The sequence below is a fragment of the Antechinus flavipes genome, chromosome 3 (genome assembly GCF_016432865.1).
Source record: "Antechinus flavipes isolate AdamAnt ecotype Samford, QLD, Australia chromosome 3, AdamAnt_v2, whole genome shotgun sequence".
NCBI lineage: Eukaryota > Metazoa > Chordata > Mammalia > Dasyuromorphia > Dasyuridae > Antechinus > Antechinus flavipes.
Genome location: NC_067400.1, coordinates 375,378,196 through 375,522,374, shown reverse-complemented (window position 1 = coordinate 375,522,374; position 144,179 = coordinate 375,378,196).

The following is a 144,179-nucleotide window of genomic DNA, read 5'->3' as shown; positions in this document are numbered from 1 at the left end:
ACAAGTAAAACTGATTGACCTTGAAAAAAGGTTACATAGAAACTACTTAAAACTTATAGGTCTCCCTGAAAAAATAACAAGAACAACAAAAAATACCAAATTAAACAAATAAAATGAAAAAAAAAAAACAAAAAACTAAAAGCCTGAATACTATAATACAAGAAATGTACAAGGAAGCTGACAATTCTGGACTTCAGTGAGGCTAGGGTGAGGTGGGTGGTGGGTCAAATGCCAATTGAAAAATCCATAGAATTATTCAGGAAAAAAACAACTAAAAATCATACTTCAGACTCCAAGTGGTTAAATTTGACAAACCCAGCTTACATAGCACAATTGTTCATTTGTTTTCTTAATTTCTACTTATTTGTCATCACAAAAAGCTATTATAAACATATTTGTACTAATAGTTATTTTTTTCTTTTCTTTGACCTCTTTGAAATATAAACCTACTAGTGATATTGTGGGGTAAAAGGATATGGACAGTTTGATAGATCTTTAGGCATAGTTCCAAATTGTTCTCCAGAAGGGTTGGGTCAGTTACAACTCCACCACTGATGCTTTAGTGTAACCTAAATTTTCTCTAAAATCTCTTCTCACATTTATAATTTTGGTTTTCTGACATATCAGTCTGATAAGTGTCAGATGGTACCTCAGAGTTGTTTTAATTTTCATTTCATTTTGTTTTCATTTCATAGTGACTTGGATTATTTTTATATAATATTTGTAGGTTTGATTTTTTGATTTCTTTTTCTAAAATCTGTTCATAATCTTTGGGTAGTGATCAATTGGGGAATGTCTCTTATTTTTGTAAATTTGACTTGATTCCTTATATGTTTTAGAAAGGGGGCTTTATCAAAGAAGATTGTTTAATAACATTTTCCCATTTTCTTGATTTTCTTCTAATTTTGGTTTTATTTATGTATTAGTATTGGTGCAAAACCTTTTAAATCGGATGTATTAAAAATCACCCCTTAATTTTCCAAGATCCTCTTTCTCTTTTATCTTATCTTTGTCTTATTATTCTCTTATCACTAGATCTGATGAACAAATTTTTAATGTTTTTTTTAAATATTCTTTTTCTAGTAATTTTAGTTGCATGCTCAATTTGTTAATTAACTTTTAATCCTCTGATTATAGTATGACCCTGGGTTGAGCTCCTGACAATAGAAAAGGATAGAGTCTATTTTACTTGTGGCCATAGAAAAAGAGAAAGACTTGGGATTCATTCTTCAAAGTAGAAAAATGTATGTCTTTTTTTTTTTTTAGGACAAATCCCCATTTTTTTGGGGGGGTGTATTAAGTATTTTATTTTATTTTATTTTTTAAAATAACTTTTTATCGACAGAACCCATGCCAGGGTAATTTTTTACAACATTATCCCTTGCATTCACTTCTGTTCTGATTTTTCCCCTCCCTCCCTCCATCCCCTCCCCCAGATGGCAAGCAGTCCTTTACATATTAAATAGGTTACAGTATATCCTAGATACAATATATGTGTGCACAGTTCTCTTGTTGCACAGGGAGAATTGGATTCAGAAGGATAAATAACCTGGAAAGAAAAACAAAAATGCAAGCAGTTTATATTCATTTCCCAGTGTTCTTTCTTTGGATGTAGCTGCTTCTGTCCATCCTTGATCAATTGAAACTGAGTTAGATCTTCTCTTTGTTGAAGAGATCCACTTCCATCAGAATACATCCTCAAACAGTATCGTTGTTGAGGTACATAATGATCTCCTGGTTTTGCTCATTTCACTGGAAAATGTATGTCTTTTGCTACTTTACTAGTCTTTTCTATAATTATTGCTCCCCAAAAATTGCCCCTTCTCCTCTTTGGTTCTTTGTCTTATTTTTCTATCGCTGACTTCCCCATATTGGTGCTCCATGATTCTATTATAACTTTTGTTTACCTTTCTTTGATTGACTTCCTACGGTATTGCCCTCTTGCCTTTCATTGTCATTGATCCTCCATCACTCTCCTGACACTATCATCCATTCCCTTCCCATTAAGTATTGTGAGCCCTCTGACCAAAGTCTTTCCTTTGGGATGACATCATGGTCCTTCCCTCTGGTATCACCTTTCTCAGTTCATTTTCAGAGTTCCAGCTCCCTGAGTTGCATTGTTTTTCCTCTCCAGAAGATGGTGCCAATTCTCAAATGATACAGATGTTTCAATTCCCAGGATGAGAATGCCTCCAGACTGTTCAAAAAATTATCCCTTTTAATCCTAAAGTATGCATGGCTCTAAGCTGTCTACATTTTTTTTGAAATTTAGGTTTCATTGCATTTTTCAGGACACAAAGTGTCTTATCAGGCACCTAGGTGGTACCTCCAAGCAACATTATATGATGTTCCACTTTCTATACTTCCTTCTTTTCCCAGCAGTGTGCTTTCTTTTAGCACACATTATTGAATTTCACTCTTCAGAGAAACAGCTTCACTTCTGCTAAACAGTTGCCTTCTCTTTCCCCATCTTCCTCTTTGGCAACTGTACAGTTTATATAAACTAACTTGGGCCATTCTTCAAAGTTTTAGCAGAAATCTCAGAAAGAGGAAGGTCAAGAAGGGATTGAGGCTATGGTTTCAATCAGCTGTTCCCAAAACACATCTTTGAGACAAGGTGGGAGAGGCACAACTTAGTTTTCCTGGCTAGGAGGGAAATTGGTTAAAAAGGGGGAGCATATCCCCAAAACATATCTGTGCAATCTATGTAATAAAAATAGCTGGTGAAAGGATTGTATAAAGGCAGAGTAAATTATAAGATGAATCTTTATGATTAATCTAAATGACTCAAGGAGGACTTGGTCATTAGGCTTTATGTTTTGATTTAGATCTTTTTAGTTTCTTTAAAGGAATACGATGAAAAGAAGGGATGAATATGGGAAGGAACCTAGGAAATTTGACATTTTTATACAATGGTTAATATAGTTGAGAGGGAATTTTAAAATTCAGATCTTATAAATATAGCAAAATCACGTTTCCCATAGTTTATGTGATAAAAATATTACATAGTTTTCTTAAAAACATGTATTTAATTATGTTTATAATAATATTTGTTGTGAAATAAACTTCTTTGGCAGTCTGGTGAAGTCTAAAGAATCTTTCTTAAAATATTTTTAAATGCTTAACATAAAATACATAGCATTACAAAGAAAATCAATTAAATTGAAATAGATATTAAAATATTAAAAATAACAACAAAACATCTCAGACCCAAGGTAAAGAAGCTCTGCTCTATATTTTTATACAAATTTTGAGTCTAATGGATTAGAGCTAGGAAATTAATAAAATTAACTCTCAATATGCATTGAAAAAGAGGTAAAACTATTGTTCTTATTTGTCCAGTTAATACTATTCTAATTGGTTTAAGGCCAAACATAAAAGAAAAAATAAAAACTATATTGATATCTTAAAATGGGAGGGTATCACAGTTTTCTTGGATTATTTTATTTTATTTTTTATTTTATTTTATATTTTTTAAAATTTTATTTTATTTAATAATAACTTTGTATTACAGAATCCATGCCAGGATAATTTTTACACAGCATTATCCCTTGCAATCACTTATGTTTCGTTTTTTTCCCCTCCCTCCCTTCTCCCCCCCCCCAGATGGCAAGCAGTCCTATATATGTTAAATATGTTGCAGTATATCCTAGATACAATACATATTTGCAGAATTCTTGGATTATTTTTAAAGTAACTTTTACCAAGAAACTTAGGACAGAAGTTCTGTCCTCAAACTTGTCTCTCTCAATACCTCTCACTTAGAAAAAATGACCTCATATATCATTTTACTAAAGTTGAAAACACGAAGATCATTCATTCTATCTTCCCCTGTGGTTGAATATTCTTATCATTGCCTCTACAATATCCTTTTTTGTGTTTGTCTTTTCCCTTGTCCCTTCCCCCTTTTCCTTTTTCTCTGTCTCTTAGGCTCTCTTTCTCTCTCTCTCCCTCCCTCCCCTTCTTTTTTCTCCCTGTATTATACACAAATATATGTGCATTTGAAAATGTTTCACAATATGAATCCAAATATTTTCATTTTTAATAGATGTTGTCATTGTTTCAATCTATCCAAGTTTTTTATCCTGTATAACTTCTGTTCATGTCCTCAAAAACTTTATGAGCAAAACTACAAAACAATTTCCACACAAATTAAGTCTGATCTAAACAACTGGAAAAATATTAAATGCTCTTGGATTGGGTGAGCAAATATAATAAAGATGACAATACTACCTAAATTAATCTATTTATTTAGCGCTATACCAATCAGACTCCCAAAAAACTACTTTGATGAACTAGAAAAAATAACAACAAAGTTCATATGGAAAAACAAAAGGTCAAGAATTTCAAGGGAATTAATGAAAAAAAAATCAAATGAAGGTGGCCTAGCTGTACTAGATCTAAAATTATATTATAAAGCAGCAATTACTAAAACCATCTGGTATTGGCTAAGAAATAGACTAATTGATCAATGGAATAGGTTAGGTTCAAAGGACAAAACAGCCAATAACTTTAATAATATAGTGTTTGACAAACCCAAAGACCCCAGTTTCTGGGATAAGAATGCATTATTTGACAAAAATTGCTGGGAAAATTGGAAATTAGTATGGCAGAAACTAGGCATTGACCCACACTTGACTCAGATCTTATAAATATAGCAAGATACACCAAGATAAGGTCAAAATGGGTTCATGACCTAAGCATAAAGAATGAGATTATAAATAAATTGGAAGAGCATAGGATAGTTTACCTCTCAGACCTGTGGAAGAGGGAGGAATTTATGACCAAAGAAGAACTAGAGATCACTACTGACCACAAAATAGAAAATTTTGATATCAAATTGAAAAGTTTTTGTACAAACAAAACAAATGCAGATAAGATTAGAAGGGAAACAATAAACTGGGAAAACATTTTTTACAATCAAAGGTTCTGATAAAGTCCTCATTTCCAAAATATATAGAGAATTGACTCTAATTTATAAGAAATCAAACCATTCTCCAATTGATAACTGGTCAAAGGATATGAACAGACAATTCTCAGACAAAGAAATTGAAACTATTTATAGACATATGAAAATATGCTCCAAACCATTATTAATCAGAGAAATGCAAATTAAGGCAACTCTGAGATACTACTACACACCTGTCAGATTGGCTAGAGTGACAGGGAAAGATAATGGGGAATGTTGGAGGGGATGTGGGAAAACAGGGACACTGATACATTGTTGGTGGAATTGTGAACACATCCAGCCATTCTGGAGAGCAATTTGGAACTATGCTCAAAAAGTTATCAAACTGTGCATACCCTTTGATCCAGAAGTATTTCTACTGGGCTTATACCCCAAAGAGATACTAAAGAAGGGAAAGGGACCTGGATGTGCCAAAATGTTTGTGGCAGCCCTGTTTGTAGGGGCTAGAAGCTGGAAAATGAATGGATGCCCATCAATTGGAGAATGGTTGAGTAAATTGTGGTATATGAACGTTATGGAATATTACTGTTCTGTAAGGAATGACCAGTGGGATGAATACAGAGAGGACTGGCGAGACTTACATGAACTGATGCTAAGTGAAATGAGCAGAACCAGGAGATCATTATATACCTCAACAACGATAATGTTTGAGGATGAATTCTGATGGAAGTGGATCTCTTTGATAAAGAGAGCTAATTCAGTTTCAACTGACCAAAGATGGACAGAAACAGCTACACCCAAAGAAAGAACACTGGGAAATGAATACAAACTGCTTGCCTTTTTGTTTTTCTTCCCGGGTTATTTATACCTTCCAAATTCAATTCTCCTGTGCAACAAGAAAACTTTTCGGTTCTGCACACATATATTGTATCTAGGATATACTGTAACCTATTCAATATGTAAAGGACTGCTTGCCATCTGGGGGAGGGGGTGGAGGGAGGGAGGGGAAAAATCGGAACAGAAGTGAATGCAAGGGATAATGTTGTAAAAAATTACCCCGGCATGGGTTCTATCAATAAAAAGTTATTTTAAAAAAGATAATTATTAAAATGAAATTATTTCTTTCATTTGCTTTTGTTAAAATTTTCTGCCAATATCATTGTCCATTTCCAGTTTCTGCCAAAGATATATTTATGAGAAAATGAACTTTATAGGTTGTATATTCAACTGTATATAATTATCTAGACATTACCCAGATAAAGCATTCTTTATCCACTTTTTAAAAATCACAGGCAGTTTGCTCAAACTTTTTGAGTGATAATCATTGATCTCATTTAGGAAACTTTTTATAATGTTCTGAAGTTTGAAAAAAAACTCCAAGTCAATCTCAATAAGAAAATGCTATCTGCATCCAGTAAAAGAACTATGGAAATTTTTAAAAATAACTTTTTATTGATAGAACGCATGCCAGGGTAATTTTTTACAGCATTATCCCTTGCATTATTCTGTTCCAATTTTTCCCCTCCCTCCCTCCACCCCTTCCCCCAGATGGCAAGCAGTCCTTTACATGTTGAATGGGTTGCAGTATATCCTAGATACAATATATGTGTGCAGAATTGAACAGTTTTCTTGTCGCACAGGGAGAATTGAATTCAGAAGGTATAAATAACCCGGGAAGAAAAACAAAAATGCAAGCAGTTTATATTCATTTCCCAGTGTTCTTTCTCTGGGTGTAGCTGTTTCTGTCCATCTTTGATCAATTAAGGCTCTCTTTATCGAAGAGATCCACTTCCATCAGAATACATCCTCAAACAGTATCATTGTTGAGGTATATAATGATCTCCTGGTTCTGCTCATTTCACTCAGCATCAGTTCATGTAAGTCTCACCAGTCCTCTCTGTATTCATCCTGCTGGTCATTCCTTACAGAACAATAATATTCCATAACATTCATATACCACAATTTACTCAACCATTCTCCAATTGATGGACATCCTTTCATTTTCCAGCTTCTAGACACTACAAACAGGGCTGCCACAAACATTTTGGCACATACAGGTCCCTTTCCTTTCTTTAGTATCTCTTTGGGGTATAAGCCCAGTAGAAATACTGCTGGATCAAAGAGTATGCACAGTTTGATAACTTTTTGAGCATAGTTCCAAATTGCTCTCCAGAATGGCTGGATGTGTTCACAATTCCACCAACAATGTATCAATGTCCCTGTTTTCCCACATCCCCTCCAACATTCCCCATTATCTTTCCTGTCACTCTAGCCAGTCTGACAAGTGTGTAGTGGTATCTCAGAGTTGTCTTAATTTGCATTTCTCTGATTAATAATGATTTGGAGCATATTTTCATATGTCTATAAATAGTTTCAATTTCTTCGTCTGAGAATTGTCTGTTCATATCCTTTGACCATTTATCAATTGGAGAATGGTTTGATTTCTTATAGATTAGAGTCAGTTCTCTATATATTTTGGAAATGAGGCCTTTATCAGAACCTTTGATTGTAAAAATGTTTTCCCAATTTATTGTTTCCCTTCTAATCTTGTTTGCATTTGTTTTGTTTGTACAAAAACTTTTCAATTTGATATAATCAAAATTTTCTATGTTGTGGTCAATAGTGATCTCTAGTTCTTCATTGGTTATAAATTCCTCCCTCTTCCACAGGTCTGAGAGGTAAACTATCCTATGCTCTTCCAATTTATTTATCATCTCATTCTTTATGCCTAGGTCATGAACCCATTTTGACCTTATCTTGGTGTACGGTGTTAAGTGTGGGTCAATGCCTAGTTTCTGCCAGAACTATGGAAATTGAATGTAAATCAATACATTCTATGTTCACTTCTTTTTTTCTGTTTTTTTCCTCTTCAATGGTTTTTCCCTTTTGCTTTGATTTTTCTTTCCCAACATGGTTCATAAAGAATTGTATATTAAAAAGGTAATATGCGCATGTAAACAGAAAAAAAAATTTAAAAAAAGAAAAGAGGAAAGGATCATAAAGTGGTACTGATTAGATCTATTTAAAACTTTATAATATGAAACAGGAAGACAATAAAAGTGAAAGCGAGGTAGATTTGACACCATGCTTCAAAGCCTTCTCAGAGTTTATTCTCAGGAGTATTGTGTCACCCTATATCAATTCCTTCATGATAAATTGTCCAGGGTCACCTTATAAAGAAATAAATTAATTACAAAGTGGGGGATAGTTTTATTATAGGAGCTTATAAGTTTCTCTTCACCCTTTATGGGCTGAGATTTTGCCTAACTTCAGGGGTATGAAAGAATAAAAGATGAACAATAAGGGACTTTGGGAGGACAACACTAGATTTATAGAATGGAAACAATTTATGATAAGTAGTATATTTATAACAAGGACAAAATAGAAAAAGTAGCATAGAGAATAATAATGAAAGATGAAAGCTACCTGAAGAGTATAAATGAGTAAATGTTCAAAGAAAGGAGCAATCTGAAAGTATAAGCATTTCATGATAAAGGCAACTTAGTTGAAATCCTAGAAAAAGGTGAAGGTATGAAAACAATTTCTATAAGCCTCACTAAAATAATAATAAATTAATTCCAAAAATGTTCATAAAATTACAAAAAATAAATGAAAATATCAAATAAATATGGATAAAATTAATGAAAAGTCCATGAGTAACAAAAATATGAAGACTATAAAATAAAAAGAGACATACATTCTTCCCAACAGTATTAAAAGGTGAAGGGAAATAAATTTGTAATGGGCTGAGGCTTGAGTTGATGCACTGAAGTCCCAAGCACATGAGGCTAAAGAGTAATTGGACCATACTCTATTAATACATAAGCTTGGAGAAAGAATGGCCCCCGCCCACTCTTTGTGCAAGTCCTGATGTGTTGTATAGGAAATGACGCTTCTAGTGGGTGGAGGCAGGTGAGTGGAAAAGGAAGGGGAGGAGAGACTGCTTGCTTTTACCATTGTGAGGACCTTTCAGCTCAGATTCCCCCTCTGTTAGCTGGCTTCCTGTCGCAACTGTCCATATTGCTATCGCAATCTTTCTTGCCTATATTTGCTATCGCAATCCTTATTCACCTCTTCACTTCAATAAAGATTGAAGATTTTTCCCTTAACATGAATTCCTGACTCTGGCAGATTTTAAATACACGGTCATTACAATTGGCGCCAACTCCTCAGCAAAAGCAAAAAGAAGAAGAGAAACAGAAAGGTCGTCACAATGGCAAAAGCAAGCAGTCTCTCCTCCCCTTCCTTTTCCACTCCCCTGACTCCACCCACCAGAATCGTCATTTCCTATACAACACATCAGGACTTGCACAAAGAGTGGGCGGGGGCCATTCTTTCTCCAAGCTTATATATTAATAGAGTATGGTCCAATTACTATTTAGCCTCATGTGCTTGGGACCTCAGTGCATCAACTCAAGCCTCAGCCCATTACATAAATTGAATGAAATAAGAAGATAATACTAGAAAAATTACAACACAAAGCTTTACATAGAAATATAGATGTTTAGGAAATATATCAATAAGTGGTAAAAGGATGAGATTACTGCTTAGTTGATGTCATAAAGTATAAACACATGAGATTTTAACATGTTAATTAGGTACAAAAATTACTTTATGGATATGAATACTAATCTGACTAAACAAGGCATTTAAACAGCTTGTACATGGTTAAAAGAGTTGTAGTGATTGCAAGCTGGGATCTACTTAACTGAGCCTCCTATAAGAGAAGGGAGGATTTTTTTTTTTCTTATCCCCTCGCCTATATCAGTTCTTTTAAGTTTAAAGGAGAACTATACCAGTAGGAAGATATATTCACTAGGGAACAGACATACATTAAACAGACACAGGTACAGAGTGATAATCACTGCTTGAAATAAATATCAGAGAAAGATTAATAAATATTTGGGAGAAAAGGAGAGTTGATGAATACAACTGAATCATATACACCTCAGAGATAATGCACCAAAAGGAAATTATATGATGTCTCTATGAAGAGGACTTCCAAAAACTACATTACCAGGAGCTATAAGTTGCTTTGGTATATTGGTTTCAAAAAGTCATCACTACTATTGTATTCTAAGTTTGAACCCATGCTTCTCATAGATACCAGATTTCTGTGAATTTGGGAGAAAATTTATGAGGAAATGTTTATAATTACTGTTCTTTTTTCTTTTTACTGAATTGTTACTAATGGAAACACCACTAGTGGGGATCCATGAGGAATAATGTTAGGAGCATAGCTCTACTGCTTTTGCCCTAGAACTTAAGGTGGCAGGTGTCAACCTCCCTCTGGGTATACAATTTGGAAAAGGATGTGATATAACAATCATAAGAGGGAAGGAAAGAGGTATGAAAGAATCCTCATAAGGATAGCCTTGAAATATTATCATGGCAGAAGCTCTTTGAAAGAGTCATTGAAATTCTATAAAAAGGCATTGGAAGATTTTATCAGCATGTACGGGATATGTAAATTAGATGGGAAAAACTAATTATAAAATTTATTGGCATACAATAAATTTCTGAAAATGTTTAATGCTTAATATATTCTCTTATTGCATTCACTTATTTTATATGTGAAAAGATTCTGACACATTTTCTTTAATTCTACCTCATGAAACTGCACATTTAAAACAATAAGTTTTAAGCATGCTTTTGACAAACAATCTATTCTTTTAAATCTAGCCTTAATTTGAACCTATATAGTTTCTAAAGGGCTAAAATAAGCCATATTCCCAGACTCCTGAGATGTTTGGGAAGATTTCTTCTCTTCTATGACCTTCTCAATGGAAGATCCTTCTGCCCCTGTGGCCCTCTCTTTCCATTTGATAAATTCACTGTAGAATAACTATGCCAGCCACATTCACCATGAATCTGTTTCAGTTCCTGCATCTTCAGGTCACTCTGACACATGAATATTTTCTAACTCTTAATACTTTGTTAACTTGATTTTGTTTTCTTGGATAAATTACTTTATCTTTCATAATGTATGCAATGGTACAGGTATGTTATAGTGTTATATATTCTTGTGATGATTTCTGTAACTTTGAAATAATTTCTTTTCTCAATATATTTAGAAGAGTTGATCAGGTAGGTAAAATTCTCCAAACAAATATTTTAGTTTCTGATTAAGTTTCCTGCATCTTATAGGCTCATCTTGGTAAACTGTGACAGGGATTATAATATAACCTTGAATTTTAAAAGCAATTTTCTTTAAATTTCCTTTTTTTTCCCCTCTAGTTTTTGGTACTCCAACTTTTCGTTCTGCTTTGCCAATGACAAGCACTTTTCCATAATATTTGTTAGGTTTTTTTTTTTATTATTTGTTTATGGTTCTTGCTTTTTCTCTATTTAAAGAAGCTTATACTGCAAGAAAACCCTTCAGATTCCAGCTTCCTCTGAAAGGATTTGTTTAATTTCTAAAAACTAATTAGTTGGTTTTGCATCAATAATTCATCAGTTGGTTTTGTCTATTTTTGACCCCATTTTCCAGTGAGCTTCATTGTGAATGAAGCTGTTTCACTGTGAATTTGAAGAATACTTAACTTGCTTGACTTTTCCACATGAACTACCACTGAAATATTTTTAGCAATTATTGATTTTCAGTTGTACTTCAAAAGCAAAAACTTTTACATATTTCCTTGGAATAATAACCATTCTCAAAACCCACAAAATTCAGAACATAATAAAAGAGAGCAATACAATCTATTTTTATGGAAATAAATTTAGCAATCATTAAAATCTGGAAAAACCAGCACCATTCAGTTTCAGTTGTTCAAGCTGAGACATTGTAAATCGGTCTGGGATCATTAGAACCATAGAAGCATGACAAGTGTTGTCACAAAATTAAACCACATCAAAGTTGTTGATTGTCTAAGTAACGCACACACCACTACAGCTGGTAAACATAACAAAAATCCATATCACTTATAGGCAACAAAGAACAAATAGATTTTAATCCAATCAGGAAACATTATGTTATCAGTCATTCTTGATTGTCTTAATAATTTAAATCAAAACTCAAAATATGTTAAAGTAAAAAAATATATACCAAACAATAAAAAAATGAAACAAATCAAATACCCTTTCCCCAAATTCTAATAGGAGAAAATAACAACCAAAAAAGGGAATTAGAAGGAGGATGCTGGCACATGCCTGGCCACATAATTTAGATATGGTCAGGATGCATTGTAGAGTTCTAGTTCTTGGCATTGACAAGAATAAAACTCATTTGCTACAGCATACAGTGTCAGTGACAGATTCTTAGTTGTGATGAGAAAGGTACAAGGATCATGGCCAGAATGCAGGCAATGTAATTTTTTTTAATTTTTATTTCTAATAATAGTTTTTTATTTTTCAAAATACATGCAAGATAGTTTTCAACATTCACCCTTACATAACCTTTTGTTCCCAAATTTTCTCCCTTACTTTCTCCCTCTCTTCTCCATTAGAGAGCAAGTAATATATTATATTTTAAACATGTAATTCTTTTATACATATTTTATCATTTATCATGCTGCAAAAGAAAAATCAAATAAAAACTAGAAAAATGAGAAAGAAAAAAACAAGCAAGCAAACAACAGCAGCATTAACATATATTAAAATATTATGTTGTGATCTATATATTAATTCCCCATAGTCCTCATTGTTGAAAAAGAGTCAACTCCATCACAGTTGATCACATAATCTTGTTATTGCTATGTATAATGTTTTGTTGGTTCTACTCACTTCACTTAGCATCAGTTTATGTAAGTCTCTCCAGGCCTTTCTGAAATCATTCTGCTAATCATTTCTTACAGAACAATGATATTCCATTACATTCATATATCATAGGTTATTCAGCCATTCCAAACTGATGGGCATTCACTCAGTTTCAAGTAGCTTATTAATACAAAAAACGGCTACAAATATTTTTGCACCTGTCGGTCCTTTTTCCTTTTTTATGATTTCTTTGTGATATAGACCCAGTAGTTATGCTGCTGGATCAAAGGGCATGCATAGTTCTACATCCCTTTGAACATAATTCCAAATTGCTCTCTTGATGCATTGATCAGTTCACAACTCCACCAATAATGTATTGTCGGTCAAGTTTTCCCACAATTTTCTCCAATTCTTCTCATTATCTTTTGTCATTTTAGACAATCTGAGAGTTGTGAAGTGGTACTACAGAGTTGTCTAAGTTTACATTTCTCTAATCAATAGTAATTTAGAGCATCATTTCATATGACCAGAAAGAGCTTTACTTTCTTCCTCTGAAAATTGTCTATTCGTATCCTTTGACTATTTATCAACTGTAGAATATCTTGAATTCTTATAACTTTGAGTCAATTCTCTATTTATTTTAGAAATGAGGCCTGATGCCTTTATCAAATATTTTGGATGTAAATTTTTCACTCAGTTTTCAGTTGCATTGATTTTGTTTGTATAAAAACTTCATAATTTAATATAATCAAAATTATCCATTTTGCATTTCATACTGTTCTTTAATTTTTCTTTGGATTCAAATTCCTTCCTTCTCCACATATCTGAGAGGTATCTTGTTTTCTTAATTTACTTATAGTATAATCCTTTATGTCTAAATTATGAACCTATTTTAGCCTTATCTTGGTATATAGAGTGTTAGGTGCAGTCAAAGCTTTGTTTCTTCCATGCAATTTTCCAATTTTCTCATCAATTTTTGTCAAATAATGAGTTTCTATCTCAGAAGCTGGGATCTTTGGGTTTATCAAATACTAGATTACAATAGTCATTGACTATTGTGTATTGGGAACAACCTAATACAAAGATCTACTACTATAATAGCAATAGCTATAATTAGCAAAAGCCAGCTAGTTTAGATGTTTGCTCTTTTATAATATAGTTTTAGGTCTGGTAAAACTAGGTCCCCTTCATTTGCATTTTTTTCATGAATCCCCTGAAATTCTTGACCTTTTTTTCCAGATGAATTTTGTTATTATTATTTCTAGCTCTATAAAATAATTTTCTGGCAGTTTGACATGGCACTGAATAAGTAAAGTAATTTAGCTAGAACTGTCATATATTATATTAGCTCAGTCTACACAAGAGAACTTGATATTTTTCATTCTACTAACTTTATTTGTATGAAAAGTGATTTTTAATTGTGCTCATATAGTTCCTAGCTGTTTCTTGGTAGATAGACTCCCAAATGTTTTGTATTTTCTACAATTATTTTAAATGGAATATCTCTTTGTATATCTTGCTGCTAGACTTTGTTGGTAACATATAGAAAAGCTGATGATTTATGTGAGTTTATTTTATACACTGACATATTGCTAAAATTAATTGATTCTAGTAGGTTTTAGGTGATTTTCTAGGATTTTCTAAGTATATCATCATATCTTCTGCAAGGAGTGATAATTTTGTTCCTTTCTCTAATTTTCAACTCTAATTCCTTCAATTTCTTTTTCTTTTTTTTTAAAGATAGCATTTACAATACAATATTGAATAGTAATGGTAATAGTAAGCAAGTTTCTTTCACCCCTGATCATATTTGGAATTTCTCTAGTTTTTTCCCATTAGATATAATGCTTGCTGATGACTTTAGATTGATGCTCCTAATCATTTTAAGGAAAACTTTTTATTCCTGTATTCTCCAGTATTTTTAATAGGAATACCTGTTGTATTTTGTCAAATGTTTTTTTCTGCAACATTGTTATAATCATATGATTTCTATTACTTTGGTTATTGACATAGTAAATTATGCTAATAGTTTTCCAGATATTGAACCAGCCCTGCATTTCTGATATCATAGTGCTTTCTCCTGGTGACATGTTCTATAATTTCCTTGCTAATATTTTCTTTAAGATTTTTGCATCCACATTCATTAAGGAAATTAACCTACAATTTTCTTTTTTTATAATGGTTCTTTCTCATTTAGGTTTCAGATTCATATCTGTATTATAAAAGGAATTTGGTAGTAATACAGTTTCCCCTAATTTTCCAAAACATTTATATAGTATTGTATTACTTGCTCCTTAAATGTTTGATAGATTTCACTTGTAAATCCATCTGGCTCTGAAGATTTTTTCTTAGGGAGTTCATTAATAACTGGTAAAATTTATTTTTTATAAAATGGCACTATTTAAGTAATTTATTTCTTCCTTTGTTAATCTGGACAATTTATATTTTTGCAAATATTCATCCATTTTACTTAGAATATCATATTTATTGGAGTACAGTTGGGCAAAATAACTCCTAATTACTACTTTAATTCCATTTTCATTGGTAGTAAGTCCACCCTTTCCTTTTTTGATACTAGTAGTTTGGTTTTCTTCTTTCCTTTTTCTAATTAAGTTAACCAAATGTTTACTTATTTTATTGGTTTTTACTTAAAACCAACTCTTAGTTTTGTTTATTATTTCAATAATTTTCTTACTTTCAATTTTATTAATCTCTCCTGTATTTTCAGAGTTTTAAATCTGGTATTTAATTGGTGTTATTTTGTTCTTTTTCTAGTTTTTTGAACTTTTCTTTCTCTGATTTTATTCAAACAAGGATTTAAATGCATAAAATTTCCCCTAAGAACTGCTTTGGCTGCATCCCATAAATTTTGGTATGTTGTCTTACTGTTGTCATTCTCTTCACCCCCTCATTATTTAAGATTAGCTTATTTAGTTTCCAATTAATTTTTTGGTCTATTTTCCCTGGCCCTTTATTATATGTAATTTTTATTACATCATGATCTGAAAAAGGATGCATTTACTATTTCTACTCTTCTGCACTTATTTGTGAGGATTTTATGCCCTAGTTTTTGTGTAGGTTTTGTATATTGTTCAGAAATATATGTATATATATTATATATATATATATATATATATATATATTCCTTTCAATCCACATTCTCCAAAAATCTATCATACCAACTTTTTAAAAATTCTATTTATTGTCTTTCTTTTTTTTTTTATTTTGTGGTTCAATTTATTTAAATCTGAACAATGTTGACATCCTCCACTAGTATAATGTTGCTGTCTCTTTCTTCTTGCAACTCTCTTAACTTCTCCTTTAGTAATCTGGATGTTATATCACTATTTTACCCTCTGATTCTAGATTATCAGGGAAGTCTTGTAAGATGTTTTCTAAGCTTTTTTTTTTATTGTGGTTTTAAGGTATTCTTTATAATTCTTAAGTTTGTATCTCCTGGATCTATTGGATCTATTTTCCAAATCAGTTGTATTTCTAATGAGGATTTTAAATATTCTTCTATTTTTTACTTTCTTTCTTTTTAGGACTTGACTTTTTATTATTATAGCTTTTTATTGATAGAACATATGCATGGGTAATTTTTCAACATTGTCACTTGAAATTACTTCCATTCCAACTTTTTCCTTCCCTCCCTCCACCCCTCTTCTAGATGGCAGGCAATCTCATACATGTTAAATATAAATATACATATATATATATATGTGTGTGTGTATATATATATATATATATATATATATATATGTATATCTTAAATGCAACATATGTGTGCACATCTGTACAGTTCTTTTGTTGAACACACACACAAAAAATCGGATTCAAAAAGGTAAAAATAACCTGGGAAAAGAAACAAAAATGCAAGTAGTTCATATTCATTTTCCAGTGTTCTTTCTCTGGGTGTAGCTGGTTCTGTACATCATTGATCAATTTGAACTGAATTGGATTTTCTCATTGTCAAAGATATTCACTTCTATCAGAATATATCCTCATATAGTATTGTTGTTGAAGTGTATAATGATCTCCTGGTTATGCTCATTTCATTTAGCATCAATTCATGTAAGTCTCTCCAGGCCTCTCTGTATTCATCCTGCTGGTCATTTCTTACAGAACAACAATATTCCATAACATTCATATACCACAATTTACCCAATCATTCTCCAAATGCATCGATTCAATTTCCACTTTCTAGCCACTACAAAAAGGACTGCCACAAACATTTTGGCACATACAGGTCCCTTTCTCTTCTTTAATATCTGTTTGAGATATAATCCCAGTAGTAACACTGCTGGATCAAGGGATATGCATAGTTTGATAACTTTTGAGGCATAATTCCAGATTGCTCTCCAGAATGGTTGTATTCATTCACAACTCCACCAACAATGCATCAATGTCTCAGGTTTCCTGCATCCCCTCCAACATTTATCATTATTTTTTCCTGTCATCTTAGACAATCTGATAGGTGTGTAGTGGTATCTCAGAGTTGTCTTAATTTGCATTTCTCTGATCAATAGTGATTTGGAACACCCTTTCACATGAGTAGAAATAGTTTCAATTTCCTCATCTGAAAATTGTCTGTTCATATCCTTTGGCCATTAATCAATTGGAGAAATGCTTGAATTCTTATAAATTTGAGTCAATTGTATATTTTGGAAATGAAGCCTTTATCAGAACCATTAACTGTAAAAATGTTTTCCTAGTTTGTTGCTTCCCTTTTAATCTTGTCTGCATTAGGTTTGTTTGTACAAAATGTTTTTAACTTGATATAATCAAAATTGATCAATAATGATGTCTAGTTCTTCTTTGGTCACAAATTCCTTCCTCCTCCACAAGTCTGAGTGGTAAATTATCCTATGTTCTTCTAATTTATTTATAATATCGTTCTTTATGCCTAAATCATGAACCCATTTTGATCTTCTCTTGATGTACAGTATTAAGTGTGGGTCAATGCTTAGTTTCTGCCATACTAATTTCCATTTTTCCCAGCAGTTTTTGTCAAATAATGAATTCTTATCCCAAAAGTTAGGATCTTTGGGTTTGTCAAACACTAGATTGCTATAGTTGAGCATTTTGTCCTGTGAACCTCACCTATTCCATTGATCAACTAGTCTATTACTTAGCCAATACCAAATAGTTTTGGTCACTGCTGCTTTGTAATATAGTTTTAGATCAGGTAAAGCTAGACTGCCTTCATTTGATTTTTTTTTCATTAGCTCCTTTGAAATTCTTGATCTTTTGTTCTTCTGGAAGAATTTTGTTATTTTTTCTAGGTCATTAAAATAGTTTCTTGGGAGTCTGATTAGTATAGCACTAAATAAATAGATTAATTTAGGTAGTATTGTCATCTTTATTATATTTGCTCACCCTATCCAAGAGCACTCAATATTTTTCCAATTTTTAGATCTGACTTTATTTGTGTGAAAAGTGTTTTGTAATTTTGCTCCTTTAGTTCCTGACTTTCCTTTGGCAGATAGATTCCCAAATATTTTATGCTATCGACAGTTATTTTAAATGGAATTTCTCTTTGTATCTCTTGCTGTTGGATTTTGTTAGTGATATATAAAAATGCTGAGGATTTATGTGGATTTATTTTGTGTCTTGCAACTTTGCTAAGGGTGTGGATTATTTCTAATAGCTTTTTAGTAGAATCTCTGGGGTTCTCTAAGTGTACCATTATATCATCTGCAAAGAGTGTTAATATGGTTTCCTTATTACCTACTCTAATTCTTTAATCCCTTTCTCAATTATTATTGCTGAAGCTAGTGTTTCTATTACAATATTGAATAGTAATGGTGATAGTGGGCAATCTTGTTTCACTCTTGATCTTACTGGGAATAGTTCCAGTTTATCCCCATTACATGTGATGCCTACTAGTGATTTTAAATAGATGCTCCTGGCTATTTTACGGAAAAGTCTATTTATTATACTCTCAAGTGTTTTTAATAGGAATGAATGGTGGATTTTATTGAATCCTTTTTCTGCATCTATTAAGATGATCATGTGGTTTTTGTTAATTTGGTTACTGATATGGTCAATTATGTCAATAGTTTTCTTAATATTGAACCAGCCCTGCATTCCTGGTATAAATCCTACTTGGTTATGGTGTATTATCCTGGGGATGATTTTATGTAATCTTTTTGCTAATATTTTGTTTAAGATTTTTGCATTAATATTCATTAGGGAGATTGTTCTATAATTTTCTTTCTCTGTTTTCAATCTACCTGGTTTAGATATCAGTACCATGTCTGTGTCATAAAAGAAATTTGGTAGGACTCCTTCAATCCCTAATTTTTTTTTCAAATAGTTTATATAGCATTAGAGATAATTATTCTTTAAATGTTTGCTAGAATTCACATTTAAATCCATCTGGTTCTAGGGATTTTTTCTTAGGGAATTGATTAGTAGCTTGTTCTATTTCTTTTTCTAAAATGGGACTATTTAACTAATTGACTTTTTCCTCTGTTAATCTGGGCAAGCTATATTTTTTCAAGTACTTATCCATTTCATTTAAGTTATTGAATGTATTGGCACAAAGTTGGGCAAAGTAACTCATAATTATTGCTTTCATTTTTTCTTGATTTGGTGATTTTCCCTTTTTTATTTTTAAGATTAACAATTTGATTTTTCTGTTTCCTTTTTTTAATCAAATTTACCAAAATTTATGTATTTTGTTGGGATTTTTACATAGAACCAACTCTTAGTTTTATTTATTAATTCAATAATTTTTTTTTACTTTCAATTTTGTTAATCTTTTTTTTTTTTTTTTTTTAGAATTTCAAGTTTAATGTTTGACTGGGGTTTTAATTTTGCTCCTTTTCTAGCTTTTTTAGTTGCAACCCCAATTCATTGATCTTTTTTTTTTCTCTATTTGATGCAAGTAGGCCTCTAGAGATATAAAATTTCCTCTTATTATCTCTTTGGTGAATCCCACAAATTTTGGTATGTTGTCTCACTATTGTCATTTTCTTGGGTGAAATTATAATTGTGTCAATGATTTGCTGTTTCACTCAATCATTCTTTAGGATGAGATTATTCAGTTTCCAAGTATTTTTTTTTTTTTGGTCTATTTTCCCCTGATTTTTTATTGAATGTAATTTTTGTTGCATCATGATCTGAAAATGATGCATTTACTATTGCTGCCTTTCTGCATTTGAATTTGAGGTTTTTATCTCCCAATATATGGTCAGTTTTTGTATAGATTCTATGAACTGCTGAGAAGAAAGTGTACTTCTTTCTGTCTCCATTTTGTATTCTCCAAAGCTCTATCATAGCTAACTTTTGTAGTATTCTATTTACCTCTCTGACTTCTTTCTTATTTATTTTGTGATTTGATTTATCTAATTCTGAGAGTGCAAAGTTGAGATCACTCACTATTATAGTTTTGCTATTTATTTCTTCTTAACTTCTCCTTCTTCTTCCTTGGTGCATACATGTGTAATATTGATATTGCTTCATTATCTATGTTACCATTTAGTAAGATATAGTGCCCTTCCTTATCTCTTTTAATTAGATCAATTTTTACTTTTTCTTGATCTGAGATCAGGATGGCCACCCCTACTTTTTTTTACTTTATTTGAAGTCATCTGAAGCATAGTAGATTCTGCTCCAGGCTTTTACCTTTACTCTGTATGCATCATTCTATTTCAATTGTGCTTCCTATAAACAATATATTGTAGCATTCTGGCCTGTAATCTAGTCTGCTCTCCGCCTTCACTTTATGGAGGAGTTTACCCATCCACATTTATGGTTAAAATTACTAATTCTATATTTACTGCCATTTTGTTACCCCTAGGTTATGATTTTCTCCTTTCCCTCCCCCTTACCTGACTCCCCAGTATTAAACTTGTGAGCACCACTTGCCTCAAACAGCCCTCCCTCTTTAGGATCCCTCCCCCCACCTTACAGTCCCTCCCCTTTTCTTATCCTTTTTACTCACAATTTCTGTATTTTCTTCTATTTAGCTTATATCTTCCTTTTTCACTTTTCCCCTCCTACTTTTCAATGAGATGGGAGAAGTTTCTCTGTCAATCAAATATGTCTAATATTTTTCTCTCTAAGCCAATTCTGATGAGAATAAGGTGCACACTCTGTTTATCCTCCTCCCTTCTTTTCTTAGATATAATAGCTTTCCTTTGCTTTTCATGAGATGTAGTACCTGCATTTACCCTTTTTCTGGTACAATTTTCTTTCCACCTCTAGCTTCTTTTTTATATTATAACAGTAAAACCAAATTATACATGTATTCTTTATGTATACTCATAACAGAAATATATTTCCCAAAATTTCTTTTTACCTTTTTATGTTTCTCTTGAATCCTTTATTTGGAGATCAAACTTTGTGTTTAATCTCGGTTTTTTGTCAGAAATAAATGGAATTCATCTATTTCAATGAATATCCATCTTCTCTGGAAAATTTTTTGTTTGGTTAAGTATTGGCTGCATACCAAGTTCTTTATTCTTTTAGAATATCAGATTCCAGGCCCTTTGATCCTTTAATGTGGACACTGCTAGATCCTTAGTAATCCTTATTGTGGCTCCTCTGTATTCGAATTTTTTTTTTCTAGCTACTTGTAGTATTTTTTCCTTGGTCTGATAGTTCTGGAATTTAGCCACAATAGTTCTTGGAGTTTTGATTTTGGGATCTCTCTTTCAGTAGATGATTGATGAATTCCTCAATGTCTATTTTACCCTCTGTTTCTATAACATCTAAGCAGTTCTCTTTGATGATTTCTTTAAAAATAGTGTCTAAGCTCTTTTTTTCATTATAATTTTCAGGAAGTCCAATAACCCTCAGATTATCTCTCCTAGATCTATTTTCCAGGTCTATTGTTTCCCCCAAGTGAGTCTTTAACATTTTTTTTAATTTTTTCATTTTTTGGTTTTGCTTAACTGATTCTTGGTGTCTCCTCGATTCATTCATTTCCATTCATTCAATTCTGATTTTAATGAATTATTATCTTCATTTACTTTTTTATTTCTTTTTGTAATTTTTCCAATTGAGTTTTTAAATGAGTTGTTTTGTTCTATGGAATTTTTTTTCCCATTTTGCCAATTTTATTTTTTAGAGAGCTTTTTTCCAATCCACTAAATTCTGTTTTTTAGGGAGTTGATTTCTTTATCCATTCTATTTTTTAATGAATAACTTGACTTATCCACACCCTCTTTCAAAGCTTCCCTTTCCTTTCCCCATTTTTCTTCTAGCTGTCCTGTAAGAATCTTTTTAATTTCTTCTATGAGAGCCTTGCATGTTGGGGATCAGATCATATCCCCTTTTGTGGCTTCATCTGGAGACAGTCTGTTTTTGGTCTCCTCTGGGTTTGAAGTTTGCTCCCTATTGGTATAAAAGCTTTCTATATTTAGAGCCCGCTTTACTCGTTTTGACAAAAAAGAAACAAAGAAAACAAACAAACAAACAAAAAAACAACTCTAGTTTGCTTTTAAGGAAGCATGCTGTTACTAAACTTCCTCTATAAACAACAGGAAGTAGTAGTGAAGCAGCAGTGGAACAGCAATAGCTGTGCTAGCTCTGCACAGTGGTTGTGCACTGAGAAAGTGCTAAATCAATCCGGGTGCTGAGTGGATCCAGAGAGACTCTAGCGTTTAGAGGTTACAACTTTAGCCCCTGTTTCTCTGTTGATCTCCTGGCTTGCTGCCAGAGCAAAGTAGCTCACACTGTGGTTAAGTTCTCCCCACAAATTTTCCTCTGGCTGAGACTAAACCCCTCTCCTCTCTGATCTGTTCAGTTTTAGCTTCTGTGCTCTTATTGCCTGCCTGAGGTCTATGCCTGGTCTAACCATCCCTGCCCGTGAACAAAAACAGCCTTTTTCTGGCAAATTTTGAGAATTATCTTCTATTGGTAATGTGTTGTACTCCCAATATTCATAGTTGTTTTCAGTAAAGCATTAATTCCTGAGGCCATTTCATGAAAGAAGTAGTCTGAGGGCAAGGAAGAGCTTAAATAGATGTGTGTGTCCTCTTGGTCATTTTGGCTCTGCCCCTCCCTATTTTTTTCTTTTTTCTTTTTGTTTGTTTGACTGATTCTTGATTTCTCATTGAATTATTCACTTCATTTTATCCAATTCTAAATTTTAATGAATTTTCTTTGGTTAGCTTTTTAACCTCTTTTTGAATTTTGACTACTGTACTTTTAAAGAAAATTTTGTTCATTGGATTTTTTTTTTCCATTTCACCAATTCCATTTTTAGGAAGCTGTCTTTTATTTAAATTTCTCCAATTCTATTTTTTAAGGAATTGTTCCATTTTTCCATTTCACCAATTCTGTTTTTCAAGGAGTTATTTTCTTTTCCCATTTCACCAAATATATTTTTTAAGAAGTGGTTTTCATCAGTATAGTTTACCCCACTTCACCAAATGTATTCTTTAAGGACTTGTTTCCTTCATTTTCAGTGTTTCCTTTTCCAAATTCTCAGGCAAAATTCTCATTTCCTCTCCCCATTTTCTTCTAAATCTCTTCAAAGATCCTTTTTGAATTCATCCAAAAGATTCTTTTGAGTTGAAGACCATATCTCCCTTTGTGGCTTCATCTGGAGGTGTTTTGTCTTTAGTGTTCTCAGGGTTTGTGTTTTGTTCTTCCTTGTCTCCATAATAGCTATCAAGGTCCAAGCTTTTTGCCTTTTTGCTCATTTTAAAGGTCAAGGTGTGCTCCTAAGTCACAGAGGAGATTTTTCCCAGATTTCTCTACAGCACAACAAGGGATTTTCACAGCTCTGGGGCCCATGGTGCTTCAGGCTTTCCTTCTGTCCTGTGTAGGCCTGGCCAAGGCCTGCCTATGATGCTGGGATCCAGGAGTTCACTATCGGCCGTCTCTATTTGTTTTGAAAGTCTCATAAGTAGTCTGCTGATCTTTTGGCCTTCTGAACCAATGCAGAATAGCCAATGCTCTATTTTGGCTAAGAGCCTCCCTCTAGATTCCTCCAGGCATCTTCACCCTGAACCTTCCTTCTCCATTTATTCGTTGTGCCATGTTCCCCTCTGTCCAATTGAAACAGATATTTCTTGAAATCCTTCCAAGATAGTTTATGCTGGAAATTTGTTATACTGCAGACATTTGTGAGTTCTCTCTCCAAAATCCATTCAGAGGCTTGATCTAATGTTGATTCTGAAGGAAGGCAGGAAGAGCTCAGGCAAAGTAATGTCTACTCTCCACCATTATGGCTCCCCTCCCCTCTCAGGCAGTGTAATTTGGAAATGGATAAAACTTTATATGGAGGACTGATACCATGAAAGATTAAATACCCTTGTCAAAATTGTATGAAAATCCTTTCATCTTTTCCCCATATAACTTTTTTAAATTTTCATACAGGAGGAGATGAATTAATCAGCTCTTTCTTGTAGAGAAAACCCAGAACCTGTGGACTAAAGATACCTGGAAAAAACCATCAGCATCAAAAATATATAAATGTTTTCCATTGATCCCACAGGAACCCCACAGGAAACAGGTAGTGTTACCTAACACAAAGTTTTCTGTGAAGAAATATTATCATATTGATTCAGTTGAGTAATAAAATCATTACATACTGTATGATGATGGTAATGATTGCTAATTGATTAAGCTGAATTTTAATAGGCAAAGATCTCTAATAAAATTCTGTTTGATATATTAATTTAGATATGAATTTAACATTTTTTTATATTTCCATGATTTGGTTTTCTCAGAGAAAGGAAATATCAATCGCTAAAATTATAATTGTCTTTTTTTCTTCACAGAGCATATAAATATGTATTTTTAAAGAGCAATATTTGACTATGAAGAATGTCAATATAGCATTCATCATCTTATGAAATTGTTAAAATTAGTGTTTTATTTTCCAAAGTGATTATTTTTAAACAAATTTGTTTTGCCTCTTCTATTCCACTTGAATTCATGCATTTGATTCCCTAATTTCTTCATTTAATTTCAAGGATATTTCCAATAGCAAGAGAGTCTCTGCTATTGACTACATACTATACATTTGCCTAAATATATGTTATTATATTTCAACAGTTTCTGCCCAAATCATATTCCATTTTAAAAAAAATTAAATTAGCTGTTTTGTTCACAAGTGAAAGATGAGTGAGAATACAATTTCAATGCTGAATTCCTCTTTTAGATCTCATTTACATCTTGTACCTTATCTATGGTTGTCTTCCAAGGCTATATCTAGTTGCTTTCTCCATTCTCCTTTCCTTCTTGTCTCTCTCTTCTTTTCTCCTCTCCTCTCTTTTCTTCTTTCAATAGTCCCTCTTATTGATCTCATCAGCTCCTCTAGATCTCTCTAATGATAATTGCAAAATCTATGAATCAAATTTTCTTCTTGTTCTCAAATCCTGCATTATAAAGACTCCCTTTTGGGCATTCTATATTTGATATTTCATAAGCCTCTCAAATTGAACATGTACAAAACAGAATTCATTATCTCCTACCTCTACCCTTTTTTTCCTAACTAAAAACTTTTTATTAAAAATATGATATCATTATTCCTGTCAAGCATATTCTTTGCTTTGTCATTATATTCAATGCCTCATCCTCCCTCAACCCAGATATCTAACCAGTTGATACATCATCATTTATATGAAGGGTTTCCAAGCTTTTTAAAAAATGTATCATAAAACTTCTTTGGCAATGTCATGAAGCCTATAGATCCCTCCTTATAATAAGATATATATATATATATAATTAAATATATAGCACAAAAAGAAGTTATATTGAAATCAGCTATCAACATATATATGTAAATAAAAATACATGTATATAAATAGATATATTCATTAAGATATACATATATATGTTTAAAAATTCATAGACGCAAGACTGAAATTGTTTTGATTATATCATACTTTACCTTAGTAGATGGTTGAATGCATTAGTATGGTCAAAGTGTCCTTTCTTTTGAAAGCCAAACCTCTTATAACAAGCATTCTTAAAGTGAGCTGACAACCTTTTGTACTGGCAAAAACCTTTTGTCCTGACAAAAACTTTTTGGCCTGATAAAAACATTAGGAGTTATATATGGTTGTAATGGAATATTACTATGCGATAAGAAATAATGAGCTCATTAATTTTAGGGAAAAATGGATAGTCTTTCACAAAATAAGGAAAAGTGAAATGAGTTTTATTATTTTTTAATTTTTTATTATATTTTTATTTTATTCACAAAATAAGGAAAAGTGAAATGAGTTTTATTATATTTTAATTTTTTAAGTTTTAATAATAGTTATATTATATTTTTAAAGAATATGAAAGTGTACTTAATATATATTTGAAGTTTCATGTGCAATAATCTTTTTTTAATTTTACAAGGTTAAAGAAATGATTGCTTTATTTCATAAATTTTTATATCTATATATCCATGTATTTATGTGTAGTGTGTGTGATTCACCCAAACTTGAAGCATTTCTTATTTGGCCAAGTCTGTCAGAACTTGCACTCTAATGGTGTTGTTTTCAAAAATTGAGGATCAGTGACTTGCCATGAAAAAACTTTAGGATAGGAGGCTTCAGTTGTTAAGCATGTAATAGGCACTTAGTGAGTACTTATTGATGGCTTGAATGGATTGAAGAGCACAATTTTTCTTCCCTTCATTTATTGTAAATAAACTTAAAGTATTTCATTAGTTTATTTGTTCAAAGGCAATACTGATCATTTGCTTTAAATGTTTTATAACCATTAGAAGAGTCACAGTGAGGGACATGCTTTGTTTTGTTCCTTAACCCATTTTAAATTATCTTTTGTTTGTTTATTTGTTTGCTTTTACTGCTTGGTATCAAAACAGCAGGAGGTAAGAGCAAAGAATTACATTTGATTTTATTACTCAACTGAATCAACAAAATGTTTCAGGATTGGCTCTCTTTTAGCTTTTAGGTTTAGTGATAAATAAAATTCTTTTGCCTAACCCTTTCTGAGAGGACAGTCTATCAATATTTAATTTGGCCAGGCAGAAAATGCATTAACAGCATAAAATAATTTATGAGACCGGCTTATTCTTGGATCTCCCTATTAAATGTAGTTAAAGTAGATCAACAGCAATGCATTGTGCTTTTTTGTTATCTTAATAATTCTAATTAACTTTTGGTAATTGCTGAGAATCTACATCTAACTAACAAGGGCCATTTTTCATGGTTATTGTTTTCAGCAGGCAGGAAAGAAATGAATAAAATAAGTTTTATGAGAAATTAAACTTAATTCAAAGCAACAAAGCTTTTATTCTTATTGAAGAACATACAGTTCTTCTGTATGGATATGACCATTTATTTACATTTGAAAGACACAAAAGCATTCTGTAAAACTTTATAAAAGTATGATAATTAAAAAAAAATCCATCACTGTAGAATTATCCCTCAGATCCCTCAGATGTTTTCCCCATTATTGCTAATTACTGAGATATGCGGCTGCAACTGTAGCTTCTTCCATTCTGATCAGTCCACTCTTTTTGGTGTCTAATTCATTTTGTAATACTGCAGTCCAGTTTTTTTTTTTTTAATAAAAATCATTCTTGCTATAATTGTGATGAATTACAATGTATTTGCTTGGAATTGAATCACCTCAGTGTACCAGATGAATTCAAATTGCAACCTATATCACAGTACAATTTGATATTGGCTCATTGACCCAAAGAAATTGAGTTGTTGATCTTTCTCCTTTGCTATAAACCTCATGTCCATGTCATGGAAGAAGTGATAATAATTACTTTGTGCCAGTGGTTCTACAAAGGAATTTGTGACTTGAAATGGCAGGTTCTACAAAGGATTTTGGATCCAAAGGCTGATGACCTCAGGCCTTTCATTGGATAACAGGCCTTGAGAATATTAATAAGAAAAAATATATATAGATTACAGAGTGTGATCCACATAGAAATGAAGAAACAATGATGATAAATTCAGATACTTTTATTTTAGAATTTTAAGGGTCACTAAATTACTCAAAATAATAATATTTTATAAATCAATAATGGAATAATTTGATCTCTTGTCATAGTATATAGTTCATGGAATAGTTCACAGGGATAGACCTTAGTTCCACATCTATCCCCAACACACATAAGCTTTGTCAACATGGGTAATTTTCTTAAATGCTTATTTCTCCACATGACTTTTTTAGTTTTATTTTTCATTGCTTTGTATTTGACAAACATGATGATATCCTTACTTTTCCAACTCCTAAGTTAAAAAAGTCCCCATATCAAATAACCATATTGAAATAAAAAGAAACTAAAATAACTTATTCTTCAATGAACAATGGTAACACAAAATATGTGTCTTTATGAAATTTGGTTTCTTACCTGATTTTATTATTGTCTGCAAGACATTTTTACTTTTCGCTGGAAGTCTCATTTGTCTCATAAGAATTGTCCAAAATGGTCAGCTATCATCTTTTTTGATTGATCTTGGGAGGTACTTCTCATATATCCTGGATGAGTGCCATGAGAAGGTCTCACACATCTATCTTTTTAACAGGATAAAAATAATACACCCCTTATCTTACTCTACTATTATTGTTCTTTTCTTATAACCTTTACTTCATCATTTCTTATATGATAAGATAAGTTACTACTCTGTGTCATTCTAGGGAAGAGAAGAAGGTCTTTCTTTCTAGAGCATTCATATGCCTCCTCTTTCAAAAGAGTCTCAACTCTGTTTTTAAGCTTATTTGCTCAGAATAAGATTTGCCTTTGACTTTTTTTTCTAATACTTTTCCTCGGCAATGGTTAAGTCTTCCTTCTTCCACTTCATATCTCTTGATAATGAGGCAATTGGGGTTAAGTGACCTGGCCAGGATCACACAAATAGGAAGTGTTAAGTGTCTGAGGCCAAATTTGAACTCTGTCCATTGTGCCAGTTAGCTGCATTCTTCTACTTCAGATCATTTTTCTTCCCACTGAAGATCCACTTCTCTTTCACTGAGGAATACTTCATTCTCTCTTCCACCTGGGATTGTCAGGGACATTAATGGAGTCCCTTCATCTTCTCTTGCAGGAACAAGGTAAGTGTATACTTGGAATACAGATATATGTTATATGACTTAGGGAAAAATATAAGTACCAATTAGTTGATGTAATTCACTACACAATCCCACTATTCTCTGAACTGATTGAGATTTTAAAGTTTGACTTTAAATAACAAACAATACAAAATGACAAAAATAAAACTTATCTTTCTGGATATTTATAACTTAATACTAAGCACCTGGTTAAAATTTTTATAACTAATGTCACCTTTTAAAAACTTGACAACCTTCTTTAATTGCCTTTCCTTGGACTCCTGATCTCAACAACAATTCCACATCTAAATCCAGATTTTGTTCATCCTTGCACCAACCTCTTATCAGATTCAATAATTATCAGATTATTGATAGGCAAACAATTTATGAATTAAAAAAAGATAAAGAATAGTGTGAAGTGTAAAATAGATAAATTTTATTACATTAAATTTTAAAGTTTTTGTACAAATAAAACAAATGTGGCCAAAAGAACAAGTGAATCAGAATGTTGGGGAAACATTTTTATAGACAGTTTCTCAAATAAAGGTTTTATATCTGAAATATGCAAATATATATACATATACACACATGCATGCATATGTACATATGTATAATTTAATACATATAAAATAAATTTGTGTATAAAATTTTTTGAAATCTATAATAATGTGAGTCATTATCCAATTGACAAATAATCTAAGGATATGAAAGGCATTTTTTCAAATGAAGTAATCAAAATCATATGAAAAAATGCTATAAATCACTATTGATTAGAGAAATGCAAATAAAAACAATTCTGAGTTACTACTCTATACATGCCAGATTAGTTAAATTAATAGAAGAAGAAAGCTATAAGTGTTGGAGGAGGCGTGAAAAAAATGTGGTACTAATTCATTGTTGGTGATATTAGTCCAACCATTTTGGAGAGCAAGTTGGAATTATGACCAAAGACTTATAAAAGTGCCTCTACCCTCTGACACTGTAGTGCTGTTATTAAGTATGTTTTCCAAGGTGATTAGGAAAAAAGGAAAATAATTTATATGTTCTAAAACATTTATAACAGCTCTCTTTTGGGGGAAAATGTGGAAATTTTGGTGATGCCCATCAGTTGGGGAATAATTGAACAAATTGTGATATATGATTATAATGAAACACTGCACTATTATAAGAAAAGGTGATTTTGATGATAGTAGGAAAAATCTGGAAAGAAAAATAGTGAATAATCAAATGAACAGAAACAAGATAATATGATACACAGTAACCACAATATTTTAAGAACAACTTTGAACAACCAAGTTATTTTGACTATTATAAATAACCAAATTAACTACAAAGGAGCTAAGAGAGGAGATCCTAACTGTATTCAGAGAAAAGAATTGATAAATATGAGTGTGTTTAGCATGGAGATTATATATATATATACATATGTGTGTATATACATATATATATATGTATATACACACACATAAATGTGCTTGTATATGCATATGTTGATATATCTATATAGTTCTTATAACCTAATGTCCTTGTGAGATCAAATAAAATGATATTTTAAAAATGCTTTGTAAATCATAAAGCCCAATGTAAATACTATTATTTTTTACAGAGATAGTCATGTGGCTCAATGGACAGAATACTGGTTAAAGGTTCAGGAAAGCCTATGTTCATCTAGGTTTCAGGTGACTAGTCAGACACTATTAGTGATTTGACTCTGGACAAGTCCTTTAACCTCTGCTTGCCTTGGTTTCCTCCTTGCTTAAAAAAAGGGGATAATAATAGTATCCAAATCTCAAGTATTCTATGAAGACAAATGAAGTAATATGTGCACAATACTTCGCTATCTTTAAAGTCCTATATAAATAATTATTTATTACAGACATAGTTACATGACTTCTGACTAAAAGGTGTCAGGAAGATTTGAGTTTATATTCTGCTTGAGAAATTTACAATCTAAATGGTAAGTCTGGTAAGACCTGGACAAATCACTTTATCACTTTCTGCATCAGTTTCCTTTCCTTTAAAATGAGTATAATAATTTCATCCCTCCCAAGATTGTAGTGAGAATAAAATGAGAATAATTATGAAGCAATTTAGAAAATTCACAATGCAATGTGTAGTTTGATGAGGAGGAAGAGGAGGATGAGGGAACTAAGATCTAGAAAGTAAAATCACTGCCTCAAAGTCACACAGACTAAAAAATGGCAAAGAGAATATTTCAGTTTAGTGATAATTTTTCAATAATATTTCAATTGCACCAGAAGAAGCTGAAGTCAGAACAGTGCATGGTGTGATATACAATTTTTGCAGCATTTGTGGGTGGAAGAAATACTTTAGAGAAGTGAAAAATCATCCAAAGTACAACAAGCCTTCATGTCTGTAAATCTTGACATGAAATGACAATGAACAATATAACTAGGCAATTTCCAAAAATGCCTTGAAATATTTTAGATAAAATCCTGCCCTTGAGTCTCACCATGGAGTTTATAAGGACTTTTCTTTTAGAGCATAAATTCTGTCAGAGTCTGCCATGTTGGAAAGACTTTAATATCGGTATGGGTATGGACTTGAGATTTTTTTCTCTGAGGGTATAGTAGAAACAAAACAACTTGGAGATGAAAGAGCCACCTCCAAAGCTCACAAAAGCTCACAAAAATGAACTCAAGTCTCACTCTGACTCTTACTGGCTGTGCAATTCTAGGCAAGTCCCTTAACATCTTAGTGCTGCAGGAAACCCTAAGATTTTCCTATATAAAATATTATATGTTATCAAATATAATATCAAAGAAATAACAGGCCCAGTCCATGCATATATATATATATATATATATACAGACATATGTACACACATATGTATAATAGAATTATATAGTTATATTTAAATGGATAGAGAGATAAATAGATGGATAGATGAATAGATACATTGCTAGATGGGCAGCTAGATAGCTAAACTGCTAACTATCAATCTGACTAGATGTATGCATGTACATGGAAACATGAAAAATAAAATATATGGAAATTATATATATATATATATTTCCAGCTTCTTGTGGTACAATTAAAAGAGAGCTAGATTTGAAGTCAAGGAATCTAAGCTGAAGTACTCTCTCTATCATTTTTAATACAATTAAAGCACTGTAGCCCACCACACATTTATATCTATACGTAACTATCATCTATCTAAATATCTATATCTATATATATATCATCCCTCATCCTACCCCACTTATACACCCATGTACATACATATGCACATAAAATGCATATATATGCATACATATATATGCATAAAAGGATTTCTTGGGTATTGGGTAGAGCAACAGTAGAAAATCCCCGCATCTCTTTCAGGCTCTCATTTGGTTGTAATGAATAATAATAAAAATAGAAACAGATTGAATAAAAGAAATAGAAAAATGGTGCATAAAAAATCTCAGCTTGGTTATCTCTTCATGAACCTTTTGCAGATTTTGTGGGACGTTTACAAACAGCTGTAATAAGAACCATTGGAGACAATGCAGCAACAGAAATAATGACTAGACATTTGGCTAAGGAAAATGCCAATGAGATTTGCAAGAGAATTATATGGGGGCTAGACAAAAATGCTCCTTTAGAAGAAATCATAAGATGCTGTGCCACAGTGGGCACAAATGCTTATTATGCCCAGACTATGATGAACATGGAAAGACAAGGTCCTTCTTGGCAGAGGAATTCTAGAGAAACTCGTCGATGTTTTCAGTGCGGAAAAGTTGGACATTTGAGAGCTCATTGTAGATATGGAGATAGAGTGAGAAGACAGGGTGAGAGAAAACCCAACACCCCATGTCCAAAATGTAACCGAGGCTTTCACTGGGCCTCTAAATGTATATTGACCCAGAGGAATGAGAGGCAGGGCCCAGCTCTAAAGTATCAATCAAAGGACAGGTGGGGCATGATAGCAGCTGAGGTTACACCCAGAGAGACTTTAGAAATTCAGGATTCTGATGTCATCAACCAACAGAAAAGCAATCAGGATTACAGTTGGGAAGAATACAGGCCTTTTAAGAAAACAAGACAATATCCAATGCAAACGACTCCAATGTAATTACCAGATGATGAGGAGAAATCCCAAATTTGGTAAATAGAAGGGAATTAGATTAACTGCTTGGGGAAGAGGATCTGCTTATATTTCCACAGATGGAGAAAGAATCAGATGGCTGACTATGAAACTGTTAAAAAGACTTTTAAAAGCTTCAGGAATCATTGGATTTCCTAACACAAGATGAAACTGTTTTAGTTCTTGAAAAACCAGCGAGAATCATTGGATTCCTTAAGATGAAAAATTGTTGATGAGACTTTTTGCAGTACTTCAGAGCTTACAGGAATTATTAGATTCCTGGCACATGAACTAATGGACAATGGATTCCTTATGGACTATTTCTAGGACTTATGGACATTTGTAAATTTTCAGGTCGATTTATGTTGTTACATTACTACTAGCCTGTGTTATATTACTATGTGCTTATGTATTTTAAGCAATTGCAAGAATCATTGGATTTCTTGAGATGAAAGATTGTTGATGAGACTTTTGCAGTAGTTAAATTTTCATGTTGATCCATGTTATTTGTTACATTACCACTAGCCTGTGTTATAGCCTGTGTTATATTACTATGTGCTTATGTATTTTAAGCAATTGCAAGAATCATTGGATTTCTTGAGATGAAAGATTGTTGATGAGACTTTTGCAGTAGTTAAATTTTCATGTTGATTCATGTTATTTGTTACATTACTCTCCCCCTTTCTTTTGTTTTAAAACATAGGGGATTTCTGAAGGGGTACACATAAATCCATCAATATGGGCCAGAACTTTGTAACAGATATACATGGTATACATAAATCCATCAATATGGGAGGCATTATACATAATTTACAAAAGCATACAGCAATATAACACAGGCTAGTGGTAATGTAACAAATAACATGGATCAACATGAAAATTTAACTACTGCAAAAGTCTCATCAACAATCTTTCATCTCAAGAAATCCAATGATTCTTGCAATTGCTTAAAATACATAAGCACATAGTAATATAACACAGGCTAGTAGTAATGTAACAACATAAATCGACCTGAAAATTTACAAATGTCCATAAGTCCTAGAAATAGTCCATAAGGAATCCATTGTCCATTAGTTCATGTGCCAGGAATCTAATAATTCCTGTAAGCTCTGAAGTACTGCAAAAAGTCTCATCAACAATTTTTCATCTTAAGGAATCCAATGATTCTCGCTGGTTTTTCAAGAACTAAAACAGTTTCATCTTGTGTTAGGAAATCCAATGATTCCTGAAGCTTTTAAAAGTCTTTTTAACAGTTTCATAGTCAGCCATCTGATTCTTTCTCCATCTGTGGAAATATAAGCAGATCCTCTTCCCCAAGCAGTTAATCTAATTCCCTTCTATTTACCAAATTTGGGATTTCTCCTCATCAATTATCCAATTGACAAATAATCTAAGGATATGAAAGGCATTTTTTCAAATGAAGTAATCAAAATCATATGAAAAAAATGCTATAAATCACTATTGATTAGAGAAATGCAAATAAAAACAATTCTGAGTTACTACTCTATACATGCCAGATTAGTTAAATTAATAGAAGAAGAAAGCTATAAGTGTTGGAGGAGGCGTGAAAAAAATGTGGTACTAATTCATTGTTGGTGATATTAGTCCAACCATTTTGGAGAGCAAGTTGGAATTATGACCAAAGACTTATAAAAGTGCCTCTACCCTCTGACACTGTAGTGCTGTTATTAAGTATGTTTTCCAAGGTGATTAGGAAAAAAGGAAAATAATTTATATGTTCTAAAACATTTATAACAGCTCTCTTTTGGGGGAAAATGTGGAAATTTTGGTGATGCCCATCAGTTGGGGAATAATTGAACAAATTGTGATATATGATTATAATGAAACACTGCACTATTATAAGAAAAGGTGATTTTGATGATAGTAGGAAAAATCTGGAAAGAAAAATAGTGAATAATCAAATGAACAGAAACAAGATAATATGATACACAGTAACCACAATATTTTAAGAACAACTTTGAACAACCAAGTTATTTTGACTATTATAAATAACCAAATTAACTACAAAGGAGCTAAGAGAGGAGATCCTAACTGTATTCAGAGAAAAGAATTGATAAATATGAGTGTGTTTAGCATGGAGATTATATATATATACATATGTGTGTATATACATAGATATGTATATCTATGTATATACACACACACAAATGTGCTTGTATATGCATATGTTGATATATCTATATAGTTCTTATAACCTAATGTCCTTGTGAGATCAAATAAAATGATATTTTAAAAATGCTTTGTAAATCATAAAGCCCAATGTAAATACTATTATTTTTTACAGAGATAGTCATGTGGCTCAATGGACAGAATACTGGTTAAAGGTTCAGGAAAGCCTATGTTCATCTAGGTTTCAGGTGACTAGTCAGACACTATTAGTGATTTGACTCTGGACAAGTCCTTTAACCTCTGCTTGCCTTGGTTTCCTCCTTGCTTAAAAAAAGGGGATAATAATAGTATCCAAATCTCAAGTATTCTATGAAGACAAATGAAGTAATATGTGCACAATACTTCGCTATCTTTAAAGTCCTATATAAATAATTATTTATTACAGACATAGTTACATGACTTCTGACTAAAAGGTGTCAGGAAGATTTGAGTTTATATTCTGCTTGAGAAATCTACAATCTAAATGGTAAGTCTGGTAAGACCTGGACAAATCACTTTATCACTTTCTGCATCAGTTTCCTTTCCTTTAAAATGAGTATAATAATTTCATCCCTCCCAAGATTGTAGTGAGAATAAAATGAGAATAATTATGAAGCAATTTAGAAAATTCACAATGCAATGTGTAGTTTGATGAGGAGGAAGAGGAGGATGAGGGAACTAAGATCTAGAAAGTAAAATCACTGCCTCAAAGTCACACAGACTAAAAAATGGCAAAGAGAATATTTCAGTTTAGTGATAATTTTTCAATAATATTTCAATTGCACCAGAAGAAGCTGAAGTCAGAACAGTGCATGGTGTGGTATACAATTTTTGCAGCATTTGTGGGTGGAAGAAATACTTTAGAGATGTGAAAAATCATCCAAAGTACAACAAGCCTTCATGTCTGTAAATCTTGACATGAAATGACAATGAACAATATAACTAGGCAATTTCCAAAAATGCCTTGAAATATTTTAGATAAAATCCTGCCCTTGAGTCTCACCATGGAGTTTATAAGGACTTTTCTTTTAGAGCATAAATTCTGTCAGAGTCTGCCATGTTGGAAAGACTTTAATATTGGTATGGGTATGGACTTGAGATTTTTTTCTCTGAGGGTATAGTAGAAACAAAACAACTTGGAGATGAAAGAGCCACCTCCAAAGCTCACAAAAGCTCACAAAAATGAACTCAAGTCTCACTCTGACTCTTACTGGCTGTGCAATTCTAGGCAAGTCCCTTAACATCTTAGTGCTGCAGGAAACCCTAAGATTTTCCTATATAAAATATTATATGTTATCAAATATAATATCAAAGAAATAACAGGCCCAGTCCATGCATATATATATATATATACAGACATATGTACACACATATGTATAATAGAATTATATAGTTATATTTAAATGGATAGAGAGATAAATAGATGGATAGATGAATAGATACATTGCTAGATGGGCAGCTAGATAGCTAAACTGCTAACTATCAATCTGACTAGATGTATGCATGTACATGGAAACATGAAAAATAAAATATATGGAAATTATATATATATATATATATATATATATATATATATATATATATATATATATATATATATATATATTTCCAGCTTCTTGTGGTACAATTAAAAGAGAGCTAGATTTGAAGTCAAGGAATCTAAGCTGAAGTACTCTCTCTATCATTTTTAATACAATTAAAGCACTGTAGCCCACCACACATTTATATCTATACGTAACTATCATCTATCTAAATATCTATATCTCTATATATATATATATCATCCCTCATCCTACCCCACTTATACACCCATGTACATACATATACACATATAATGCATATATATGCATACATATATATGCATAAAAGGATTTCTTGGGTATTGGGTAGAGCAACAGTAGAAAATCCCCGCATCTCTTTCAGGCTCTCATTTGGTTGTAATGAATAATAATAAAAATAGAAACAGATTGAATAAAAGAAATAGAAAAATGGTGCATAAAAAATCTCAGCTTGGTTATCTCTTCATGAATCTTTCCCCAGACCTTTTCTTTGATAGGCAAATTAAAACCCCAAAGCATATAAAAGCCACAGTTCTGATACTCAACTTTGAGCATCCCTCTTATTTTCTCACAGGAAGGGGACAACATCATTAATCATAGAATTCTACATTTAGGCTAGGTGCTAGAGTTCCAATCTTGATTTTCTATTTAGCTTTTGTTCTTTTACCTCTGTTCTTGTCTCAACTCCAGTGTCCATTTCATTCAGTGACATAATCATAAATTCTTTTTGATCTGGACATACTTACTTTTCCTGCTGTCCTGTGTGAATTCACCATTTGTTTCTGACCTGCACCATAACCTTAAAGGTCTGGCAGCCTCATTGTTACAAAATTATTTAAGAAAAATAGCTAGAGAACATGAGGCTGACTGACTCTATGTTGCTAACCATTTTATCTCACTCCTTATTCACCTTTACTAAAGTTGTTTCCACCCTCTGATTTCTCTTTGTTTAAATGCCTCTCCATCCATATGGACATTTTATAGATATGTTGTTCTTCATCCCATGCTACATTTTCCATCTTCCATGTGTATACTTACAGATAACTGACCAGTTTTTCCAAACCTATGTTTAGACAGGGCAAAAACAGGGACAGAATGATGAAGAATCATTTTCTTTCAGTGAATAATTTGTAGAACCTGAATTTTACATTGTATATTCCAGAAAATATTTAAAACTAGAGCATCATATAAATTAACATCTAATGTAGCACAAGTAATCATCCTGACTACTTAATATAATATATATGCAGTTACCTAATATGAAATATTCACATTCTACTTGCATAAAGCTAGCATTTATATGCACAATAAGTAATAAATTCAATTATGGTATCATAAATGTAGAGCTGGAAGGGACCCCCAAAGCTGTGTTTTAGAATTTCCATCTGGGGAAACCGAGGCCCAAAGTATTTCATACTTGTAATAAATATCACAGGAAGGATTTGAATCTATGATTTTTGCTTCCTGGAGAAATAAAGTGATTCAATGGATAGAACACTGGGCCTGGAGTCAGAAAGACAGGAGTTAAATATGGCTACAATACCAAACTAGCTGTGTGATCCTGGGCAAGATATCTAACCTCAGTTTGCCTTAATCTATTGAATAAGGAAAAGAAAAGTAACTGGTATTTTTGCCAAGAATATTCTAGGGACAGCATTGGTGTGTTGTTGTCCATGGAAATCACAAAGAGTCAGACACAACTAACTGACAGAACAACAAATCCTGCCTCCTAGGAAAATGTGCTTTCCACTCTACCATGTTGCTTGTAACAATGACCTTGGATAATTATGTCCACAGATCTACTGGGCTGTAGTCCCAATCTTGTGCTTGATTCTAGTCATGGTCGTCAGACTTTGTTAGTATTGTTGATTCCCTAGGAGCCACCAACTAGAATATTAAGCTCCTACAAAAAGGGAAATGCTTCTCAGTTTAGCCCTTCCCACCATTTGATCCAAAGGTTTCATTGGACAGATTTAGGTGATTTCCTTAATACCGTGTAAATACTAATACTCTTCCCTGATCTTCCTAACCTGTCATTTTCTTTTTAGCTTTATTCCCCTACTCATCAAAGAACACAATTCCTAAATGAGCAAAAAGTAGTTGTAATATATTTTCTTTATTAAGACCCCAATCACTTCCTAGAACTATTTTTCAGATTGACAAATTATTTACTATGTGATCATAGACAAGTTACTTAACTTTGTCTATTTTCTAAGCGCAAAATGAGTTGTAGAAGTTAATGGGAAACTCTCTAGTATCTTTGCCAAGAAAATTTCAAATGGGGTCAGATCATGAACTGGGCATGACTGAAAATAATTGAATAACAATTTAAATTATTTTTAAAAAAAAATAACATTAAAAAAGCTAAAAAACTTAGTGAAGAAATTATCTTCTCAAAATTAGAATTGGGCACCTAGAAGCAAATGACTCCAAATAACTCAAAAATAATAAGACATAGTCAAAATGATGAAAAGAATTTGAAGAAAATATGCATTATCTCACAGAAAAAAAAACAACTAAACAGGTGAAGCAGAATCTATTATGCTTTAATTGAATAAAAACAGCAGACATGTAATCATGATCTTAGACAAAGAAAAAGAAAAAGGAGAAAATAGATCTGAGTAAAATAGAGAAAAGGGAAAAGTACATTTTTCCTCTCAAAGGTAGTGAATATCAATACTGATCATATATGTGCCAAATAGTATAGGGCCTGAAGTCTTAAAAGAAAAAGTAAATGAGTTACAGGATGAAATAGATAGTATAACTATAACACTAGGGGAGGTCTATTCACTCCTTTCAGACTTAAAGAAATCAAACTATAAAATAAATAAGAAAAAATAAATGAAGAGGGGTTAGAAACATTACAGATAATAGACCTCGAGATAATATTGAGGACAGAAAAGCATTTATCTATTTCTCACCTGTGTAAATGCCTTCACAAAAACTGATTATTTAGTGAGACTTAAAAACCTCACAAACAAATGCAAAAAAGTAGGAATATTAAATACATTATTTTTGGACCATAACAAAATAAGCCTTACATTCAGCAAAGGGACATTGAGAAATAGGTTAAAAATTAACTGGAAACTAAATAATCTAATCCTAACAAAAGTGTGAGTCAAAAAAAAAAAAAAAAAAACCAACAAACCATGAAAACAATGAATAATTTCATTAAAGATTATTAAAATAATGAGACAGTATGCAACATTTGTGGGACACAGATAAAGCATCGTTTATGGGAAAATTTATGTCATTAAGCAAAAGAGAGAAAGAACAGATCAATGACACAAGCTTGCAAATAAAAATAGTAAATAAAGAAATTAATTCCCCCAATTAAACAGAAAATCCTGAAAGCTAATAGAAATTTGCAAAAGTTAAAGTTTTTTAAAAGTCATCCAACTAATAAATAAAATGAGAAGTTTTTGTTTTAATAAATCAATAATGAGATGTCACTTTTTTGGGTAAAACAAAAACTAAATTACCAGTAAGAAAAAACTTTAATGTGAATTCACAGCTGATGAAAATGAAATAAAATGAATTATTAGAAAATACTTTTCTCATTCACATGCCAAAGAAACTGGAAAAAAAATAACTATTTTGTCAATGTTTCAATTTTATTATTTATTTTAACATTATTTTCTTTTTAAATTTTGAGTTCTGAATACTTTCTTTCCCTTCCACTTCCTCCTGCAACTGCTGAGAAAAGTAGTAATATGAAATAAATTATACATGTGAAATCATGCAAAACACATTTTATATTAGCCATATTTCAATAAAAAAGCAAGAAAATTAAGTTATACTTTAGTTTGTACTCAGAATTCATCAGTTCCCTCTTTGGAGGTTGATAGTATTTTTTCATCATGCAAACTCTAGAACTAGATAAGTTCTGTATTGATAACTGTATTGATCAGAGTCAAGTCTTTCATAATATTTTATCACTACAATGTTGCTATTTCTATAAACATTGATCTTCCATTTCTTCTCATTTCACTTTTCATCAGTTTATATGTCTAGGCTTTTTTTTTTCTCTGAAATCACCTTCCTTGTCATTTCTTGTAGCTATATAGTATTCCATCACACTCATATATTACAACTTGTTTAGCTATTCTTCAATCTATGTATACTCTCCCAATTTCTAATTCTTTACAACCGCAAAAGTTGCTATCTATATTTTGTCCATATAGGTCCTTTTTCTCTTTGATCTCTTGGCATTATAGACTTATTAATATACCTGTTTTGCCTCATTTCTTCCAGCATTTGTCATTTCCCCAGAGTTGTTTTAATTGATATTTCTCTAATCAATAGTCATTTAGAGCATTCTTCTTGTGATAGCATTTTTCCTGTGACAATAGATAGCTTTTATGTCTTCTGAAAAATCTGAAAAAAAATGACAATTTATCAAATGAGGAGTGCCTCCTATTTTTATTCTTGTATGTATATTTGCATATTTTATGTACATGTGAAGTAAGAGTCCTTTATCAGAGAAACTTGCCATATTTTTATATTACTTCATTATCTGTTTTCCTGGTTATTTCTTTTAATTTGGTCTAATTTTGCTTTTACTTCGTATGAGATCACAATCTCTATCCTATTCTTTCTACTTCAGCTAAAGCACAACAGATTCCCCTCTAGCCCCTTGTTTTAACTCCATATCTGTGTCTTTTTTGTTTCACATGTAATTTTTGTAAACATCATTTTGGTGGATTCTGGTTTCTAGTCCATTTTATTACTTGCTTATGTTTTATGGGGGATCTCATCTCATATCACACTTATGTTTATAATTGCTAAATATGTATTTGCCACAGTCATATTTCTTTTTATCATATACCTATTTAGAATTTTGTTTTGCTTCTGACTACTGCCTCTTAATCTTAATCAGATTTCCCTTTAATCCCCCATATTTTTCTTTTGGGTAAAAATAGATTTCTCTATACAACTGAGGGCATGCACATATTGTTTCCTGTGAAAAATTCCAATGAAACTGAAGTTCAATCATTGCCCACGATTGCTCCTTATTTCCCCCAATGTAAAAGCTCTTCCTTCTATAAATCTTTTATGTGAGATACTTTTCCCATTCTACCTCTCCCTTCCTCCTTCTCCCAATGCATTTCCCTTTCTCATCTTTTCATTTTTGGGGGCAATATCTATATAATTTATTAATACATATGCTCTCTGTGTAGATTGTTTCAAACTCTCCCAATAATAATAAAGTCTTAGAAATTACATGTACAATCACATATATAGTTTATATTTAATGTGTTTCATATCTTTTTCATGTTCATTTTTATGCTTCTTTTTAGTCTTGTTCTTGAATATCAGGATTTTTGTTCAGGGCTTATCTTTTCTTCAATAATATTTGAAACTCCTTTATTTAATTAAATATCTTTTTGTTGTTGTTGTTGTTGTTTTACCCTGAAAGATTGTATTCGATTTTGCTGGAAAGGATATTTTTGGTTGTAATCTCAGTCTTCTGCTTTCCACAATATTATATTTAAGCCCTGTACTCCTTTTACATGGAAGCCATTATATATTAAGTAATATTGCTTGTAGCTCCATAATTGCTCATTTTATAATTTGCTTATAATATCACTCTTTATGTCTAAATTATGAACTCTAAATTATGACCTTATTTTGGTATATAGTGTTAGGTGTGGGTCAATGCCTAGTTTCTTCCATACTAGTTTCCAATTTCCCCAGCAGTTTTTGTCAAGTAGTGAATTCTTATCCCAGAAAGCTGGGGTCTTTGGGTTTGTCAAATACTAGATTGCTTTATTGTTTATTTTGTCCTGTCATCTTAACCTATTTCACTTATCAACGACTCTATTTCTTAGCCAGTACCAAATAGTTTTGATGATTGATGTATAGTATAATATAGTTTTAGGTCTGGCATAGCTAGGCCACCTTCATTGACATTTTATTTTCATTAATTCCCTTCAAATTATTGACCTTTTGTTCTTCCAGATGAACTTTATTATTTTTTTCTAGATCTATAAAATAATTTCTTGGGAGTTTGATTTGTATGGCACTAAATAAGTAGATTAATTTGGGTAGTACTTTCATTTTTAATACATTAGCTCTGTCTATCCACAAATATCTGATATTTTTCCAGCTGATTGGATCTGACTTTATTTGTGTGGAAGTGTTTTGTAGTTGTGTTCATGTAGTTCCCTGACTTTCCCGAGGCAGATAGATTCCCAAATATTGTATACTATTAACAGTTATTTTAAATGGAATTTCTCTTTATATCTCTTGTTGGATTTTGTTAGTGATGTATAAAAATGCTGATGATTTATGTGGATTTATTTTACATCCTGCAACTTTGCTAAAGTTGTGGATTATTTTTAATAGTTTTTTTTTTTTAGTTGATTCTCTAGGGTTCTTTAAGTATACCATCATATCATCTGCAAAGGGTGATAATTTGGTTTGCTCATTATCTACTCTAATTCCTTTAAATACTTTTTCTTCTCTTATTGTCAAAGCTAGCATTTCTAGTACAATAGTGAATATTAATGGTGATAATGGGCAATCTTGTTTCACCCCTGATTTTTTTGGGAATAGTTCTAGTTTGTCCTCATTACATATGATCCTTGTTCATGGTTTTAAATAGATGCTATTTATACTCTCTAGTGTTTGTAATAGGAATGAGTGTTGCATTTTATTTCACTTAGATTATCAAAATAACTCCTAATTATTGATCTAATTTCTTCTTTAGTTGTGGAAAGTTCTCCCTTTTTTGAGACTAACAATTTGATTTTCATTTTTCCTTTTTCTAATCAAATTAACTAAACTTTTACCTGTTTTGATTTTTTTTCATAAAACCAACTCCGTTTTATTCATTAATTCAATAATTTTCTTACTTTCAATTTTATTACTCTCCCTTTTTATTTTCATAATTTTAAATTTGGTATTTAATTGGAGTTTTTAATTTGTTCTTTTCCTAGCTTTTTTGGATGTAAGTTCTATTCATTGACCTTCTCTTTCTCTATTTTATGCAAGCAAATAACCAAAGACATAAAATTTCCCCTAATAATTGCTTTGGCTGCTTTCCACAAATTTTGGTGTGCTGTCTCATTATTGTTATTCTCTTAGATGTAATTATCGATTGTTTCTATGATGTATTGTTTCATTCATTCATTCTTTAGTATTAGATTATTTAGTTTCCAATTAATTTTTGTTCTATTTCCCCTGGCTTTTTATTGCATGTAATTTTTATTGCATCATAATCTGCAAAAAATGTATTCTGACTTTCTGCATTTTATTTTGATGTTGCTTTGCCATAATATATGTGGTCAAATTTTGTATAGGTTCCATGAACCACCAAGAAAAAAATGCATACTCCTTTTTGTATCCATTGAATTTTATCCAAATATTTATCATATCTAACTTCTGAAATTCCATTTTCATCTTTAACTTATTTCTTATTTATTTTGTGATTTTATTCATTTAGTTCTAGAGAAAGCAAGATTGTAATCTCCAAGTAGTATAATTTTGCTCTTTATTTCTTCCTACATCTCTTTTATCTTCTCCTCTAGGAATTTGGATGCTATACCACTTGGTTCATAATTAATATTGATATTATTTCATTATCTATGGAACTCTTTAGCAAGATATAGTTTCCTTCCTTATATCTTTTAATTAGATCTATTTTTGCTTTTACTTGATCTAAGATCAAGATTGCTAAACCTGCTTTTTTTTTTTGCCTCAGCTGAAGCATAATAGATTCTGGTCCAGCCTTTTACCTTTACTCAAAATGTAACACTCTGCTTTAAATGAGTTTCTTGTAAACAACAAATTGTAGAATTCTGGCTTTTAATCCAGTCTGTTATGTTTAATCCAGTCATTCACATCACAGTTAAAATGACCAACTCTGTACTTCCTGTCATCTCTTTTCTCTTCCCTTTCTACCTTTTCCTCCTCCCCTGTATATTGCTTCTGATCACTTCCTCCCTCAAATAGGGCCCTGCATTTACAATCCCTCCTCCTTTCTTATCCCTTTTTCCTTACAGGTCAGAGCCTTTCCTGTTATTTATAATCTTAGGGTTTCCCACAGCACTAAGATGTTAAGGGACTTGCCTAGAATTGCACAGCCAGTAAGAGTCAGAGTGAGACTTTTGTTCATTTTTGTGAGCTTTGGAGACGGGTCTTTCTTCTCCAAGTTGTATTGCTTCTACCATGCCCTCAGAGAACAAATCTCAAGTCTATACCCATACCCATATTCAAATCTTTCCAACATAGCAGAATCTAACAGAATCTATGCTCTAAAAGAAAAGTCCTCATAAACTCTATAGTGAGACTCAAAGGCAGAATTTTATCTGAAATATTTCAAGGCATTTTTGGAAACACCACTCCCTCAAACAGCCCTCTCATTTTACAATCCCTCCCCATTTCTTATCCCTTTTCCCATATACTTATTTTTCTCCCTTCTATTAGCCTTCCCCTTTCCTTTCCCCTTTCCCCTCCTTCCCTATAAAGTGAGAGTAGTTTCTCTGTGAAATCAATATGTCTGATATTTTCTTTTTGAGCCAAATATGAATAATAAGAGTAAGATTCACACAATATTCATCCTGTCCCTTCTTTCCCTAAATTATAATAGTTTTTTTTTTCTTCGTCCATTCATGAGTTGTAATTTCCCTCATTTTCCTTCCATTTTCCTTTTTTATTTTTTTCTGGTACAATTCCCTTTGCACAGCTAGTTTCTTTTTTCATATTATCACAATAAAAAAATTATACCTGCATTCTCTAAGTATACCCATAACGGAGATATACTTCTCAAGAGTTTTTTTTTCCTTTTGATTTTTTTATGGTTCTCTTGAGTTCTGTATTTGGAGATTAATATTTTTGGTTCCGCTCTGGTCATAATATAGATGAAATCCATCTATATTATTGAATATATATCTTTTTCCCTGAAAGATAATGCTCAGTTTATCTTGATAATTGATTCCTGCAACCCAGTTTCCTTTGCCTTTTAAGCATATCAGATTCCAAGCTCTTTGATCCTTAAAATGGAAACTGCTGGGTCCTGGATAATTATGATTGTAGCTCCTTGGTATTTGAATTGTTCCATTCTAGCTGCTTGCAATATTTTTTCCTTGATCCAATAATTCTGAAATTTAGGTATGATATTCCTTGGAGTTTTCATTTTTGGATCTTTTCCAGAAGGTAATTGGTGAATTCTTTCAATAGCTATTTTACCTTCTGACATCAGGACAGTTTTTTTGTTCCTTGATGATTTCCCGAAAGATAATATCTAGGCTTGTTTTTTTCATCATGATTTTCAGAAGGTCCAATAATCTTTAGATTGTTTCTTCTTAAATTGTTTCTAAGTCAATTGTTTTTACAATGAGGTATTTTACATTTTCTTCTATGTTTTTTTCTTTTTTGACTGATTATTTACATCTCATTGCATTATTCATTTCCATTTGTTCAATTATAATGTTTAATGAATTATTTTCTTCAGTTACCTTTTTTGGCTCCTTTTGTATTTGGCAATTGAATTTTTAAATGAGTTGTTTTGTTAAATGGATTTTTTTCCATTTCAAAAATTCTGTCTTTTTTTAAGCATTGTTTTCTTTTCCCGTTTTTTCAAATCTATTTTTAAGGAGTTATATGTTTTGTTTTGTTTTGTTTTTATTTCACTAAGTCTATTTTGTAAGGTGTTTTCTTCAGATAATTTCTGTATTTCCTTTTCCAAACCCTCTTGCAAAGTTCTTATATTCTTTCCCCATTTTTTTCTTCTAACTCTTTTAAAATCCTTTTTGATTTTTTCCAAGAGAGCTTTGTGAGATGGCAACCAATTCATGTTACCCTTTGGGGCATCAATCTACTTTTAGTGTCTTTGGGGTTTGAAATCTGTCTATGGTCAGAGGTCTTTCTGCTTTTTTGTTCATTTAAAAAATGTTGAGGTCTGCTTTTATGGCAAAGGGGAGATTATCCAAGCTTCCTCTACAGGCAACAATGGCTGCACTGGGTAGGTGCTGACTAACTTCCAGTGCTGGGTGGTTATGGTTATGGTATATCATGGGGTTTAGGGGGTTCCTACTTGCCTTTTGTATTTGCATTTGATATCTTATAGCTAATCTTCTAATCTACTGGCTTGCAATCAGGGCAGAGTAGCCAACACTGCTATAGAGTCCTTCCAGTAGATTCCCAGCTTGCAGAACCCATACCTATTTTGCCTGTGGTAGGGTGCCTGCTCTTGGCTGCTTAAGCTCAATTTGCCTTCTTCTGTGCCTGATTAAAACCAACTTTTTATGAAGTTCTTCCAAATTATCTTCTGCTAGAAGTTGGGTTCTAAATATTTGTGGGTTCTGTTGCTCTAAAACCAGGTCAGAGGCTGGATTTGCTGTTAATTTGAGGGACATTTGGGAAAGCTCAGATAAAGATGTATCTCTTCTCCACCACTCATTACTATTATTATTATTAATAAGAACTTTTAGCACAAGCACCTATAATGCTGGGGTGTGTTGGGGTACCTCTGGCTTCACGTTAGGTCTCTCCTCTAACCTAGAACTCCAAGCCAAAAACTTTACCCTTCTGCAAGTTCCTATAGCCAACATCATCCCTGCCCTATACATCTTCACTCACTTGGTGTGCTGCTTCCTTCTCATCCAGAGCCACATCTCTGCCACACAACTGGGCCTGACATTCCAAATCAGCTGAGATTACATCTGTTTTCTTGGACTCAGATCCCCCACTCCCCAGGCTGTTGGGAGGTGAAAATTGCTGTGGTTCAAGATGAGACTCCAGCCAAATGCAGCTAACCTTCAGGCTTTTGCTAACTGTTTCTATGGAGCGGTCTGGAGGTCTGGAGATATTTGCACTTCACATTGGCTAATCCCTAGACTATAAGTGGAAAACCCATAGAATGCTAGAGGATTTCATAGACTACTATTAAAATTAACAAACATCCAAACTTAAAATTCATCCTGCATTAATCCCTCACATATGAAATTCAAAATCCTGAGGATAACACCTCCTTTCATTCTGGAGAAATGCCCAGGCTCTATGCTCAATCAATTACTCATCCCAGTGTCACATGTGGAGTTTTTGTCTTATCTTAAAGCTGTTTGTAAATGGTAATTTTAAAAACTGTAATGCAATAGTAAATGTAGCATTTGAAGAATCACACTGCATCATATTACAAGGAATAGAAATATGTTTCTGAAATTTCCATAACAACTACAAATAATAACAAACAGTGTTTAGTGGTTTAAGATTTGCCACTTTCTTTACATATATTACTTCAATTGTTCATTACAGAAATCTTTTTTTTTTAATAATTATAACTTTTTATTGCAGAATCCATGCCAGGGCAATTTTTTACATTATCACTTGCACTCACTTCTGTTCTGATTTTTCCTCTCCCTCTCTCCACCCCCTTCCCCAGATGGCAAATAGTCCTATACATGTTAAATATGTCACAGTATATCCTAAATACAATATATGTGTGCAGAACTGGACGGTTCTTTTGTTGCACAGGAAGAATTGGATTCAGAAGGTAAAAATAACCAGGGAAGAAAAACAAAAGTGCAAACAGTTTACATTCATTTTCCAGTGTTCTTTCTTTGAGTGTACCTGCTTCTGTCCATCATTGATCAATTGGAACTGAGTTAGATCTTCTCTTTGTCAAAGAAATCCACTTCCATCAGAATACATCCTCATACAGTATTGTTGTTGAGGTAGATAATGATCTCCTGGTTCTGCTCGTTTCACTTAGCATGAGTTCATGTAAGTCTCACCAGTCCTCTCTGTATTCATCCTGCTGGTCATTCCTTACAGAACAATAATATTCCATAACATTCATAGACTACAATTTACTCAACCATTCTCCAATTGATGGGCATCCTTTCATTTTCCAGCTTCTAGCCAATACAAACAGGGCTGCCACAAACATTTTGGCACATACAGGTCCCTTTCCTTAGAATTTCAAGTTTAGTGTTTGACTAGGGGGTTTTAATTTGTTCCTTTTCTAGCATTTTTAGTCGCAAGCCCAATTTATTGACCTTCTCTTTTTTATTCAAGTAGGCCTCTAAAGATATGAAATTTCCCCTTATTACTGCTTTGGCTGCATCCCATACATTTTGGTATGATGTCTCATTATTATCGTTTTCTTGGGTGAAGTTATTAATTATGTCTATGATTTGCTGTTTCACCCAATCATTTTCTCGTATGAGATTATTTAGTTTCCAATTATTTTTTGGTCTACTTTCCCCTGGCTTTTTGTTGAATGTAATTTTCATTGCATTATGGTCTGAAAACAATGCATTTACTATTTCTACCTTACTGATTTGAGTTTGAGGTTTTTATGTCCTAATATGTGGTCAATTTTTGTACAGGTTCCATGAACTGCTGAAAAGACAGTGTACTCCTTTCTGGCTCCATTTAGTTTTCTCCAGAGATCTATCATATCTAACTTTTCTAGTATTCTATTTACCTCTTTGACTTCTTTCTTATTTATTTTGTGGTTTGATTTATCTAATTCTGAGAGTGCAAGGTTGAGATCTCCCACTATTATAGTTTTGCTGTCTATTTCTTCTTGCAGCTCTCTTAATTTCTCTTTTAAGAATTTAGATGCTATACCACTTGGTGCATATATGTTTAATATTGATATTGCTTCAGTATCTATGCTACCCTTTAGCAAGATATAGTGTCTTTCCTTATCTCTTTTAATTAGATCAATTTTTGCTTTTGCTTGATCTGAGATCAAGATGGCTACCCCTGCTTTTTTGACTTCACCTGAAGCATAATAGATTCTGCTCCAATCTTTTACCTTTACTCTGTATGTATCTCCCTGCTTCAGCTGTGTTTCTTGTAAACAACATATTGTAGGATTCTGGCTTTTAATCCATTCTGCTAAACTCTTCCTTTTTATGGGGAAATTTACTCCATTCACATTTATGGTTAAAATCACCAATTCTGTATTACTTGCCATCTTGGTAACCCCTGTTTATGCTTTTCTCCCTTCCTTCCTCTTTACCCCCACTCCCTAGTATTAAACTTGTGAGCACCACTTGCTTCTCACAGCCCTCCCTTTTTAGTATTCCTCCCCCTGCCTTAGAGCTCTTCCTCGTCTCTTATTCCTTTTCCTCACAGTTTCTGTATTCCCTTCCACTTAGCTTATTTCTTCTCTTTTCACTTTTCCCTTCCCACTTTTCAGTGAGGTGGGAGAAATTTCACCATAAATTGAATATGTCTCTTTAAGCCAATTCTGATGGCATTAAGATACTCACTATATAGTTCCCAAGATTTCTTTTTTACCTTTTTACGCTTTTCTTGAGTTCTATATTAGTAGATAAAACTTTTTATTTAGTTCTGGTTTTTTCATCAAAAATAGGTGAAATTCGCTTATTTTGTTGAATGTCCATCTTCTTCCCTGGACAACAATGCTCATTCTGGCTGGGTAAGTTATTTTTGGTTGCATACCAAGTTCCTTAGCCTTTCAGAATATCATATTCCAGGCCCTTCGATCTTTTAATGTGGACACTGCTAGATCCTGGGTAATCCTTATTGTGGCTCCTCTATATTTGAATTGTTTTTTTCTAGCCACTTGCAATATTTTTTCCTTCATCTGAAGATTCTGGCATTTGGCCACTATATTTCTTGGTGTTTTGATTTTAGGATCCCTTTCAGTTAGTGATTGATGAATTCTTTCAATGTCTATTTTACTCTCTGTTTCTATGACTTTGGGCAGTTCTCTTTGATAATTTTCTGGAAAATAATGTCCAGGCTCTTTTTTTCATCATAATTTTCAGGAAGTCCAATAATTCTCAGATTGTCTCTCCTAGATCTATTTTCCAGGTCTGTTGTTTTCCCGAGAAGATATTTGACATTTTTTCCATTGTTTGATTTTTTTGGGTTTTGTTTGACTTATTCTTGTTGTCTCCTTTAGTCATTCAATTCCATTTGTTCAATTCTGATTTTCAATGAAGTATTTTCTTCACTCACTTTTAAAATATCTTTTTCTAATTGTCCAACTGAGTTTTTAAGTGAGTTGTTTTTTTCTATGGAATTTTTTTCCATTTCTCCATTTTTTTTTAGAGAGCTATTTTCTGTTTCCAGTTCACTAATTTTATTTTTCAACAATTTGACTTCTTTATCCACTCTGTCTTTAAATGAGTGGGATGATTTCTCCAGACTCTCTTGCCAAGCCTCCCTTTCCTTTTCCCATTTTTCTTCTAGCTCTCTTGTGAGAGCCTTCTTAATTTCTTCTATGAGATTCATCTGTGCTGAGGACCAGATGGTCTCCTCCTTTGGGGATTCACCTGGGGACTGTCTGTTTTTAGTCTCCTCAGGATTTAGAGTCTGCTCTTTATCTGTATAGAAGCTGTCAATGGTCAAGATCCGTTTCCATTTTTTGCCCATTTTGTCAGAGAAAAATCAAAGACAAACTAGCAAGGAAAAAAAAGAAAAAAACAAAAGGAATCTGCTTTCTTTTTTGGGCAGGATGATGTTACCGAGCTTCCTCTACAGACTGCAGGGGCAGCAATGAGGCAGTAGCAGGACTGTGCTGCGCCTGCACTCTGAGACTCTGAGAGTATGCTGAGACACTGTCGGGGAGGGGTGGCCAGGTCCCAAGAGACTCCAGCTATTCAGGGTTGTATTCTCCCCCCTCTGTGTTTTTAGCTTCTCTGCTAGGTTACTGATTTGCTGCCAGGGGAATGTATCCAATCCTGTAGCAAAGCTCTTCTTGCAGAGATGGCTGAGATCACACCCCACCCCCTCCGGTCTGCTTGGCTGTGAGCTGCCTGCCGAGCTCTCACTGCAGCTGCCTGCCCTCAGCCTGCCCCTGATCTAAAACCATCTCCGCCCTCGAGCAAAAACAGACCTTTCCTGGCGAATTTCAAGGATGTCTTCTCTTGGTAATTATTTGTGTTTTTTTTTTTTTTTCAGTCAAGCATTAATTCAGGGGCTTGTCACGAAATGAATTCTGAGAGGAAACTCGGAGCTTATGCAGCTGTGTGCCTCCTCTCTGCCATCTTGGACAGAAGTCCACAGAAATCCTTTAAGGTAGATGTTTTTACCATTCCAATTTAATAGATGAGGAAACTAAGGACAAGAGAATATTTATTTAAGTTGAGTCAAATCCAGGGCTCCCTGACTCCCTGCTTAGCACTTGATTCACTGTCATCCAGTGATCCATTCAATTTAGTAGAAAAAATGTTGCTATCTCCTCACAAAGAAAAGTCATGAAGAATGCTCACTAAGAAAAAATCTGCAGGGCTAGATGGATTTGTAATTGAATTCTACCAAAGCTTTAAAGAAAAATTAATTCTAATACTATGGAATCTATTTGGAAAAATTATGGAAAGGAGGCCTGTCAAATTCCTTTTATGACACAGATATGGTGCTGATACCTAAACCAGGCTGGGTTAAAAGAAAGAAAGAAAATTATAGACCAATATTCCTAATGAATATTGATGTAAAAATCTTAAATAAAATATTAGCAAAAAGTTTACAGCAAGCTATAATGAGGATAACAAACCATGACCAAGTAGGATATATACTAGGAATTGGTTCAATACTAGGAAAACTATTAGCACTTTGGACTGCATCGATAACCAAACTAATAGAAGTCATATGATTATCTCAATAGATGCAGGAAAAGTATTTAATGCAATTCAACATGCAGTAAAAGCATTGGAGAGTATAGGAATAAATGGAGTGTTCCTTAAATCAATCAGTAGCATCTATTTAAACCTACCAGCAAGAAGTTGTTGTACTGTAATGTATAGTAATGGAGAGAAACTAGAACCATCCCCAGTAATATCAGGGGGTGAAAAAAGGTTGTCCATTATCACCATTACTATTCGGTATTGTATTAGAAATATTAGCTTAAGCAATAATAGAAGAAAAAGAAATTAAGGGAATTAGAGAACATAATGAGGAAAACAAGTTATCACTCTTTGCAGATGATTTCATGATATATGTAGAAGATGCTAGAGAATAAGCTAAAAAAAAACTACCAGAAACAATTAAGAACCTTAGGAAAGTTGCAGGATACAAAATAAATCCACATAAATCATTAGTATGTCTATATGTTACCAACAAAATCCAGCAGCAAGTGATTCATAGTGAAATTCCATTTAAAATTACTGTAGGTAATTTCTAGCCATATAAAAAGATGTTCCAAGTCATTATTAATCAGAGAAATGCAAATTAAGACAACTCTGAGATACCACTACACACCTGTCAGACTGGCTAGAATGACAGGGAAAGATAATGCAGAATGTTAGAGGGGGTGTGGGAAAATAGGGACATTAATACATTGTTGGTGGAATTGTGAGTACATCAAACCATTCTGGAGAGCAATTTGGAACTATGCTCAAAAAGTTATCAAACTGTGCATATCCTTTGATCCAACAGTGTTACTACTGGGCTTATATTCCAAAGAGATCTTAAAGAAGGGAAAGGGATCTGTGTGTGCAAGAATGTTTGTGGCAGCCCTCTTAGTAGTGGTCAGAAACTGCAAAATGAATGGATGCCCATCAATTGGAGAATGGTTAAGTAAATTGTGGTATATAAATGTTATGGAATATTATTATTCTGTAAGAAATGACCAGCAAAATGAATACAGAGAGGCTGGAGAGACCTACATGAACTGATGCTGAGTGAAATGAGCAGAATCAGGAAATCATTATACACTTCAACAACAATACTTTATGATGATCAATTCTGATGGACCTGGCCATCTTCAGCAATGAAAGAACGAAATCAGTTTCAATGGAGCAATAATCAACTGAACCAGCTACACCCAGCAAAAGAACTCTGGGAGATGATTAAGAACCATTACATTGAATTCCAAATCCCTATATTTTTGCCTGCCTGCATTTATTTCCTTCACAGGCTAATTGTACAATATTTCAGAGGCTGATTCTTTTTGTACAGCAAAATAACGATTTGGTCATGTATACTTATTTTGTATTTAATTTATACTTTAATATATTTAACATGTATTGGTCATCCTGCCATCTAGGGAAGGGGAGAAGGGGAAGGAGGGGAAAAATTGGAACAAAAAGTTTGGCAATTGTCAATGCTGTAAAATTACTCATGCATATAACTGTAAATAAAAAGTTATTAAAAAGAAAAAAAATACTCTAGGTAATATAAAATATTGGGATATCTACATGCCAAGACAAAGTCAGGAATTGTATGAACACAATTACATTAAATAGTTTCCCTACAAATAAAGTCAGATCTAATAAATTGGAAGAATATCAAGTAAGCTGAGCCAATATGCTAAAAATGAAAATTCTATCTAAATTCATCTTCATTTTACAGAACTAGAAAAATAATAACAAAGTTCATCTGGAAGAACAAAAAGTGAAGAATTTCAAGGGAATTAATGAAAAAATGCAAGTGAAGGTAGTCTTGCTATATCTAATCTAAAACTATATTATAGAGCAGCATTCATCAAAACCATTTGTAACTGGCTAAGAAATAGGAAAGTTGATTAGTGGAGTAGATCAGGTTTGCAAGACACAATAGTCAATAACTAAAGTAGTCTAGTTTTTGGTAATTTCAAAGACCCCAGTTTCTGGGATAAAATCCCACTAAAATTGCTGGAAAGATTGAAAATTATTATGGTAGAAATTAGGCATTGATCCATACCTAACACCCTATACAAGATAATGTTTAAATGGATCCATGATTTAGACATAAAGCATGATAATATAAACAAAGTAGAAGAGCAAAGATAATAAACCATTCACATCCTCTCAGATCAGGAATTTGTTGCCAAAGAAGAACTAGAGTACATTATTGAAAGCAAAAGGATTAATTTTGATTATATTTAAGTTTAAAATTTTCTTACAGGTTGATTTGCAATGAAACAAAAGACTACTGTACCTGGAATGCACTGTAACATTGAAAACTTGTGAAAGAACTGGATCTCTATCTATAATAGGGAGATCTAGATTCAAATTATATTCTAGAGAAACTTTGGGAAAGAGAACAAAATGAATTAAAGACATGGCTACCTGAAACTTGAAAATGAAGTCCAAATCTTGAAGTAAGATTTTATTATCTTATTGCAAACGTATTTAAACACCAATCAATTTGACCCTTACTCATTTAATTCTAATGGGTTAAAAACCTACAAAATCTGGATCAATATATCTTTTCAGTTTTATTGGATGTAAGTCTTATTAGACATTACTCCCCTCAATATACACATTATTCCCATGACCACCCCACCATCATCACCAACAAAGCAAATTGTCCTTATTTCTGTTCCTTAAACACAAAATTCCACTTCCCTTCTCCATACTACATTCCTGGAAATGTCCATCCTCCTCAGTTTTACTTCATGAAGTTCCTTTCTTTTTTAGAGTTATACTCAAATCATAATATTCTGCATGTAATCTTTCTTAATTTTACCCACTTGTAGGACACATTCTCTCAGTAGCAAATTGTTTTGTATTTATTAACTTTCTCTGAAGGCCTCATGTTTATTACTTACCATGGAGCATTAATATTGACCTCCTACCCCATAAATTGTATAATTATTCTCAGATCAATAGATGTCATTTTTATTCTGAATTTTTACAAAAGAAAAAAAAAAGTTCGGATGTATGTGACTTTTCTTTTTGTCTTTGACATCTTTAGAGTATATATCTGGTAATCGAATTTTGGGTCAAAGGGTATGAACAAACTTTCTCCCACAACCATAAATCATTTCCCAGAATATGTTGGAGAAAAAAAAATCACAGCTCCACAAATAATATCATAGTATATATAGGCCTCCCACAACTCCTTTAGTCATGACTGATGTGCTCTCCATATGTCTACCTTTTGACATACTTATTTTCTTTTAATGTTCTACTCTGGTGTTTAGTCAACTTGATTCAACAAAAATTTATTAAAAGCCTGCTACAGCACTGCATCAAATGCAAAAATAAGACTTCAGACACAGCTAAGACAGGCATACCCATGCCCACGGCATGCTAACATTTTTTAAATTAGCTCAAGGATTAGGAAATAGAAAGGAAGGCCTATAGACTAAGTTTCATTTATAATATTTTTTTTTATATCAACATCTATTGCAACATGAGTTACATAAACAGGTTTCAAAGATAACATATTTGTAAATTGATGGGTACTAACTTCAATACTACACAAATTAGTTTTTTTTTTGTTGTTGTTGTTGTTGTTTTTTGTACATGAGCTATACAGGAGACAAATAAAATTTTTGAAGATGTGCTGAGAAAAAAGGAGCAAAGTTCAGAAATTTGGGCCACAGATGAAACAGAGAAGCTTCACCATTGTTGCAAGTCACAACAGGATAACATCAACTAATTTGTTTTCTTTGTCAACAAAGTAAAATTTTGCTATCAACATACATAATAATGTAGGAAATTTAAAAATGTAGGGCAGTCAGTCTGCACAGGCATTTAACATTAGAGAAACAATAGAAATTCATTAATTTGTCATTACCTTGAGGAAATCCTGCTAGTCAACTTTGTCTTGCTCTATCATTGGCATATCATTACACCTGGGAAAAGACAAAAACAAAACATCGTGATTGCTTATTTTGTGATAAAATATAGATGGATTACAAAATGGAGCAACTCATGTTAGAGATATTTGCTTCTACAAATGTATAGACTTTTCTTTAACTTCTAAGCTCCCCATAGTCTCAATAGGAAGGAATCTGCCCGCTTTTCAAATTTGATGAGGTCAGAGATCATAGGAAAAGTAAATTTTACCTTTCTTAACAAATGGAGATCACGACATATGAAGTAAAATCCAGTTGTGTGAGAACAACATCCTAAAGGAAATGCTGGAAGATATGTGACATAATGTATAGTCATGGCTCTAATAGATTTTATTTCATTTGGTGGTAGTAGGGGGGTAAAATCCTTGTTCATGTTCTATTCTTTTTCTTTTCTTTTTTTTTTTATAAATTGATAGGCACTATATAGAACTATAAAAGATATTTAACCTCTGGAATATTGGAGTCCCCAGAAGTATCTAATAGAGAGTTTAATTTTCAGCTTTCTTTCCTCCTTCCCTGCCTTCCCTACCTCCCATGTCTGGGATACATAGTTATTTGATGATTTTCTTTGAAAAGTCTTGTTTGTTCTTAAGATCTAAATCTACTTGTGTTGGCTGTGTACTGCATATCAATGGAAGGCAATACAAGAAGATTACAAGCTGATGGTTAGATGTTAATAACAGTAACACAAAACATTAAGGCAAGTGACATTTACATAAGTATCTTGATCTTAATACATGTAATTTACATATGAAAATTTAATCACCATAGAGATAAACAGCTGCAATGTTTAATTAAACTCTCCACACAAAATCAGCCTGCAAGAAGTAGTTTGTCACTGCTAATTTATCACAATTCTCATAAGTATTCTTTAAAATAAAAATGCAAAATAAATGACTTATTGATAATTTAACTTCTGGTTACTTTATATTTTAATTGTATCATCAAAGCCTGTTGAGACTCTGATAAAGATTCTAGGTTCATTTCCTCACAGTTTAGAAGGCAAAGCATAAACATATAGAGAACAAATGTATTTGTTTACCGACTTTTAAGGGTCACCAACATGGCAGCACTGGAGGACAATTTAAGCAAATGTAATGCCAAGATAAGTTGTGTGTAATGAAGAGATGGGAGAGTCTTTCTCTGTGGAGCTTTTTAAGGAAGAACAAATTATAAGTGAAAATTAATGCCAACATTAGCTAAAACAGAGACAACTTCTGGCTTACAGTCTCCCTGATAAAACTTACAGTTTAAAGTCACAAATCTTGACTGTTTTAGGCCACAGAGCTGATGATATTCCAAAGGGAAATAGTCTGAGACATTTATGCTGATTATAACATTATTACATTATCCTGATATATTACATCGTGGGACAAAGTGTTCTTTCTGCTTTCCTTTCTTTTTTGAAGGGCATTGTTCATCTTGTCCTTGTAAAGTTCATACTTGGGCTATTTACTAGGAAATTTTCATTAAAACAATTGTATAATTAGAAAAACCTTCTATAATAGAAAGGAACTGAATTTCATTGAGAAGAAAGTTCTGAACTAGGAAAAAAAAAAAAAAAGGTCTTCTGCTAACAAAGGTCAGCAACTTCTTTGAAGTTTGAAATTCATCTTAAGAGAGTTATCCAGAGCAGTAAGAGGTTGGAATTTGCCTAGAGTCACATAACTAATATGTGTTAGAGGTAGGATTTGACCTCCTGCAGATTTTGCTTGATCCAAGATCAGATTTTTTTTCCCACTAGGCCACACTTTTTCTCTTATTACTCCTATTATTCCTATTACCAGTTATCTGGTCTTTTATTTATTTTTAAGAAGAGAAAAATGAGACCCAGAAAGACTGAATTATTTGAGCAAAGTTATACAAATGACTCAGAGTTTTACTTCAAATCCTTTAATTCCAATTCGAGTGTGGCTTCTCCTTTAGCAATGCGATGGTAAGAAGAATGAAGTCAATGAAGAGTGAAGTCCACCAAAGTTTTATCTTCTGTTGTTACTGAGAGAAGATTGGATTGAATGAACTCTTGCTGTAAATTAGCATGATACCTCTCTTTTTAATTACTCACTTAATTAATTAATTTTGATCATATTTTGTTTTTCCAAATACATTAAAAGACAGTTTTCAACATCTGCCTCTGTGAAATCTTGTGTCCCAAATTCTTCTTCCTCTCTCACTCCTTTTCCCCTCCCCAATATGAGTACTTCACTATAAGTTAAATATGTACAATACTTTTAAACATTTTTTCATATTCATCATAATATGGTATTTATCATGTTTGACATTTCTATACCAAATTTGACATGAATTTTAAGGCTCATGGCATGCTATTTCTTTAGGTCACATTTTAGTGTTTTTAATCTATGTTTTATATAAGGCAATGGTGCTCTTGAATCAGGACTTAGGTTGTATGATCAGTTATCTAAGTCCATTCATTCTGACCACCAAAGTGATGTGCATATCTTTCTGAACATTTTTGTTTTTGTTTGGGGGACTAATCATAAAATCACAACCACATAGAACTAGTGATGGAAGGGATTGAAAAGGCCATGTATTCTAATCCTCTAATTTTATAGATAAGAAAACTGAGGTCCATGAAAATTGAATGAAATGTCTAGTCTCACATAGTTGTAAGTGGAAAGGTTCTCTTATTTCACAGAAAATATTTTTTCATGGAAACACATCAAGGTATAAGACTTGTTCTGCTGATAATAGACATAAAGCAGGAATAGGATAATTAGAAAGCCAAAGAATATTTTCAAGAACAGGAAACATTATTTTTTCCTTACTTCCTCTTTGTTTACATCCTTAGTACTTATCACAATGCTTGACTTTTTTGTTTATTTGTCTTATTTGTACCTTCTTTTTATGTAGCTTCTACTTTATTATATTTTCTTTCTCTTCACCCTCCCCCACATTTCCAGTTCCTTGATTTATCTAAGAAGTAGCTAAATTCTCCAAAGGATTGGCTCCATAGACAAGATGACTAAAAATATCACTTTACAAAACTAATTGAGCACAAATTTCTGGAGTAAAAGCAAATATTTTGTTCATTACTCCTAAAAAACATAAAACAAGATTGATATAGGGTTGATTTGGTATAGCAGTGAAGATAGGAATTATGATTAATAATGCTTTTATTAATATAAAAATGCTATCAGTTTCAATATTCACCAAATAGCTACTAAAGTATTCATTCCAATTTCTAATCAAAACTGAACAGGGAGGGGCAGCTAGATAGCTCAGTGGATAGAACACTAGCACTGAAGTCATGAGGACCAGAGTTCAAATCTGGTCCCAAATACTTAACACTTCCTAGCTATGTGACCCTGGGCAAGTAACTTAACCCCAATTGCCTCAGGAAAACAAAACAAAAACAAAAAATGGAATGGGGAACTAAGTTGGGACTATGTTTTACCTACATTTACCAACAAGACACTCACTCTCTCTCTCTCTCTCTCTTCCCCTCCCCTGTCTCTTTCTCTTTCTTTGTTAATCTTACTGTTTTTCACACACACACACACACACACACACACACAATTACAGAAATCAACAACTTGAATTAATAGATCAATCTGTAGTATTCCACAAAAAACAAGGTCCAAAAAATAGAAGTCATAGGGAAGAAGATTTTAAATTATTATGAGAAAGAATTTTTTTATGTTTAGAGATGTTCAACAAGGAAAAAATATCTTATAAAGTAGTAAACTCTATAGATAGAAGATCTTTGTTAAAGGTAATTGTAGATTATTGAATTAGGTGAAAGAGTAGTCTAAATAGCCTCTGATATCTCTTCCAGATGTAAAATTAAATTAATCTTTCATTTATCTGGGATGCAGTATGCTACACACAATAACAGATAGTTGTTTACATGATAATTGATAGTTAATCCACATGATAGATGATTCCAAGTCTTTGTCTTTTTCTCAAGAAATTTTTCTTTTTATATTTTTTCAAAATTTAAAATTTAAGAAAATCAAAACTGAATATTAATCTTGAGGTATCTGCAGGTTTTCTCACAGACATACAAAGTTACTAGTGTCTATGAATATGTCTCAAGCCCATTCCATATCCTTAAGTATCTTATAAATCTCTAATATGGGGAAGGGAAGTTAGGAATGACTGAGAACAATATGAATAAAATATACACCACCAATTTAAGTGAATATAAAAATCCAATCAGTTAAAGCCTCTGAACAGAGTCTGATGTAATGAAACTACTCTCCAGTTCAAGATACACCAAAAAATCTTCAAGACAGGTAAGTCTCACTGAGGTAAAATAGGTGTTCAGCCCAGATCAGATAGACTATGGGAAAGTTGGTGAGATGTTCTTAATCACGGCAAATTAGTAACTAAGACCCTCAGTCCTGGCTCAGTAGAAGAGCAAATCAACGGGGCAGCTTCCAGTCCCATCTCAGAATGCAAACTCTGGGAAATCAAACTGTTTCCTGCACAGAGCAGGCAAAGCCATCCCTTACAAACACAACTGGCCCCTGTACTCAAATCCAAGGCCCAGACCTGCACAAGAAGCTTGAGACAGTGCCACCTTTACTCCACGAGCAAAACTTGCTCTTAAAAGTAAAAAAAAAAAAAAAAAAAAAAGGAACTATCAGAAGAAAAGGAAAGAAAATGAATAAGTGTTATGAGCCAGAATTTGAATTTGAAACAAGGTGATAACTCAATGAAATTGATGGAAACAATGCTTGTGTGTTTAGGATTTACACCTTTGGGAGAATTCACACATTAGAGCTCACACATTAGAGTTTACACCTTTGAGAGTTCACACATTAGCTCACACATTGTAATTCACAAGTTTGGGAGATTCACAAGTCAAAAACCCACAATCCCACTCTCTCAGAGGAGGAGTCAACCTTTGGGTTCACACCTTTAAGAGATCCAAGATTACCAAGAGTCGGAGTTGAGCTAGAGGCAGAAGCTGGCAGAGGCAAAAGAGTAGCAACAAGAGCTCTTGGAATCAAAGAAAGCTAACTGGGCTATTTTGGAAGAGACAATAAAAGATTGGATTTTAAATCCTGGCTGTATTTGAAGTGATTATTGATTTGAATGGAAACTAAGGATGCCTCCAGAAAAACTCCCCAAGAAACCTGCTCCCAGAGAACCATCATATATATTTAAAAAGAAGAGAACACCACAAGTAAGAAACAGAAAAGAAGTCCTACCAAACTCCTTTTATGACACAGACATGGTACTGATACCTAAACCAGGTAGGCTTAAAACAGAGAAAGAAAATTATAGACCAATCTCCCTAATGAATATTGATGCTAAAATATTAAATAAAATATTAGCAAAAAGATTACAGAAAATCATCCCCAGGATAATACACTATGACCAAGTAGGATTTATACCAGGAATGCAGGGCTGGTTCAATATTAGGAAAACTATTAACATAATTGACTATATCAATAACCAAACAAACAAAAACCATATGATCATCTCAATAGATGCAGAAAAAGCATTTGATAAAATCCAACATCCATTCCTAATAAAAACACTTGAGAGCATAGGAATAAAAGGACTTTTCCTTAAAATAGTCAGGAGCATATATTTAAAACCTTCAGTAAGCATCATATGCAATGGGGAAAAACTGGAACCTTTCCCAGTAAGATCTGGAGTGAAGCAAGGTTGCCCACTATCACCATTATTATTCAATATTGTATTAGAAACACTAGCCTCAGCAATAAGAGGCGAGAAAGATATTAAAGGAATTAGAGTAGGCAATGAGGAAACCAAACTATCACTCTTTGCAGATGATATGATGGTATACCTAGAGAACCCCAGAGATTCTGCTAAAAAACTATTAGAAATAATTCATAATTTTAGCAAAGTAGCTGGCTACAAAATAAATCCCCATAAATCCTCAGCATTTTTATACACCACCAACAAAATCCAAGAGCAAGAGATACAAAGAGAAATTTCATTCAAAATAACTGTTGATAGCATAAAATATTTGGGAATCTACCTACCAAAGGAAAGTCAGGAATTATTTGAGCAAAATTACAAAAAAGTTTCCACACAAATAAAGTCAGACTTAAATAATTGGAAAAATATTAAGTGTTCTTGCATAGACCGAGCAAATATAATAAAGATGACAATACTCCCTAAACTAATCTATTTATTTAGTGCTATACCAATCAGACTTCCAAGAAAATATTTTAATGATTTAGAAAAAATAACAACAAAATTCATATGGAACAATAAAAAGTCGAGAATCTCAAGGGAATTAATGAAAAAAAAATCAAATGAAGGTGGCCTAGCTGTACCTGATCTAAAATTATATTATAAAGCAGCAGTCACCAAAACCATTTGGTATTGGCTAAGAAATAGATTAGTTGATCAGTGAAAAAGGTTAGGTTCACAAGACAGAATAGTCAACTATAGCAATCTAGTGTTTGACAAACCCAAAGATTCTAACTTTTGGGATAAGATTTCATTATTTGATAAAAACTGCTGGGATAACTGGAAATTAGTATGGCAGAAATTAGGCAAGGACCCACACTTAACACCATATATCAAGATAAGATCAAAATGGGTCCATGACCTAGGCATAAAGAACGAGATTATAAATAAATTAGAGGAACATACGACAGTTTATCTCTCAGACCTGTGGAGGAGAAAGAAATTTGTAACCAAAGATGAACTAGAGACCATTACTGATCACAAAATAGAAAATTTTGATTATATCAAATTAAAAAGCCTTTGTACAAACAGAACGAATGCAAACAAGATTAGCAGGGAAGCAACAAACTGGGAAAACATCTTTACAATTAAAGGTTCTGATAAAGGCCTCATTTCCAAAATATATAGAGAACTGACTCAAATTTATAAAAAATCAAGCCATTCTCCAATTGATAAATGGTCAAAGGATATGAACAGACAATTTTCAGATGATGAAATTGAAACTATTACCACTCATATGAAAGAGTGTTCCAAATCACTATTGATCAGAGAAATGCAAATTAAGACAACTCTGAGATTTCACTACACATCGGTCAGATTGGCTAAGATGACAGGAAAAAATAATGACAAATGTTGGAGGGGATGTGGGAAAACGGGGACACTGATGCATTGTTGGTGGAGTTGTGAACGAATCCAACCATTCTGGAGAGCAATCTGGAATTATGCCCAAAAAAGTTATCAAACTGTGCATACCCTTTGATCCAGCAGTGTTTCTATTGGGCTTATACCCCAAAGAGATACTAAAAAAAGGAAAGGGACCTGTATGTGCCAAAATGTTTGTAGCAGCCCTGTTTGTAGTGGCTAGAAACTGGAAAATGAATGGATGCCCATCAATTGGAGAATGGCTGGGTAAATTGTGGTATATGAATGTTATGGAATATTATTGTTCTGTAAGAAATGACCAACAGGATGAATACAGAGAGGCTTGGAGAGACCTACATGGACTGATGCTAAGTAAGATGAGCAGAACCAGGAGATCATTATACACTTCGACAACAATATTGTATGAGGATGTATTCTGATGGATTTCTATGACAAAGAGACCTAACTGAGTTTCAATGGATAAATGATGGACAGAAACAGCTACACCCAAAGAAGGAACACTGGGAAATGAATGTGAACTATTTGCATTTTTGATTTTCTTCCCAAGTTATTTTTACCTTCTGAATCCAATTCTCCCTGTGCAGCGGGAGAACTGTTCGGTTCTGCAAATACGTATTGTATCTAGGATATACTGCAACATATTTAACATATATAGGACTGCTTGCCATCTTGGGGGGGGGGGGTAGAGGGAGGGAGGGGAAAAAACGAAACATAAGCGAGTGCAAGGGATAATGTTGTAAAAAATTACCCTGGCATGGATTCTGTCATTACAAAGTTATTATTAAATAAAATAAAATAAAAAAAGAAACAGAAAAGAGCCTATGGCAACAGAGCAGAAAAATACAAATTCAGAAGAAGACAGACTCTCCACAGAAGGAATCTCAAAGAGTGAGATAAATTTGTCTGAAGCCACCAGAGGCTTCTTGGAAGTGCTAATAAAACACTTCAAAAGGCAAAGAAAAAAGAAGAAAAACATTGAGAAAAGAAATGAAAGATAAGAATAAGAGAGTCAATAGTTTCGAAAAGGTAGGAAAAAATGTTTGAAGAAAACAACTCCTTAAACAGTAAAATAAATCAAATGGAAAAAAAGACACAGTAGATAACTGAAGAAAATCACACATTAAAAACTAGAACAGAGCAAATGGAAGCTAAGGACTTTGTGAGACAGCAAGAATCAGTCAAACAAACCTAAAAAGAAGGAAAAAGAGGAAGAAAATGTGAAATACGTCATTGGCAAAACAGCCTGCCTGGAAAATAGATCCAGAAGAGACAATTTGAAAATTATTAGTCTACTGGAAGACCATGACCAAAAAAGAAGCCTGGATAGCATTCTACAAAAGATCATTAAGGGATTTATTTTTTATATTTAATCAATTCATTCGTTTGTTTATTTATTTAATTTGTTCATATTTATTTATTTATTATTTAATTTATTGTACTTAATTTATTATTTTGTAGGATTACATCTATGCTAAACTAGATTTAACCATTGTCTCCTTAATTCCACTTACTTAGCACCTTGTAAGAATCCTAACAATGTACTTGCCTCCTTATCTCTTTTAATAAGATCCATTTTTACTTTTGTTCTATCTGAGATCAGAATAGCTATCTTTGCTTTTTTATTTTACTTCAGCTGAAGCATAATAAATTATGTTCCAGCCTTTCACCTTTACTCTGTATATGTCTCTTTGTGCGAAATGTGTTTCTTGTAAATAATATATTGTAGGATTCTATTTTTTAATCTACTCTGCTATTTGCTTCCATTTTGTGGGAGAGTTCATCCCATTCATATTAACAGTCAGGATTACCAGTTCTGTCTTTCCCACTATCATATTTTCTCCCCTGTATAACTTTTGTTTTTTATCCACCCCACCCATTACCTTATGTTCTATCACTCCTTCCCTTCACTTAGTAGTGTTCTTTAAAGCCACTCTACCAACTATCTTATCTTCTATCAACCCTTCCCTTCTTCTCTTACCTTTTTGTTCCTTCTTTTTCTGCCCTCTCTTCTATCCTTTCCTTTTCTTTTCTTTTGCTCTTTCTCCTCCTACTTCTTTATAGGATTAAATAAATTTCTATACCCAACTGAATGATTAAGTTATTCACTCTTAGAGCCAAAACTGATGAGATCAAGTTTTAGACATTGTTCATGCCTTCTTTTCCTCTTCAAGGAAAATGTGTCGAAAGCTTGGTCAGACTGATAAAAAAATCAAGGTTTAATTGTAACTTGAGAGCAGATCATTGATCTTTTAAAAACTGTACAGTACACATCAACTTGGTTCTCTAAGGGAAAAGAATTGGATCCAAATGAGTGGAAATTAGTAGGCAAGCAACTATGTTAATTCTACATTGATAATGAACCTGACTCAATTTCCAAAGACACACTTAATACATATAATTTAATACAACTGGCTTTAAGAAATTATATAAGTGTTAAAATAAGAAAAAAACAGAAAGAGCAAGAGAGGGGATGCAAATAAACTAGGTGAAAAGGATGAAGAATCAGATAAGAATGGAGTTAAGTACAATTTTAAGTGTGGTGCTTCACAGCAGGAGAAATTAGGTAATTCCCCATCCCCTAAACTACTTCCCTCAATTAACCCTTCATGGGTGGAGGAAGAAGGAGGAGGGGGGAAAGGCAGAAACACAATCAGCACCTCCTATGAAGCAGCCTATGACAAGATTACAAAAGGCATTAGTTAAGGAAAAGAGGACAGGATATGTCTGATTTAAAAATAAATGCACATAAAAATAAATGTGATTGAATAGCTTGACTCTTCAGGTCAACAAATGAAAAGATACACTCCTTTTGATTTGGAAAATAATTAAGGATTTGAAAAAAGGTTGCACTCTTTATGGGGCTACATCATCTTATGTTAAGATGTTACTAGATAATATGGTTTATGAAATCTTAATCCCTTGTGACTGGAAATCCATCGCAAGGACATGTTTAGAACCAGGACAAAACTTGTTGTGGCTTTTGGAGTATCATGAATTATGCTGGATTCAAACCCAATGCAATAAGCAAACTGGAGTTAATATACAAGTCACCTTTGACCAACTATCAGGTGAAGGTCAGTATACAGAGAATTCAGTGCAGATTAATTACCCCATAGGTTCCCTCCCAGGGAAAGATGGAGATAAAGCCTTTACAAAAATAGAGCAAGGTCCCCATTTTGTGGGACATTTGCAAACAGCTGTCACAAGAACCATTGGAGCTACAAGAATTATGATAAGACAACTGGCTAAGGAAAATGCCAGTGAGGTTTGCAGAAGAATTATATGGGGACTATATAAGGATGCTCCTTTAGAGGAGATCATAAGATGCTGTGCCACAGTGGCACAAATGCTTGTTATACCCAGACTGATGAACACGGGAAGACAGGGTACATCTTGGCAAGGGACTTTTAGAGAAACTTGTAGATGTTTTCAGTGTGGAAAAATTGGACAACTGAATGCTCTGTGTAGGCAAAGAGATAAAGTAAGAGGCCACGGTGAGAGAATAAAACCCAAAGCCCTATGTCCAAAATGCCACAAGGGTTTCCACTGGGCCTCAGAATGTGGATTGACCCAGGGAAATGAGAGGCGGGGCCCAGCTCCAAGATAGCAAAACAAAACAAAAAACAAAAAACAGGTGGGTCATGATGGCAGCTGAGTTTACACCCAGAGTCTACACTTTAGAAGTTCAGGACTCTGATATGATCAGCAAAAAAGCAATCAGATAGCGGAAAGGGATTACAATTGGGGAGAATAAAGGTTTTTTTTTTAACCCTACAGAAGGACAGTGTCCGGTGCAAGCAGCTTCAATATAATTACCAGGTGATGAGGAGAAATCCCATAAGTGGTAAGTAGAAGGGACCATATAGGTTAACTGGTTGGGGAAAGAGTTTGCTTGTATTTCTACAGATGGAGAAGGAATCAAATGGGTGCGAATGAGCCGTATTCACCTTGTCCATCAGAGAGAGACAGAAAAAGAGAAAAACCTCAAAACAAAAAAGAAGATCTAAGAAACATCTGACACTGAAAGAGCATAGCTGATAATGAGACTGTGGAAGGACTTCAAAACTTGCAGGAATTATTGGATTCCTGGAACATGAACAAATATGGACAATAGATTCCTTTTGGACTATTTTTAGGATTTATGGACATGTATAATTCCTCATGTTGATTCATGTTATTTGTTACATCACTACTAGCCTGTGTTATGTTATTATGTGCTTATGTAATTCTGCAATTATGTGTAATACCTCCCATAATGATAGATTTATGTATACCTGTTTTAAGAGAGATACCCTTCAGAAACCTGCTAATCTGACTTGATTTCCCATTTCCTTTGGTGTTTTCATCTCCCTTCCTGAGAAATCAGGAAGGGTGTGATCACCTCCTTTTTATGGTGTTTTAACCCCTTTTTTGAGCAGTCCAGGAAGGTGTGATCACCTTCTTTTTGGGGGTTCTTACCTCCTTGGGAAATCAGGAAGGTCATGACCATGTTTGTTCTAAATCAAAAGAAAGCGGGAGATGTTAGAATTCTTGCAAGGTGCTAAGTAAGTGGAATTGAGGAGACAGTGGTTAAATCTAGTTTAGTATTGATTTAATCTACAACAAATAATGGTTTCCTAATGATATAATGATTGATGTGTACTCAGTGTATGGCATATGAGCAAGAAGCTCTCAGAAAGCAGAAGCCCACTAGAAGCTCTAGGAGGAGGAGACAGATTCATTCCATCGTCCACTTTTGTGCTGGCTGGAGGGTGAAGCTGGCAGAGACAAAGGATTAGCGGCAGAAACTCTAGGAACCAAGGAGAGAGATAGGCCTCTAAGAAAGCTAACAGGGCCCAAGGAAAGAGACAAGACTTGGAAAGAGACAATAAAGGATTTGAACTTTAATTCCTGGCTGCATTTGGGGTGATTACACTGAACTGAAACTAAGACTGCCTCCAGAAATCCCCAAGAAACCTGCTCTCAGAGAACATTATATTTTAGAGAAGAATATTACAGTACATCTTGGTAAAAGGTACAGTAAATAATGAAATAGTAATGATACTAAATAGTATGCATCAAGTAGCAAATTCCTAGAGCAGATTTTAAGCCAATTACAGGAAGAAATAGTCAGCAAAACTATTCTACTGGGGAATCTCAACTTCCCCTGTCAGAATCAGAGAAATATAACCACAGAATAAACAAGAAAGAAGCTACTGAGGTTAATAGGTTTCTAGAAAACCTAGATATGATAGACCTCTGAAGAAAAGTGAAAAGGGACAGAAAAGAATATACCTTTTTCTTGGCAGTTCATGACACCTATACAAAAACTGACCATGTATTAGGGCATAAAAACTTCACAGTCAAATCCAAAAAGAAAGAAATAGTAAATTCTTCCTTTTCAGACCACAATGCAATAAAAAATATTTTCAATAAAGGGCTAGGGGAAAGATAGACTAAAAACCAATTAGAAAGTAAATAATCCATTTCTAAAGAATGAGTGGATCAAACAAAAAAATCATAAGAACAATGAATGATTTCAAACAAGAAAATGACAATGAGACAACATATCAAAACCTGATGGAATGTAGCCAAAGCAGTTCTTAGGGAAAATTTTCTACCTCTAAATAGCTACATAAATAAAATAGACAAATAGGAGATCAACGAATTAGGTATACAACTAAAAAAGCTAGAAAAAGAACAAATTACACCCCTCCCCCCATTAAATTCCAAAGTAGAAAATTTTAAACTCAAAGGAGAGGTTAATTAAATAGAGACTAAGAAAACTATTGAACAAATAAATAAAACTACGAGTTGCTTTTATGGAAAAAGACAACAAAATAGATAAATCTTTGGTTAATTTTATCAGAAAAAGAAAAGAAAAACAAATGAATTGCCAGCAACAAAAATGAAAGGCATGAACTCACTACCAGCAAAACAAATTAAAGTAATAATTAGGAGCTATTTTGTATAACTATGGCAGCAAGTCTGATATCTAACTGAAATGGATGAATATTTATAAAAATATAAACTGCTCAGTTTAAAAGAAGAGGAAATAAAATACTTAACCCCATTTTAGAAAAAGAAATTGAAGAAGTCATTAATAAACTCCCTAAGCAAAAATATCTATAGCCAGATGGATTCACCAATGAATTCTATCAAATATTAAAAAAAATTCCAATACTACATAAACTATTTGGAAATAAGCAAGGAATGAGTACAACCAAATTTCTGCTATCATACAAATATGGTACTGATAACTAAACCAGGAAGGGCAAAAACAGAGAAAGAAAATTGCAGACCAATCTCCCTAATGAATATTGATGCAAAAATTTTAAATAAAATATTAACAAAGTGATTACCACAACTTATCAGCTATAATATATTATAACCAAGTATAATTTAATAGGAATGTAGCACTGGTTCAATATCAGGAAAACAATTACCATAATCAACTATATCAATAAAAAACCAACAAAAATCATATAATTAGCTCAATAAATGCAAAAAAAAATCTTTTGACAAAAATCAGCATCCATTCCTAATAAAAACATTAGCAAGCATAGGGATAAAGGAGCTTTCCTTAAAATAATAAGCAATATATATGCAAAATGTACAGCAAGCATTATTTGTAATGGAGAGAAGTTGGAAACATTCCAAATAAGATCAGGAATGGATACTCATCACCACTATTACTCAACATTGTACCAGAAATGTTGTCTTTAGCAATAAGAAAAGAAAAAGAAATTTAAAGGAATTAGAATAGGCAGTGTAGAAATAAAACGATCACTCTTTGAAAATGATATTATGACATATTTAGGGAATCCTAGAAAATCATCCAAAAACCTTCTGGAAACAATTAATGGCTTTAGTGAAGTGAAATAAATTTACAGAAATCACCAACATTTCCATATATTACTGACAAAGCCCATCAGCAAACTATAGAAAGAGAAATTCCATTTAAAATTAATGTATACAAAATAAAATATTTGGGGGGGATTACTTGCCAACACAAACCCAAGAACCATACAAACACATTTACAAAACACTTCTCACACAAATAAAATCAGATCTAAACAGTTGGAAAAATAGCATTTGTTCATGGCTAGGTTGAGCTAATGTAATAAAAATGACAATTCTGCGGTCATGTTCAGTGTCGTGTCAATCAAACTACCAAAAGTTTATTTTATAGAATGAAAAAATAATAACAAAATTTATCTGAAAGAATAAAAGGTCAAGAATTTCAAGGAAATTAATTAAAAAAAAACCTATTGGTGGTTTAATAGGACCAAAACTAAAACTATATTAAAAGCAACAGTCATCAAAACAATTTGGTACTGGCTAAGAAATAGAGTGATAGATATGTGGAGTAGATTAGTTACATATCACTCACACCACCACTCAATGCCTATGGTAATCTAGAATTTGATAAATCCCCAGACTCCAGTTTCTGGAATAAGAACACAAAATTTCTGGGGAAACTGGAAAATGATATGTCAGAAACCCAGCGTAGACCTACATCTCACACTTCATACCAAAATAAAGTCAAGGGATACATAATTTGGGCATAAATTATCATAAACAAATTAGGAGAACAAAAGACAATTTTCCTATTAGCTCTTTGGAGAAGGGAGGAATTTATGACCAAAGAAGAACTAGAGAATATTATGAAAGGCAAAATGGACAACTTTGATTACATTAAGTTAAAAATTTTTTGCCAAACAAAAACACAGAAGCAAGATTCAAAGAAAGTACAAAGCTGGGGAAAAATCTTTGTAGATAGTATTTTTTTCTTAAAGCTTTTTATTTTTCAAAACATATGTGTGGACAACTCTTCAACATTAGTCTTTACAATACTTTGTGTTCCAATCCCCTCCCCCCCCACTTTCTCCCATGCCCTCCCCTAGATGGCAAATATGTTAAACAAGGTAGAAACATATGTTAAATCCAATATATGTATACTTATTTATACAATTATCATGCCACACAAGAAAAAAAGAGAAGCAAAATGCAATCAAACACCACAAAAAGAATGAAAATGCTACATGGTGAACATTCAGTTCCCACAGAATTCTCTCTGGTTGTAGATGGCTCACTTCATCACTGAACAACTGGAAACTGGTTTGAATCATCTCATTGTTGAAGAGAGCCATGTCTATCAGAATTGACCATCATATAATCTTGCTGTTGCCATGTATAGTGATCTCCTGATCCTGCTCATCTCACTTAGCATCAGTTCATGTAAGTTTGTCCAGGCCTCTCTGAAATCATCCTGTTGGTCATTTCTTACAGAAAAATAATATTCCATAACATTCATATGCCATAATTTATTCAGCCATTATCTAATTGATGGGCATCCATTGAGTTTCCAGTTTCTTGCTACTTATAAAGAGGGCTGTCACAACATTTTTGCACATGTGGATCCATTTCTCTCCTTTAAGATCTCTTTGGGATATATGCCCAGTAGAAACATTACTGGGTCAAAGAACCTTTGAATGTAAAAATGTTTTCCCAGTTTATTGCTTCCCTTCTAATCTTGACAAACAATATTTCTGATAACAGTCTCATTTCTAAAATATATAAAAAGTGGTCTCAAAATTATAAGAACACAAGTAATTTCCCAGTTGATAAATGGTCAAAGAATATGAACAATTTTCAGATGATGAAATTAAAGCCATTTATAATTATGTGAAAAAAGCTCTAAATCTCTATTGATGAGATAAATGCAAATTAAAACAACTCTGAGACACAATCTGACACTTTTCAGATTGGTTAGAATGACAGGAAAAGATCGTTATAAATGTTGGAGGGAGTATGAGAAAACTAGTACACTAATGCTTTTTTGGTGGAGTTGTAAAATGATTCAAGGGCTCTGGAGAGCATCTGGAACTATGCCCTAAGGGCTATGAAACTGTACATATCCTTTGACCCAGCAGTGCCATTACTGGATCTGCATCCAGAAAAAGATCTAAGGAGACTGAATGTAAATCAACATATGCCATATTCACTTCTTTTTTTTTCTATTTTTTTATCTGTCTCATGGTTTTTCCTTTTTGCTTTGATTTTTCTGTCCCAACATGATTCATAAACAATGTGTATTAAAAATAAATAAATTAGGCAGATCGGTGGTGCAGTGAATAGAGCACCAGCCCTAAAGTCAGAAGAACCTGAGTTCAAATGTGACCTCAGATACTTAACACTTCCCAGCTGTGTGACTCTGGGCAAGTCACTTAACCCCAATTGCCTCAGCAAAAAAAAAAAAAAAAAAAAAAAAAAAAAAAAAAAAAAAAAAAAAAAAAAGAAAAGAAAAAAGAAAAGCAATAAATAAAGAAATAAACTTACTGTAATAAAAAAGAAAATGGGACTGGAAGCTGCCCCACTGGTCTCCTCCATTACTGAGCCAAGACTAAGCATGTCATTGCTGATTTGCTGTGTTTCTGATCCTCTCACTGGCTTTCCTATAATCTGTGTGAGCTGAGCTGGACACAGTTTTCCCCCTAATGAGACTGATCTTTCTTTTCTTTTCTGTGCAGAGATGTCTTTTCATGTGTTTTTTGAGCAAGAAGCTTCCTGGCTTCACTCTGCCATCTTGACTCTGCCCTCAGAAATGAAATTCTAATAACTGAAAGAATCACTAAAAGCTGTGGTATGTGAATGTATTGGAATATATTGTGTAATAAGAAATGCTGAACAGGCAGATTTCTGAAAAACTGGGAAAGATTTATATAAATTGACACAAAGTGAATGAACAGAACTAGGAAAATATCGTATATAGTATCCCCAACATAGTTTGATGAATAACTAAGATTGACTCAACTCTTTTCAGCAACAGAATGATCCAAGATAAGTACAAAAACCTCATTAAAGAAAATGCTATCCATAACTAGATAAAGAACTAATAGACTCATAATTCAGAGGGAAGCATTTTTTTACTGACTTTATTCTTTCTCATGTTTTTTTTTTCTTTTAATGTTTCTTTTCTTTTCTTTTCTTTTTTTTTACAACTGTGACTAATGTGGAAATGTTTTATATTATAGTCCATGCATAATTTGTATGAAATTTTCTAAGTGGAGAGGAGAGAGAGGGAAAAATATTGAAACTCAAAATCTTGTAAAAATCAATACTAAATATTATCTTGACATGTAATTGGATTTGGAGGATGGACACCATTTAAACATAATGAATGTAAAACACAGAATTTTGCATTAACATCTAGAGTTCATTGAGTATAAGGATGACATGGTAAAACCTGTGTTTTTGGAAAAATCACTGCTGTCTGAAAAGGTGAAAGAATTGGAATAGAGATAGGGTTGAAACATGAAGATCTGCCAGTAATTATCACTGGCAATAATCCATCAAATTTTTGTAATTCTCTGGGGAGAAAGAGAGGAGTGCCTTGCACCAGTTTGGTTGCAGTGTTACGGGAGAGAATGGAACAGATCTGAGAAGTCCTTGAAAGGTGAAAATGATAGATCTTGGTCGTCGATTAGATATTGGAAGTGAAGAATACTGAAAACTTGAGAATGACACTTAGGTTATCAACTTAAGAAATGGACAGATGGTGTTGCCCATTACAGTAATATGAAAATTAGAAGGAGGGAGGGTTTAGTGACAAGGATAATGAGTTTGATTTGGACATTTTAATAAGAAGAGGTTTGCTGGATATCAATTTGAGATGTCTGAAAAGTAGTTCAAGATAAGGGTCAGAAGAAAGCTTAGGACAGGATAGAAAGATTTGAAAATCATCAACATATGGTAATTAAATCAATGAAAGCCAATGAGATTACCATATGAATAGTATGGAGAAAATAGGAGAGAAAAGGAAAGAAGAAGAAAAAAAAGAAAGAAGGGAGAAGAGGAGAGAGAAGACAGCAGAAGGAAGAAGAGTAGAGAGGAAAGGAAAGGATATGAGAACACAAAAGAGGAGTAGATAGAATAGATGAAGATAGGATTCATGACAGAACCATGTGGGATATCCCCAGTAGGAGGGTGTGATCTGAATGAGGATTCAACAAAAAAGAAAGCAAAATCTGATAAGAGGACTAAGAGAGGCACTAGTATTCATGGTTCCTCCCACAGCAGTATAACATTTGTCAGAAATGCAGAGTGGGTCCAGGTTAAATTGAATCCTAATCCAATGAAATTTTACTAGTTCTACAAGCATTGGCAAAAGAGCAGATCAGTTGAGGGACCTACTATGTGTGAAGATGTGCAATGGATCCCATTTTATATGATAAGATAATTCATCTGTAGATGAAAGGTGGATTGATATTTAGTCTCACTCAATATGAGCCAGAGAAAGTAGATAATGTGTGTGTGTGTGTGTATGTGGGACAGACAGAGCCAAAGACACAGAGAGATATAGAGTCAGAGATAGAGACAAAAACAGTACACAGACACACACACACACACACACACACACACACACAGAATATACATTTTACTTTATTTTTTTAAATAACTTTTTATTGATAGAATGCATGCCAGGGTGATTTTTTTACAGCATTATCCCTTGCATTCACTTCTGTTCCAATTTTTCCCCTCCCTCCCTCCACCCCTTCCCCCAGATGGCAAGCAGTCCTTTACATGTTGAATGGGTTGCAGTATATCCTAGATACAATATATGTGTGCAGAACCGAACAGTTTTCTTGTTGCACAGGGAGAATTGAATTCAGAAGGTATAAATAACCCGGGAAGAAAAACAAAAATGCAAGCAGTTTATATTCTTTTCCCAGTGTTCTTTCTCTGTGTGTAGCTGCTTCTTATACATTTTACTTTAAAGAATTTTGACTTTATTCCATGCAATTTAAATTATAGTTTCTCTGTTTAGGTGAAATATATTTTTTAATTGAATATAGAATCCCCCTCTTGTATGATGAATAATGCCATATTATGATAAAGTTGCTTTTAAAATTAAAACAAAATTATATACAGGGCTTATTCCAGAATGAAAACACTTTGGAAATGGCTAAGTGGTTTATCTTTTGATAAAGTGAGAGACTTTGACTTACTCATTTTTTATATATGGAATGACTAAAGATACATCATGTGACTTTATATTTCTTTCATTGAAGTAAATAAGGAATGGGAGAAAATCATCTAAACAATAGAAAAAAAAATATTAACTTCTTTTCCTGTCTTCTTTGGGTTAACTTTAGCCATGGAAATGCCTACATCATGGAAATGCCATGGAAACATTTAGTAAAAATAGACCAATAATATCATCTGTTTCTGACATCAAAATAAATGTTTTCCCTGTTTTGTCAAAATTAATCATTAACTTCTGCATTAATGTATTTCAATAGTAGAAGTAGTGGGAAATCTTCACATCTTCACCAATACTCTAAAGCAAAAGTAACCCTGTGGTGTTCTAAATATATATTTCAGCACCAGAGAAAAGATTGATCCCACAGGAGATCTTTTCTTTCCATCCAGTGATGATGTCAGTGAGCCTTTGATTAACTACTGACATCTAAAATTATGGTGGGTCAGAGGGGTTAATGAAAGCCTTCTTTATATAGCTATAGTCATAGTCATATCCTTGTATTCTCTTCTCTTGGCTTTTTTGGTGACCTCATGGAGCAAGACAAGAGCACGAATACATGTGGAGATTAGAAAATAGTTATGTATTCTAATCTTCAGATATATATTAATGTCCATTTACTTAAAGGAGATTACTGAATAATTTGTGGCTTGAATTTTATTTAAAAGTGGTTATTAACAGTGGAAGTGTCCATTTAGTGTCTATTGAATATAAATTCTAGTTGAATATATTTCAGCAAGATCAACAATAGTATATATTTTTTGCTTTTATCTCAATGAAATGACATAAATCCCTATTTTTAAAAATAATATATCATCCATTATTGGGGCAAGGAGTGATGAAACTAAATTTGTTTTAAATCTTAAGCATGTAGCATATACCTTAAGCATATATATAGATGAGTATAGGTATGCCTATGTATTTGTCTCACACATTCATGTATATCTATGACTATAATAGTTTCTGCTTACCAGATTGATGGAAAAGAGTAGAATCAAGCCATATTTTTTCCCTAATCTGTATCTTTACATTACTAGGAAGGTATCAGTGTTATCATGTACATGCATATGTGTGTATACACACACAATTTGTATATGTATATTTACATACACATATATGCACACACATATAAGTACATGTAATATACAATATGTAAATATAAGTAGAATTCTATGTTTCCCTTTCCAATTCATAACTATTGTTAAAACGTTGGAGATTCATAGACCAATACATCCATAGTTAATTATTAATATTATACTTGTATCACTCCATATATACATGTATAAATATATTACTTATTTTGAATTCTCTATCTTATTTCCCCACTTTCTTTGTGAGGAAGCAGTGACATTTAAGTAACAAAGTCAGAAAGGAGAGGTGTATTTTACTAAACAAAACAAATCTGTACTGGAATGAAGGCACTTTTAAATTATTCATTGCTTGAATCTTAAATTATCTCAAAAATAGTAGTAAGATACTACTAGTCCTGTCATCCTACCTCTACAAAAAAGAAAGGAAAAACACAGATGATTTTTCAAGAAAATGATGTGACCGAAAAACTATCAACAAAACTCTACCCATTCAAGTGCCAAATGTATGTTTGCCAAAAAGACTGTTTTTGTGGAGAACTCACATAGGGCAAGGGTTCATAAGATCATCAGACAAAGCAATATAAGATTAATTTCAAAGTCTCTCTTAAGAACTTTAGAATTGATTGGGAGACATGGGATATGAGATATGGGAGACACTTGCACAGGACTACACAACATAATATGTCTTCCACACTGCAACATATCTAACATATATAGGACTGGTTGCCATCTAGGGGAGGGGGTGAATGGAGGGAGGGGAAAAATCAGAACAGAAGCGAGTGCAAGGAATAATGTTGTAAAAAAAAAAATTACCCTGGGATGGATTCTGTCAATATAAAGTTATTATTAAATAAAATAAAATAAGAGAGGAAAAAATAACAACAACCAAAAAAAAAAAAAAAAACATAGTATGTCCTCATTAGAGGTGTTGTGCTATGTGTGCAAAGCAGAATTGAATTAGCTCAGAAAAACACAAGATATTCAAAGTTAGAGAATCTACCCCAAATGTTCATAGGGGCTATTTTTGTCTGACCTGTGATAGAGCATTCTGAGCTCATATTGCTCTGATCAGCCACAATCAGACACACTAACTTAACTCTAACATGGTGATATCATTTTGGTCTCTTTGAGAAAGAAGGGCAACAGCCAATCAATCATACCTCCATGAATTCTCACACATGCCTATGCATAAATATCCCATTTATCCTGGGATAAAAACCACAGAAATGGCATAGGTAGAAATGCAGAAGTTATTTTCAAATCAAAACACATTATTATAGTCAGAAATAACTGAGAAGTATTAAAATATAAATTATCATTTATTTATTTTTAATTTACTCAAAATCAAAGCCAACTTTAAAGGCTATCTTTAGACAAGGTGCCTGTCTCATATATATTAGAATTATGCAAGACTATGGCAGTTATGATGCTGGAAATAATTTCAATGATTTCCCAAGGCTTAAACCAGGAAAACTTTCAGTCATCTAAAATGTTCACTACAGACACATATGACCTATTGTGCCTTTTCTAAACAAAACAATTATTTACTACTATTGTTTTGATAGAAAGTTCTCCAGGTTCATAAATGACAATTTATTAATTACATCAATTCCTGGAATACTGAAAATTATTGTCAGTAAAATTCATTGCAATATGAAAAATATATTTAAGTACTCACATCGAAAAAAAAATTAGATTATTTAAACAAATAAATAAACTTGTACCTAGAATGAAATAGTTCTAGTACTGTGAAGATGGGCAAAAATTAGACAGGTTGAAGAAGCATATAAGAATTATGATTTACATTGATGGAGGGAGAATAAATATTAATGACATCACAAGTCAACTCAAATAATGAAGTAACTATATTAATCAAATTTTTGATCATAATAATGAGAGTTATTGATAGAGTTTATTCCAATCATGGGTTGTTTTTAATCTGTATAACTTTGCTCATTTTTGTCCAGCATGAATATGAGTATCAACATTTTTTTTTAATTTTGTGGATGAGTATTTATTCTGATTATTCTTTTTTTTGAGAGGTAGATGAGGAAGATGGACAATTTTAGTTGCCTTTCCCCTCAAATTTATTATTTGCTTTCTCTTTCTCAGAAAATGTATAAAGACAATTATTTGACAACAATTTTAGAACATCCAAAAAAGATGTATGTAGTACTCAAGGAGTCCAAACAATAGAATTTTGTTTCATTGCAGATGGATCTAAGTAATAAACATATTACTTAGAATTAAGGTTAAATTTATATCCCCAGGAGTAAGAATATCCCTTATCAAAGAAAGAAAACAAATCTGCCTAAATATTTTTCAAAAGAGTTAACTGCACTTATTTGCTTCCAAAAGGAAAACAAACAAATGAAGAAATAAAAACAAATGTACAAAGAGTCTGAAATATAAGCATCTTTTAGCTGTCTGACATAGTAACCAGCTCAACTAGTCTAGTAATTCAGTAGCCTTACCTTGATTTTTAATGTAATTTCCAATGTTTGGAAAATTTAATTAAACGCTTTGTGAATATTTGTGAATTAAAATGGGTTTTAAAAATATATAGTGAGCTAGTGGTTAATTGTATCTACAAATTTCCTTCCCTTGGTAGAAATTTTACTGTCACCAGATTTCATTATGCCTAACAGATACAACAGCAAGCTGCTTGATGTCAATGACCTTATTGTTTTTCATGTTTCTTTTACAACTACCTAGCACATATAAAATAAATAATAATTCTATTTTGAATTAAATTGTAAGTTCTCCCTGAGATGATGATGTTGTTATATGCAATATTTGGTTTAAATATTTATTCTTATTCTATTTCTTAGTATTTCAATTGAATTCAATTTGAATTGAAATCCCTGAATTCAGAGGTCTTTTTAAAGTACTAATTTTTAATGATAAGATATAACCAGAAAAGAATTTCAATGTATAGATATGAAAAGTCTGAGATTTTTATAGGATATACTGACATGGAAGAAGTGACATGGTAGTAGACTATATGTCTAAAAGGAAGAATAGAAAAGAATTAAAATAGCTCTGATCTTTTTTTTTTTTTTGTACTAGTAATCCTATTCTTAGAGAATGAGTCCCAAAGAAATCAAAGACAGAAACAAAGTTCTGATACATACCAAATGTGCATAGCATTACTATTCAATGTAGTAAGGAACTCAAACAAACAGGACTTAGATTTATTGGGAAATGGCTGAATAAATTGTGGTACATAAATATAATAAAAAGGATCTTTCTGCAGGAAATTATAAAGATCAACATTTCAGAAAAACATGGAAAGATTTGTATTAACTTGTAATAACCTGTAGAGATAGAAATAAGCAGATCCCAAAGAACAATATACACAATAACAACAGCAATGTAAATGAAAATAAATATAACAGTAAACTGATCTTTGAGTAACTGTAAAACAATAATGATTTCAGAGAACAGCAATAAAATATATCTTCCTCATCTTGTCAAAGATTTTCTCTGACAAGATGAGGAAGATATGTTTTATACAATTTCAGACAAAGTCACTAATGTATGGTATTTCATATCATTTATTTCTTTTGATAGGGAAGTATTCAGTGTTTCTGGCATTCCAGAAATGATTGTGACATAGAATATTACAATATAAGTTAACATTTTCAAATAAATATATAAAAACATATGGTGTAACTTATTTCAGATTTTTTGATTGTAAGGTCAATGAAATGATCATATACTAGCCAAAATGATTTTTAATGAAAAGAGAAAAAAACTTTCTTGTTTAGTTTTTAAGCATAGTAATTGATATTGTCCATTTATTATGGACTGTGAATATATGTTTCATAGCAGTAGATCTGGACAGACTTATAAAAATTCAATACATCCAAATGCTGTATTTTCTGAATGAGATAACAGGTAATTCTCTAATTTTGGAGAATTCTCTACATTCACAAAATTACTTGGTGTTATTTGAGGTTACCTGTTTAATGCCATTAAAATAGTGGGTAGCTATGTTATACAAGAGTAACCTCTAAGGGTGGAGGGAAAACTTTTATAGAGAGATACTGAAAAGTTTGTGCCACTTATGTACGTATTGTAGTTTATCATTTAACTCCAATTAGATGAGTATCCTTACAACTCTTGCATCCAATGGGGGAAGATTCAGGGATCATATGGAATACTTGAAGAATGATGGATTTGCTTCCACAATTTTTGGAAAGTAGTGCAGTGGGAAGTAGTCATTGACGTTAGATTTTAATATGGGGAAACTGTGGATGACCTTAGCAAATATCTCTTCTGCCTAACAAAAGGACAGAATTTTGATTTGAAAAGGTCCAAGAGGAAGCAAGTTGCTACTAAACACGACAGAATTGTCATGTTCATTAGGTTCTGTCCAAAAGTTTGGAGGTAAAGGGGAAAGATGTGAGTAGGAAGAGTGCTTGGGGACTACAGAGTGATTTAGTATTTTATTTTGGAGGGGAATTAGGTTGACCTGGACATTCCTATGAGTCATCAGGACACATTACAAATGATTTTATTGCCTAGTTAATTTGCTCAACACTATGATTTCAGCAATGATGATGTGAATTTATCTTGCTTAGTGGTTAAGTCTTCCCACCAGATGTGGTCTTTTTAGAAAAGGTCCAAACCCCTTTGGCAGGGCGATGAAGGCAAGGCTTGCATTGTCCCTGCATGTGCTTTGCCTGCTTTGAGGATAAATAGATGACTTTAGTTTCCAAGGTTGTCAGTCTTTCATGAGAACTTATACTTAAATCATAATAATGATGCCATTTAAACTCTAGTCCTTTCTGACAGTGCTTGATTAGCAAGCTGGCTGGCTGCAGTGATAGAGAGAGGATGGCAGGTTTTCATTTCATTTAGGGTGTCATTATAGCTTAAACCAGTTCCCATATTACTGTTATTATTATTGTTAATTGTTATTTGTGAAGGCTCACAGGGTCTCTAACATTATTGAAAATGTAGAAGATGACATTGTCCCTTCATGATCTGAGTTAAATGGATATAGATATTATCCCACATCAGGGGGAAAAGATAGAGATTTTACTAAAAAAAATTCCCATGTAGGAAACTGTTGTCTCAGAAGCAGACACCTGGGGAAAATTATACTCCCAGACATTGATGCTGTGCCAAGGTGTGACTCTGTGCCCATACACATGCACACAATCTACACATAGGCTTGTTTAGTTCTATAAGCTGATAAGATTTTAACTCTAAGTAACTATTCAAAGAGGAATCAATGATTGATGCTTGCACATAACAATGATTGTCTTCTCCTTTTTTTCATTGAATGATTCTGGGCAGTATCTGTAACCAGAAATTCCCCCTCCAAAACAAACAAACAAACAAATCATAAGGACTTATTGAAATGGGGAAATCAAGTTTTATATTGGATAAAGGGCCAACCTCAGATTCAGCAAGTTTTGGATTCAAGTCTTTGCATGACCTTGGACAAATTAGTGTTGATATTTCAATGTTCCTAGCAATTATGTATGACTATAAATAATAATAATAATAATAAAAATTTCTCACTGGTATTTTCCTGCACAAGCTAGAATTGAAGATCAAAATCAAACTGAATTTCAAATGCTTCTAGTCAGTTAAAATCTTTGTGGGTTAAAATGTAAAAGTTGATAGTAATATTTTTTTATTCCTCCATACAATATGTATACCTTTTAATTTATAAAAAGTGTATACATAGTCAACTCTGGCTAGTGGGAATATACACAAATTACCCTATGAAAATTTCATTGCATTAGGAGAATTATGACAATGTTTGGTTAAACATTGTCAGTTAAACATTGTCAGGTATTATTTTAATTATGTAAAAATTATAATAATAGTATTTATATAGTACTTTTAAGGTTTAAATATATATATATATACATATATTATATATATACATATATTTGTACATATATTCATACACATACACATAATTTGATCCTCAAAATTATCCAGAAAAGTATATGCTATTACTAGTCCTATATTACAGGTTAGAAAACAGATTGATAGAGGTTAAATGGCCTGTCCAGAATCACAAAACTAAATATTTGAAGCAGCACTTAAGCTCATGTCCTGATTTGAAGATCAGTATTCTATCTTTTGCCTTTTCACATAAGACTAAGTAATTCATTCAATCTTAGATTTAGATCAGAGTAAAAGCAGAGGCTTGGTTGAGCTTCCCCCTAGAACCCTCCAAATACTTTTAAATAATAACTCTATTTTTTTTTTACCATGGCAGAACACAGAAGAAGATTGTTTGAAATAAATTTCTAGCCCAAGGCAGTAAGGGAGCAGAACCAAAATGGCTGAGAGTAGACAGGTTTTTATCTGAGCTCTTTCTGTAGACCCTCAGATCAAAACCAGATCAAGCCTTTGAATTGGTTTTGGAATGATAGAACCCACCAATATTTGGAGTGTAAGAAATTTCCAGCAGAAGATAATTTTGAAGAACTTCAGAAAAGGTGTGTTTCAATAAGGTAGAGGATGGGGGTTGGGGGATTGGAAGTGGGGAGTAGGGAGTGGTCAGGTGGTTGAGCTCAGGCACAGAACATTTACCCAGAACAGTGTGATGTCCAAATGCCATGGAATCTACCAGGAGGCATTTAGTCAAAATACAGCAGCATTGGCTAATCTGTACTGGTTCCAAAGCTAGTGGGTGAGCAGATTAGTTGTGAGACATCCAACACAAATACAAAAGGCAAATAGTGATCCTCTGAACCCAGAATAACGTGGGTTTTGGCCACATCCCAGCAGAGGAAGAAAGTCAGCCTGACCATCCCAGGGCAGCAAAAAGCCAGCCACTGTTCTCACTATAGAGGAAGCTTGGGAAAATCTCCCCCTTGCTCTACCAGCAGACCTCAATCTTTAAAAAATGAGCAAAAAAATAAAAAAGAAAAAATAACTCTGACCATAAGTAGATTTATTAGACTCAGAGAAGAACAGAACTCAAACTCTAAGGACACTAAAGGCAAATTATCTCCAGAAGAAGCCCCAAAGGATGAAATGAATTGGCTCCCTTTTCACAAAATTCTCTTGGAAGAATTCAAAAGTGATCTTAAAGAGAGTTAGGAGAAAAATGGGGAAAGGGAACGAGAACTTTTCAGGAAAGTTTGGTATAGGAAACAGAGAAATTATCTAAAAACTCCTTAGTATATTTAGTGAAATGGAAAAATCACATAACTCCTTACAAAATAGATTTGACAAAACGAAAAAAGCATATATCTATACAAAATACATTTGAAAAAGAAAGCAACTCATTGAAAAATTTGTGAAATGGAAAAAAAAAATCAATGAACAAAACAATTCATTTAAAAGTTCAATTTGCCAAATGAAAAATGAGATTTAAAAAAAGCAAACTGAAGAAAATAATTCACTAAAATGAGAATTGAATAAATGGAAGTAAATGACTCAACAAGACATCAAGTATCAATGAAAGAAAACCAAAAATTGGAAAAAATGGAAGAAAACATAAAATACCACATGTAAAAAAACCTGACCTGAAAAATAGATTTAAAAAAAAATCTAAGAATTATGGGACTTCCTGAAAACCATGATGAAAAAAAAAAAAAAGAATCTAGACATCGGGAAATCATCAAGGAAAACTGCCCTGATATTCTAGAACCAGAGGGGAAAATAGCCATTGATAGAATTCATCAATCATCTCCTGAAAGAGATTCCAAATGAAAACTGCAAGGAATATCATATCTGAATTTCAGAATTATCAGATCAAGGAGAAAATATTGCAAAAAGTCATAAAGAAACAATTCAAATGTTGAGGACCTAGTAGCTTCCACAGAAACTAGATGTGGAAAAGGGATTATAATAGAACAAGAGGACAATGGAGGTAAAATTTGGCAAATTGCATGAGATGAAGAGGCAATAATGACCTAATACAATGGAGGGAAATATGGACTAGCATGATCATTGTGTGAATAGGGAAAGATGGATTCCTATCAAATTCTTTTTATGACACAAACATGATTTAGGTTGATACCTAAACCAAGTAGGGTTCAAACACAGAAAGAACATTATAACCAATTTCCTAATAAATATTGATCCTAAAATCTAAATAAAGTATTAATAAAGAGATTATCCTCAAGATAATACACCATGACCAAATAGGATTTAAACCAGGAATGCAGGTTCAATATTAGAAAAACCATAAGCATAATTGTCTATATCTATAATCAAACTAATAAAAACATGGTTATCTCATTAGATTCAGAAAAGGCATTTGACAAAATCTAATACCCACTCCTACTAAAAGTACTAGAGAGTTTAGGAATAAATTGTTTTTTCCTTGAAATCATCAAGAGTATTCATTTAAAATCATCAACAAGCATCATATATAATGAGGATAAATTAGCACCACTTTAATAAGATCAGGGGGGAAACAAGATTGGCATAATCACAATTATTGTTCAATGTTGTATTAGAAATGTTAGCTTTAACAATAAGAGAAGAAAAGAGATTAAAGGAATTAGAGTATGTAATGAGGAAACCAAATTATCACTCTTTGCAGATGATATGAAAGTATAGTTAGAGAATTCTAGAGAATAAATTTAAGTTTGTTCTCTACTACTAGAAACAATTCATAACTTTAGCAAAGGAGTAGGATACAAAATAAATCCACATACATCATTAATATTTTTTATATGTTACCAACAAAGTCCAGCAGTAAGAGATACCAAGAGAAATTATTTTTAAAATAACTGTAGATAATATAAAATATTTGGGAGCCTACCTGCCAAGGCAAAATTGGCAACTATATGAACACAATTACAAAACAAATTCCACACAAATAAAGTCAGATCTAATCAACTGGAAAAATATTAACTGCTCATATGTAGGCCAAGCTAATATAATAAAAATGACAATACTACCTAAATTAATCTACTTATTTAATGCCATGCCAATCAAACACTCTAGAAATTATTTTACAGAGCTAGAACTAAATTCATCTGGAAGAATAAAAGGTCAAGAATTTCAAGGGAATAGATGGAAAAAAAGTAAATCAAGGTGATTTAGGTGTACCTGACCTAAAACTATATTATAAAGCAGCACTCATCAAAACCATTTGATACTGCCTAAGAAATGGAGTAGTCAATCAATGGAATAGGTTTGGTTCATAGGACACAACAAACAATTACTATAGTAATTCAGAGTTTGATAAATCCAAAGTCCCCAGTTACTGGGATAAGAATTCACTATTTGAAAAAACTTTGTGGGAAAATTGGAAATTAGTATCACAGAAACTATGGATAGACTCACACCTAACTTCCTATACCAATATAATGCTAAAATGGATTCATGATTTAGATATAAAGAGGGATATTAAAAGCAAATTAGAAGAACAAAAGATAGTCTATCAACAATATGGAGAAAGAAGGAATTTGTCACCAAAGAAAAACTGGAGTACATTATGGAATGCAGAATGGATAACTTTGATCATATTAGATTAAAAAGTTTGTGTTCAAACAAAACCAATGTAGATAATATTCGGAGGGAAGCAGTAAATTGAGAATTTTTTTTTTACTTTCAAAGTTGCTGATAAAGGCATCATTTCTAAAATATGTAGAAAATTGACTCAAATTTACAAATATTCAACTATTCTCAAATTGATAAATGTTCAAAGGATATGAACAGACAATTTTCAGATGAAGAATTGGAAACCATTTTTAGTTATATGAATAGGTGTGTTATGTCATTATTGATAAGAGAAAAAATAAATTAAGACAATTCTGAAGTACCACTACACACCTATTAGATTGGCTACATAACTGGAAAAGACAGTGACAAATGTTGGAGGGGATGTGGGAAAATTGGGATATTAATACATTGTTGGTGCAGTTGTGAAGTGATTCAATCATTCTGGAATGCAATTTAAAACTTTGTCCAAAGGGCTATCAGACTGTGCATACCCTTTGGTACAGCAGAATTTCTACTGAGTCTGTATCCCAAAGAGATCATAAAGGAGAGAAAGGGACCCACATTTTTCTTTTTTTTTTTTAATAGTTTTTTATTTACAAGTTATATGCATGGGTAATTTTACAGCATTGACAATTGCCAAACTTTTTGTTCCAATTTTTCCCCTCCTTCCCCCATTTCCTCCCATAGATGGCAGGATGACCAGTAGATCAAACATCTTATTTTAACATACAAGGTGCCCCACAGTTTCTTTTCAACATACCTTACCAGGCTGACTGTATATTGATTTGTATAATCTATATATTTTAGTTAAACAGTACTACTTACTATTGCCAAATCTCACCCCTGGTCTTTCCCATCTTAGAAACTTGCTGCCTACTATTTCCTATGCCCAGAATTTTCTTGCCTCTCATCTTTTTTTTTTTTAAATTAATTAATTAATTTATTTATTTTTTATTTTTAATTTATTTTATAATAACTTTTTTTTTTGTTGACAGAACCCATGACAGGGTAATTTTTTTTTACAACATTATCCCTTGCACTTACTTCTGTTCTGATTTTTCCCCTCCCTCCCTCCACATCCTCTCCTAGATGGCAAGCAGTCCTATATATGTTAACTATGTTGCAGTATATCCTAGATACAATATATGTATGCAGAACCAAACAGTTCTCTTGTTGCACAGGGAGAATTGGATTCAGAAGGTAGAAGTAACCCGGGAAGAAAAACAAAAATGCAAACAGTTTATATTCATTTCCCAGTGTTCTTTCTTTGGGTGTAACTGCTTCTGTCTATCATTGATCAATTGAAACTGAGTTAGGTCTCTTTGTCAAAGAAATCCAATTCCATCAGAATACATCTTCATATAGTATTGTTGTTGAAGTGTATAATGATCTCCTGGTTCTGCTCATTTCACTTAGCATCAGTTCATATAAGTCTCTCCAAGCCTCTCTGTATTCATCCTGCTGGTCATTTCTTACAGAACAATAATATTCCATAACATTCATATACCACAATTTACCCAACCATTCTCCAATCGATGGTCATCCATTCAATTTCCAGTTTCTAGCCACTACAAATAGGGCTGCCACAAACATTTTGGCACATACGGGTCCCTTTCCCTTCTTTAGTATTTCTTTGGGATATAAATCCAGAAGTAACACTGCTGGCTCAAAGGGGATGCACAGTTTGATAACTTTTTGGACATAATTCCAGATTGCTCTCCAGAATGGTTGGATTCATTCACAACTCCACCAATAATGCATCAGTGAGGGATGCACATTTTCAAAATATTTATGGCAGCCCTTTTTGTAGTGGCAAGAAACTGGAGACTGAGTGGATACCCATCAATTGGAAAATGGCTGAATAAGTTATGATATATGAATGTTATGGAATATTATTGCTCTATAGCAAGTGATCAGCAGGATGATTTCAGAGGAGCCTGGAAAGACTTACATGAACTGATGCTGAGTGAATTGAGTAGAACCAGGAGATCATTGAACACAGCAATAACAAGATTATGCAATGATCAATTCTGATGAAAGTGACTCTTTTCAACAATCAGATTATTAAAGTGAGTTACAATGGTCTTTTGATGAAGAGTATTATCTGCACCCAGAGAAGCAACTGTGGAGACTGAGTGTGGATCATAACATAATATTTTCTCTATTTTTGTTGTTGTTTGCGTGCATTTTATTTTCTTTCTCATTTTTTTCTTTTTGTTCTGATTTTTTTGTTTACCATGATAATTATGGAAATATGTACAGAAAAATTGCACATGTATAATATATATATTGAATTACTTGTCATCAAGGGGAAGGGATGAGAAGAAGGGAGGGAAAAATTTGGAACACAATTTTTTTCCAAGGGTGAATGTTAAAATTTTTCTATGCATATAATTTGAAAATAAAAATCCTTAATTAAAAAAAAAAAGTCTGTAGGAAAGGTCTCTTGTACTAGGGTGTGAGAAAAAATAGTCCATTACAGTCTATATCAGTGTAGAAATGGCCCCAGCAAACCAGGAGTAGAACAGGGAAATTGAACCATTTTCAGACCTCTCAGGATTTAGATGATAAGAAAATCAAACAACAGGTCCAAAGGATCTAAAAGGGATCCTTTTGTTGGCACTAGAAGTAGACCTCTGTTGCATGGTTTATTCTTGTAACGCATAGCAGTCTGCATCTTAATCCCAGTATGAAGAGGAGTATTAATCCAGGAATGGTTGTAATTGAAGAAAAGACCCTGGTTACAGTTTCAGGGATAAAAAACTACTTGTGGACACTCACAAATCACTACACAACACAGGAGAGTAGTAAACATACTTTGCCCCAGATCATATCACTTTGGAAGAGCCAAAAAAAACCCTAAAAAACAAAAACAAAATCACAACAAAATCTTGCAGGTCCCTGAAATTGCCTCTGAAAACAATGCACATAAAACCTAACACTTGAACAGTGCCCTTCAACTTGATAAGTAGAGTTCTATTGTAGTATAGAGCTAAAAGTCAAGAAATAGGCTGGGAAATGAACAAACAGAAAAAACATTCTGCCCATAGCAAGTTGCTATGGTGACAAGGAAGATCAAAACACATACTCAAAAGAAGATAGCTAAGATAAAATTGCTATATTCAAAGCCTTCAAGAAAAATATGAATTAGTTTAAGATCATGGAAGAGCTCTAAAGAATTTTTAAAATCAATTATGAGAGGTAGAGGGGGAAATGGAAAGAGAAATGAAAGTGATACAAAAAATCATGAAAAAAGAATCAATGGCTTGATAAAGGGAAAAAATACTGAAGAGAATAACACTTTAAAAAACAGAACAAGACAAAGTAAAAGAGGCATAAAATTCAATGAAATGCAAATGCCTTGAAAAGCAAAATTGACCAAATGGGAAGAAAAAGGCAAAAAAAAAAAAAATTAATGAAGAAAAAATATCTTGGAAAAGCTCACTGAAGAAAATAATTCCCTAAAAGTTAGAATTCTGGGACAACTAGGTGGCACAGAGGATAGAGCACCAGCCTTGAAGTCAGGATGACCTGAGTTCAAATTTGGTCTCAGACATTTAACACTTTCTAGCTATGTGACCTTGGGCAAGTTGTTTAAGCCCAATTGCCTCAGGAAAAAAAAAGTTAGAATTATGCAAGTGGAAGCAAAAGAACTTATGAGATATCTTGATAAAATATAAAGAGAGGAAAAAAAGTGGAGGAAAACATGAAATATCTCATTGATAAAACAAAACACCAGGGAAATAAATTCAGGAGAGATCATCTAAGAATCATTGGTCTATCTGAAGGAGCAAAAAAGAGCCTAGCAACATCTTTCTAGAACTTATCAAGGAAAATTGCCCTAATATAAAACTAGAAGGTAAAGTACATATTAATTACTCACCTCCTAAATTTCCAAAATAAAAATTCCCAGGAAGAGTATAGTCAGATTTTAAAGCTACAAGATCAAGAAGAAAGCAGCCAGAAAGAAACAATTCAAATATGGTGTTGTCACAATCAGGATAATACAAGATTTAGTAGTGTCTACATTAAAGAATAGGAAAACTTGCATATGATATTCCAGAAGTCAGAGGACCTAGGATTACAACTAAAAATTACCTACCCAGCAAAAGCAAATAAAATTCTTCAGGTCAAAAATGGACATTAACAAAGTAGAGAACTTTGAAGTATTTCAGATGAAAATACCAAAGCTGAATGGAAAATTATTTCAAATACAAGATGTAAAACAAGCATAAAATGGTAAAAAGGAAAGAGAAATCACAAAGGATTCAAATAGGTTAAACTATTTATATTCTTACATAGGAAGATGACATTTATAACTCTTAAAAGCTTTTTCATTATTAGGACAGTTAGAAGGATTATGCATAGAAAGCAGATGTATTGATTGAATATGGTGGTATGAGTATCTAAAAAATAAAAAATAAAAGGGAAGAGAAAGACAAATGCACTGGGGGAAAAGAAAGGGAGAGATAGAATAGGATAAACTACTTGGCATAAAAGAAATCTAAAAGAGGTTTTACAGAGCAGGAAAAAATAAGAAATATGTAGAAGGGGAACAAACAAATTTAACTCTTATCAGAATTGAGTCAAAGAGGGAGTAATAAACACATTCAGTTAGGTGTAAAAATCTATTTTACCATACAGGAAACTAGGAAGGGAAGGAATAAGAGAAGATGGGCAGGTGATAGAAGGGAGGGCAGTTTGGGCAAGATAAAAGAAGCAAAAAATTTTGGAAAATAAACAGGGTAAAAGGAGAGAGTAAACAGGAGAAAAGAAGTTGGAGTGAAACTAAAAAAACATAAAATGAATTTCTCTAATAAAGACCTCATTTTTCAGTTCCTCAATTGATAATAGCTAGCTAATAGTGATCTAAAGTACTTACAGTTATATGAAAAAATGTTCTAATTCATTATTAATGAATGAAACGCACACTACAACTTGAGCTACTATCTCATACCTGTTAGATTGGCTAATGTAACAGAAAAGAAAAATGACAAACTTTTGGAGGGAATATGGGAAAAGTAAAACTTTATTTTTCTTTGGATTTTTTTGGTCTATATTTTTTTTCACAGAATGGCTTGCATGAAAATGTGTTTCCTATGGCTATAGACAACCTATGTCAAATTTCTTTCCTCCCATTTGAGGGTTTTCTGGCCTCCTTAAATGGAAGGAAAGAGGAGGAGGGGAATTTACCATGAAAAATTTTGGGGGAAAAGTTAAAATTGTTTTTACATGTAATTGAGAAAAATAAAATATAAATAAGATTTAAAAAGTTGTTTACCGCCCTATTTTTATGAAAAAAGAAATTAAGATCAGGTTTTGAAAAACAATTTGTTCAGTAGCTTAGCTTCATTAATCACCACTATAAAGATGATTCTGGCTCAGTAATCTTTTCTTTCATGAAAACCTAATACTTCCTGTATCAATGTGGCAAATACTTTATATTCCTGTAGGTTACCAATGAACAATAAACATAGCTTTATTTTAATAACCAGTTATGGATTATTATATCTGAATTCATCTTAAGCTTCTTTGAACTTTATTAATTTTTCTTAGAGTTTTTAGGACATGATGGATTAATTATAGTGTCTAAATAAAAGATTACACCATGGTATTAGTGAGGTCATAGATAAGTGGCTGATTTGGATATGGGTCTATTAATTTCAGCCTATAATAAAATTCTATTCTAAGGATATATTATTTTGTCCCTAATGCCAACTATCTTACAAATAATGTCCCTTTGTCATAAAGGTAAAAAAATGGAGAAAAGTGAACTTTAGAATACATACCATTGTTTGAAGAGTTCATAACAGCATCACTTTGCTATTTTAGTAGTAGTAGAGATAGGATGTTATTTTAAAGATAATAGCACAGTTAGATCTTCATATGTCTATTAGAAACTTCCACCCATATTTTCCATTACCATCATACATTTAACCTGTTTTGAAATGGTTTCCAAATTTATCTTCTTCTTTTGACTTCTTTGTTTTTAGTATCATCTTAATAATTTATGTAAAATCACAATCAATAATATTCAGAACTTTGGGATTGCCTTTAACCCTTATCTTTCCTAAACACTTAGCCAATCTGTTTGATTCTTCCTAGGAAATCTTTCTCATATGTTCTGATTCTCTATTTCTATAGCCTTCCCATTATGGGGTACAACTTCTCAATATTACATGCCTGAAGTATTGCAACAGATTACAATGAGATCTATTTGTTATATCAGAGAGCAGAACAGTTTCAGGATCACTAATCAAACTTCTAGATCATCTGCCAAAGCTATCACTTTGATAGAGAAGACCAAAGAAGAAAGTTAACTATGAAGGATACATAGGAATTCAATAATTTGAAGAGAAGAAACCCTCATAGATACAGGTCTCTGTGGATTCTAAAGCCCTGAACTTCCTTAGTAGCCATAATTATTAACTAAACAGAAATTGAATTTCTGGCTAATGAAATGCTTGAAAATAAATATACAATAAGCAAGTTTTATCCATGGACTTTACACTAAAAAAAATATCTTTTCCAACACTGTATTCTAAGGATCATTGGGCCTTTTAATGTGAAGAGCAGATGAAACTCCTCTTTCTGTTGACTCCTATTATTAGAATCTGAAGTACTGAAAAGTAGAAATTTTTTTTGGTTTCTATTTGTATCCTCAGTGTTTCTTACATAGTGAATCCTCAACATTTTTTTAAACATTCTTTTTAGTCATTCTTCTACTTCTACTCTTTTCTTTTTCCAATTGGTTCTTTAAGCTGCTGACAAATTAATCTTCCTTTGGATAAAATAAGCTAATTCCATCTTCTTAAAAATATTTATTAATACTCAATAATTCAGTAAGTAAGGCTTAATTTCTTTTTAACTGTCATTCAAAATCTACTATTTGAGGCATCTATACCTTTTGGCTTTATCTCATAATATTCCTTGTCATACTCTTTATTCCAGGCAAATTAACGAAATTACTGCCTCTCTCCCCAAAATAACTGCCCTAATTCCATACTTTTTTCTTGCATTGTGCTGTTTATCCAAACTGTCTTCTCTGAAACTATTGAATTCCTATGTATCCTTTATAGTCAAATTAATGTCACTTCCTCCAAGAAGCCTTCTCCTTGTCAGTAATAGGGTGCTTCCTTTAAAAGATATATAAATCATTTTATTTTGCTTTTACTTTATATATACCAAGGTTTTAAAGGTGACTTTTCTTGTTCAATAAAGTGATAGGTATCAAACAAGTTCACTTAATAGCTCATCACTCAGTCTGCTATTTGATTTATTCTCAAATTTAATCTTATCATTCTGAGTTCTAGGATAATATGGGAACAAGTTTATATATTTCCTCATTAATTAACATTTCAAGCCATAATTCAATTAATCAACTAAAATAAGAGCCCCGAACAATTTATTAATTATATTAATGCAATTTATTTTATTAAAATTTTAAATTATTTATTATAATCATAGATAATTATAAATATAAATTTAAATATTTCATTTTATTGAAATATTAATAAAATTAAATAATAATATAATACTATTAATTATATTATTAAATATAATTTATTTAATAAAGTAGGGAAATTTTCTTTCCTAATAATAGTTACCTATATATCTCTACATTAAATTAATATCAAAATTACTGGCTACATAATATATTAACACTGAATTCTCAATAAAAGCAAACATATTCATTTATGAGAACCATTACATTCTAAAAAAACTATACTTCATTTAGCATATATGGTGGCCCGAAGTGACATAATTTGAATGTTAAAGCACATAGAGCTGTTTGATTTTTTTTTCCTGCTCTTGAAAGTTGGGTTTCCAGATTATTTTATGAGTGGCAACACATGGATAGTAATTGTTCAGGATCTAAGATGTTATAAGTTAGACTTGAATGACTGGGGTAAGTCATTGCTGTAGCCTAAAACATTGATTAGTGAGATAGATTACTAGAGATGAGGATTGTGGGAGAAAATCTAATCTTGGTAGTCAAACATAGGAGCCATGAGGAAAAAGTATCTATCCCAAGTGGCAGGACTGCCAGATATTATGGATTCCATTCAGTTAGTGGACTGGCAAAATAAACCATCTTCTAATGGTGGATTTTTGTCATTTTCTTTATTATATAGTATATGATCCAGAAATATACATCATAGTTCATGCATATATAGACTTAATTACAAAGGGAAAAAAAGAAGCATCACAACTAGGTTCACCTTAATGTCATCACTATAAATACAGATGACTTTTCCTTACATCTGGAGGGGAAAACATTCTACTAGTCAGTTTTCTTTAGATACCAAATAAAATCACATAACATATGTTATCTTTAAATTACATCAATAAGGAAAGCTTTGAGGAGGATTCTGGGAAGATAGTGGAGTAGGTTGGTAAATTTCAATTTCTCCAGATTTCCTCCACAAATAGAGCAAATGTGTGCTTCAGGGCAAACACAGATTGGTGAAAAATCAAGATGACTTGGGGCAGAACAGAGGTCCTCCTGATACAACGCAAGAAGATCTGAAGAAAGATCCTATGTGGTACATTAACCCATGTGAGTGGAAACACTTCCAGGTTGCCGCCATTGAAATATTGAGTGGTGGGGCTGCCTAGGTTTGGCTGAAACTTTAGCAGGAATTCAAGAGACTTTCATCTCAGAGAAATCCTGTGTAGTAAAAGTCTGAGTCTGGGAAGACTGAGGAAAACTCTATTGATGAGGAATACTCAGCAGAGCTGACTGCAGAGATATGAGTCTAGCCTATTTCTTTGGATTGTCAGTAGATATGATTCCAGGACCTGCAGTCTTTAATTGTGGCTGCTGATAAATCCTCTACAATTCTAATTGTAGCTCCAGTGTAATTGATTTTCTTTTTCTTGTTTCTTGCAATATCTTCCTCATTGTCCTGAGGGTTTTGAAACTTAGTAATAATATTTCTGTGTTTTACACAAAAGATATTGTTGAACCTTTTCTTCTGTCTCTGTCTCTCTCTCTCTGTATATATATATATATATATATATATATATATATATATACATATATATAATGTAAATATGTATATGTATAATCCTTATATATGTATACATGCATATATATATATGCAAGTATATATGTGTATATATGTACTGTTTTGAACTGATAGTTTGTTGTTATATATTTTAAATCCTCCCTGATGTTCTGCTATGCATATGACAATGTTCTCTATTTTTATTGTTGTTGTTATTGTTTTATCTTCTTTTGTTCTTCTTTTTCTTTTCTTATTATTATTTTCTTATTGTTTATATTAATATGTACTATACAACATAAATATTTATTATTGTTATTTTTTTCTTCTGTTTTCTAAATAAAACAAATTTTTAAAAAAAGAAAAAAAAAGAACTAAAAACTAAAAAAGGGAAAGTCTTTCCTGCATCTTTCTGTCTTCTCTAGAAACTCCTCACAGATCTTCAGAGGTAAGTTAATTCACTCACTGTTCAACACCATAGATAGAAGAATCTCAGAATGGATGGTGATTATCAATATAACTCTTAGTCTCTGATATTAAATAATGATAGTTTCCTTCTTTGTTCATTTAAAAATTTATTTAATATTTTATTTTTCTGCAATAAAATGTAGAAGCAATTATTAATATAAGTTTTAAAAACTCCCTCTCTTTGAGAGGACAAAAAATTCAATATATCTTATATACATATAGACACACAAAACATATTTCCATGTTAGTCATGTTGTGAATAAAAACATAGCCCTCTCCCCCCCAAAAAAAAAACTCAGGAAAATTTAAGCTAAAAAGTATAATAAAAAGTATTTAGACATCCCATGAGTTCTTTGTCTAGAGATGAATAGCATTTTTTCATTGCAAATCTTTTAGAATTGCCTTGGATCATTGTATTACTGTGAATAGCAAGTCATCCACAATTAATAATCTTACAATATGGCTATTACTTCACAAACAAGTAATTTCACTTTGCACTTTCACATACAAGTCTTTTCAAGATTTTTTTCTGAGAGCATCCTGCTCATCATTTCTTAAATCACAATAGTATTCCATTACAATCATAGTACAATTTGGTTGGCCTTTCCCCAGTTGATGGGTAGACTCCCAATTTCCAATTCACTACTATGAGAACAGAGCTATTCTAAATTTTTCTGTACATATGTATCCTTTCCACCCTTTTAAATTGTCTTTTTGGATAGAATGATAGTTATGAATTTGCTAATTCTAAGGGTATAATGGTTTTATAGTGCTTGGGTAGGTACTATTCCAAATTGCCCCAAAGAATGGTTGAGTTAGTATACAATTCCATCAATAATACATTAATGTCTACTTTTTTCAACATCCTCTCCAACATCTGTCATTTACCAGTTTTGTCTTATTAGCCAATCTAATAGGTAAAATATATTACATTAGAATTATTTCAAATTGAATTTGTCCAATTAATAATAATATAGAGCACCTTATCATATGGTTATAAATAGCTTTGATTATTTCATCTAAAACCTGATCATATCATTTGATTACTTAAATTGGAGAATGACTCCTATTTTTTCTCAATTTGCCTCAGCATTTATAAGAGAAATTTGCTTCATTTTTTTCATAATTGTGATTTCGAATTGTATTTTCCTCCATCCTGTTCCTCCACTTCTCTCTCTCTCTCTCTCTCTCTCTCTCTCTCTCTCTCTCTCTCCTTGGATGTATCTGTTTGTCTCTTTTTTCACCTTGATGGGTGGATTCTTTTTTTTTTTAATTAAAGCTTTTTATTTACAAAACATATGCATGGGTAATTTTTCAACTCTGACCCTTGCAAAACCTTGTGTTCCAAATTTTCTTTCTTTCCTCCACCGTCTCCCCTAGATGGCAGGTAAACCAATACATATTAAATATATTAATATATATGTTAAATCCAATATATATATAGTTATCTTGCTGAGACAAGAAAAATCGGATCAAGAAGGAAAAAAGCTGAGAAAGGAAACAGAATGCAAACAAACAACAACAGAAAGAGTGAAAATGATATGTTGTGGTCCACACTCAGTTCCCACAGTCCTCTCTCTAGATGTAAATGGATCTCTGTATCACAAGATTCTAGAAAATGATCTGAATCATCTGATTGTTGGAAAGAGCCATGTCCACCAGAATTGATTATCATATAATCTTCTTGTTGCCATGTACAATAATCTCCTGGTTCTGCTCATTTCATTTAGCATTAGTTCATGTAAGTCTTGATGGGTGGAGTCTTTAAATTGCTATTTTATGATCTAGTTCTAGAATATCAAGTTATTTTCCCTTGATAATTTCTTTTTTTTTTTTTTTAATTTTATTTTATTTAATAATAACTTCGTATTGACAGAATCCATGCCAGGATAATTTCTACACGACATTATCCCTTGCAATCACTTATGTTTCGTTTTTTTCCCCCTCCCTCCCTCCTCCCCCCCCCCCCAGGATGGCAAGCAGTCCTATATATGCTAAACATGTTGCAGTATATCCTAGATACAATACATATTTGCAGAACCAAACAGTTCTCTTGTTGCACAGGGAGAATTGGATTCAGAAGGTAAAAATAACTCGGGAAGAAAATCAAAAATGCAAATAGTTCACATTCATTTCCCAGTATTCCTTCTTTGGGTGTAGCTGTTTCTGTCCATCATTTCTCCAATGAAACTCAGTTAAGTCTCTTTGTCAGAGAAATCCACTTCCATCAGAATACATCCTCATACAATATCGTTGTCGAAGTGTATAATGATCTCCTGGTTCTGCTCATCTCACTTAGCATCAGTCCATGTAGGTCTCTCCAAGCCTCTCTGTATTCATCCTGCTGGTCATTCCTTACAGAGCAATAATATTCCATAACATTCATATACCACAATTTACCCAGCCATTCTCCAATTGATGGGCATCCATTCATTTTCCAGTTTCTAGCCACTACAAACAGGGCTGCCACAAACATTTTGGCACATACAGGTCCCCTTCCCTTTTTTAGTATCTCTTTGGGGTATAAGCCCAATAGAAACACTGTTGGATCAAAGGGTATGCACAGTTTGATAACTTTTTGGGCATAATTCCAGATCGCTCTCCAGAATGGCTGGATTCGTTCACAACTCCACCAACAATGCATCAATGTCCCCGTTTTCCCGCATCCCCTCCAACATTCATCATTGTTTTTTCCTGTCATCTTAGCCAATCTGACAGGAGTGTAGTGATATCTCAGAGTTGTCTTAATTTGCATTTCTCTGATCAATAGTGATTTGGAACACTCTTTCATGTGAGTGGTAATAGTTTCAATTTCTTCATCTGAAAATTGTCTGTTCATATCCTTTGACCATTTATCAATTGGAGAATGGCTTGATTTTTTATAAATTTGAGTCAGTTCTCTATATATTTTGGAAATGAGGCCTTTATCAGAACCTTTAATTGTAAAGATGTTTTCCCAGTTAGTTACTTCCCTACTAATCTTGTTTGCATTCGTTCTGTTTGTACAAAGGCTTTTTAATTTGATATAATCAAAATTTTCTATTTTGTGATTGGTAATGGTCTCTAGTTCATCTTTGGTCACAAATTTCTTTCTCCTCCACAAGTCTGAGAGATAAACTATCCTATGTTCCTCTAATTTATTTATAATCTCGTTCTTTATGCCTAGGTCATGGACCCATTTTGATCTTATCTTGGTATGTGGTGTTAAGTGTGGGTCCTTGCCTAATTTCTGCCATACTAATTTCCAGTTATCCCAGCAGTTTTTATCAAATAATGAAATCTTATCCCAAAATTTAGAATCTTTGGGTTTGTCAAACACTAGATTGCTATAGTTGACTATTCTGTCTTGTGAACCTAACCTTTTCCACTGATCAACTAATCTATTTCTAAGCCAATACCAGATGGTTTTGGTGACTGCTGCTTTATAATATAATTTTAGATCAGGTACAGCTAGACCACCTTCATTTGATTTTTTTTTCATTAATTCCCTTGAGATTCTCGACTTTTTATTGTTCCATATGAATTTTGTTGTTATTTTTTCTAAATCATTGAAATATTTTCTTGGAAGTCTGATTGGTATAGCACTAAATAAATAGATTAGTTTAGGGAGTATTGTCATCTTTATTATATTTGCTCGGCCTATCCAAGAGCACTTAATATTTTTCCAATTATTTAAGTCTGACTTTATTTGTGTGAAAACTTTTTTGTAATTTTGCTCATATAATTCCTGACTTTCCTTTGGTAGGTAGATTCCCAAATATTTTATGCTATCAACAGTTATTTTGAATGGAATTTCTCTTTGTATCTCTTGCTCTTGGATTTTGTTGGTGGTGTATAAGAATGCTGAGGATTTATGGGGATTTATTTTGTATCCTGCTACTTTGCTAAAATTATGAATTATTTCTAATAGCTTTTTAGTAGAATCTCTGGGGTTTTCTAGGTATACCATCATATCATCTGCAAAGAGTGATAGTTTGGTTTCCTCATTGCCTACTCTAATTCCTTTAATCTCTTTCTCGACTCTTATTGCAGAGGCCAGTGTTTCTAATACAATATTGAATAATAATGGTGATAGTGGGCAACCTTGCTTCACTCCAGATCTTACCGGGAAAGGTTCCAGTTTTTCCCCATTGCATATGATGCTTACTGAAGGTTTAAAATATATGCTCCTAACTATTTTAAGGAAAAGTCCTTTTATTCCTATGCTCTCAAGTGTTTTTATTAGGAATGGCTGTTGGATTTTATCAAATGCTTTTTCTGCATCTATTGAAATGATCATATGGTTTTTGTTTGGTTGGTTGTTGATATAGTCAATTATGTTAATAGTTTTCCTAATATTGAACCAGCCCTGCATTCCAGGTATAAATCCTACTTGGTCATAGTGTATTATCCTGGGAATGATTTTCTGTAATCTTTTTGCTAATATTTTATTTAAGATTTTAGCATCAATATTCATTAGGGAGATTGGTCTATAATTTTCTTTCTCTGTTTTCAGCCTACCTGGTTTAGGTATCAGTACCATATCTGTGTCATAAAAGGAGTTTGGTAGGACTCCTTCAATCCCTACTTCTTCAAATAGTTTATTTAGCATTGGAGTTAATTGATCTTTAAATGTTTGATAGAATTCAGATGTAAATCCATCTGGTCCTGGGATTTTTTTCTTAGGGAGTTGATTGATAGTTTGTTCTATTTCTTTTTCTGAGATAGGAGTGTTTAGGATATTTACTTCTTCCTCTGTTAGTTTAGGTAAGCTATATTTTTGGAGGTATTCTTCTATTTCATTTAAGTTGTCGAATTTATTGGCGTAAAGTTGGGCAAAGTAACTCCTAATTATTGCTCTAATTTCCTCTTCGTTAGTGGTGAGTTCTCCCTTTTCATTTTTAAGACTAACAATTTGATTTTCCTCTTTCCTTTTTTTAATCAGATTTACTAAGGGTTTGTCTATTTTGTTGGTTTTTTCATAGAACCAACTCTTAGTTTTATTAATCAATTCAATAGTTTTTTTACTTTCAATTTTATTGATCTCTCCTTTTATTTTTTGAATTTCAAGTTTAGTGTTTGATTGGGGGTTTTTAATTTGTTCCTTTTCTAGCATTTTTAGTTGCAAGCCCAATTCATTGACCTTCTCTTTCTCTATTTTATACAAATAGGCCTCTAGAGATATGAGATTTCCCCTTATTACCGCTTTGGCTGCATCCCATACATTTTGGTATGATGTCTCATTATTATCATTTTCTTGGATGAAGTTATTAATTATGTCTATAATTTGCTGTTTCACCCAATCATTCTTTAGTATGAGATTATTTAGTTTCCAATTATTTTTTGGTCTACTTTCCTGTGGCTTTTTATTGAATGTAATTTTCAATGCATCATGGTCTGAAAAGGATGCATTCACTATTTCTGCCTTACTGCATTTGAGTTTGAGGTTTTTATGTCCTAATATATGATCAATTTTTGTATAAGTTCCATGAACTGCTGAAAAGAAGGTGTACTCCTTTCTGTCCCCATTACATTTTCTCCAGAGATCTATCATATCTAATTTTTCTAGTATTCTATTTATCTCTTTGACTTCTTTCTTATTTATTTTGTGGTTTGATTTATCTAATTCTGAGAGTGCAAGGTTGAGATCTCCCACTATTATAGTTTTACTGTCTATTTCTTCTTGCAGCTCTCTTAATTTCTCTTTTAGGAATTTAGATGCTACACTACTTGGTGCATATATATTTAATATAGATACTTCTTCATTATTCATTCTACCCTTTAGCAAGATATAGTGCCCTTCCTTATCTCTTTTGATTAGATCAATTTTTGCTTTAGCTTGATCTGAGATCAGGATGGCTACCCCTGCTTTTTTGGCTTCACCTGAAGCATAGTAGATTTTGCTCCAACCTTTTACCTTTAACCTGGATGTATCACCCCGCTTCAGGTGTGTTTCCTGTATACAACATATTGTAGGATTCTGGCTTTTAATCCATTCTGCTAACCGCTTCCTCTTTATAGAGGAGTTTACCCCGTTCACATTTATGGTTAAAATGACCAATTCTGTATTACTTGCCATCTTGTTAACCCGGTTTATGCTTTTCTCCCTTCTTACTCCCTTACCCCTCCCTTACCCCCCTTCCCAGTATTAAGCTTGTGAGCTCCCCTTGCTTCTCACAGCCCTCCCTTTTTCAGTATCCCTCCCCCCCCTTAGAGTTCCCCCCCCCCAACTTACCCCTTTCCCTCCCAGTTACCGTATTCCCTTCCACTTAGCTTATTCCTTCCTTTTTCACTTTTCCCTTCTCACTTTTCAATGAGGTGGGAAAAGTTTCACCATAGATTGAATATGTCTAAAATTCTTCTCTTACTGCCAATTCTGAAAGCAGTAAAATACTCACTATTTTCATTCCTCTCCATTCTTTCTCTCAGATTTACTAGGTTTTCTTTGCCTCTTCATGAAATGTAGTACCCCCACTTTCCCTTTTTTCTAGTACAATGTCCTTTCCACAACTAGTTTCTAGAACAAGGTATACATGTATTCTTTATACATCTTTACAGCCGAAATATAGTTCCCAAGATTAATCTTTACCTTTTTAGATTTCTCTTGAGTTCTGTGCTTGTAGATCAAATTTTTTGTTAAGTTCTGGCTTTTTCATCAGAAATAGATGAAATTCGCTTATTTCGTTGAATGTCCATCTTCTTCCCTGGAAAAAGATGCTCAATCTCGCTGGGTAAGTTATTTTTGGTTGCATACCAAGTTCCTTAGCCTTTCGGAATATCATATTCCAGGCCCTTCGATCCTTTAATGTGGATGCTGCCAGATCCTGGGTGATCCTTATTGTGGCTCCTTGATACTTGAATTGGGTTTTTCTAGCCGCTTGCAGTATTTTTTCCTTTGCCTGAGGGTTCTGGCATTTGGCCACTATATTCCTTGGTGTTTTGATTTTAGGATCCCTTTCAGTAGGGGATCGATGAATTCTTTCAATGTCTATTTTACCTTCTGTTTCTATGACTTCTGGGCAGTTCTCTTTGATAATTTCCTGGAAGATAGTGTTCAGGCTTTTTTTTTTCATCATACTTTTCTGGAAGTCCGATGATTCTCAGGTTGTCTCTCCTGGATCTGTTTTCCAGGTCTGTTGTCTTCCCCAGAAGGTATTTCACATCCTTTTCCATTGTTTGATTTTTTTGGATTTGCTTGACTGATTCTTCTTGTCTCCTCGAGTCATTCAATTCCAATTGTTCGACCCTGATTTTCAGTGAGGTATTTTCTTCACTCACTTTTTTAAGATCTTTTTCTAATTGTCCAATTGAGTTCTTTTGTTCTGTGGAATTTTTTTCCATTTCGCCAATTTTGTTTTTTAGAGAGCTGTTTTCTGTTTCCAGTTCACTAATCCTATTTTTCAAGGATTTGGTTTCTTTATCCACTCTCTCTTTAACTGACTTCTCCAGGCTCTTTTGCCAAGCCTCCCTCTCCTTTTGCAGAGCCTCCCTCTCCTTTTCCCATTTTTCTTCTAGCTCCCTTGTGAGAGCCTTTTTAATTTCCTCCATGAGATTCATCTGTGCTGAGGGACATAAGGTCTCTTCCTTCGGGGATTCACCTGGGGACTGTTTGTTTTTAGTCTCCTCAGGGTTTGGAGTCTGCTCTTTATCTGTATAAAAGCTGTCCAGGGTTAAATTCTTTTTCAGTTTCTTGCTCATTCTGTCTATTTATCAAAGACAAACTATCAAAGAAACAGAAGGAAAAAAAACCCCTTGAATGGAGGCTGCTTTCTTTGGGGGAGGGGCAGGGTATTCGTGAGGCACAGGTCCTACTGTGCTATGGCGCCTGCGCACTGAGATCCGAGTGCTCTGAGATCCGAGCGGGCTAAGACACTGTGGGGGAGGGGTGGCCAGGTCCCGAGAAATTCCAGCTGTTTGGGATTGTATTCTTCACCCCCGGTGTTTTTAGCTTCTCTGCTGGGCTGCTGACTTGCTCCTATAGCAAAGCTCTCACCGCAGAGACGGCTGCGATCGCGTCCTACCCCCTCTCCGCTCCACCCGGTTCTGAGCTGCTATCTGTGCTCTGGTTGCCGCTGCTGCCCGCAGACTGCTTCCAAATACCGTCCCCGCCCTCGCGCAAAAACAGACCTTTCTTGACGAGTCTCAAGGATGGTTTCTCTTGGTAAGTAATTGTATGGTTTTTTTTTCAGTCGAGCATTAATTCAGAGGCATGAAATGAAATGAATAGTGAGAGAAAAACACGGAGATTACACAGAAGTGTATTTCCTCTCCGCCATCTTGGCCGGAAGTCGATAATTTCTTGAAAGATGATATCTAGGCTTTTTTTTTTTTAAATCATGGCATTCAGACAGTCCAATGATTCTTAATATATCTTTTTTGGATACATTTTTCAGATCAGTTATTTTTCCCATTAAAAGGTTCACATTTTCTTCTATTTTTTCATTATTTTTATTTTGTTTGATTGTTTCTTGATGTCTTATGATGTAATTAGGTTCCACTTGTCTAATTCTAACTTTTAAGGAAGTGTCTTCTTCAGATAGCACATGTACCTCTTTTTCCATTTTGTCAATTCTATTTTTAAGGAATTTTTTTCTTCAGTTAATTTTTGTGTCTTTTTTCTCATTTGGCCAATTTTGTTTTTCAAGACCATTTCTCATCATTTTCTTTTTTGTACTTTTTAAAACATTTGGCCTATTCTGTTTTATAAGGTATTATTTTCTTCAATATTGTGTGTGTATGCATACATGTTTTCTTTACCAATATGTTGCCTCTTTTTTCCATTATTTTCTTGCATCTTTCTTATTTCTCTTCCCTTTTTTCCCTTACCCTTCTTACTTGATTTTCAAAACCCTTTTTGAACTCTTCCATGGCCTGAGACAAATTCATATTTTTCCTGGAGGCTTTGGATGAAGGGAGATTGACTTTCCTAACTTCTGAGCATGACATTTGATTTTTCTTTTCATTATAATAACTTTATATGCTCAGAATTTTTTCTGTTGTTTTCTCATTTTTCCCAGATGATTTATTGACTTTTGATTCTTTGTTAGAGTGGGTTTCTAATTTCTGAGTGAATGATGGACTCTCCTAAACTTTGGAAGTTTTGTGCAGCTGTTTTCAGACATTATTCTAGGGCCCTGTAAGTTTTCAGTTCTTCCACGGTGATATGATCTAAGAAACAGTATTTTGACTTCTTTCTTAAACTGTAATCTGGTCTGTGAATGAGCAAGCAATTTTTTTTCTGGAACTATGATGAAAGTCCTCACTCCACACTGTCTGCAAGCTCTAGTGTGCTATTGCTCCTCACCCTAAGACTACCACAAATGATTGTGATTCAGACCTGATTATGGACAAAATCCTATCCCCAAATCCTGATTATGAACAAAGAAAACCAAGGAAGAGCATTCTGATCAGTTGTTCAACTCCCTTATGTTTTGTGGACTGAAAATTCTGAAAGAAGCAGCCACTTCTTCTGTTGACTCAATGGCATCCAAGGCTTGCTCTTGGTTTGTTAGGGTCTGGTCTGTGCAGTATGGCCTGAGCCAGACTGTGGTTCTACTCTCACCCAATTTTAACATAACTTCCCTCACAACATTTTACCTTGTATTTCACTGAAAAATTATTTTACCACATTGTTTTGTGAGTTCTGCCTTTTCAAGAATTGTTTTATGGCATTATTCAAAGATGTTTGGAAGGGTGAGTCATGCTTTTTTCTCTGCAATCTTGACTCTTCCTTAACATATTGTGATGGTTTCTACAATTTGAGGAGAAAAAAATTCTGAAAATTTTTTGGAAAATTATAAATTTTATATAATTATAGTATATTGTTTAGTTATAGATTTATGTATGTGTCTAGGTAGTATATTTGAAAATCCATTGACTATGAGTTTAAAGAACCAGATTTGGAACTTTTGATCTAGTACATCATATATGTATGATCTTATGTAAGGATTATTTTTCTGTGCTTCAGCTTCCTCATCTATAAAATGAGTGGTTGGACTCCTCTGGAGCTTTTTCCTGCTCTAATTCTATGATCATATATTATGTTATTAAACTATATAGTTTATGATTGTATCTTCAGTTATTGAACTATTAAGTCTTTGAAAACAAAGCCCTTTCTTATCTCAATTTTCAGTCTATTCCTAATCTAGAGTAGTGTTCTGCATACAATACAATAGACCCTTAAGGCACATTTATTCAATTGAATAGATTAGAAAAGAAAATGGACTGATACATATATGTAGCATACTTCATTAATGTTACTCAGTATGTGTTTCTTGCTTAATTTTTGGTGTTCTGCTTTACATCTACACCATTACTAGTTGACCTTTTTTGTTCAATGCTTGCAACCATCCTTGAGCAAAAGTTAGTGGAGCCTAAAATATAATAAAAATTGAAGTTTCTATAATATAATTAAAGTAAATTGAACCTATGTTCGTGAAGCTTAAACATTGTGATAATAACTAGCATTTATATAAACCTAAAGAGTTGCATAACCTTTTACTTACATCATGCTCATAACAACTCTCTAATACAGATCCTATTTTTTTTTTTACAAATAGGGAAACTGAGATTAAAGAGAATAAGAGATTTGCCAGGGCTCACTGCTTGGCTTTTAAGTAGAACTAAAATTCAGATTTTCTTGACTCCTAGTTTAGCTCTCTAACATTATGCCACCTTGCTGCCAACTGTTCCAACTGCTTCTCTTTATAAAGGTCTTATATCTAGTAATTCTTCAGTAATAATCTCAATTTTCATTATGAAATACTAATACCCTTCCCTTTATAAGGCTGTTTGCTAGGCTTGCCCATTCAGTATTATTACTATCTATTTGTCTAGGAGTATATTGGTAGGTGAGAGAAAAATGTAATGCCAAAAAAAAAAATATATATATATATATATATATATATAATTTGAAAAAAACAATGAATGTGATGGAATCGGCATTTAAAACTATATAGAAAATGGTGGGTTGTTGCTGGTCAAGTCTAGCTTACTAGATCATTCTATGCTCAGTAAAATTCTCTTCTATCATTCTTGCTAGTATCAAAGTGATTCTGATTTCTCGAAGGATGTAAAAATAAAATGAAAACTATGTTAGGTCTTATCTAGCTAGAAAAGCTTTGTTATATTTCCAGGAATGAATTCCATATAGTTTATTCAAGTATCAAGCTAGGTAAATTCAGAAAAATCCATAACCAGAAATTTGACCACAAACTAATTTCTTTTGGCCAAGGCCACAAATTATGACTATGTGAAGAGGTTGCAGTTTTCATTGGTGGAAAGATTGTTCATGCCAACAAAATTATTGATCATAATAATTATTTATGAGACAAATGGAAAGAACAATTTCAAAAACAAATGATCTGATCTCAACATGTGTCATAATCACAATCTAATATGCACAAAAATAAAAGTGTTTCTAACTCAAAAGCAGCAGCTGCTAGTAGCCAGGCTTGACTGCTATGAATGTGTTGGAAATGAACTCCATATTTCCCATTACTCTGGTATTTCCCAATTAGCATAGAGCTTTTAGTACTGACACCTTTCTTTTTGAATCATATCTCTTTTCATAAACAACACTACCTTGATGAACTGTAAATTTCTGTGTGAACATAAGCTGGCACGGTCTTGCAAAGTGATGGAAGAAGGCAGGCTAAGGAACTCACTCAATATCTCACTGGCAGCTTGCCATTTCCTGAATGATGGCTGATACAAAATCAGAGCCCAATTTTACACAGATTTTGTGCCCCAGTTAGCACTGCTAATTGGGGCACACAAGTAAATCTCACTCTGCCCTGTGGAAATTCTCCATTAGACAACCAAATCAGTGCATTGCTGAGAGTATGATCATATCCCTTAGTTACTATTTAATTAGGTGCAAAATCTAAGGTTCTTCTAGGAAGGACAAAATACTGAGATGGGATCTCAGTGAGAAGAGGTATATAAAATTTGGAATAGAGTCTTTTAAAAAAGTTTTCCCAAGTTAAATGAAATTTTGTGTTTTATGTTGGAGCTTATCCCAAAATATATTTAAATTAGAAATTTTAAATTCTATTACTACTGGATTGAGAGGTACCAAAGCTCTCTAATGATTCTTAATCTTTGCAGGAAAGACTCAACTTTATTTATCTGAGATAGTTGATTACTATTATTCTTAAAATATAACAAGAAAGAGATTCTGTAACTACCTTTATTTTCTTTTTTGGTCATTTCAGTTATGTCCAACTCTTCATAACTGCATTTGGGGTTTTCTTGGCAAAGAAACTGGAGAGGTTGACATTTCCTTCTCCAACTATCTTTTCCACCCCTAACTATATTTGATGATGATGATTTGATCATCCTTTTGTTCTGGAAGTTCAGTTGCTTGGTTACCTTCAACTGCCATGTAAACTCAATGTAAATTATTATTAATTAAAATCTTTAAACTTGCTGCCCCCCCCCCCCGATATCGTCAATCTTTTATGCTCCTGCTTTGTGTTCAATTTCTGACCTGATATCCCAGTTCTTGCTCTGGAACTCAGGCTTCTAAAAAGTGTGAGTTCATCATGGTTATCTCTGACTCAAAATTACTGTAATTTTATCTGGTCATCTTCATTTTCTCTGAAAAGTCCCTACACAAACTCCATGTACATCTCTTTACACAATTAATTCTGAGGATAATCAAATCAAAAGTAACATTCTTGAAAGAACTATTTTCATCAATTGCCCTATAACTAGACATCAGTCACTCTCTATGTGATTTTCCTAACCAAACTGCCTCTTCCTGACCCAATTAACATATCTATATTGCCTTTCTTTTAAGGAATATATGCTTTTTGAGGGTAAGAATTATTTTGTATTTTTTCTTTGTATCCTCATATTTTAGCAAAGTGCTTAATAGAAAATAATTGCTTATTAAATGTGTTTTCATTCACTCATTAACTCATAAAGATTGCTTTATAGAGTTATAGGAATTTGAACTTAAAAGAACCTTGGAAATTATCTACAATAGTATGTGCCCTCCTCATTTGAAAAAAGAAGGAACTGAGATGTCACATTGCCAGTCAGGAGAAGAGATGAGATTAATCTGTTCAAAATTAATATGCAATATGGCATCTGCTCTCTGAGCTTCCTGGGGAAATATTTCACACACCAGATGAAAATAAAATCTCTCATAGGTTTTACCTGCACATACCCCTCATTGTACTTAAATTCAGGTGCCATTTTAATAACATGAAATGTAACCATTTACTGAAAAGTTATGGGCTAATTTAGAACATTATATTAAGAAATATATGCTGGTTAATTCTATATTTAAATAACACTTTTTTCATCATTAAATGCTATTTCTGATACACTCAACACTCTCCCCACAGGGTTTGGCAAATATTAGATCATTTCTAAAAAGAGCCAATATTCCTTTGAAAGTTAGTCATTTTCAGTCCATAGGGAAACTAATAGAAATTCTTGCTATGAGTTGCAATATGGTGTTTAAGCAGCCTATCAGAGTTAATATTTCCTCCAGAATGTCTAATTTCTGCCCTTGAAAACCCTTGTTTTGTGGATAGTACAGCCACTGGTTCAATTAATGGACACACAAACTATGTCCTTAGGCCTGAGAATAATCCCTAAAGTGAAATCACCTCCTCTTTGCATGCAGTAGTTTTATTTTTATTTTGTTGTTGATATTTTAATAAACTCCCTCATCTGTTCCTGTTACAATCAATTTGTAGAGGTTTTCCTGTATTTATTGATCCTATCCCTCTCATTTCCAAAAGATGCCAGATCTCAAAAAACTTAGTTATAGATAAAGGGCTTTATTTTATTTTTCAGTTGATAGTATTTGTTATTATTTCAGTTCTGTCTGACTCTTTATTGGGACTATCTTGGGACCCAAGTTTCTGTTCAAAGCTTATAATGATTTTTTTAAAGCTTTTTATTTTCAAAAACTATGCACGGATAATTTTTCAACATTGACTTTGTATCATTTTGTGTTTCAGATTTTCCCCTTCTTCTCCCCTTTCCTTGATGGCAAGCAATACAATATATTGTATACATGTTAAAATATGTTAAATCCAATATATGTAAACATTAATACAATTCTCTTGCTGCACAAGAAAAATCAGATCAAATAAGAAAATGAATAAGAAAACAAAATGCTAGCAAACAACAAAAAGAGTGAAAATGTTATGTTGTTATCCACATTCAGTTCCCACAGTCCTCTCTGTGGGTGTAGATGGCTCTCTTCATCACAAGATCATTAGAACTGGTATCAGTCATCTCATTGTTGGAAAGAGTCATGTTAATCAGAATTGATTGTCATATCAAAATGGTTTTAGAATGTTTCAGAAATAACTACTCTAAAATATTTTGAAAAATGATCATCTATAATGCAATCATCTTTGCATTATATTTGCAATCATAAACATAATACTTTAAGTATTAATAGAACTTGATAACTGCTCAAAACTGATAATATTGCTGTTGCCATGTACAGTGATCTCCTGTTTCTACACATTTCACTCAGCATCAATTCATGTAAGTCTCTCCAGGCTTCTCTGAAATCATCCTGCTGATTGTTTCTCACAAAACAATAATATTATATAGCATTCATAGACCATAACTTATCCAGCCATTCTCCAATTGATGGACATCCACTCAGTTTCCAGTTTTTTTGCCACTATGAAAAGGGCTGCCACAAACATTTTTGCACATGTGGGTCTCTTTCCTTCCTCTAAGATCTCTACAAGCTCAGTAGAAACACTGCTGGATACAAGAGTATGCACAGTTTGATAATTCTTTGGGCATAGTTCCAAATTGCTCTTTAGAATGGCTGGATCTGTTCACAATTCCACGAACAATGTATTAGTATCCCAGTTTTCCCACATCCCCTCTTAAATTCATCATTATCTTTTCCTGTCATTGTATTCAATGTGTAGTGGAATCTCAGAGCTGTCTTAAAATTTTCATTTCTCTGATCAATAGTGACTTAGAGAACCTTTTCATATGATTAGAAATAGTTATAATTTTTTCATCTGAAAATTGTCTGTTCATATTCTTTGACCATGTATCAATCGGGAATTTCTTGAATTATAAATTTGAATCAATTCTCTATTCTATATTTTAGAAATGAGATCTTTTACTGATTTTTTTAAATAAATGGGTGTTGCTGAGAAGCCTAAGTCTTGACTCAAAGCCTAATGATTATTTAACTTTGCCTTACCCTACTGTCTCTCTATGGTAATGGCATATATTTATATTGGACTTTACACTTTTAAAAACAAAACATTTAAATTTTCAATTTCATTGTCAGAAACGTCACTTCTCTTGCCAGTCATGCTTTTTTTTTTTTTTTTTTAATTCATCCTGGTTTGAAATCACAGTATTCTTTAACTCCTCCCTCCTTTCACCTCTCACATGAGTTATCATATTGTTCTTGCCTCCCATTCTCATTTTCCTTATCCCAGCACTTATGCATAACCCACTCATTCATCTTCCTAAAATACAAGTTTGATCATGTCAGTGCTCTATGTAAATTCTTTCAGTGACTTCAAGTCCATAATTTGGCTCCAATATCACTTTCCAAGTTTATCTATCACTGTTTATCTCTATGAACTTTCCAACTCACCCAAAGAATATCAACCCACTAGCCCCACTCACACTTTATGGCTTCCTATTTCTATAATTATTTTGATTTTTTTCTTCAACTTAACAAAATCCAAGCCATTATCAAAGGTAAAATACTAAAATATTTCTGGGTAATCCTAACTAAATGTAATCACTTCATATTCATAATAGTACTAACTGGGAAAGTCATACTTTATAATTGTGACTATTGTGATAGTGTACCTATAGTCTCATCTAAGCTAGAATGTTCAGTCAAATTATATATGGGAGGGGGAAGTAAAAGAAAGTTTTAGATTTGGTTTAAATCATCAACCTTTTATCCATAAGACAGAAGTGAAGTCTTTTGTGAATGATTAGGTTAATATTAGTCAACAAAGCTGTCAAAAGAATTTAAAAAAAAAAGATTCAGTTTTAAATTTCATGGAAAAGCAGAACTTCCAAGAATAGGAAAATAACAATATCTGGGACTAGAATAGTAATAATCCCACTAATGCCTTGGCTTTTTGTTTATTTTTTTCTTTGTTTTGCTTGTTTGGGATTTCCCCCTACAACTAGGGTATTATTTTTAGGTGTAGGTGATACCTTTTATCATTTAGGTGGGGTAGGGAGTTGCGTACAGTGACAATTCAAGGAATGACAACCAAGATAATGAAGGACCTCAAGCCAAGATCATGCTTTAGTAAGACATTCCTACAGTGTCTTCTTCGTTCTAGGGGAAAGAACTAAACAAATAAGCAAAAACATGCAAAAAGACCAAATTAAATATGGTATAAGAAATTAGATAATTCCTGATAATTGAAGGTACTCAGTAGTTCAAGGAGTTGCTTTTACAGGCAGTAAGTTTATTTTCTTTAAGAAAAGTGTAAATTGACCCTTTGGTGAGTATATTAAACAAAAGAGAGAATTCTAATTCAAATATAGGAAGGAGTAGAGGGCCGTTGCAGTTTTTTTCAGCTCTGAAATCTTTTGTTTTTTGACTATCCCACTACACATGATAGCTGTCTTCAAGTATTGAAACTATGATAAGGAAAATAGATCTAAGAAAATGAGCAAAACTATGGAAAAAAATCTGGAAGCAAGGAGCGGCTTCTATAGGAGAATGAATGTAAGGACTAAATATTTAGGTCGGGAAGAGTGAACATTGAGGTTTGAAGTGGTTCAAGAAAGTATCTTAGAGGATATTATTAGAAGCAGGGAAAAAAAAAAAAAAAGAAGGGTTTCTATAGTCTGTGCAAGAAAACATTTGAATTAGAAATCAAAGGTGATCTATAAACTAACTAAATTCATGACCTAATATTGTAAAATGAAGAAGACAGGGTTGGTTTGAGAAATATTAAACAGAACAATCTAATTAAAGCAGTATGTATCTGTAAGAGATTAAGGAGAGATACAGTTGGGGTAGTAGACAGGTTGCATCTTATGTAAGAATCGGAGTGTAATTTTAAGAAAAAGAATATCTTTACCCACTGGAAACGTACTCACTTACTAGGGATTAGTTATCATGATGACAATAATGTTGATGTATATAAGGTAATATTTTAGGTAGATTAATGTTAAAGTAGTATATAATATGGAAAGTGAAAGGAAGTCAGGAAACAAGGAGCTATTGTCATTGATCTAGACAAGAAGTGAATTAGAACCTAGACTACCATGGTTATATGTGGAAATGGGCAAGAAACAATAAATAAAAAAGTGATAAAGAAATTTAATAAAAAGACTCAATAACTGAAAGTATGAATGGGGTGTGTGGTGAAGAATAAGTGATTATAGATGATTATGAGAATGTAGATATTGACAGAAATGGAAAAGTTTCTAAGGCAAAGCAATTTTGGTGAAAGATGAAAAATTTAAGATGAAAGTTTGAAGGCACTTTGAATTTTCTGGGATGATGAATGGTGTAGTATCAATTTAAAGATGAAGGATTAAGGTTGAGGACAGAGGTCAAATATAGTCAAAGAATTGAATGTCATTGACAAAGAGATGGTAAATTAAATTCTAGAAGTAGAGAGATCTCTGAGATGGAGAAAATGTAGACTGAGAAGGAAAGAGGTCAAAGGTCTGAATCATAGACTACATGCACATTGAGAGAACAGGAATCAATGACATTAGAAAAAACAAGCAGAAAAAGAGTTTCTAGAAACCAAGTGGGTCAGTATGGAGTCACAGAAAATAAGAAAGAAGCAAGAAAATTGATGGCTTAAATTATATAATTTAAAGAAGTGAAAGGATGTGAGAAAAGATCCTAATAAGGCTTTGTCAGTAAGTTCTTATTTTAGTTATTGTACTTCAGAAAGAAAAAAAATAGCATAATGGGGATTATATATCAATATCAGAAGACAAATAAATTTAATGCCAAATTCTATAGGTTGGAAAAGATTTAAATGCTTTCTTTAGATATCTTATTCTTTTGAACTAAACAGGTTTTTTGATAACTTTTGTTGTGGGAGGCTTTGGAATTTAACAAAATATATATAATTCATGATGTGTATTGAAGGTTATTATAGCATAAAGCCAATATGACAGTTATACCAAATGCAAATTTTAAAATTTTGGTCTTCTTAATCTTCTGAATGTTAATAGCCAACAGATTCAAATAAACAAAATTTTATATATTAAGGTATAGTGGATATCAAATTCATATGCTATGGATATATAGCTGAATACTCGATTTATTATAAATGCATGCAAATTTTATTGCTTATGAAGACAAAAAGAAAAGATAAAGGAGTTTGTTACTTTGGTATTCCACTAAACTAATTTATCTAGACATTTCTATATTAAGTAACAAAAATGCTTTGATTAAAAAAGTATGAGCAGTTAATATATATTAAGTTGATTTTATGGCTTTATTTTTAGAAACATAGATTTTTTAAAAAGCCCTGCTATGAGCTTTTAAAATGATTTGAAATCTTCAAGATTCTTCTTTGTAAACATGTTTACATCGTTGAAAACATATATGTTTCCACAGTCCCCAACATAGCAGTCCCAATATAGGTTAAATATTATATTCAAATGAAAATAGTGGACAGTGAAAAATGCATGTATTCAAAAAAGCCTGAAATTCCACAATTCTATGATGGAACTGGCTTCTTTGTTTCTTTTTCCTTTTAGCCTGCTGTCACACAATATGACCACTAGGTGGGGATAAAGACCATAAGCTGCCTCATATGGTTTAATAAAAAAAATTTTAATTTAAAAAAAAAAAAAAAACAACACACTATATAACCCAAAGTGAACACTTAGAAAGTTTAAAGGGTCGCTTTTTATACATATTCTATTAAAGGCAGAAAGTATTTTCATGAATCTGGAGTGTGTCTACAAATTTGAATAGAGATACCTTTTGGCCCTTCATTATTTTTCAATGAGATGCTTTCAAAATTAAGTTGTTTTGTCAGGATAAATATCAAGTAAAATGATTATGAATCATTGTGGCAAGTTTTAATACAGATCAGAAAGTAAATTAATCCAGCACTGTCTGACTCATCATGCTTTTCATTTTTTTTTCCCTTCAGATACAAATGAAGAGTAAACAACATTTTGGCAATTTTTAGGTTAATCATGTAGAACTGATTACTCAAGAAGAATGCTATTAACATTTAGTCAATTTATACCCTACAATGTGACAAATTAGAATTAATGTTGCTGTTTTTAAGATATCAGATGGGTCATGATTTTAAGAAAAATGATTAGCCTTGCAGAAAACTGATAATGATGGCCTAGGCTTTCAGTTTCCAGCAACTTCTCACCATCACATTAAAATCCAAGCAATTAATGCCAATGCTGGTTGAGTGAATAACCAAGGCTTATTGTATGGCGGAGGAATAGATTCTGTCCTTTGTTTAAACAGGTTCTGTCTTTTAAGGGGTAACAGAGCATGCTAATCAATTGTCAGTGATTCCCCATGGACTAGCTATCGTTACAGGCTGCCGATAGCTCAATAACAAAAGGCAGATTTTCTCTTCAGATTGAACCAATTCTCTTGACAAAGCTCCATTTGATATTCTTTTCTAATGTTCATAATCAGTTGTTCCCTTTAGTATTCATTTAATTAGCTCATTTCAATACATTTCCTTGATGGGGTGTGTATGTAAATATATAGTTAAAGTTATTTCTTTTTTATTTCCCAAGCAATTGATTCAGTGATAACAGCTCCATTTGTATTAGGTGAAAAATAACAGATAAGCCCAGTTAGGGTAGAAAATCCTTAAAAGAAAAAGAAAGCTTTGGTCTTTTCATTTCATACTGAGTCCTTATGCCAGAGATCCCTGCAGAGTTTCCCTGATCCCTCTCTTTGCTCTCATCCCACCCCCACAGCTGGAAGTGATCTCTCCCTCATCAGATCTCAGGGTATTGTACTCCTCTTATACACTCATCTCGGACTCATGTTCCATTTGATGTGTACATGATTCATCGCTCTTACTATATTGCCATTTCCTTGAGGGCAAGCTCTCATTGCATGCCCCCCTCCCACCTCACAGCATATAACATAGCATGTACTAGATAATAAGTATTTAATTTATGTTTGCTGAATGGAGTCTGGCATATTTGAGTTATTTTTCTGGTAATGTTTCCTTTTTCTTGCCATAAAACTCACCTAAGAAACTGAAAGATATTGTATAGTCCAAATCTTCCACTCACAGATAGACAGAATGATGATGATGATGATAATAATAATAATAAGGATTATTATTGTAATATTTAACATTTTAAAGGTAAAATTGTGGCTTCTCTTGCATTTGTCTCTCTTGATTTCAGCTCTATTTCTGTTGGATATGTATCACATATATATTCAAAACACATTAAAAAAAAGAAGTTTTTCTGTTTCCCAAAATGACAGACATCTCCTTGGGCGTTTCTTTCCAATCTGATTTGACAGAAGGATCATGGTCTTTGAAAATATCATGGCTAGATCATCTTCCTATCTTCCCTTGTAAAAAAAAAAAATGGAGTATCTATTCAAAAAGGAGCTTTTTAGAGATCCTGATTTCTATTGCTTTGGTTATGCAGTAACTTTTCAGTCATGTCCAATTCTGTGTGACCCCATTTGGGATTTTTTTTGGCAAAGATACTGAAATGATTTGCTATGTCTTTCTCCAGCTCATTTTTGCACATACAGAAATTGAGGCAAACAGGACTAAGTGACTTGCCCAACGTGCCCAAAGGCACACAGGTAGCAAATTTCTGCAATTTGCAATAGAGAGAATATAAGATGTTGAATCAGAAAATCTAGTTTCCAATTAGGTTCTAGGGATTATTACTTAAGTGACCCTGTACAAGCTCGATTTCTCTGTCTGTAAAATGAGGAGATAGGACTATATAAATTCTGAAAGTCACTTCCAATTTAATGTCCTATGATCCTACATATCATTGGAGAATAATATAGAAATAAATATCTGAATCACCTTTCAAAATAGATTTTTGCATATATACATATTACATTTGTTTCTTCACTCAAAGTATTAAAATTATAGTGTATTCTTATGATCCCATTTTATCTCATAGAACTTAAAACTAAATTGCCAAGGGCAAGAATGGTATTATCCTTTTTATTCTCCTGAGTGACTCTCACATAGTTAGGAACATATTAGCTGTTTAATAAATTCCCATTGAATTAAACATGTGTCATTCACAGATGCAAATTAAGACATACTACCTAGTTGTAACAGTTAGTGGAAACAGATGAGCATCCTGGAGTGGGTACACAAGTTCTGATGGTGAGAATTGCAGACCAGATATAAGAGTAATAACAACAGATAATATTTCTATGGTATGTACTATGGGCAAGGTACTATGTTAAGTATTTTAAGATTAATTATCTTGCCTACTTTTCATAGAACCTTGAGAAATGGTTGCTTTTATTATACCAATTTGATGAGAAAACTGAGGCTGTCAAATGTTAAATGATTATCTATGGTCACATAGATAGTGAATATCAGGCGCTGAATTTGAAATCTGGTCTTCCTGATATAAGGGCCAAGATACTATCCACTGAACCACTGAGGTGCCCCGCAGGTAGTGGGGAAGAAAGGACATGAGTAACAGATATGTGCATGTAATAATAAAAATAATCTTGCTAACAAACCAACCCTTTGATTTAGGAGTTTTTTGTTTGTTTGTTTGTTTGTTTGTTTGTTTGTTTTTTTAAATATTTCCTATTTTGGGAAGGGAGCAAAGCACAAAAATGGAAACACAAATGCAAATGGAGCTACCTGATTGCAGGAGCCTACAAGAGGTAGGAATAAAGGCAGCTGATAATAAGACAGCTCAGGGCTTCTATGTGGCACAATATAATCTTGGGCTTGGAGTCAGAAAGACTCATTTTCCTGAGTTCAAATCTGGCCTCAGACACTTAATAGCTGTGGGACTGTGAGAAAGGTAATTAACCCTGCTTGCCTCAGTTTCTTTATCTGGAAAAGGAGCTGGAGAAGGAAATGTGAAATTACTCCAGTATCTCTGCCAAGAAATCCCCAAATAGGGTTGCAAAAAGTCAGAAGTGACTGAAATGACTGAACAACAAAATAGACAGCTAATGATATATGTATTCCTTCACATTTAGGAAATTTGCTGTAGCTAATTCATCTCATTAAATACAGAACTCTATTCCATGGAAATTCTTTCACTTCATTTCACTAGTTTTGCAAATTATACAGACTACATCATTAAAACTTCCTAGAAAAGTGCTGACTAAGGAAATGGACATTTTCAGAAGCAAATAATACTTTTCTATTTGTCAACTGTGTCATCTATATTCATTTCTATTTCTATTTCTATCCGTTCCTGACTCCCTGATTTTTCCTATTTCCTTGACAGCAGCCTTCTCATCTGAAATGATTTGGCTCTTTCACCACAATATCCCTGGCCAGGGTCCAGAGTGCTCTTACTTACTTTTCTTCTGACTCCACTGTTCACTCTGAACTTTTGTCATTCTTAATCTGAATCCTTATTCCCTTTTCACTTCCCTTTCCAATTCCCTTATATTGTTTTGCCTTATTAGAATGTAAACTCCTTCAGGACAGAAGGTATCATTTTTATTCTGTCTCTCTCTCTATCTCTTTGTTTCTGTCTCTGTCTCTTTGTTTTTGTCTCTGTCTCTATCTCTGTGTCCCTGTGTTTGTCTGTCTCTCTCCTCATTCCATCTCTGTCTCTCTCTCTCTGTCTATCTGTCTTTTCTCTCTGTGTGTCTCTCTGTCTCTCTCCTCACTCCATCGCTATCTCAATCTTTTTCTGTCTCTATGTCTCTCTCACCTTTGTCTCTCTCTGTGTCTCTGTCTCCCTGTCTCTCTCTCTGTCTGTCTCTCTCCAAATACAACCAAACAAAGGCATTGAAACAATATAAATGGTTACACTCTTTTTGCACTTGTGGATGAAATACTGAGTAACATAGACATATTTTTGACCTCACCAGTATAGACATTCTCTTCATTAGTATCAAATGTTATCTTATTCCATATAATTAATATCCAGGTCTTTCTACAAATTTTTTTTATGATTGCATTCCCCAACAAATTATAATTCTTCTTCTTTTTTAAATATTTGAGGAGTATCAACATAGCACATAGACAACTTCTAGTTTACTACATGACCAATAAATCTAACATTCTGGTCACACATTCTTTTATATATATATATATATATCTTGTATATCACTCATTCTGAGCAATCATTATGGTCAATACAATTTATTTGTGCCCATTGGATATCACTAGGAAAACATTGTGAACATGATAGGCTTTTAAGGTAGTAAATGAATTGGAATTATTGGAATCACCACTCAATTTCCAAATTGAAATCCAGCCTTATATTTTACTCAGTTCTGGCCAGTGTCACTGTGCTATGTATACATCATGTTTAAGAACATTTATTTTGTAAATAGTACACAAACATACATATATTTGTATTTTTATAGTCTAAACCTGTGATTTCATTAGTGTTGAGTAGTGGTTTCAAATTGAAATAGAAATGGGGACATTGATCTGTATATAAGGATCTCTGCAGACAGTACATTGACTTAGTTTTAAAATGTGATGTTTAATTTATTATTTTATTGTATTTTCTTTTATTTAAAAATATTTCCCAATTACATTTTATCTGATTTGGACTGAGACTTTTGGAGGCAGCATACATTTCTTGAATCACATGTTTGATACTTGTGGTACAGAGGTAAAGATTATATGGTGGTTAATAGGCAGAGTAAAGCAGTAGATATGAGCAGCAAGCACTAATCTAATACAGAAATATTGAAGTACAGGGTTCCCATACATCAAAATCATATCAATATCTGATATTTAGATAGCATTTTTAAGATTGACAAAGATTTTATATGTACTATGTCAACTGGAGCTGATTCTTTCTCTATGTCATGAAATGAGTAAACTGAGATCTTGATCTGGCTACTGGACCTAAATGACTCTGGAGGGGAAAGTGAGGCAGGTGACCTTTCACATCCCTCCATTACTTAAATCCAATTCACATGTCTTTATTCACAAATATTTCTCTTTATAGCCTTAAAACTTAGAATGGTGCTTTGGATAGAATAGTCACTGAAAAAGAATTACTGCTTTTTTTTAGTTTTTAAAATTTTTAACACACTTTGCTTTATGAATCATATTGGGAGAGACAAATTAGAGCAAAAGTGAAAAAGCATGGGGGAGATGGGAAAAAAAAAAAAAGAAAAAAGAAGCAAACATAGCATTCATTATGTGTTGATTTGCATCCATTCTCCTTAGTTCTTTTTCTGAATGCAAAAGGCATTTTCTGTCCCAAGTCTATTTGGATGAGAAGAACCAAGTCTTTCATAGTTGATCATCACACATTCTTGCTGTTATTGTGTACAATGTATTCCTGGCTCTGCTTGTTTCTCTCAGCATCAGTTCATGGAAATATTTTTAGGTCTTTCTAAAATAAGTTTGTTCATCATTTTTATACAACAATATTATTTCACTACTTTCATATACCGCATTCCCCCAACTAACAGGTTATCTACTCATTTTCCAATTCTTTGGTTTGCTACCACAAAAATAGCTGCTTTAAACATTTTTGCACTTATGGGTCCTTTAACTCTCTTTATGATTTTCTTGTAATACAGACCTAACAATGGCACTGCAAGGTCAAAGGGTATGCACAGTTTGATAGGCCTCTGGGTATAGTTCCAGATTGTTCTCCAGAATGGTGGGATCATTTCACAAATCCACCAATAATGTGTTAGTGTCCCAGTTTTTCCACATCTCCTTCAACATTTATCAATATCTTTTCCTGAAACAGGTTTACTGAATTGAATTGAATAGCACAGTAATTTATTTTTCAATGACTACTTATATAGCTAGGACTTAACATGAGAGTTCTATTATGAGACTTGATCTTTTACAAAATGTCAGAATAATATGCTCTCAGTACCAATTTTATGTATGTGTATATTTATATACACATAAATGTGTATATGTACACATAATTCATGTGTTTATTTGTACATGTATATGAATATGAATATGGATATATCTATATCTATATATGGTAGAAATACAGAAACAGAGAGAGAAAGAGAGAGAGAGAGAGAGAAAGAGAGAGAGAGAGAGAGAGATCAGAGTCATCTTGTCATCTTTCCCTCACGAGCACTCTACCCTTAGCTAAGGATTGAAAAGAATGGTGAAAATCCATTTTGTGCATAAAACTAGGTCTCCTTATCTTTCTCAAGCTGGAAATGCAAAGATTACTAATAGACTAAGTAGGGATAAAGAGAGAAAAAAAGAATTTATTAAACCCCTATAATATTCATGGGAATTTTGACTTATTCTATTTCTAACTTGAGCAGCTTCAATCTTTACTATGTACTCAGGGGTCTTCCACTTCCCAGGAGCTCACTGTTATGATACCTGATATAATGGGAATATCTGATTGGCACAGCCCACTGAAACTCACTACAGAAGTTCCAAGTTCATGAAATTTGTCGATCGGATCTTCTCTGGCAGCAGGAACGATAAGATTTTAAAATCAATGCACAAGAGTTATTGTTGCTCAGACCTGTTGACTGATTCAATGTATGTGCTCAGTTTGCCACCGTTGTAAAAGTCAAGTCTCTCCTTAAGAAGAGTCTATCCATAATCAATTTTTCTGCCCCCATATTTTGCCACAAAACAGGCAGATCTACTGAGTGTCAACAGCTGAGCAATAGCTGTTAGTTGATTTATTGATTATTGCACTGGGAATTAATGATAAAGTTTTGAACATCCTTGAAATATAAAAATAAAATATTTATATTTGTCCATAGAATGGATAGTCCCCAATTGTCTGGGTGTTTATCAATTATTTGCTTGATTCTTACTGATAGTTACCAATAGTTTGGTCTACAATTTAAGAATTCTTTTACTATCAAAAGCAGTATAATAGAAAGAAGGGAAAGGCCAGATTCTAAATCCAGCCTGTGACACTTAATATTTGTGTAGGCTGAGGCAAATTAATTAATTGTCTTTTGCTTAAGTTTTCTTTACTGTCAAATGAGAAATCTCTGAGAAGACGTCTTCTCTAGATCTCTGTCTATGACACTATTTTCCAGCTGATGCCAGTAACAGTTCCTTCATATTTTAGAAAGCTATATTGCTTTAAAATAGTATTTTTCACTTGATGTTTTAGTACATTCATCATGTAGAAACCAGAGCCCAGATAATGATCCTCTTTGAATCTGGCTACACTATCACCAAGACCACACACACACATGCACATACACACACACACACACACACACACACACACACACACATGCACACACGCACACAGGCACACAGACACACAGTCTATATCCAGGTCTTTATTCAAAATTTTTTCACTTTAGTTGAGCCAAACACAGATTATGGTCCACTTTCACAATGCAATGAGATATCAGAATAGGTCTTAAGTGACAGGAAAAAAAAATCAAATCAAATGGTATCAAAATTGAAAAAGGTTAATATCCCCCTAATGAAGATGAAATTCAAGCAATTATTAGGAATTGTTTTGCCCATTGTATATAAAAAAATTAAACTGACAATCTGAATGAAATATGCATAAAATGTAAATTTCCCAGATTAACAGAAGAAGAAATAAAAGAAATAAAATAAAATAAGATACTTAACTCTTTCTTAGAAAAATAAATTAAACAAGTGGAATCAATGGAATCATTAAGAAAATATGCCAATTGGGAAATGGCTGAATAAGCTGTGGTATGTGAAGGTTATTGAATATTATGGTTCTATAAAAAAAAAAAAAAGATGAACAAGTAGATTTTAGAAGGGATTGGAAAGATTCATATGAACTGATGTGAGCAATATAAGCAGAACCACAATAACAGCAAAAATATGTATGATGAACTATGAAAAAGTTGATTCTCCTCAGTTGGTTCTCCTCAGTGGTTAAGTGATCTAAAGTATTCCCAAATTTGGACAGAAAATGCCATCTGCATCCAGAAAAAAAGATCTATGGAGATTGAATGTAAATCAACACATGGCATATACATTTTTCTGTTTTTTTTTTTTTTTTCCTTCCCTGGTTTTTCCCTTTTGTTCTGATTTTTCTCTTCTCACAGAATTCATAAAGCAATGTCTATTAAAATAAATAAATAATTTTTAAAATAAAATAAAATATGCCAAAGATCACATAGATTTAAAGTGAATCCTACCAAACATTTAAAGAGCAACGAATCTGTTGAGGTGTGAGAAATGAGGGTTGAGGGATTTCCTGACAACAATGGGGTCCCCTTGCCAGTTTCAGACTTTGAGAAAGAATTTACATACCCTCATGAATACAGGCTCCAGATTTGCTGCAAAACTGGGTTTATTACACTAAGAAGACAACTTTCTTAGGGGGCAAAATGCTGTTTGGAATTTTTTTTTGCAAAGTTTTGGCACACAACTCTTGGTATATTGTGTGTGTGTGTGTGTGTTTTGTTTGTTTTTGTTTGTTTTTGTCCAGGAGCTGGGGATCAATCTTTAGAATGAATTTGAGGGACTAATTTTTAACTCAAGAGAGGGTAGTAATTGTGGCCCAGGTCAAGATTTCCAATTGAATTGAATGAGATTACTATCTGGGAGTTTCTATCCTTCCCTCCAAAATCAAAGGGGACACAGTTTACATCAAATCCAATATATATATATGTACTATTTGTGTGTCTGTGGGAGCATTTAAAGAAATAAAAAAAGGGAGCTCTACAAAGGTCCTTTCATGAAACAATATTGATATAAAATATTGAAACAAAAAACTAGCAAGGAGATTACATCAACATTTCACAAAGATCATCCATTATTACCACATGGGATTCATACCAAAAAGAAGAAAGAAAAAAGAAAAAAAAGGAGGAAAAAGCACAACTGGTTCAATATTAGGAAAACCCTGCAAAATGATTGTATCAATAAGAAAAGCAAATCAAATTATATGATTATATTAATAGATGAAGAAAAAAGTCTTTTTTAAAATATAGAACTTGTTTCTATCAAAACAATAGAAAAATAATTATCTATTGATCCTTTCTTTAAAAGATAAATAGTATCTTTATAAAACAAAACAAAACAAAAAAAAGCATTATGTTTAATGTGGATAATTTGAAACCTTCCAAGTAAGATCAGGGGTAAAGCAACATTGATTATTCTCACCATTCTTTTTTTTTTCTTTTTAAAAATATTATTTATTTTCTTTTTTTACTTATACAATAAAACAAGCATTTTTATAACATAGTATAATAAAAAGATAAATGCACATGAAGCTGCAAATCTTATATATATGAATATGATGCTGTTTGAGTTTCCTGGTGGTCTAGAGTTTAGTGGCTATAAAAGAGTTGTTAGGAATCCCCTTAAAATCGGCCGCAGGTTTTAGGAATGAAAGAATTCACTCATTCCCAAATTATTAGTTGTAAAATGAAAGTTTATTGTTAGGTAGAAATCAGTTTACCAAGAGACTAACTTCTATAGTGACAGATTTATGGGGAATGGAGTTTTGCACTGAGAATGCAGTTCTCATGGACAGAAAGTCCTGGCAGCAAAGTGAGCTGCCAATGTCCATCTGCAAAAGAATTTAGTTGATGGAAGCTATTATATTGAGTGTTTTAGTGGGGGTTGGGACAGCCCCAGCAGAGTAGGTCAGACCTGGTGGGGGCTGGGACAGCCTAGATCTCCTATTGGAATTAACAACACTTCAAAGGGATGCTTTTGACCAGGATTTGTAATTGAATCAAAGGCTCTGGCATCCAGGAAAGATAACTTATCTAGGGAAGATATGCCTCAGCCAGGAGGGGCTGAGAATCTGAAAGAGATCACAGATCAATAGGAAATACAGTTTCTTAAAGGTATCACAACCAGTTTCATATGTATTTATATAAAACATTGTATTTCTTTTAAATATATGATAGTTATGCAAATTTCTTTTGTCCCTATTTTCCCTTCCTCCCAACCTAGATTGAGCTATCTTTAGAAGCAATTATACACACACACACACACACACACACACACACACACACACATATGTATATGTATGTATATATATGTAAAATCATTCTGTACATCCTTACATTTATCAGTTCTTTCTCTGGATGCAGATAGTGTTTTCCTTCAATGTCTATTGTGGTTAATTGAATCTTTATAATGTTAAAATGACTTATTCACTTAAAAATTTTATTTAAAAATATAGCTGTTACTGTAAACAATATTATCTTGATTCTGCTAATTTTGCTCTTCTTCATTTCATATAAAATGATCCACATTTTTTAACCTAATTGAGCCCATCACATTTTATAAGACAGAAATATTTCAACACAATCATAATACAACTTGTTCAGCCATTTCCAAATTAATGGACAACCCCACACTGCAAAGAGAACTGCTGTAAATATTTTAGAATATATAGATTCTATTTTTCCCCTAGTCATCTTTTGAAATAATTATAGTAGTGGTATTGTTGAGTCAAAATAGTCACCTGTTATTTAATTTTTTCAGCTTTGTAGTAGAAATTCTAACTATAGTACTAAGACAAGTTAAAGAGATTGAAGAAATAAAAAAAGCATTGAGAAAACAAAACTATCGCTTATTGAAAATGATATGATGGTATACCTAGAGAACTAACTAAAAAAAGTTGAGGAGAGATGATGGATGAGTAGGTCAGATAATTTCAAGCCTTCCAGAATTCCCCCACAATCAAGATGAAATTGTGACCCAGGTGAAACATAGTAGTCTCAAAACAAATAAAAGTTGGGGTAGAACCTTGGTCCTTCTGGGACAATTAGGAAAGATCCAAAATGGAGGTTTGGCCTATGAGAAGTGCAAACATTTCCAGATTAGTTCCATTGAAAGAGCCAGTGTCAAACCCTGGGAAGATTGAGGAATACCAGACCCAGCTGTCCTGTGCAAAGACAGCCATGTGCAAGAAGAAACCAGGATATGCCCAGTAAGTATAGAATTCATGGAAAAGGTTTGCTGTAGGCTGGCTGCATTTATGGGACGGTGGAGTTCTTAATTTCAGATTGTAGACAAGAGGGAAGAACTGAAGAAGTACCTGAGACTGATAGTGGGCAACCTTGCTTCATTCCAGATTTTACTGGGAAAGGTTTCAGTTTTTCCCCATTGCATATGATGCTTACTGAAGTTTTAAATATATGCTCCTGACTATTTTAAGGAAAAGTCCATTTATTCCTATGCTTTCAAGTGTTTTTATTAGGAATGGATATTGTATTTTATCAAATGCTTTTTCTGCATCTATTAATCAATACTCTTTTAGACAATTTAAAATAACTAGATAATATAAATTGGAATATTGCTATGGTGTAAGAAATAATGAATTGGTAGATGTAGAAAAATATGGAAAAACTTGGTCCAATAAAGGAATATGTTATCTATCTTTAGAGAAACAGAGGAGAAACAAGTATAATACAGCCTTAGATAAATGTATGTGAATGCATATGTGTATGAATGTGAATAAATATAGATATGTAAATGTATGTCTATGTGTGCATAAGTGCAGGTATATCTGCACTTAGTTTTTGTTTTGGGGGGGTTAGATGAGGGAAGGAAAAAGGGAAAAAATTTCATAAAATAAAGAATGTACTTCAGAGAAGAAAAGAAAACCTACAAGGAAGGAAAGAAAAGATGGGCTGTTCTAAACATAATATGTAGGATTTATTATATGGGCTATCTTAAAATGGAAATTTATTTATTTTTACTTAGAACCCTCTTATGTTCTGCTGCACATATAGGAATATTTCCCCCCACTTTTTGTTTTTGTTTTTCTATTGTTTTTCTTTTTCTATTTTGAATTTAAGTTTGAAAGAAAGAAAGAAAGTCCAGCCATTCTGGAGAGCAATTTGGAACTATGCTCAAAAAGTTATCAAGCTGTGCCTACCCTTTGATCCAGCAGTGTTTCTACTGGGCTTATACCCCTAAGAGATACTAAAGAAAGGAAAGGGACCTGTATGTGCCAAAATGTTTGTGGCAGTCCTGTTTGTAGTGGCTAGAAGCTGGAAAATGAAAGGATGTCCATCAATTGGAGAATGGTTGAGTAAATTGTGGTATATGAACATTATGGAATATTATTGTTCTGTAAGGAACGACCAGCAGGATGAATACAGAGAGGACTGGCGAGACTTACATGAACTGATGCTGAGTGAAATGAGCAGAACCAGGAGATCATTATATACCTCAACAATGATACTGTTTGAGGATGTATTCTGATGGAAGTGGACCTCTTTGATAAAGAGAGCCTTAATTGATCAAAGATGGTCAGAAGCAGCTACACCCAGAGAAAGAACACTGGAAATGAATATAAACTGCTTGCATTTATGTTTTTCCTCCCGGGTTATTTATACCTTCTGAATCCAATTCTCCCTGTGCAACAAGAAAACTGTTTGGTTCTGCACACATATATTGTATCTAGGATATACTGCAACCCATTCAACATGTAAAGGACTCTTGCCATCTAGGGGAAGGGGTGGAGGGAGGGAGGGGTAAAATCGGAACAGAAATGAATGCAAGGGATAATGCTGTAAAAATTACTCTGGCATGCGTTCTATCAATAAAAAATTATTAAAAAAAAAGAAAGACAGAAAGAAAGAAAGAAAGGAAAAAAGGGGGAAGAAGAAAAGAAAGGGAGGAAGGAAGGAGGGAAAGAAAGAAAGAAGGAAGGAAGGAACAAAAAAGATACAAAAAACTATCTGAAACAACTTTTAACAAATTTTCAGGATATGAAATAATATAATGAAATAATTTTCATCATCATTTATGTATATTATCAACAAAATACAATAGCAAGCCGTAAAAAGAGAACTTCCCTTTAAAATAATTGTTGATAACATAAAATACTTGGGAATTTACCTGCCAAAATAAATCCAGAGATTATGAGAACATAATTACAAAATATGTTTCACACTAAAACCAACCAATCTAAACAATTGGATAAATGTTAATTGCTCATGGCTGGAGTAAACCAATATAATAAGTATGATAATTCCATCTAAGTTAATTTACTTATTTAGTGCCATGCCAAGGAAAGCACTAAAAATTATTTTATAGAACTAAAAAATATTTGTCTCTGAAGAATAAAAAGATATTAAGGGAATTGTAGGGGTAAAAATGTGAAGAAAGGTAGCTCATTGCCAGAAGTCAAATGTTATCACAAAACATAAATCACTATAACAACAAAACATAAATCATCAAAACAATTGGATACTTACTAAGAAATACAGTGATGAATCAATAGATTAATTAGGAACATAATACACAGTAATGTATTGGACATCTAGGTGATACTGTGTATATAGAATGCAGGTCTAGGGTCAGTAAGATATGAATTCAAATAAATCTCAGATACTTACGAGCTATTTGTGACCCTAGGAAAGTCACTTAACCTTGTTTGTTCCAGTTTTGTCATCTGTAAAGTGAGCTAGAGAAGGAAATGGTTCTTCAGCAAGAAAACCCCAAATTGGATAAAAAACAACTGGGCAAGAGGAAAACAACAAAATGTAGTACTTAGTGACCATAGTAATCAATATTTGATAAACTTAAAAATCTCAACTTTTAAAGTAAGAACTCAACATTTGCAAAAGAATTGCTGGAAAAATTGAAAAGCAGTTTGGCTGAAATGAGTCATGGACCAATCTCTCATACCATATACAAAGATGAGGTCGAAATGGATAAATGCATTAGACATAAAATATGGTATCATGATTAAATTAGAGGAGCATGGAAAAATCTACATATATCTATGGATAGATAGGAGAAAAATTTATGACCAGATAGAAGATAGAATCACAAGAAGTGAAATGGATAATTTTGGTAACATGAAATTTAAAAGTTTTGCAACCAAACTTAGAAGGAAATGGAAAATTGGAAAAATTACATCAATAAAGACCTTGTTTATCAAATAAAAAAGCAACTGAGTCACATTTATTAAAATCTGAGTCATTCTAAATTTTTAGATGGTCAAAGATATGAACAGTTTTCAGAAAAAAGAAATTGAAGCTATATATAATCACATAAAAATGTTCTAATACTTAGCAAAAGGCAAATTAAAATAACTTTGAGATATCAAATTGTACGTGTTAGATTGGCTAACATGAAAGAAAAGGAATGTGACAAACGGTGTAGGGGATATGGAAAAAAATAAGAACACTAAAGTACAATTGATGTAGTTATAAAGTAGTTCAACCATCCCGGAAAGCAATTTTGAACTATATACCAAAAGCTAGAAAACTGTGCATATCTTTTGACCTAGCAATACCAGTAATGGGTCCATATCCCAAAGAGATAAGGAAAAGGGAAAGATCCAATGTGTACAAATTTGTAGAGTATTAGTTCTTTTTGTGGTGCCAAAGAACTGGAAATCTAAGGGATGCTTTTCACTTGGAAACTGATCCCACTATTTTCCTCCCCCCATGCATTATGTTTACAGTTTTTTTTTGTTTGTTTTGGGGGGAAGGGTGTCTCAATAATCTGCAGTCTTGTTATCTATGGTTAGTCATGCTGAGAAATGACAGGATAGTTCTGGGATCTATGAACATTTTTCCTCTTTTCCCAAGATACAACCAATAAATGAACAACTTCTACTTAGAATGCCAGTTAAATATTTGGAAGAAGCCTTAATTTTATATTGCCATATAATCCAATTCCCTCATTTCTCAGATTAGAAAAATAAGGCACAAAAAATGTTTGTTGCAGTCCTTTTTGTCATTAATGGGAATTGTAAACTGAATAGATGCCCATCAGTTACAAAATGACTGGACAAGTTATGATATATAAATGTTATGGAATATTACTGTTTGATAAGAAGTGATCAACAAGATGATTTCAGAGAGGGCTATAGAGATTACATGAATTGATGCTAAGTAAAATGAGTAGAACCAAGAGAACATTTTTCACAGCAACAACTTTATAGGATGATCAATTCTGATTAATTTCTCTTTTCTTTCTTTTTCTTTTTTTGTTTATTTCTCTTTAATATACATTGTTTTATGAACCATGTTGGGCGACAAAATCAGAGCAAAAAGGAAAAACCATGGGAGAGGTAAAAAAAAAAAAAAAAAAAAAAAAAAAAACAGAAAAAAGAAATGAATATAACATGCATTGATTTATATTCCTTAAAGTTATTTTGCTAGGAGCAGCTGGCAGTTGGACAGAAATGTCCAAAGTCTATTGGGATTGTTTTCAATCACTGTACTACTTAGAAGAACCCAACCTTTCATAGTTATCATCACACATTAATATGTAATATTAATAATATTCCATTATACCACAAATTATTGTCATTCCCCAATTGATGGACATCCACTCCTTTTCCAATTCTTTGCTACCAAAAAATAGCTGCTACAAACATTTTTGCACATATGGGTCTTTTTCTCTTCTTTATGGTTTCCTTGGGGGATTTGGCTCTTTTCAACAGAGACATGATTCAGGCTAATTCTAATGGTCTTTTGATGAAGAAAGACATCTTCACCCAGAGAGAATAGTGTGGGGATTGAGTCAGATTACAACATAGGATTTTCACTTTTTTTGTTGTTTGCTTGCATTTCTTTCTCATTTTTTTCTTTGTGATCTGATTTTTCTTGTGTAGCATGATAAAAGTGGAAATATAGAAGAATTTTAAATGTTTAACCTATATTGGATTACTTGCTATTAAGAGGAGGAGGTTAGGGGAAAGGAAGAAGAAAAAATTTTGGAACACAAAGTTTCCCAAGGGTTAATTTTGAAAATTATCTATTCATATATTTTAAAAATAAAAAAGCTTTATTAAAAAGTGAGGCACAAATTAAATTATTTGTCCAAGGTCATAAAAAATAATAAATCTCAGGAAGATTTCTTTCTTTTTCTTTTTTTATTAAAGCTTTTTTTTTTTCAAAACACATGAATGGACAATTCTTCAACATTAGCTCTTACAAAACTTTGTGTTTTAATTTCCCCCCTTTCTGCATGTCCTCCCCTAAATGGCAAACAGTCCAATATATGTTAAACATGGTAGAAACATATGTTAAATTCAATATATGCATACATATCTATACAATTATGCCACATACAAAAAAAAAAAAAGGAAAATAAAATGCAAACAAACAACAACAAAAAGAGTAAAAATGCTATATTGTGAACCGCACACAGTTCACACAGTCCTTTCTCTGGGTATATATGGCTCTTTTCATTAATGAACAATGAACTGGTTTGAATCCTCCCATTGTTGAAGAGAACCACATCCATCAGAATTGATCATCGTATAATCTTGTTGTCATGTGCAATGATCTCCTGGTTCTGCACATTTCACTTAGCATTAATTCATGTAAGTCTCTCCAGGCCTCTCTGAAATCATCCTGATGACTGTTTCTTACAGAATAATAATATTCCATAACATGTATATGCCATAATTTACTCAGCTATTCTCCAACTGATGGGTATCCATTCAATTTCCAGTTTCTTGCCACTACAAAAAGGGCTGCCATAAACATTTTTTTACAAAAGTAGGTCTCTTTCCCTTCTTTAAGATCTCTTTGGGATATAAGTCCAGGAGAAATACTGCTGGATCAAAGAATATGCACAATTTGATAACTTTTTCAGGATATTTCCAAATTGCTCTCCATAATGACTGGATCTCTCCACAGTTCCACCAATAATGTATTAGTGTCCCAATTTTCCCACATCCCCTCTTCATCATTATCTCTTCTTGTCATTTTAGCCAAGCTGAGAGGTGTATAGTGGTATCTCACAGTTGTCTTAATTTGCATTTCTCTGATCAATAGTGATTTAGAGTACCTTTTCTTATGATTAGAAATACTTTTAATTTCTTCACCTGAAAATTGTGCATATCCTTTGATCATTTATCAATTGAAGAATGGCTTGAATTCTTATAAATTTGAGCCAACTCTATGTATTTTAGAAATGAGGATTTTATCAGAACCTTTGAATATAAAAATGCTTTCCCGGTTTATTGCTTCACTTCTAATCTTGTCTGCATTTGTTTTGTTTGTACAAAAACTTTTTAACTTAATATAATCAAAATTATCTATTTTGTGATCAATAATGATGTCTAGTTCTATTTTGGTCACAAATTCCTTCCTCCACAGATCTGAGAGGTGAACTATCCTATGTTTTTCTAATTTGTTTATAGTATCATTTTTTATGTTTAGATCATGAACCTATTTCAACCTTATATTGGTATGTAGTGTTAGGTGTGGATCAATGCCTAGTTTCTGCCATACTAGCTTCCAATTTTCCCTGGCAATTTTTTGTCAAATAGTGAATTTTTATCCCAAAACCTGGGGTTTTAGGGTTTGCCAAACACTAGTTTACTATAGTCATTGACTATGAACCTAGTGAACCTAACTTATTCTACTTATCGATTATTCTATGTCTTAGCCAGTACCAAATGGTTTTGATATCTGCTACTTTATAATATAGGTTTAGGTCTGGCACAGCTTGGCCATATTCATTGGAATTTTTTATTATCTTGAAATTCTTGACTTTTTGTTCTTCCAGATGAATTTTGTTATTACTTTTTCTAGGTCTGTAAAATAATTTTTTGGGAGTTTGATTGGTATGGCACTAAATAAGTAGATTAATTTGGGTAGTACTTTCATTTTTATTATATTCACTAGGCCTACCCATGAGCATTTGATATTTTTCCAGCTGATTATATCTGACTATTTGTCTAAAGTGTTTTATAGTTGTGTTCATATAGTTCCTGACTTTCCCTTGACAGATAGATTCCCAAACATTTTATACTATTGATTGTTATTTTAAATGGAATTGTTGTTGGATTTTATTAGTGATGTATAAAAATTCTGATGATTTATGTGGATTTATTTTGTATCCTGCAACTTTACTAAAGTTGTGGATTACTTCTAATAGGTTTTTAGTTGATTCTCTAGGGTTCTTTAAATATGCTATCATGTCATCTGTAAAGAGTGATAATTTGGTTTCCTCACTACCTACTCTAATTCCTTTAATCTCTTTTTCTTCTCTAATTCCCAAAGCCAGCTTTCTAATACAATGTTGAATAGTAATGTTGATAGTGGGCAATCTTGTTTCACCACTGACTTATTGGGCATGGTTCTAGTTTATCCCTCTTACATATAATGCTTGCTGATGGTTTTAAATAGATGCTACTGACTATTTTAAGGAAAAGTGCATTTTATTCCTGTACTTTCTAGTGTTTTTAATAGGAAGGGATGTTGGATTTTATCAAATGCCTTTTCTACATCTATTGAGATAATCATATGGGCTTTATTAGATTGGTTATTGATATAGTCTGTTATGCTAATAGTTTTCCTGGTATTAAACTAGCCCTGCATTCTTGTATAAATCCTACTTGGTCATGGGTATTGTCCTAGGGATGACTTTCTGCAATCTCTTAGCTAATATTTTATTTAAGATTGTTGCATCGATATTCATTAGGAAAATTGGTGTATACTTTTCTTTCTGTGTTTTCTTTCTACCTGGTTTAGGTATCAGTATCATATCTGTGGTAGGAAAGGAATTTTGTAGGAGTCCTTCTTTCTCAGGAAGAAGATATCAATCTAAATTTTCTACTTATAAACCTAATATCCTTTCCATTTCTCCACATTCTCTCATGATACAAAAGTTATGATGGGTTTTCTAATGTTATGACAATGAAGCTCAGAAAGGGTTTACTAGAAGAAATAAAAAGTCTCTGAACACAGAATTAGTGATGGACTGTATGTTAATTCTTCCTTTGAAGAAGCTTATCACTAGTTGGCTGACAAAAGCACAGCTAAAAAGCATATGTTCAGGCCAATGCCTGATTCTTTGAGATTTTACCTGGAGAAGTGAATATTCTCACTGATAAAAAATACCAGACTTTCCAAAGTAGGGAAACAAACAAAACATTTTAATTTAATTTTAAGATAAGCACCTATTTTTATTTATTATTGTTATGAAAATTAGGCTATTTATATAAGTACAGATTCATACAAAATCAGATACTTCATTTTTTTTAATGTTCTTCCCATTTAATCTCTTAAAGAAAATAACATTTTCCCCTAATAAATTTATGATAGTTCTTTTAAAAAACCCATAAAATCATACTAGTTTCCCTAAGAAAATCAATCTGTTTTATTAAATATGTGTCTATATATGTGTTTATATCAATTGTGGTTTGCTATTTAAAGGAGTGTGAAAATTAATGCTATTGGACAATGTAGAAGAGATATATATTAAAATTAGAATCTAATAAATGGTCAAAGGATATGAACAGACAATTCTCAGATGAAGAAATTAAAACTATTTCTAGCCATATGAAAAGATGCTCCAAGTCATTATTAATCAGAAAAATGCAAATTAAGACAACTCTGAGATACCACTACACACCTGTCAGACTGGCTAGAATGACAGGGAAAGATAATGCAGAATGTTGGAGGGGATGTGGGAAAACAGGGACATTAATACATTGTTGGTGGAATTGTGAATACATCCAACCATTCTGGAGAGCAATCTGGAACTATGCTCAAAAAGTTATCAAACTATGCATATCCTTTGATCCAGTAGTGTTACTACTGGGCTTATATCCCAAAGAGATCATAAAGAAGAGAAAGGGATCTGTATGTGCATGAATGTTTGTGGTGCCCTCTTTGTAGTGGCCAGAAACTGGAAAATGAGTAGATGTCCATCAATTGGAGAATGGCTGAATAAATTGTGGTATATGAATATTATGGAATATTATTGTTCGGTAAGAAATGACCAACAGGATGATTTCAGTAAGGCCTGGAAAGACTTACACGAACTGATGCTGAGTGAAACTAGCAGGGCCAGGAGATCCTTATATACTTCAATAACAATACTATATCATGATCAATTCTGATGGATCTGGCCATCCTCAGCAATGAGATGAACCAAATCAGTTCCAATGGAGCAGTAATGAATGAACCAGCTACACCCAGCAAAAGACTAAGACTAAGAACCATTACATTGAATTCCCAATCCCTATATTTTTGCCTGCCTGCATTCTGAATTTCCTTCACAGGCTAATTGTACAATATTTCAGAGTCCAATTCTGTTTTGTAAACAGTTTGGTCACGTATACTTATTGTGTATCTAATTTATACTCTTAAATACTTAACATCTACTGGTCATCCTGCCATCTAGGGGAAGGGGTGGGGGAAGGAGAGGGGGAAATTGGAACAAAAGGTTTGGCAATTGTCAATGTTGTAAAGTTACCCATACATATAACTTGTAAATAAAAAAGCTATGAAATAAAAAAAGAGAAATAAGGAAACAATAACATGGTAAAAAATGAAGAAAATATGAGATATTTCATTGGAAAAAAGAACTGAGTGAAAAATAAATTGAGGAGAAATCATTAAAAAAAATTAGAATCTTAAAACTAAGAAAAATTACGTAGGAACCAACATAGTACTACAAAATATGCCTCTTTTTTCTATTGAATCTACATTTCTTCTGTAATCTGTTTCTGAATCTCTGTTTTATCTATAAAATACATATAACAATAGAAACAACTACCCAGAGTTATGAGGACTGAATGAAATAATAATTGTAACCTCAGCACTATGCCTGCTATAGTCATAATACATAATTTTCTTTTTTCTTTTTCTTTCTTTCTCTCTTTAATTTTTATATATTTCTTCTTCTTCTCCTTCTCTTTCCCTTTTTCCTCCTCCTCCTCCTTTTTCTCCTTATTGTACTCCTCCTCTTGCTTTCTTTCTTCTTTTCCTATTTACCTCTTCTCTTCTCTTCTACCTCTTCCTTTGCTGACCTCTTTTTCTTTCTCCCTCTTATTTTATCAACTTCTTTTATTAATTAGAGTTTTAATAGCAAATATCTTCAAAATCTGTGAGATATAGCTATCTCTTTCATATTGATCATAAAATAAGCATAGCTAGGGTCCCAGTTTTAATAATTGTAAGAGGAGCCATTGAAAAAAAAATTTAGTGTTAAGTGGAATTCTCATAGTTTTGTTGCAAGTTTCTTAACTCCCTCTTCATGGCCAATATTCTCCTAAATAAGAGATTATAGCACACTGAGCATTTTTTTTGTCAAGATGACTAGAGAGTTGGGTGATCCACATATTGACAGTCTCCCTATAAAAATAGCAACCATTTTGTTATATTTATTGCCCCTTCAAGGTCTGACATTTTGCTATTAGTATGTATAATAGGTAAGCTTAAAAAAAAAAAAAAACTAACCCCCTCATTCACTTTGTAATTTATAAAATCCAAAGGCAGAAGAAGTTGGTTTCATTTTTGATCAGAGTTTGGAACAAAATTTTAAACATTTTTTCATGTGCAAAATGAGAGGTTTAGACTAGTTGACCTCTTAGGGCCTTTCTGCCTCTAAATCTATGATGCTGTGAATTTTAGCCACTTATGGATGATTTCCTTTGGTTGAAAATCAGAGTTGTATGTAACTGACCGACTTTGCTTCCTGACAGACCAATCATGGATACAGAAAACTCAAATCATTTCTCTGAGCCTTGGACATATTAGCCCTAGAATGAAGAGAATGGATGTGCTAAATGATTTCTGAGATCCTTTCTCCTAATTATCTATTATGCTGCAAGTGAGTAGCAGCTTGAATTAAACTTTATCCTGAAATAGAAACTCATTCTAATTAATCTAAGCTTATACTTTTTTCTTTCATCTAAATCTATCTTTCTATTGAATCTATGTTTATGAATTGAGGAGCCAAGAGAATGAACCATCCATAATTTTCTTTAAGGACTTCACAAAGTAAGGAATGTTTCATACTATTTTCAAAGAAGATAGGATAAATACTAAGACAGCATTAATGTTTTCTTTGATACTTGTTACAAGGATAATGATATAGAAGGAAAGAATGAAAACGTTTTCTGAGCTACATTAAGCTATGTCAACAACGAAATGGAAACAAATTTTCCCAGCTGTTGAAATGTGTTTGGCAATTACAAGTTGCAGATTCAAAACCTGTATTCCTAATCTTAGTTAAATGACAATGTTTCTTTACAGACCATGATTTAATTATGTATACAAGTGAAAATACAGCAACATGATTCTTCAGATATGTTATGCCATCTCATTTTTTTAAAACCACAATGATAGCTAATCTATTTATATCATTTTAAGTTTATAAAATACTTTATTTATAACATCTAATTTGATCCTTATATAATACTGTGAGGTTAGCTGATACTAGCCCCATTTAACAGATAACAAAACTGAAGTTGAAGAATTTGCTCAGGATCACATAGGTTTTGAACTCAGTGCTTCTTTTTTTCTGTGGAGAAAATTCTGTTCACCTTATTGTATATCACCCATCTGTCTTATTACAGGGGTCCTCAAACTACGGCCCATGGGCCAGATGCAGCAGTTGAGGACGATTATCCCTCTCACCAAGGGCTATGAAGTTTCTTTATTTAAAGGCCCACAAAACAAAATTTTTTGTTTTTACTGTAGTCCGGACCTCCAATAGTCTGAGGGACAGTGAACTGGCCCCCTAATTAAAAAGTTTGAGGACTCCTCCGACTCTACAATAACAATAATATTTATTTAATACAATAAGACAAAAAGCACCACCTGTATGACATCATTCACAAGAAAGTAGTACAAATCATATTATCTTAAATTCAGGGGTGAGCAAATTGAAAATTGAGGAATATAAAATGTCTTGATTTTAGTCATAATGAATAGTTTTCTTTAATGTCAGTCTTCTGACTATAGGTCTGGTAGTATTCTCAGGACCCTATACAATCTTTATACTTTAGGCTCAAAAATCTAGATAATTTAAACATTTATTAATCTTGATCCTACAGTTATTTGCTTCAACTTATCTACTTCACTTTTATTGTGCAGATGTGTTTTATTCTGTGCTGACCATAAAGGTTGATCCAAGTTTTTCATTCTATGACTATACCATCCATCTTATGTATATAGCAGCCCTATATCCTCTCACTTGTCATTATTCTTAGAATAACTCTCTTGAAAGTATTATTTTCTGGAATAATGAGGTAGTGTTAAGAAAACTGATGGAATAATCTTAATAGCACATTCCAAATTATGTGGTATGTCTTTTTATGTCAATGGGGCAGTGATGATGGTGCCTTTCATGTTAAAGAAAAAAAAAATGTAGGAATGTGATTCATCGGGACCTTGGTGTAAAATCTTATATTATAAGCAGGGAAATCCAAGAAAGCAGAATAATTACTGAAGATGGGTGGAGAATTGCCAAGGATGATCCTAGAGGGGTTGTGGTCACACTAATGATGATATATTATAATTTTGTTTTTGAAAAATTTTGCAAAGCTTACTATGGTTTCTGATTTTAGTGATTATGATTATTGTTCTTCATTTTATTCACTGGGGCAAAATAATGTCATTCCATTTAAAATATACAAAATTATAAACTAATAATAAAATCTCTAAATGGCACTTAGAGTGAAAACTTAACCTTGATGATAAAGTGATATAAGGCTTAATAAACTCTGTTCCTGCCCATCTCTTAGGGAGAATCAATTCTGAAGTTCTGAGATATGGCATTATGGCAACATTCTCTCTCTCTCTCTCTTTCTCTCTCTCTTTTTCTCTGCCTTTCTCTATCTCTGTGCCTGTCTTTCTCAGTCTGTCTCTTTGTCTCTGCCTCTCTGTCTCTGTCTCTCTATCTCTGCCTCTCTGTCTCTGTCTCTCTCTATGTCTCTGTCTCTCTTCAGGATTCAAATGTAAGAAATTTAGGGGGAAAAAAGAAATTACTTTATGTCAACAGGTATTTTCTAACCTTGCCCTAAAACTGGCTATATACCTTCCATAAGGTGCTCTTAAATTCATAGCTCCCTTATTTATAAGTCTCCAAATATAATTCTGAATTCTTTCCAAAGTAACATGAATTCTACCTTCTTTTAGTTCAAAGAAATATTACAAATATTTATGGAATGTCGATTGTGTACAAGGTGTTGAACTAATTCATTCAAATACAAAGACAAAGTAAAACATTTTAAGCCTTTAAGAAGTTTCCATTCTACTGGGAATGGGGGTTATGATGTCCAGCATGTACACAAATAAGTATACTGTAAGACCATATACAAGCATGCCTATCTGTTACTGTGGGGAGTTGACTACACTGAACTAAATGCTTAAGCCTTAAGGAATTTAGTAATAATGGCAAGAGGTGAAATTACTGTGAGATGGAATATCAAAAGATAATTCTGAATGGGAAAATTCAGATACCATCTAGAGTGAGGAGATAGCCCAACAATCTAAATATAGGAAGAGCTAGGGAATAGCATATCAGCTATTCTTTGCAAATCATAGAGAGCTCAGTTCAGTCAATGGCTATAATCTTGCCTATGTTGTTTCCTACACTCAGAATGTCCCCCAGCTTCCATAATCACTTGTTGACATGTTAATTATCCTTCAAAATCCAATTCAAATGTATTATACTGTATGAAACCTTGTCCAGATGCTGCATCATTTGATTTCACACCTTCAATCTCTAAAATACATTTTTCTCAATGTTCTATTAATTGAATATATTAAACAAAAATTTCACTGACAACATTTTCTTTGTTGTTGTTGGGTTTTGTTATTGTTCTTATTTGTTGTTGTTGTTGTTGGTCCACAAACATTTGCTTTGAAAAGCTATGTCATATTCTAAATCATTTGGTATTCTTTCAGTTCTTGATAGATTAAAAAAGAAAGAAACTCAGGAATCATCTGGTCAAATCTTCTCATTTTATTTTATAGTATGATGTAACTGACAACTTTAGGGGTATACTGCAAGTGTGATAATCTTTTAATTTGGGGGCTATTGATTCCAAAACCAGTGGTCTTTAAAATGAACTAAAGACATTGTCCCTAAACTCTAACATGTATATTCTCAATGTTTAAGTTTATGTGTTTAGAAGAGGGTATAGAATTCAACATCCTCTTTTCTGTCCCTCTAGGCCATGGTATTATTTTTAAGTATTCTTATTCTAATTTATTTTACACAGAAAGATATATAGATATAGACATGTATTTATGTAATAGAAATAATTCATTTATATATTATAAATTACATATAATCTAAGCAATATTAAATGCATAATATAGACCAGGGGTCCTCAAACTTTTAAAATAGGGGGCCAGTTCACTGTGCCTCAGACTGATGGAGGGCCAGACTATAGTAAAAACAAAAACTATGAACAAATTCCTATGCATGCTGCATATATCTTATTTCGAAGTAAAGAAACAAAATGGGAAAAAAATACAATATTTTAAATGAAGTAAAGTTAAATTAACAAACTTACCAGTATTTCAATGGGAACTATGGGCTTGCTTTTGGCTAATGAGATGGTCAATGTCTGGTTTCATATTTGTCACTGCTAGTCGTAACCTGTGATGCAAGTGTGCATCCATTAGTCTTGATCTGGTTGGAGATTTCAAATGTTTCATTCTAGAAAAAGTCTGTTCACAGACATAAGTGCTGCCAAAGATGGTTGCCATTTTGAGTGCATGGTTCCTGATATGAGGATGTCTTATAGGGGAGAGATGCATAGAAATTATGAAGGCTGCTTGACTTGAATGCGTCTTTCAGAGCATCACAATTCTGCAGTTCAGCCAGTTCCATCGGTAAATTGTATCCACATTTTCAATGTCAATAGAAAATGCATTACAAAAAAGCTGTATGTCTGTTCATGGAGATGAAGCTCTTTAAATCTAAATTGGAACTCTTTTGCAATTTTTCCAGTGAATCCACACGTGTTTTGTTTGGGAATGCAATCAGTGGTTTTTCTGCTAAAAGATTTTGAATTGTGGGGAGATGGCAGAAGTTTTCCTCCTTCACTTGTTTGATGAGGAGGCCTAATTTTACTTCAAATGCTTTGACATGTGATTGCATATCACAGATGAGATTCCCCTTTCCTTGAAGTTACATGTTGAAATTGTTGAGTAGTTCTGTTACATCTGTCAGAAAGTCAAGGTGCCATTTCCATTCTGCATCATTGAGCTCTGGTACTTCTTTGTTTTTTGAAAGCTGAAAAGTTGTAATCTGTGGAAGTAAGTCATAGAAATGTTTTAGAACTCTCCCTCAACTCAGCCAATGGACTTCTGTGTGATATAGAACATCTTCATACTCAACATTTAGCTCAGACATAAATTACTGAAATTGTCTGTGATTTAGTGCATTAGTTCTAATAAAGTTAACACAAGATACCACAATTTTCATAACAGAGTCCCACTTCAGTGATTTACCACCCAGCACTTGTTAGTGGATGAGGCGGTGTATGGCTAGTGGATGAGAATGATTATGTTTGTCTGTCTCTTGGCTAATGAGAGAAATTACTCCTTTCTAGGAGTACCATGCTAGGAGCACCATCAGTTGTCACACTGGCTAGTTTAGCCCAGTGCAGCTCCAAACAATTCATAGTTTGGCAAACCTTTTTCATAGATATCCTCTCCTGTAGTTGTTCCTTTGATGCTTAGCAGTGCAGCAAGCTCTTCTATGACTTCAAAATAATCATTCATCCCATAAATAAAAATTAGAAGATGTGCAGAATCACAAACATTATTGCTTTTGTCACATGCCAAGAAAAAATATGAAAAAATTTTAATGGAGTTTTGCAAATGCTGATGCAGATTGTCTCCCATTTCTTCAATCCTCCATGTAATTGTAGGTCCTGAAAGACTCGCTGTACTAAATAAATCGGCCTTCTCTGGACACATCTCTTTGGCAACAGAAAAGGCATTCTTCAACAAATTCTCCCTCCACAAATGGTCTGCTACTGTGTGCTATTAGCTTGGCAACTTGAAAACATGCTTGCAGTGATAAAATATTTAGCTACTTCTGCTCACAAAAGTATTTTGCTGAGTTGTCAATGTATTTTCCAGTTTTAATATTTTATCTTTTCCCACTTCTCCAACCAAAAAATCATATTTATCTTCATGTTGAGTTTCATAGTGTCAATGCAAATTATATTCTTTGAACACATATACTATATTCTGGCATATCAGACATACAGCTTTTTCCTTGTACTAAATGAAAAAGTAATCATGAGTCCACTGTTCTTTGAATATCCTACACTCCGAGTCAATTTTTCTTTTTTTTGACATCATTATTTCCTAGGGATTTCAAATTGCTATTAGTAAAATATCTACAAACATACACACACACACACACACACACACACACACACACACACACACACAATGCTACAAAAACAATATACCAGCAATAACTTTGCCCACACAGAGACATACAGACTGCAATGCCCAACTTCCTCCAAGTTGCCTCTGTGCTGTGATGCCTCCATTTCTTGCACTCTCTCTCCCACTCTTCGTGCTCCCCCTTCCAACCTTCACTGCTTCAGTGAATTCCCCCTGCCGCGGCCGTGACATGCACAGCATGCACTGTACATCCCCCATGCCTATCTGTTGTGGTGGCTGCCATTACTGTACAAGGCCGCGGGCTGTCAGTTCTCCATCTTCTGCATTTCTCTCCCTTCCCTACACCACACACCCCAGCCTGGGAACTCAACTCACTTTGGTATCGCCTCATACTCTGTCTCCGCCGCCTCAGCCCAGTACCAGAAGCCTGCGTTTCTAACACGAGTTTAGGTCGAACATCACTTCTGATCTGATTTTGTTGCATAAATATCCTCAGCAGGCTGCATGTGGTCTGCAGGCTATAGTTTGAGGACCCCTGATATAGACAATAACATAATTCAGACAAATTACAATAACTAGCATACACATATACATATACACACTCATACACACATACATTTTATATTATGAGTGATAGGAGGCATTCCTTCTTTTGGTTGTTAATACTTTTGAATTCTCTTTTTAAAAACTGTTTCTTCATATCCTTGACCAATTCATTACTGAAGTATGATATTTAGCATTATGTATTTCTATTAGTCACCTCTTTAGTTTGCATATAAAATCCTTATGAGAAATATTAGGCACAGAGATAAGTCCATCCTCCTTCCCCAATTCAAGTGCTAATCTTTTCATCCTAAAAATTCTAATTCTAGGAATACAAATTTTTCTCACATTCTTGTAATCAAGTAGTCTCTTTTATCTTTTGTACCACATTTCTTAACTAAGCATTCTTTTATTCATATTTGAATTCCAAAGAACTCTTGGCAGAAGGCTTGCAGAGAGTTGGTATTTAAATAGTTATGCCATCAATGATTTATTATGAAACAGTAGTATCTTTCGGTACCCATAGAGAATAGAATAGTGGGTGTAGAGTCAGAAACACTCATCTTTTGAGTTTAAATCTGGCATCAGACACTTACTAGCTGTGTGTCCCTGGGCAAGTCGTATTATCCTGTTTGCCTCAGTTTTCTTATCTATAAAATGAATCTGAGAAGGAGATAGTAAACCACTTTAGTATCTTTGCCAAGAAAACCCAACATAAGATCATGAAGAGTTGGACATGGTTGAAATATGATTGAGTTTCATGAATATCTTAATCACTACACAACAGAAATGATACCTGGCAGTGCAAGTTCTTATCCTTCAGAACATATTTGACTATTAAGAATGGCAAACAGTTATATATGGATCAAGTAGCTCCCACAGACAAATTGTAGCAAATTGTTACTGGAAAGGCCCTTTACCACTGAATATTTTATCCATTTTATATTCCTTTGGATTCTTCTAGTGCTTATATACTGAGAGTTAGAGTAGCTTCCTTTGGAAGAGCTCTTCTGTGGAATTCAAATTCCACTTACGTCAGACATGAAATTTTGACCTTCATTGTATCTTGCTAAAGGGTGAATCCATATTTGGAAATCAAGCCTAAGTCCCTGGTAGAGCTATTATTTTTGTCTCTTTAAGGAATATGTCAAGTACTTCTCTCGATGAAACTTAGCCTCTATTTTATTTTCAGTGTTTGATAACTCCTGTGTATATAAACCTTTAAATATAAACTTTATTCTATATTATAATTATACTAATGTATACTTTTATATGTTAAAAATTGTATGTAAGCAGATATTGCAAGTGTATATACACACGAATGCACAGATATGAATATGGGAATAATTACATATGCATTTTATATGTACATATATATTTTTCTGAAATCAGGATATGTAGATAAATTTTAAAAATATAAAACAATCATCTTGGAATTTTAGAAAAAAGTTTACTTTATGAAAAAAGGGAAATTCTGTAGTTACTTGTTTTTATAAAACCATCTTTGACAAAATATTTTATTTTTTCTTCATCAGTTTAATGACTATTGATTCCACTGATATGGTATCTTTATCCTGGTTTATGATGGGATTTGTTATCATGCATTAGTGTTATTGTCTTTGCGATTAGGTTTCATTTTAAAATCTGATTATTAAATGTGTGCAATGCTTTAATGAATAGCATGTGGAGAAGAGGAATTTAGGCATTTCTGACCAAATTTCCAGCTATAGTGGCCTCAAGACAGTCTTAACGTCTTTGTTTTTCTTATACAGCAATTCATACTAATTACTATGAGTTCTTTTAGCTAACACATTTGGAAACAAATAAAAATGTAGAACCATACGTAGTAAAATCTAAACTGCTCATAAAAATTTAAAATAAATTATAAGCTGAGAGGTTTTGTGGAGTTGTATATTTACTCTTTCCTTGCCATTTAGTGTCTCAGTTGTTTCATTGGCGTTTGTCAGTGAGAACACTGAATCAAAGAGTTTCAAACAATAAAGAAAATAGGAAAAATGGATTATTGGATGAGGGTCTTCGAATCCTTTTGAAAAAGTAGCAATGGTATAAGAACATATCATAATTTTGTACTCTAAAATGAATTTTTTCTTCAACATTCTATTGATTGGATATCTTGAACAATAGATCCCATTGGCAACATTGTTGCTTAACTTTTTGTGTTCTGTTGCTTTTTGTTTTTTTTAAAGCCACAACTTTAACTACTTAGCAATTAGATTTAAGAAAGCTATATCATTTTATAAATTAATTGGTATCTTTTCATTTCTTAATAGATCAGAAAAGAAAGGGACTTGAGTTATGTGGTTCAATCTCTTAATTTTATTGTATGAGATAATTGAAGATCTCAGAGGTAATGTCATATGTCCAATATCTTCCTTCTTTCCTCATTCTCACCTTCCCTGTCTCCCTCTTTCCTTCCTTCCTTCTTTCTTTCCTTCCTTCCTTCTTCCC